The sequence below is a fragment of the Delphinus delphis genome, chromosome 2, assembly GCF_949987515.2.
Source record: "Delphinus delphis chromosome 2, mDelDel1.2, whole genome shotgun sequence".
In the NCBI taxonomy this organism is placed as follows: domain Eukaryota; kingdom Metazoa; phylum Chordata; class Mammalia; order Artiodactyla; family Delphinidae; genus Delphinus; species Delphinus delphis.
In genome coordinates this window covers 85,059,870-85,168,097 of record NC_082684.1, presented here as the reverse complement: position 1 = coordinate 85,168,097, position 108,228 = coordinate 85,059,870, and the positions used below count along the sequence as shown (strand labels likewise).

General features: G+C 40.4%; 2 protein-coding genes and 1 pseudogene across 2 annotated transcripts; 2 read left to right on the top strand and 1 right to left on the bottom strand.

The window, feature by feature from the left end:
- The first annotated feature begins 7,250 nt into the window (after positions 1-7,250).
- Positions 7,251-8,360, top strand: LOC132419665 (poly(rC)-binding protein 2-like; annotated as a pseudogene).
- Positions 8,361-14,240: 5,880 nt separating this feature from the next.
- CHP1 (calcineurin like EF-hand protein 1) lies at positions 14,241-51,675 on the bottom strand. Its single transcript, XM_060005022.1, has 7 exons — positions 51,382-51,675; positions 43,249-43,321; positions 32,626-32,706; positions 28,922-29,049; positions 20,291-20,352; positions 16,072-16,194; positions 14,241-15,923 (listed from the first exon to the last, which is right to left on the bottom strand). Exons 1-7 carry the CDS (start codon positions 51,446-51,448, stop codon positions 15,870-15,872), a joined length of 588 nt encoding a protein of 195 aa, XP_059861005.1. The 5' UTR covers positions 51,449-51,675; the 3' UTR covers positions 14,241-15,869.
- Positions 51,676-52,122: 447 nt separating this feature from the next.
- Positions 52,123-91,050, top strand: EXD1 (exonuclease 3'-5' domain containing 1). Its single transcript, XM_060005021.1, has 12 exons — positions 52,123-52,375; positions 55,162-55,347; positions 58,690-58,758; positions 61,686-61,743; positions 62,014-62,141; positions 65,776-65,834; positions 68,616-68,702; positions 81,643-81,747; positions 81,830-81,910; positions 84,078-84,221; positions 84,942-85,133; positions 89,950-91,050. Exons 2-12 carry the CDS (start codon positions 55,215-55,217, stop codon positions 90,607-90,609), a joined length of 1,716 nt encoding a protein of 571 aa, XP_059861004.1. The 5' UTR covers positions 52,123-52,375; positions 55,162-55,214; the 3' UTR covers positions 90,610-91,050.
- The last annotated feature ends 17,178 nt before the right edge of the window (positions 91,051-108,228 follow it).

Below are 108,228 nucleotides of genomic sequence, written 5' to 3'. Positions count from 1 at the left end.
TCAGTGGTAAGAAGTACATTCACATTATCGTGCAACCATCACCACCATCCATCTCCAGAACTCTTTTCATATTACAAATCTGAAACTGTACCAATTAAATAATAAACCTCCATTTCCCCTCCCTGCAGCCCCTGGCAACCACCATTCTGTCTGTCTGTCTCTGTGATTTTAACTACTCTAAGTCCCTTATACAAGTGGTATACAAGATTTTAATCCTTAAAGCAGTTCAACATTGAATGTTTTTCATATAATACAATCAAGGTATATGACTAAGTAGATATTATGGTTTGAACTGTGTCCTGCCCAAATTCCTATGTTGTCATATGAATACCTCAAAATATGACCTTATTTAGAAACAGAGTCACTGCAGATGTAATTAATTAAGATGAGGTCATACTGGAGCCAAGTGAGCCCCTAATCTGACTGGTGTCCTTATAAAAGGGAGAATTTAGGACATAGACATACACAGGGAGGATGCCTTGTGAAGACTGGAGTTGTGCTGCCACAAGCCAACGAACTACCCAAAGCTAGAAGAAAAGCGTGGAACAAATCCTTCCCTAGTGCCTTCAGGGAGAGATTATACCAATAATTTATAGTCACTTTTGACGTTCATCCTCTGTTGAAGCTAATGATTTCTTGTTCTACTTCTATCTAGCTATTGCCAATTTGCGTAAGCAGTATTTGAAAGCATTAGCCACTATTACTCACTTGCCAAATCCTGAGTTCAGAATTTTGTTTTCTTTTTGAGATGAATATAAAAGCACCTACAAGTCAAGGAAAATGTTCTTCCTGTGATAAGGAAAAATAAAAAGAACATTACAGTAAGGATACAGCCCTCACTTTTGCTGTATGCGTTTATGTGCAAAATTATTCAAATGAACCAAACTAGTCTTAAAAACATCACTATCAAAAACTATTCAGAAGGAACAATCAAAAAGAATTTACTCTCTACCTGCACTGGCATTAATTTTATAAAGATGTCAAAACTCCTGGAGCAGTGGCTCTCGAGTTTTTAAACACTGTCCCCTTTGAGAATCTGATGATGCTATGGACACTCTTCTCCAGCAAAAGACCTTTGCTTTAGTATAAATGATCACTCCCCTGTTTGTGAGGTAGGAAGGAAGAATGTTCTGTTCCTTTCCTTTGCCCAGTATCTTCTTCTCCTAGATGAAATGAAAAAACTACTCTGGACAAAAGCAACACAAACGTCTTATTTAGAAGTATTTCTTTACCTGGTATTTTCAGCTCTGTTAAATCCAGGGCCAGCAAAAAGCATACCAGACACATTCATTTGTATTCGGACATGTCATTCGAACTGGGCCTAACTAATGTGCCAGTTTTAAACAGGCTTCAACAACTCAGAAACCTTTCCCACAATTTAACTGAAAGGTCGAATGAGGGGTCATAACAACCCAAATTACAAAAAAAGGTATCCCATGAAATTAAACAAGAACCGAACACAAATGCCTGACAGTAGTATACTTTGTAACCCCACCCCATTACACAAATTACCTTATAATAATAATTCCCCAAAGTCTTTCTCATTCTCTCTACAAATATATACATAAATAAAAATTGTACACTGACTCCTTTAGTTCTGGAAAACTACGGTTAATTCTACCTAGAGTTAGCTGAGATTAATGCGCCATTAGGCAACTATCAGGTCATACAAGGACAAAACTGCTTTCGCAGATCTTCAAAAAGTTTGAGAGGTGGGAGTGGGAACGAATTCATATAATAAAGGTAAGCAAGAGAACGTACACGATACACAGACTCAAATTAAATCCGAGGAAGTGGGGGAAACCTGTTACACCAAATTTCAAGGTCAAAGGGACAGGGTCACAAAATACTCAGAGCCGCAACAGGCCTCGATTGAGACCCGAGCCTCAGGCAAAACAGTGGACACGAAGTTCGTGAGGCGAGGAGCATAAATAAATCAATAAAACAAAGATATTCTTCAAAGATAAACCGATGGCCGACGCAGAGAATGCCACATATGCACAAGCGTGGGTGCAATCATCGGGCAACAAGCTGAAAGCACAAAGGCAGCCAAAGGCAAGGCACTGAGAAGGTCAGTGGCAGGTCGGGTCTGAGTTATGGTGCAACACACCCCCAAAAGTCCGGGCTGCCGCCCGGAGGTCACTCACAAGGAAACCCGCGCCTGGCCAAGGCCCGTGCCAGCTGCGGGCAGGCTCCGCGCACTCCGTTCTTCGGACGGCTTGGGCCGCGCCACCTCCTGCTAGTTCCCGTCTTGACCTTCTCGGCTTACCTCGCACGGGCCAGCAGAAGCACTCGAGCGCCCGGGGTCCGGCCCTCCCCCTGGCCCAAAGGCCAGGGGTCCTCGACGCACCTCACTCCGCCATCTTTGCTCCTCCTCAAGTCCGCCAACCCTGCGGCGGCCGTTTCCACAGCCCCCGCCTCTTCCGCTAACGCTAGTACGGATTGGATAACGACTTGCGCAGGCGCGCTCTTCTTCCGTTGTAGGTTGGTTGGAATGTACGTCAATCAATAGCGCCAGCATCTCTTTTCCGGTCCGTTTTTGCGTCTGATTGGATCTCAGGGTTGAGGTAATAGGGAAAAATGTTCTCGTAATTGTTTCTTAGGGGTGTAAAATTAATTCCGCGTAGAAGCAGTGTCGCTTCGTAGTTAGGTAGTCTGGCTAGGCCGCATGGCAGTTTTAAGCCATCGTTAGCTTAAGCTATAGATTAAACTAATAATTTCATACTCAGGGCCTAGGAGCTTTTAATACTGGGCATAATACGACACCTAGGCAACCAATTTAATAGCTCAACTTTGCCTCCTGACTTTGACCCATTTCCATTCCGAAAGAGCCCAAATGCCCGACTGCTGTTTATAGTTCTGGTCAATGCGCGAGAGCAGATTCGTCACTTTTCTTTGAGGGCCATTATGCAGAATGTCAAACTGTTATAACTGACAGTCTTGTTGCTTACTACACCCAACTGTAGGAGTACTGAGATTCTTTCTTCAGTGATTCTTCCAGGAAAGGCAGGGAGTGTAATTGGGAGCTCCTCTAACGGCGCGCGACAAGCGATGGGCAGTATAGGTCCTCAAACACCATCAAGGCTGTCATCTGAGCTGCTTCCTAGAAGTACAGATTCCCTACGACTGCAGCTCTCCGAGATCCACTTCCCTAAGTCTTCAGATGAGGCCAAGGAATCTTATTTTTACAGAAGCTTATGATAAAGGACATCTAAACCTACAGCTAATATCACATTTAATGGTGAGACAATACTTTGCCTTTAAGATCAGAAACAAGGTAAGGACGCAGTCTCCCACCACCTCTACTCTACATTGTACTGGAGGGTGTAGCCAGTGTGAAAAGGCAAATAAACAAAAGGCATCCAGATTGGAAGAAATAAAACTGCTTTCATTGGCAGATGACATGATCCTTTGTAGAAAGTCATAAGGAAAACACAGACACAGCAAAAACAAAAACAAAACAAACTACTAGAACTTACATGTTTAGCAAGGTTGTAGGATACAAGATTAGTATACAAAAAATCAACTTTATACTCTACACTAATAACAAAAGTGAAATTAAGAAAACAACTGCGTTGGGGGACTTCCCTGGTGGTGCAGTGGATGGGACTCCACGCTCCCAATGCAGGGGGCCTGGGTTCGATCCCTGGTCAGGGAACTAGATGCCACAGGCATGCTGCAACTAAAAGTTTGAATACCGCAACTAAGGAGCCCTCCTGCCGCAACTAAGACCCAGCACAACCAAATAAATAAATATTTTTTAAAAAACTGCATTCACAATAGCATCAAAAACGATAAATTCTTAGGAAAAATTTAATAAGTCCTTTGTAGATATTTAAGTCCTTTGCAGATATTCTTATGTGTATTCCTAAAAACAAAAACAAATACAAAGGGAATTCCCTGGTGGAGCAGCAGTTAAGAATCCACCTGCCAAAATAAATAAATAAATAAATAAAAAATAAAAAAAAGAATCCGCCTGCCAATGCAGGGGACACGGGTTCGATGCCTTATCTGGGAAGATCCCACATGCCGCAGAGCAGCTAAGCCCGTGCACCACAACTACTGAGCCTGTGCTCTAGAGCCCGCGAGCCACAACTACTGAGCCCACGTGCCACAACTACTGAAGCCTGCAAGCCTAGAGCCCGAGCTCTGCAACAAGAGAAGCCACCTCAGTAAGCCTGCGTGTGGCAACGAAGAGTAGCCCCTGCTTGCCGCAACTGGAGAAAGCCCGTGCACAGCAACAAAGACCTCAACGCAGCCAAAAATAAATAAATAAATATTTATTTATTTAACAAAAAACAAATACAAAACATTTTCTGTAAAATACTGTTATAGCTACTTAGAGAACCTAGTAATCATATTATGAATTAACATGCAGGAATTCTAGATCATCTAGATAAACCTGTATTGTAATTTAGGGATTCTGCAAGATTGCTGACAAAAGTGTTCATTCAAGATTTTGCTTAAGCAGTTCTAGCAACTAAGGGCTAGGGAATGCACTAGTTTGAGGAACATCCTGTTCCTCATTTGAACAGTTATAATTATTAGGAAATTCTTCCTTAGAATAAGCTGGAATCTATCAACCTATCACTTCCACTCGTTAATAAAACTGATATAATGCTTAGCATGTGTCAGGCACTCATTTAATCCTCACAGCAACCTATGATGTTGGTAGTGTTATCATTATCATCATAATCCCCATTTTACAGTTAAGGAAGAAGACACAGAAGAATTACCCAAGTTCATGTGCCTGGTTAAGTGGTAATGCCAGATCTGAACCCACCCAATCTGTTTCCAAAGTCCATGCTTTCAAACTCTACATTAAACCACCTAATTCTGTCCTCCGGAAAAAAACAAAATAGAGCCTTTCAAGGACAGGTCCTTAGCTGTATGAATAATATAGATACTAAATATTTTAATATAACTACTTTCTTTTCTCTAGATTAAAGCCTTAGTTCCTATACTTGCACAAGGTAGTAAGTTGCCCTGAACACTTCACCATTTTGCTTCTTGGGGATACATCATTTTGACAATGTCCTTAAAAGATGATGGTCTTCAAATTTTTGATATCTTAAAATACACAGGTATCTCTTGCTTGCCATCTCTTCTTTTTAGTTTAAATACAGGAATTTACATCTATCTTTGTTAAAAATAAAGGTTGTTGGAGAGTGAAATGATTAAGAGCATGGACTGTGCAGAGTTCCTGGGCTTGAATCCAGGCTCTACCACTAACTAGGTGTGACTTTGATCTTGGGAGAAAAAATCATATAGCCTCTCTGGGGCTTAATACCCTCACCTGTAAAATTGTGATAATAACTGTACCTGCCTCCTAAGGTTGCTGTGAGGATTAGAATTAATATTTGTCAAGCACACAAAACAGTGCCTTGCATATAGTAAATGCCACATAAATGTTAGCTATTATTGGGCTTCCCTGGTGGCGCAGTGGTTAAGAGTCTGCCTGCCAATGCAAGGGACACGGGTTCATAGCCCTGGCCTGGGAAGATCCCACATGCCTCAGAGTAGCTAAGCCCGTGCACCACAACTACTGAGCCTGAGCTCTAGAGCCTGCAAGCCACAACTACTGAGCCCACGTGCCACAACTGCGGAAGCCTGTGCACCTAGAGCCTGTGCTCCGCAGCAAGAGAAGCCACAACAATGAGAAGCCCACGCACCGCAACGAAGAGTAGCCCCCGCTCACCGCAACTAAAGAAAGCCTGTTCACAACAATGAAGACCCAACACAGCCAAAAATAAATAAAATTATTATTTTTTTAATATTAGCTATTATTGATTGAACGCAAATTATTAAGATAATTTAGCCTCTATTCTCCCATGGAGGGACTACTATTAACTATTTTTATGGCATTATGTTACTTTAAAAAATTAATAAACACTACTTTTATGCTTTGTCTTGGGATGTTGAAAAGGACTGAATACTGACAGTAAATCCCTTGGCATGTCATGGAAGGTTTTCCTTAAGTCTGACACTGATCTTTTATTTTTTTAATTTTTATTTATTTTTATTTTTTATTTTTTGGCCACACTGCACACCTGGCAGGATCTTAGTTCCCCTGACCAGTGATTGAACTCACACCCTCAGCAGTGAAAGTGTAGAGTCCTAACCACTGGACTGCCAGGGGATTCCCACTGATTTTTTTTCCCCCCCCACTGATCTTTTATTTAAAGTTATATTGAGGGACTTCCCTGGTGGTCCAGAGGTTAAGAATCCGCCTTCCCATGCAGGGGACTCAGGTTCAATCCCTGGTGGGGGACCTAAGATCCCACGTGCTGTGGGGCAACTAAGCCCTTGGGCCACACACAGCTAGAGAGCCTGCATTCTGCAGCTACAGAGCCCACGCGCTCTGGAGCCGGCTGCCACAACTAGAGAGAAGCCAGCGCGCCGCAACAAAAAAAGATCCCGCATGCCACAGCTAAGACCTGATCCAGCCAAAGATTAAAATAAATAAATAAATAAATAAATAAATAAATAGTTATACTGAGGTATAATTCAAATGTCATATAATTCATCCATTTGATATGTACCATTCAATGGCTTTTGGTATAGTCACAAAATTATACATCCATCAACACGATTTTAGAACATTTCATTAATACAAAAAAAGAAACCTCACACCCCTTAGCTATCACTCCCTAATCTCCCATTCCTCCAGGCCCTGGAATCATACAGTATTTGTCCTTTAGTGATGGGCTTCTTTTACTTAGCATAATATCTTTAGGGTTCATTCATGTTGTAGCATGGGTCAAAATTTCCTTCCATTTTAAGGCTGAATGATATATCACTGTATGTATATACCACATTTTGGTTTTCCATTCATGTGTCAGTGGATGTTTAGGTTGCTTCCACCTTTGGCTATTGTGAACAGTGCTGCTATGAACATAGGTATACAAATACCTCTTTAAGACCCTACTCTCCCAGACCAGCTGAGGCAGCAGCCAGAGCATGCCCTCTCCCGCCTGCCCACCCTCCGCTGCCCTCCACTCGCCCCGGGGGTCTCTTTCGCCCTTCCTCCCCACTATCCTCTCCCTCCCCCCTCCCCCTCCCCCTCCTCCTTCTTCCCCCTCCCCCCACCCCCCCAACTCCCGCACCCACCCCCGCTCCGGAGGGGCCCCCTTGCCTTCCCGCCAGCCCCTATTGTTCCGCCCCAGCCTCCCGCCCTTCCCCTTCCCGCAGGTTCCTTTTTTCCCCTCAGTCGTCTCGCGCCTGCAGTTTTTGGCTTTCACCCCCACCAGTGACCAAAGACTTGACCACTCAGAGTCCAGCTCCTCAGAACACTGCTCGACATGGACACCGGTGTGAATGAAGGTGGATTAAATGTCACTCTCACCATCTGGCTACTTATGCATGGAAGGGAAGTTGGCAGTATCATCGGGAAAGAAAGGAGAATCAGTTAGGAAGATGCGCGAGGAGAGTGGTGCACGTATCAACATCTCAGGAGGGAATTGTCCTGAGAGGATTATCACTTTGGCTGGACCCACTAATGCCATCTTCAAAGCCTTTGTTATGATCATTGACAAACTGGAAGAGGACATCAGCAGCTCTATGACCAGTAGCACAGCTGCCAGTAGAGCCCCAGTCACCCTGAGGCTGGTGGCCCCTGCTGGTCAATGTAGCTCTCATTGGGAAAGGTGGTTGCAAGATCAAGGAAATAGGAGAGAGTACAGGGGCTCAGGTCCAGGTGGCAGGGGATATGCTCCCCAGCTCGACTGAACAGGCCATCACTCTTATTGGCATTCCGCAATCCATCACTGAGGGTGTGAAACAGATCTGCGTGGTCATGTTGGAGACTCTCTCCCAGTCCCCCCCCACCAAAGGGTGTGACCATCCCATACTGGCCCAAGCCTCCAGTTCTCCGGTCATCTTTGCAGGTGGTCAGGACAGGTACAGCACAGACAGGGACCGTGTGAGCTCCCCACACCACCCCGTCCATGTGCCTCAACGCTGACCTAGAGGGACTGCCTCTAGAGGCCTATGCCATTCAAGGACAGTATGCCATTCCACAGCCAGATTTGACCAAGCTGCTCCAGTTGGCAATGCAACAGTCTCATTTTCCCATGACACATGGCAACACCGGATTCAGTGGTTTGGATGCATCTGCTCACACTACTTTTCATGAACTCACAGTTCCCAATGATTTGATTGGCTGCATAATCGGGCATCAAGGTGCCAAAATCAATGAGATCCGTCAGATATCTGGGGTGCAGATCAAAATTGTGAACCCAGTGGAAGGATCTACTGATAAGCAGGTTACCATCACTGGATCTGCTGTCAGCATTAGCCTGGCTCAATGTCTAATAAATGTCAGGCTTTCCTCGGAGACAGGTGGCATGAGGAGCATCTAGAACAATGCAGATTCATCCATAATCCCTTTCTACTGTTCATCACTACCCATGATCCATCTGAGTACAGTCAGCAATTCCAGGTTTTAAATAGTTTGTAAATTTTCAGTTTCTACACACTTTATCATCCACTCGTGATTTTTTAGTTAAAGCATTTAAATTCCTTTCTCTGTTCAGCTGCTAATGCTGAGATCCATATTTAGTTTTATAAGCTTCTCCTTGTTTTTTGTTTTTTGTGTTTTTTTGGCTCATGAACTTTTTGTCTGTTTGTCATGTAAATGTGAGTGGAATATTAATACATTTCAGTTTAGTTCTGTAATGTCAGGAATTTTTCAAAAAAAGTTTAAAAGATGGACTGGAGCTTTTTCTTTGTGAATAGAAACTGGATGCTACAGTGGTTAAAAAAAAAAAAAAAGGACCCTGCTTTCAATTCTTTTGGGTGTATACCCAAAAGTGGGATTTCTGGATCATATGGTAATTCTATTTTTAATTTTTTGAGGAACAGCCATACTGTTTTCCACAGTGGCTCTACCATCTTACATTCCCAGCAACAGTGCCCAAGGGTTGCATAATTGGGTTGTCTTTTTATTGTTGAGATGTAATTCATATAATGTGGGTACAAGTCCCTTAACAGGATATGATTTGCAAGTATTTTCTCCCACTCTATAGATTATCTTTTCACTTTCTTGAACAACAAAAGTTAAAATTTTTTTTCATGCCACGTGGCTTGTGGGATCTTTGTTCTCTGACCACGGATCGAACTCATGCCCCCTGCAGTGGAAGTGCAGAGTCTTAACCGCTGGACTGCCAGGGAAGTCCCAAAAGTTTTAAATTTTGATGATGTCCAGTTTACCTATTTTTTATTTTGTTGATTGTGCTTTTGGTATCATATTTAAGAAACCACTGCCTAACCCAAGGTCATGAAGATTTATGCCTATGTTTTCTTCTACAAGTTTTGTAACTTTAGCTCTTACATAGTCTTTCATACATTTTTAAAAGTCATTTGATTTTTTGTTGTTGTTGTTTGCATATGGTGTGAGGTAGGGGTCCAACTTCATTCGTTTGCATAAGGATATCCAATTGCCCCAGTTGTATCGAAAGACTACTGTTTCCCCCACCAGTTTGCTTTGGCATCCTTGTCGAAGATCAGCTGACCACAAATGTGAGGATTTATTTCTAGACTCATGATTCTAGTCCATTGCTCTATGGACTAGAGCATGAGGCAGTCTATCCTCATGCCTTGATTACCGTAGCTTTGTAGTAAGCAAATTTTGAAATTGGGAAGTGTGATTCCAATTCTGTCCCTCTTTTTCAAGACTGCTGATACTGATCTTTTAGATTTTTGGTGTATGGTTATTCAGCTACCATCCTCAAATACATCAACTGTAATCCAACACAATTTTCTCCATCTTAACCTTATGAATACTATGAGAGACCCAGTCATATGTTTTGCTGAAAACAACACTCTAGGGGACTTCCCTGGTGGCGCAGTGGTTAAGAATCTGCCTGCCAAGGCAGGTGACACGGGTTCGAGCCCTGGTCCAGGAAGATCCCACATGCCGCGGAGCAACTAAGCCCATGTGCCACAACTACTGAGCTGGTGCTCTAGAGCCCGTGAGCCACAACTACTGAGCCTGTGTGCCACAACTACTGAAGCCCGTGTGCCTAGAGCCTGTGCTCTGCAACAAGAGAAGCCACTGCAATGAGAAGCCTGCGCACCGCAAGGAAGAGTAGCCCCCGCTCGCCGCAACTAGAGAAAGCCCGCGCACACCAACGAAGACCCAACACAGCCAAAAATAACTAAATGAATAAATAAATTTTAAAAAAGCAACACTCTGCCTATTTCACTGATCTGACACACAAATTTAATAAAACTTTGAAATAAGTGAGAGGAATTCTGCCTACTTAATTCTTTGCCAAAAACATCAGCATCCTGGTGATCATCAAATTCTTTTCCATGTCTTCACAACCATGTAGTGACTTATTCTAAAATTCTGCTGGGGAATAATGTCAAACAAATGAGTGGATCATTTCTGAAATTTGCCCTTTTCCCCTTTTGCAAACTTTGCTAGTATCTGCCTCTTTCTGTTCTCTAACCATCTCGCAATATCGATGATGTCTCTGTGACTACGAAGCTACCAGAATTGCCCCTAATTTCATGCGCACAGAGGAGGAGCTCACAGAATGCAGAGTCATGTTTTACAAACACGGATTGTATGCTATCTCAGGTTTGTGATTCGGCTCCACATCTGCCAGAAGGACGTAGGAGGCAGCACAAAATCATTTATAGTACAGCATGTGCATTCTGCTAAAGTTGAAAGTTTTTATACAGAGATTGAGTCTGTTCTGAGAAGATGTTTCATCAGATCATGAGGGTCTCCATGGCAGCCTTCTCCCCAAAGAGATATCCTGCAGAGGATAATTTAATAACAGCTAGAAATCTGCTATACCCAAGTTGACAGAGAAAAGATAACACCTACCCGCAAGAAATATAGTGTCACAGAGAATAATGCTTTTTCTCTCCACAGCCCATAAGGTTGTTTGCAGATATGTCTCTAAGCCATGCCACCACTTGAAGTCACCATCAACCATTGCTTTTTACAAAATGCTAAGAAAAAAGATGTAGAAAAGGAAAAGGAAAAACCAGGCAGGAATTACTGAGATCGACCAGGACAAATAGTATTGAGTTACACAGATCTAGGTGCAGCCTGAATTACATGTAATAGCATTTAATTTTTTAGTATTATCAGGGATGTTTCACCTAAGTAAACTTCTATTTTATTGAAGCTTAAACTTATAAGCACCAGCACATTTTAGACCTTTTCTTGATGACTTGAGGTCTTTTCTATAAACACATGCTGTTGAAATGCCTTCAGGTTTAATGAACTGCTTAGGATTATCTGGTCTACACTAGAATGTCTACTGAGTTACTTGGTTTTTCATATTGTCTCCTCCTTTGTCAGCTGCCCTTCTTGGTTATCAGCATACCAGTTTCTAGTAGTGCCTGTTAATTTAACTACTTCCAATTTGTTATGGGCTGGATGACCATATCACGAGGTTTATTAGAATTTATCAGATTTATTTCTAAAGAATATCTGTGTGTGTGTGTGTGTGTGTGTGTGTGTGTGTGTGTTTTAGGGAATACGAGATTTTCTTGTGAATAAAACACAAACTCTGGTTAATGGTGCTTGATATCTACTGTGGTAGCCCGGAGACTTTCTTTGATCAATTCTTATTTCTCCAGCCACATTCAGGTACGAGATATAACAATTCACCTACCTGCTTCAGTTCTTGAATAGACTGCAAAGGTGGTTGGAAGTGTCAGGACCATGCCTCCAAACAAACAGCCTTGCTAGTTTTGATGAGAGATCAGAATCTAGTGCTTAGAGACTTAAGAGCTTAGAGAAGAAAACTGAGTCTTGGCACCTCAAGACCATGTCCTTGATCAGCTTATACATTAGGTAAAGATGTCAGGCCAGTTACTTACTCCAAAAGCACTGAGTCCTAACCACTGGACCGCCAGGGAATTCCCTACTTACTCCATCTTAAAAGACACGAGACTCTTCATTGCTATCTGCTCCCTCTCAGTTCCCTCTCAGAAACAGCCTGCAGTACCTCACAAACTTACCAGGTAAATCTCTCATCACTGCTTGGCATAGAGGAAAAGAAAATGAAAATCTCGAAACTGGAGTTTCTATTAAGCTAGATGTTATACGGTCTGTACTGGCAAATCAGCCATCTTCAGTTTTTTGGGGTTTTTTTTGCAGTACGCAGGCCTCTCACTGTTGTGGCCTCTCCCGTTGCAGAGCACAGGCTCCGGATGCGCAGGCTCAGTGGCCATGGCTCACGGGCCCAGCTGCTCCGCAGCATGTGGGATCTTCCCGGACTGGGGCATGAACTCGTGTCCCCTGCATTGGCAGGCGGACTCTCAACCACTGCGCCACCAGGGAAGCCCAGCCATCTTCAGTTTGAATCACTAGTTGACTCAAATCTCAGCCAAAGGAATGTGAATTTAGGGAATTTCAGTCCAGTAATGATGACTGCCTTCCAAGCAATTCTGCTTTCAGTGTTTGGGGAACAGGATAAACACCTGGCTTGTAGCTTAAGAAATGCAGTTTGTAAAGACAGTCCTCCATGAGGTGTCTCTACAGTAAATACCTGCTCTAAATCCCAATCAAGACAATCTATACTAATAGTGTTTTAAATACAAAATTTGACAGGATTCTATAATCAATTTGAAAAAATAGGTGACCATGAAGAACATTCTAAAAAGAATACTGAAGGTAAAAAGAGTAATTTGATTGCTTCCGGCATTCTCTTGAAGCCTATCAAAAGCTGTAAGTAAATGCCTAAAGTTTGCTCTAGTAATCCCACTCCCACAAAATTTTTTCAAAGAAAAAAGAAAGTTGTATGCAAAAAGGCATTCATTGTACCATTATTTTATAACATAAAATTGGAAACAATGAGCAAATAAAGTAATGGGACTTCCCTGGTGGTCCAATGGTTAAGACTCTGTGCTTCCACCGCAGGCGGACGTGGGTTTGATCTCTGGTCGGGGAAGATCCCACATGCCACGTAAGGTAATGGTTAAGTAAATATTACATCAAGTTGGTAAAATATTATGTAACTGTTGATACAAACAAGGAAGAACAGTTAACATGGGGAAATATTACGATATGTTAATTTCTAAAAGCTGTTATCATCTCATGTTATGTTTCATTTACTTTAGAAATATGTAATGCATGGGTAGACCAGAAGGGAGCAAGGGAAATAAAATTAGTTAAGGGGATTCTCTTCAAACTGCAGGTAATGTTGTAATGTTCTTAAAATTTTTTTTTTACAGTATCAATGAATGTCTTATTTTAGTCACAGACTGGTATACCTGTGGCCATGGTCAGTAACATTAAGCTTCCTCCAAAACTGACAGCATGGTCACTCCATCTGTTTGTCACTTTCTCCAAATCCTAAAGTTACACTCAAAATGAAGCAAAGCTGAAACAGTGCAAGTCATTTTGAATGGACTTTTGAGGCACAGGGACCGGAAAAGAAGAGGGTATTGTGTTAGAATTTATAGGATGACTCTAGCTATTACTCTTTTGAGTCTTGTGGCGTGACACTAAACCTTAAAATAAGAAGAGGTACTCATACCCTACATAGCAGACTGAAACGTGAAGATGTGAAAAGCCATGTAACAATAGCTGGGTACAATATGTCATTGAGACTGTATGTACATGAGGGGGTAGACAACTTATTAACAAGCAATAGACAGATACCCTATTTTAGACCTCTTCTACATTTAAGGAGTCAGAGAGTCAAGAACAGAAATGGAATCCTACCTGGAGCAAGTGGGCGGTGGCTAAGGCTGTCAAAGTGTTAGTGTTGGCCCCTAAATGAACGCTCCCACCTGTTATGTCCAGGCAGCAGCCGATATGAAAGCCGACAGAATCTCATGTCATGTTCCAATTACGTTCAAATAAAGGCATTTGATAGCACAGACATAAACCCGAGTAAGTGAGACACACTGTGATTTCAAACTTGAAGAAGGGGACTGAGTTATGTAAAATTCTTGTAAAACAAAGGGACAAAAATCACCCAAGTTATTTTGTTTTAACCACAAGTATTTATTGATGGATCAAAGAATACAATTTTAATGAAACAATAAGGCACAACTGTGGATTAAAACAGATTGCTATACAGCCAAAAGGAGCAAAAAGCCGTAATCTTAGGAACTTTAAATATGCAGGTCAAGGAGCCTCTGAAGTACCTCTCTAACAGACCAGTGTCAGACAATTCTTCCCTTTTATACAATTCCTATATTACATCACTTGATCACAAAGTAAGACTGATACTTCACCAAGAATTCCTCAGTCATTTATACTTGAGTCATCCAGCCTGGCCACTCTTTCTTCTCCACTCTTCCTAATCCCTTTGCAGTGTTTTTTTTTTTTTTTTTTTTTTTAAGTAATTTCCTTCCTAAAGTATTGTGTATACATCTTGGATAGCCTTCCAAAGCAAGGAAACAGCAAGCAAGCAATGAGTCAGAGAAAGTCAGCCAAGGACAGATATGGATGAAGAGACTCATAAAGACAGATGTTAGGATAATAACAGCCTGATTCAGTGAGGTCTATACTAAGCTGACTTAGGCAGAGAAGTTGCTCTGGTTCATGCAAAGGCCTATTATGCCACCTCAGGTCGTGCCACCAGTGCCAGAGCCCTTGTTCCTAAGGGATTAGCAGTGGTCTAAGAGAGGAGCTAGGATGTCATTGTAACCAGGCAGCTAATGATATGATACATTCAATGCTTTGGACCTGTATTAGGAGCTGACTATGGCTTCCAGCAGTAACATGTGCCAGGTGTAAAATTCATAGAGAATTTTGTGTAAAACCTCAAGACACTGAGGACAATCTTTAAATCTTGTGGACTGGGATAAGTTAGGCACTTATCTTTCTACTTGGAAATGTGAAGAGAAAAACATTCCAGGGCACACAGCACTGAGGCATAAACCATGCTGCAGAGGTGGGAATACTTTTAGGGTGCCCAGTCTCCTTGTTCAAGCAGCCATGAGAAACACCCCTGACAAGCATACTGTCAGAGCAGCTATTCTGGTGGTGACAGCATCCTCAAACTAAGCAAGCCTGCAGGCATATGGCTAATTTGTGGAGAGTCAACACTGTACTAACAGGAGCAGCCACGTAGGTATGTATGTTGAGAATCGGAGGCCAGAGGTAGAGCGACCTGGGCAAGCCACCCAGAAGACTTGTCTCTATAACCCTTATCTTTCAAGAACATCTCCAACCAACAGCCCTTTGGTGACAGAGCAGAGGGGACCAAGAGATGGTCAAGACATTCTTCCGAGAGAAGTATTGACCGAAAAGCTCCTGAAGAGGCAACATCCCAAAGACCCATTTAAGAGTAAAAGTAGATTAAAAACCGCCAGACCACTGAACTATACTGCCAAGTCAGAAATACATGTAACAGGCATAGCTTGGGGTGCCAAGTAGAACAGAGGGGACTGAAGCTTAATAAAAAGCAGGGACACTGAAAGATTAAGTGAATGGTAGATTGGGTGAAAGAGAAGTAGGAAGCAAAGGACGTATAAAAAAGGATGAAGGAGCATGCCAGACCCAAGCTGGGGGGAAGGCAGCATGGCTACGGTCCACATCCAGTCAAAGAGCTTTGCTGGCTGGTTCTTGGCATGAATCCCTCTCACTTCTCAGACTGGATGGACACGTGGCACTCAGCAGCAGAATAGGGGGAGATGATATTTAGAAATGGAGATATCCAGCGAATGATACTGAACAGAATTAGGCGGGGTGTACCATTCTGTAATGCCCTGTTTATACACCAAAGGCAGGTTTGTGTTGATGGAACATATTTGGGGTTGTCATGCAACAGCAGTAGTACTTTGGGAGAAGGGGAATGATGGGATGGAGGTGGGGCTGGTGTACAGGAGGACTTTCAAGTTCCAGTTCTTAAATACTAGAAAGCAAGGAACAGTTTGGTCTCAGTCCTTTAGTGAAGAAATCGGATGCTCATTTTCTGTTCTACGTCCACCTTCTCCAAAACCTGTTAAAAAAAACAAAACCCAACGACCGTTATGAAGGTCACAACAGGAGATACTGTCTCAAGCTCTTATGTGAATAATGTTTTTCTCCCTCCCTCCTGTGTAGTAGGATTTAACTTCTTCAAACCAAGAGGTAAGTAAGTGACTGACCTTAACAAATTCTGTGAAAGATATGGCGCTGTCCCCATCCTGATCAGCCTCCTGGATGGTCCTGTCTGCGATGCTGCCCAGCTGCTCGTCTGAGATATTCACTCCGACCATCATGCGTAGCACCTGCAGGACCAACAGCCAGGAATTACTGGAGACTTGGGGTGAGCAGGACTCTTCTACTAAAATTAAAGATAAAAGCCACCCCCACCCTCTTTTCCTTTGATGTCCTCAAATATAACAGCCAAAAAGCTGAAACCCTTATCTTCTCACCTAGGCCATTCTAGACAATGATGTGAGCAGAATTCTCTGGCAAGGTCACTGAATAGGAAGGCAAAGCCTCACTTCAGGGAGAGTCCTTTGCATTTTGGTCCTCCCCATTCTTCCTGCCCGGAACATAGGTATGATGCTTAGTGGTACAGCAGCCATCCTGGGACCGTGAGGTGAAAGTCAAATGTGCTATGGATGCCAGAGCAAGAAGAAGCCTGGCTCCTGGACATCATTTAGGTACTGTACCAACCTGGACAATCTATCCCCAGGCTTCTTGTTGCATGAGGCAAACTAGTCCCTTATAGGTTTAAGTCAGTTTGGTAGGGCTTTCTGGAATCTCACCCGAATGCAGTCCTCTTTGAGGCAGTGCATTAGCCCAGATATTCCTAAAGTATGGTCGAGAAACATAAAGATCCTTGAAGAGTTAAATACTAAATCCCCCCTTTTAGAAAAATGACAAGCACATTTAAAGGGTTGTGAGAACTGTGGGAAAAAAGAGAATTAAACACTGTTTCTCCAAATTTGTTCTCAGATGTAACAAAGAGATTGCCTGCTCCCCACTTATTCTGCTAACAACTTTAGGGTGTGAATATACATGGAAAACTGCTACCTTAAGCAAAACAAGCAACTCTAATGACATGGCTCTTAGACAATATGAAATGGGGGACAGGGTGCTTTTATGATGCCTTGCGTTGCCCTAGTTAACCACCTCTGTCTTCAACAGGTTAAGAGCTGAGCTTTACCCCAGGAAAGCAAGGCCTTCTAGCCCAGCTGTTCACAGGACTCCCTTTCCCCTATTCCTTTACATCCTTCCCCAATCTCTTGAAACAGATTTTTAAAAGTATATTATAGGATTTTCTGAAAAGAAAAAAAGAGCTGAAATATTGATCTGTATCAAGACTGTTCCCCCACCCCTGACCCACAAATCAATTCTTGAAAATCGGAAGTTGTACATTTGGGTAGAAAAGTATACAAATTGAAGGATAAATAAAAAGTGGCAATGCTAACAAAAATATTAAACGGCCAAGCCATTTGCCATCTTCCCTGACTGTGTGTGGCCAACTAGACAAATCCATCCTAAACAGCAGCTTCTTCAGGTCCCAGTCTAATTATTCTCTGAAGTGTTTTATTTTTAGAATTATAGAACTAATTGTGCATGTGTGCTGTGTGTATACAGTGGGGTGGGGACAGGAGTGGTGGTGTCTTAAAAATCACTCATCCAGTCTGTCAATGAGGACATAAAGGTCCAGAAGTGCCTGGACACAGGTCCTAACAGCCACTAGCCCAAGCCGCCTGCCCGGGCCTCCACACCTGGCCAATGCTCTTTCTACCTCTCCATGGTGTCACTTTTGGTTCCAGTCAGAAGTTTATTAGCAAATGGAACTTTTATTATTACTATTTTTTTAATGCATGGTGAGGTTTTTTTGTATATACCCTTCAAAGGTTTAAGAAAGCTCCCATCTCTATTTTTCTAAGACTTTAAAAAAAAATCATGAATTGGTTGGGGTGATAAATTGGGAGACTGGGATTGATATATACACACTACTATATATATAAAACAGATAACTAATAAGGACCTACTGTACAGCACAGGGAACTCTAGTCAATACCCCGTAATGACCTATACGGGAAAAGAGTCTAATAAGAGTGGGCCTATGTGTATGTATAACTGATTCACTTTGCTGTACAGCAGAAACTAACACAACATTGTAAATCAACTGTACTCCAATAAAAATTTAAAAAGTCAGGATGCAAGGGACACAGGTTTGTGCCCCGGTCCGGGAAGATACTACATGCCGCGGAGCGGCTGGGTCCATGAGCCATGGCCACTGAGCCTGCGCGTCCGGAGCCTGTGCTCCGCAACGGGAGAGGCCACAACAGTGAGAGGTCTGCGTACTGCAAAAAAAAAAAAAAAAAGTCAACATTGCTACCTTAAAAAAATCATGAATGGAAGAGGAATTTTATTAAAATTCTATGGAAAAGACCATTCAACTTTTCTTCTTTAATCTGCTACCGTGGAGAAATACTATTGATTGGTTTTCTAATTTGAATTCCTGGTATAAAGCCACTTGGCTATAATATAGTATCCTTTTTATATATTGCTGGATTCGACGTATTAATATTTTGTTTTGGATTTTTACATATATGTGAGTGAAGGAGACTGCGCTGTAATTTTCTTACAGTCTTTAGAAGGTTTTCATGTCCAAGTTATGCTGGCCTCATAAAATGAGTATAGCAACTATCTTTATTGAAGTATAATTGATATACAGTAAAATGTACACATTTAAAATGTACAACCTGATAAGTTCTGACATCTGTTCACACTTGTAAAACCATCACCCCGATCAAGATAATAAACATATCCATCACCCCCAGAAGTTAAACCAGAATTTTTTTTTTTTTTTTTTTTTTGTGCAGTACGCAGGCCTCTTACTGCCGTGGTCTCTCCCGCCGCAGAGCACAGGCTCCGGATGCGCAGGCTCAGGGGCCATGGTTCACGGGCCCCGCCGCTCGTGGGATCTTCCCAGACCAGGGCACAAACCCGTGTCCCCTGCATCGGCAGGCGGACTCTCAACCACTGCGCCACCAGGGAAGCCCCCAGATGTAGCAATTTTAAATAAAGTAAATTCTTCTTACTGAAGAAAGATGACCCCGGGGCTTCCCTGGTGGCGCAATGCTTAAGAATCTGCCTGACAATGCAGGGGACACAGGTTCCAGCCCTGGTCCGGGAAGATCCCACATGCTGTGGAGCAGCTGAGCCCGTGTGCCACAACTACTGAAGCCCGTGCACCTAGAGCCCGTGCTCCACAACAAGAGAAGCCACCGCAGTAAGAAGCCCACACACTGCAACGAAGAGTAGCCCCCGCTCGCCACAACTAGAGAAAGCCCGCGCACAGCAACAAAGACCCAACACAGCCAAAAATAAATAAATAAATTTATTTAAAAAAAAAAAAAAAAAGAAAGATGCCCTCAATTCAAAAGCAAAGGACACTATCATTGACCTGCAGGCTGTTTTGGTTTTTACTCAGACACAGAAATGTAGGAGTACCCTGGGTTGGTCCTTAACCTCAACTTAGAAGACTTCTCAAGGCAATGAGTTCAGACTTACTTCAGGGTGAGTAGAAACCACTTTACTTTTTAGTTTTATCTTGAAAGAGAGAAATCTCCCCATGGAAATTCCTGAATGTTTTCGCCCCCTATGGTCCTCAAGATTCATAAATATTTTTTTAATACCTTTAATTAATTAATTAACTTATTTATTTATTTATTGCCACACCGCGCAGCATGCGGGATCTTAGTTCCCTGATGAAGGATCGAACCTGTGTCCCTGCAGTGGAAGCGTGGATTCTTAACTACTGGACCGCCAGAAGTCCCTCAAGATTCATAAATATTAAAAGAAGAAAAGAAAAAAGGAGAATTTTCTCCCTACCTAAACTTGTATTTAGGGAAGGGGGAGCAGGGAGAAAGAGAACGGCAATGCTAATAGGATGAAATGCCAGTCACTGCTATTAGAACAGGGAATTATCTAGGGGGAGCAACAAAGGCGAGTGAGTAGTGGCTCAGCTCCACTGTCCCAGAAGCAGTTCCTTGACTCTTACATCAGGCCTAAGGACATACAAAACAGCAGCATTTACCTTCGTGTCATCAGAATTACCAATAAGCTGACAATAAATGAACTATCTGATCTAAATCATCTCATATATTTGAGTGCCAGTCTGCACTTAAATGACATTTAGTTAGCTTTTAAATAGTGGAGACATCTGTGAGAACTCAACATGCCATTTCAAGTTTCCCCAGGTCATCTGCTCTGCTTTATATCTAGGACAGGACTCTGCATACAGCAGGTGTTAAATAAATGCTTACTCAAGGAAAGAACAATTCCTGCCCACAAGAATAAGCCGGCAGGGCCCAAACACAAGTTATTCGTGTGCATGGGAACTCTCCCACATACCTGTAACAGCTCATCACGGGAGATCTTGTCATCTTTATCCAAGTCATACAGTCGAAAAGCAACTGGTAGGAAAAAACAAGAATTTAGTGGAAATTCAAAAGTGTTTTGCCCCTTCTCAAGGAACTAAATATATAAAGGACACCTGACAGAAAACTGACAATGAATTAATAGTTTTTCCAAGAGCAACTGCAATTACTTGTAGAGCTTTTAAAGACATTGTAACATTTAAGAAACTGGGATGCATCTCATAATTGATGGCATCCTAGCTTGGATGAAGTATGGCCCCTTTATTGCACAAATCAATAACGTAATAAGTCGAATGTCCTTTTTCTTAACTTAGAATGTTTAAAAAAAAAATCCAGAACCCGTAAGTGGCTCTGTCAGTTAGGCCATCTCACACAGCCCAAGTCTACCGTGCACCGCACTCAGGGGGAGCCAACAATAGGAGCCACAGAGGCAACCAAACAGCTGACTACACAAAGTATTACTCTGGAAAAATGACCACTTCGGCAAATTCACGTCAAATTTCAAATAATCCTCAACTACTTGGGAATCCTGAAGGTAAAGAACTTCAGTGTCAAATAGAAATGCCAAGAATCTGATGGTGTCCTGGCCTTCTCATGCTTCTCCCTCTTTAACAATAGGTAAGTCTTTTAGAAACTAGGATATCTGAGAGAGAGAATTCAGAAGAGCAAAAATCATTCAGACAGTGCCATTTTCCTGAAGGGCCACCAAGTGAAAAGTATGGGAACACTGGATGATTTTTTGGCACTGTGACAAATCACACTGAGGAAGTGACTACCTTACACTTAGAGCTGAATATACTGTGGTTTTGAGGCTTTGAATCATTTCAAGTATGTCAGGAAGATTTTTGGTTTTCAGTACGTACTGCCAATATTAAAAGGCCCAAATCCAGCTTTAGAGTTATTAAGATATACAGATTTAGATCTTGTCCTTGGAACCCACAGCCTAGTAGAGGAAAGCAACACACACTACGCACTTTAATACAGTCCAAGTGTTATCATACATATGAAATACCAGGGAACAAAGCATATAGCAGATGTGCCTTTCTGGTTCAAGCAACATTTGAACAAGGTCTTGAAAGACAAACAGAAATCTGATGAAGGGTGGCATTCCAGGCAGAACTAATACTAGGTACAAGGGCAAGAGAACGTGGATGAATATCTAAAAGTTTAAACATCACTCCTTGCCTCCACCGAAAGAAAAAAAAGGTGGGGGGGGCGGCGTGCTGAGTTCACTAAAAGTCTAAGTAAAACTTTTAGAAAAATCTAATTTACTTTTTGTAAGGCACAATATTAAAATTCTGGAAGGGGGAGTAACTAGGAGAGACTTTCTCTGATGTTTGTCTGTTTTCTTTAATTTGGTTAGTTGAGTAACTAACTTTATCAAATTTGAGACTTTATATGCTTAGGAGGTTTGGATTCCAAGGGGAAGGAGACAAGGATCATAAGTGTTCCTAAAGGAATGTGTGTTTAATATATTCCCAATTTGAAAAAGAATAGGTATATGTATAATTGAATCACTTTGATGTACACCTGTACACTAACACAACATTGTAAATCAGCTACAGTCCAATATAAAATAAAAATAAAACAGATGAATGGAAAAAATATATATATATTCCCCAAACTAAACACACACACACACACACACTCTCTCTCTCTCTCTCTCTCTCTCTCTCTTCTGCATATGCTGTCATCTTTCTAATATACCATAAAATGTGTTATTTACTAAAGATTTTGCAATGGAAATCTGTTTGCTATATAACCCATAAATATCTGTTTCTGAATTTCTTAATTGGGGGGTAACTGTAATAAACACTTACATCCCTTTCTGCCAAAGTATTTACAGAAAGCTGAAAAGCTAATTTTTGAAACCTAACTGCAATGGACTGAATGTTTGTATCTCCCCCAGAATTCCTATGTTGGAACCATAACTTATCCACAATGTGCTATTAGGAGGTGGAATCTTTGGGAAGTAATTAGGGTTAGATTAGGTCATGAGGGTGAGGCCCTCATGATAGGATTAATGCCCTTATAAAAAGAGGAGACAGGAGATCTCTTTATCCTTCTCTCTTTCTGTTTCCACCTCCCTCCCAACGTGAGAATACAGCAAGAAGAAGACTGTGAACCTGAAGGGGGGCCCTCACCAAGAACCCGACCATGTTGGCACTCTGATCTCAGAGTCCAGTCTCCAGAACTGTGAGAAATGTCTGCTTAAGTCACCCAGTCTATGGTATCCTGTTATAGCAGCCTGAGCAGACTAAGACACCAGCAGAGCCATCACACGATAGGGTCTTTTAGAAAAAACTACAGCAACAGTAGTTATTTCTTAACTGACTTGGATTCCTGTCACTCAGCTCTGGTCCTGAACCAGTAGAAACCAGCATTTTCCCCGAGATAATGAATGGTCAAATGCCAAATGACTGAGCCATTCTGTTAGCTTCTCTCTCTTTCCTCTCCTCCTCTCCCTTTCCCCCCATTCTTAATCCAGGAGACTTGGACTCTCCTGTCTCCAGAGCTGTCATCTCTCATCTCCAGTCCCAGGGCTTTAAATGCCATCTAATGTTGATGACTCCCAAATGTGCATCTCCAGCTTGGACCCCTCCTCTGAGCTCCTGCTGTTGACGGCAGAGCAATACAGTACAGTGGTTAAGACTCTAACTCTGCCAAGTCCTGTCTGACCGCTTACTAGCTATGTCTACGTGAGCAAGTTACTTAATCTCTCTGTGCCTCAGTTGCCCAAGAGGTGCAAAATGAGAGTAACAGAATCCACCTCATAGGGTTGTGAGGACTGAATGAGTTAGTACACAAAAGGCACTTTAAACAGTGCCTGGCACACAGGAAGAGCTCGATCAGTGTCATCTACCCGCCGTCACCTCTCTGCCCTCCTCTCCTACCACTCACTTCTTTCTTGATAATGCTGCTTTGTTCTCTGAACACCAAGCACTCATTTCTACCCAAGGACCTTTACACCAGTCGTCCCCTCTGCCTAGAGCACTCTTCTGCTATTCTTGGCATGATTGGCTCATTCTTAGGGTTTCAACTCCTCAGAGAGGTTTCCCTGACCACTCATTCTAAAGCAGTGACACCCTCCCCCATCACTCTCTCATCTTACCTTATTCATTTCCTTCACAAAACTTGCCACGATCATAAGTCCTGTTTATTCGTCTTTTTCCATATAGTCTATCTCCCTTATTACATTGTAAGATCTCTGAAAGCAAAGACTTTATCTGATTTATGCACCATTGTATCCTGGGCCTAAAATAGTGCCTGGCATACAGGAGTTGCTCAAACATTTGCTTAATGAAAGACCAAATGAATGATCTCAGTCAAACCTTTACATTTTAATCACGGTTACTTCCTTAAAAAAAAAACCAAAACACTATAGTGAAATAAACATAAAATTTAAGTGTACAGTTGAGTACTTTCACACTGTTGTGTAACCATCACCACCATCCATCTCCAGAACTTCTTCATCTTCCCCAGTTGAAATTTTGACCCATTAATAAGTCCCCATTTCCCCCTGCCTCTAGGCCCTGGCAACTTTCTATGAATTTGACTACTCTAGGAACCTCACAGAGGAGGAATCAAATAATATTCACCCTTTTGTGTCTGGCTTATTGTTATTTAGCATAAGTAAATTTTTCTATGTTGTAGCATGTGACAGAATTTCCTTTTTTAAGGCCGAATAATATTTCATTGTATGTATATACCACATTTTGTGTATCCTTTCATGTTGACGGACACTTGGGTTGCTCCCACCTTTTGGCTGTTGTGAATAATGCTGCTCAGTTTCTTCTTGGCTACTCTCCCAAACTCCACATCACCAATATTCCTCATCGTCCAGATAAAATATCTTCATGCAGACTCATTTCCCACATTACTCATTATGTGTTATAAAAAATGTAAACTATTTAAGAGGACAATCAGAACATCAAAAAGGAAGCTTACCATGCCCTGGAGCATTCTAAGTTGGGTTGTACCTTCCACATCAGACTTTATAACCTCACTGACCTGAAGAGGAGAACAATAAGGAAACCACTCCTGGGAGACAAACAGAGCAGTAGTACTATGTGTGCTTGGGCCTGTGCCTACATAGGTACAGTTCAGCCTTGCTGATTGTCCTTGACATTCTTTCACTGTGGCATAAAAAAGAAATAGGACAAAGCATGCTCTCAGAGTCCCTGAAGAGACTGTTCTCTGAGGAAGATGGACTATAAACAAATTTGCCTTAGTGGCAAATGTGTTGCTAGGTGTATGATGTTCAGTTGCTCTCAGTCTACAACAAGAAGTGCTGTCTTACTGCTTCCACAGCTCTGTGGGAAATTCAGAGAAAACCAAAATACAGACAGAGAAGAAGACATCCAGGACTCCTCTGTAGCTCTGGTTTCACTGGTCTACTTATATGAATGTGATCCTAACATACAGGATGCAACAGAATTCGAATTCATGTTCAGCTTCCTATAAAAGTTGATCCGAAAGCCAAGACTAAAGTAATGGTAAAAACCATGCATAACTTGCACAGCACTTACTATTCTATCTCACCCTAAAGTCTGCCATTTCGGTGGCATTCAGGCCTTCTTTCTTCCTAAAAGAAGCTCATCCATGGCTTCAGGGGGCATTCTGTCTCTCTGCCTCTGTCTTTCTTTCCCCACTGTCAGATATGAATAGGGAAGCGCACAGCCCAGCTGCCACTGAAAGCCACCATGTGACCATGAGGAGCCACGCCTTTGGATGAAACAGACCCGAAGGATGGCAGAGCAGAGCAATAGGAAAAACCTGGGTCCTTGACAACACAATCAACCCTGACGCTTGCCCCACCTCACTCGTTAAGTGAGATAATACATCGCCTTACTGTTGAAGTCAGCTGAGTCAGCTGAAGGCATCCTCACTGATACTCTAAGTAACTACCAAATCCCCTAATGTTACCTGGAATATTTTCTTTAGGGTCAATGTGAATTAATGAATTTGCTTATCCGTTCACTCATTGATGAACACTTGGGTTACTTTCTTGTTTTAGCTATTGTGAATAATGCCACCATGAACGTGGGTGTACAAATATCTACTCAAGACTTTGCATATACCCTTCACCCCAGCCTCTCCTGATGGTAGCATCTTGCATAACTATAATACACCATCAAAACCAGGAAACTGACAGAGGTACAATCCACAGAGTTTATTCGGATTTCACCATGTGTGTATGTGCATGTGTGTGTAGTTCTATGCAATTTTATCACCTATGTAGTTTCATGTAACCACCACCACATTCAAGACACAGAGCTGCTCCATAGCCACAGGGCTCCAATGTCATATCCTGTTATTTAGTGTATAATAAAGAAACACCTTTATTACTGTATCACAAAGTTGTTTTGACATTTTGTTCATTGTATTTCAATATAATTGGTTTCCTTTATAATCCTATGTATTTCATTTTATGCATTCACAAACATTCCGAGATGGGATCGACAGGATTCACCAGACTGCCAAGGGAATTCGTGACTTGAAAAAAGTAGAGCCCAGGCTGTAGAGGGAATTCAGGTAACAGGTCTGTGTTATACCTGATAACCTTTAAAGCCTCCTCTAATCCTGGATTAGAAAAGCAAGCATAGTTTCGTAGAGCACAGAATGTTGTCTTTTTTATAAATTTATTTATTTATTTATTTATTTATTTATTTTTGGCTGCCTTGGGTCTTCGTTGCTGCGCACAGGCTTTCTCTAGTTGTGGCGAGCAGGGGCTACTCTTCGTTGCAATGTGCAGGCTCTAGGTGCACAGGCTCAGTAGTTCTGGTGCACAGGCTTAGTTGCTCTGCGGCATGTGGGATCTTCCCAGACCAGGGCTCAAACCCGTGTCCTCTGCATTAGCAGGCGGATTCTTAACCACTGCGCCACCAGGGAAGTCCCTAGCACACAATGTTTCTTAACTGCCTTCTTAACCGACTCACTGGATTCACAGATGCTCCCCCTCCCCTCTGCAAATCGTTCTAGCTGATATGGCAGCACACTGCATAGTTGTAGCCAATGGGCGACTCTGGAGTGCCTACTCCACCTGCTGAGTTGGATGCTTACCGAGAGTCAGGTGTGTCAACTGTCCTAGAACTGTGCTATTTGTACTTTTCATAAAACTACATAATTTTAGAAGAAATGAAATGTGTGAAAATAAAGTTATTTTTAAATGAATATTAGATTGACTGCTTTTGAAAGGCTCAATATTAAGGCACTGAAGAAAAAAACCCCACCAAACTGTTGCTAAAGTATGTGTGGCAGGACAACTGCAAAAGATCAAGGAAAAAATGTTAACAGCAGGAAGATTCTATTCTCAGAATGCTTTATAAGTACCTTTAAGTTCTCTTTCCACTGAAAAGAAACTGCAACTAGAAACCTTAGACTATACATTATAGATGTGTTCTACACAAAAATGTCACACACCTCCCATCAACAGAACTTTACCAAAACAAAACAAAACAACTCTTGGTCCTACATCTAAAGACTGGCCAGTGAATGTGTTTTTAAATAATATAAGGTAAATTAAAATGTTAAACCATGTATCCTTTTCTATGATTCTATGCTTTAGCTGACTTTTTCAATTACTGATCAACTCCTGGTCTGACAACATTTTAAATGAGAAAATTTCTACTACATTAATGCCAGCATCAGGCAAACATGTAATAAATATATACTAAAGCTCATAAAACATTAAGACACAAGGCTTTGTCTCAAACAGTATTTAGTCTTGAAAGAAGACAGTGAAATTCACTAATAAACATAAAGTATCCAATAAATTTGAGAACAATTCATTAGAATTCTATTTTCTTTTATATTTAGTTTTCTTTGTACTTAAATTTTCCACTCTTCATTAAGGTATATGATATTGTGGTAAAGAAAAGCAGTGTTTTATTATTTTGGTTCAAAAATCTTCCCTGTCTTATAGAACAAAACTTATTTTAGTATTTCTCAAACTCTTTACCTGAAATACAGAGGAGTGAACTCACACTCCTATAAGCAAGGGAGATCTGTGGATATGGCCCAAGCGCTACAAATTAAAAGTTTAAGTTTCATGTACTATCTTTCAAATGTATGTAAATCTGGCATTATATTCTATAGTTTATCTATATTTGTTTCAATATTAAAAAGCCTTTTAATTTTTCTTTAAATCGTTCAGTAAAAACTTGATGGGCATAAATTAATTAATTAAAAAACAAAAACAGGGGCTTCCCTGGTGGCGCAGTGGTTGAGAGTCCGCCTGCTGATGCAGGGGACACGGGTTCGTGGCCCGGTCCGGGAAGATCCCACATGCCGCGGAGCGGCTGGGCCTGTGAGCCATGGCCGCTGAGCCTGCACGTCCGGAGCCTGTGCTCCGCGGCGGGACAGGCCACAGCAGTGAGAGGCCCGCGTACCGCAAAAAAAAAAAAAAAAAAACAAAAAAACAAAAAAACAAAAACAAAAAAACTTGATGGGCCCCATTTATTCTGTGGCTTCATAGACTTCACTGTGCACCCAAGCAAGAGAAGCTAGGGCTCAATCAATTCAATACAATTTCTTTTCTTTTCTTTTCTTTTTTTTGGCTGTGCCACGTGGAATACGGAATCTTAGTTCCCCGGCCAGGGATCAAACCCATGCCCCCTGCAGTGGAAACGTGGAGTCTTAACCACTGGACTACCAGGGAAGTCCCCAGTTCAATACAATTTCAGTTTCAACTTGTGTTGAAGGAAAAGAGAAATTTAAATTTAATTTCTTGGAGAAGTATTGTAAGGGATTAGGCAATATCATACATGAACCAACAAAGGGCAGAGGGAAATTAACAAATATCCAAGGAAAGGCAGCAAGAGGCATGGAGACAAAAATTAAGTCTTGCACTAACCTAGCTGTCCACCCCTACTTAAGTCATATCCCAGTATCTATCAAATTCTAAGGTGGGATGGGTCTTTCTCACTGTTGTCACTCTAGCACTTATCACAGTACCTGGCACACAGGATATATTAGCAGCTAACTCTTATTGCCTTCAAACCTTCCTGTTTGAAACCCCTTAATATCTCATTTTACAGAAAAGGAAACTGAGGCCCAAAGATTTTAAGTAACTTGCCCAAAGACACAGGGCCAAAAAGTGGCAGAGCTGGGATTCAAATCCAGCCAGTTGGGACTTCCCTGGTGGCACAGTGGTTAAGAATCCACCTGCCAATGCAGGGGACACGGATTCGATCCCTGGTCCGGGAAGATCCCACACGCTGTGGAGCAACTAAGCCCGTGCGTCACAGCTACTAAGCCTGCGCTCTAGAGCCCGTGTGCCACAACTACTGCAGCCTGCGCACCTAGAGCCCGTGCTCCACAAAAAGAGAAGCCACTGCAATGAGAAGCCCGTGCACCGCAACAAAGAGTAGCCCCTGCTCGCCGCAACTAGAGAAAGCCGGTGCATGGCAATGAAGACCCAACGCAGCCAAAAATAAATAGATAAATTAATTAATTAAATCAAATCCAGCCAGTTTAGCTCCAGGGTCTGAGCTCTTAACCACTATGTTAGAATAAATGCTTGTTCAGTGAATGAATGAGTAAATAAATGATTTGTGAGAAATGAAAACCAAATATTTTAAGCCAGAAGACTTTATCTCCTTACAGTGCAGTTTGTTGCTTCGGCTGTTGAGTGGTTCTGGTCCATTCACATCTTTGCTCTTTTCATTATCCTCAATGGGTCGGAAATGAGCCAAGGTCCTCATGAATCCGCGGAAGTTTACCTGGTCCTCTCTGATCAGGAAAGATAACAAAAAGAACATCTTGTCAGTCAAGGCAAGGTGATTATTTCTTATGAATTCAATACATTAACAGGTTTAGCTAGAGTGGCCTGAAAGTCCATTTAATGAGGTCTCTTTCCATACACATGGTACTTTAGGGCTCATAAAATATCTTCAGTTAAGTCTTGCCACAAGCTTGTGAGGTTTTATTCTTACTTTACAAATTATTAACCAGACTTAGAGAGGTAACAGGACTTACCAGAGTCAGTTACCTATTGAATTTACTTCTCTTTTCCCAAAGAGGATTTCAAGTAGCAGCAGGGCTGTGCTATCAGACAAGCCAGAACTTGAACTCACTGGCTTCAGACTCTGCAGCAAACAGCAAGTTAAGTCATTTCAACCCAGTGTCTCCCTAACCACCTCTCATGTCTCCCCTGCAGTCACACGTACCTAGTGATATTTTAACGTTAAGGCATATTATGTAAAAGCTGCTTTTGAAATAAAGTTTATTTAGTTATAGAAGCAATAAATACATTTTTGGAAATATGATAAAAAGAAAAGAGAAAAATACCACTTCTAGTTCTACCAATCAATCACAATCATTGTTAATATATCTCCCAGTAATTTTTCTATGTTTTTTGGATAATTGTGAACATACTGCATAATTTTGTAGCTTGCTTTTTTTAAACTTTTAGGCATGTCTACAATCAGTATAAACACTTTGAAACATTTAAACCATCTGCATAATAATTGTGTGGCTGTATCATGATTTTATTATTCCCTCATAATTGGATAGATATTTTCCTCATGTTTTGAAAGACCTTTGTGTATAAAGCTTTTTGGGTACTTAAGATTAGAGAAAATCTTTTTATCACACCACAGGCTAATCAGTAACCCTGTAAGAAATAATTCTAAAACTTGAATGAATAAAGAATGTTTTTAATATTAAAAGAGAATGTCCCATGTGACATAGCTATTTATCTAAGGCAGTCATGGAAAGAACAGGTTGCCTGGTTCCTGTGGCTACCTAAAAATACATCTGAGTCTTTGCTCCCATTGAATAGATGTGGTATGTCGGGTCTCCTAAGTGCCAGCAAACACAGAGATCAGAGACCTTGTAAAGGTAGAGTTCAAAGGCTAGCTTGTGAGCCGCTTGTACCCAAAGGAATGACCTTTCACTCTTTAAGGTAGCTATACTGCTAATGGAGCGTTATCTCTAAAAAATGTGAGTAAGGGCTGAGGAATCAAGGAATGTGTAATAAGATCTGAGTCACATGCTAGAACAAACAGATAAATGAGTACATATATCACTGGCATGTCTCTGAGTAAAAGGGAACTAAATACCAATGTCTTACTTTCAAATCTCATTCTTTAAAAACAAATTGAACCTAAATATGACCAGAGAAAAACAAAAAACCCAGAAGCCAAATATCTGTATCTGATTAGAGCAAGAAGTAGAGGTGCAGCGTGCTAAGAGCCGAGCAGTGTAGTCCAGCGCCATCCTCAGCCTCCTCATATATACCTCAAGTACATCAGCACACATTGTGTCCTTAGCAAGAAAGAGATCAGTGAAAAGGATGAGAGACAACACTGTAGTCACAACAAAGGTGGTCTGGCCTTTACAAAACAGCTTTCCACAAGCTGCTTCTTCAAATAATCAATGGTGACTAGGGAACACTTAAAAAAAAAGCTGGCAAAATGACTCTACGGGGTTTACTTTTCATTGCAAAAGGTTTGGATACAAAAGAGCAGTGAAAGTTATCTCCAGACAGTTCTCTGCAAGGGCTAAAAAAAGGAAGTGAAAAAAGGCAAGAATTCAGCACTAAAACCACACCTGAAACAAACGGGCATTTCAGGGAGAGAAAAAAAAAATCAGAAAATGAGGAAGTGTAAGTGATTACTCATGGTCACCATGAATCTGAAAAGGACAGGTCTCAGTCTGATTGAGTCCTATCTTCACATGAACTGGCTGCTAGTCTTCCCCTTTGACTGTCACTCAAATTTACTGAGTGACCGTCTTCTCAACTTGCAAATTCCTTTGCTCTCAATTCAGAGTTCTAAAATTTCCTCTCCACGTGTTTTATCTGATGGTGCACTCACTGACACTTAGTCTCATTACTAAGAACTGGCAAACATATAACATTTTAAAGTCCTCTGGGTCAAATAAACAAGTCACAAGGAACCAGGAAGACATTGTTAAAGAGATTACTTAAAACAAGATTATATGATAAGCTTTATTCAGGAAAGGGTACCTAATTGAATCAGTAAATATTGACTCAGCACTTTGAAGGCAGTGTATTAGGTTAGTGAAGCATATCAAAAGCCTAGTTTTACATTACACAAACCTAAATCTGTTTGAGAAAGCGTGTGTGTGGTAGGGGAACTACATCCATAGTTGATGTCATAAAAGAAATGTAAAGCAATGTTCTGGATTAAAGGAGGCTAAAGAGATATGACAACTGAGCCAGACTGGGATCCTATACTGGAGGAAGGGGACATGCTAAAAAGATTGTTGGATAAACTGATAAAATTGGACTATCAGTAATATATTAGAATACAATAGGTAATGAGGGAAATAGATGAAGGTGGTCAAAGGGTACAAACCTCTAGTTATAAGATGAATACATTCTGGGGACGAAATGTACAGCAAAGTGACTATAGTTAACAACACTGCATTGTACCTTTGAAAGTTGCTAAGAGAGGTAAAAGTTCTCATCACAAGAAAAAAGTAACTAAAAAATAAAAAGAAAAAAGAAAAAAGTAACTATGTGAGGTGATGAATGTGTTAATTAATATTATTGTGGCTATCATTTTTCAATCTGTACATGTATAAAATCACTATGTTGTATACCTTAAACTTATACAATGTTATATGTCAGTCACATCTCAATAAAGCTGGAAAAAAGAATACATAATATTTTATATTAATATTATTACAGCACTTGATAGGTGTGGTAAGTATAAATTACACACTAGATTTCAAAGACTTAATATGAAAAAGAATATACAATATAATAATACTTTTAAAATATTGATAACATATTGAATAATATTTTGGATATATCAGGCTAAATAAAATATATATTGCCAAAGTTAATTTAACTTGTTCATCCAAAATTAATGTAACGTGTTTATTTTTACTTTTTAAATGTGACTACTAGAAAATTTGTAGTAATTATGTATGTGGCCTGAATGAAGTTTTTATTAGCTAGGACTGAGACAGAGAGCATACACAAATGAGGCAAAATGTTAACAATACAACAGATGCTTCTGGGTAAAAGATGTACAGGTGTTCCTCATACTGTTTGCAAATTTTGCAACTTTTCTGTAAATTGAAATTATTTCCAAATAAAAGTTTTAAAAATGTTTAGTTTTACATCAAAGATAAACAGAGATTAAAGACAACTTTGAAGATGGGCTAATAGACCTATCTGAAGTTTAAAACAAGGATGAGGGTAGAGATATTTTAGATATGATCGAGTTAGAGAGGCCTAATGTAATCAGGAGGATCATGGTCTGAGATGACCCAACCGATAGCAACATTCCAGATTAGCCTCAGAAAGGAAGCCCAATAAATGCAGGGACTCACCCCTCTGGAAAGAAGGCATTGATGATCCGGTCCCCCAGTGGGTTGATGGCAAGTTCTGGAATCCGCTGAAAGTCTTCCCGGCTGCCAAGAGAATCACCTTGGGTTAGAGACCATTGGCCCTTAGCATGAACTCCTTCAGTCATGCTAGAGTACAACCTAGCAAGGATATTACCTCCTGGAATTTACTTCTGTGGCAAATTATACCAAATAACTGCAAAGAATAGCACTTTAATAGCTGCCAAGTGTTTCTTGCACCAGCTCTGGAGTGGAAGAAGCCAGGTTTGACTATGCCACATTCTAGTGAATTCAGCACACAGGTTATGTCAGTAAACCAACTGACAAGCAAATACTAAGCTGTCCCTGTAAATGATTCCTTGAACATTACTATTTTGTACTTAGTAAGTTTGGAGAATGAAGAGCAACTGCAAAGTATCAAACACTGCAGAGTTGAATATGGGAGGAAAAATTCAGAGGGCCCTCTGTACCCTTGATAAGAAGATATACAGCACTTATGAAATGCAAGGAATTCTTAGGTGATATTTACATCTAAGTAGAGAATAAAACACGACAGGGACTTCCCTGGTGATCCAGTGGTTAAGATTCCACGCTCCCAGTGCAGGGGGCCTGAGTTCAATCCCTGGTCAGGGAACTAGATCCTGTATGCCGCAACTAAAAGATCCCACATGCTGCAACTAAACATCCCATGTGCCACAACTAAGGTCTGGTGCAGCTAAAAAAAAAAAGCATAAAATATGACAACTAACTGACTGGCCTTTTCTCCATTGCCTTCTACAGACTAGAAGTATTTAACCACAGAATATGGCAAGAGCAGTCATCCTCTCAGAACTTGAAGTCTGTTGAAGTGAATATTGTTAGTTATCATTCACTGTATATACATTATGTGCCATTCTAACTCTGTTTATATACTTCATCTCATTTCTTTATGTCACCACTTTTAGAGCTGAGGAAATTGATTTTTTTTTTTTGGGCCGTGCCATGTGTAATGCGAGATCTTAGTTCCCTGACCAGGGATCGAACCCATGCCCCCTGCAATGGGAGCACAGTGTCTTAACCACTGGACTCCCAGGGAAGACCCAGAGCAGAGGAAATTGAGAGTCAGTGAGATAAAGTAACACGTCCAGTGCTACAGAGGTAAAAAGTGGCAGAACTGCAATTTAAATCTAAGTCTGTAAGTCAAAGCACATGTTCTTTTTCCTAAAAAACCACACTTCTTTCCCATAGTACATAAACTTTTTGAAAGGTGCTCTCCCAAAAAGTGTTCAGTAACTGTTTTTAAAAAAATTCTTTGGTTGATATTCTGTGCCAAAAATATAAAGCTACCTACAACAAAGACAATATATGTACAAAATATCAATGTCATAAAGGACAGAGAAAGGCAGAGCATTGTTCTAGATCAAAGAGGACTTAAGAGACATACAACTGAACTCAATGCATGATCCTAGACTAGGAAAAACAACTGTTATGAAGGACAATACTGAGCCAACAGGTAAAAATGGAATATGGACCATACAGAATATGGAATATTATATAATAGTACTGTATCAAAATGCTAAATTTCTTGATTTTGAAATGAGAATGTCCTTGTTATAAGGAATACACACTGAAGTATGTGGCAAAATGTTAACAAGTGGCAAATGTGGGTATCGAGTATATGAAGTTCTTTGCATTATTCTTGCAACTTTTCTGTAAGTTTGAAATTATTTCCAGATAAAAAGGGGGGAAAAGGAATACAAACTCAAAAGGTGATTCCTGCCTTCAAGACATTTACTAACAGAAGAGATAAAACTTATTCCTTCACCCTCTTTGCACTAGAAGCTAATGAAATGTTCGTATTTTACCCAGGAGCCTTCAACTCTCTGGTCCTCTCGTGGTTTAACATTGACAGGGTGCTTAATTAATTCAACAAGCTCATCTCCACCACATCTGGTCATTTTCTACAGGCGTAGAAAATGACCCAGGGGACTAAGCACAAAGTTCTGGTACAATAACTCCAGATTCTAATCTTCTTTCATCATTTAGGGTAATAATTTTTATATCAGTTAATGAATTAGAAGAAGCCATTCATAAGATAACTAGTTTGCTTAAAATGATGAAAGAAAGAAAATTACTGAGGTCCTGATTGTTTAATTCAACAAACATGTACTAAGCTCTTATTATATAATGTGTTCTATAATACAAAGTCTACATTATCAACACAATGTAGTTCCTCTTTGACAGAGGTTAAGAAACAATAATTAGTCCCTTTTAAATGAAGATTAAGGCTGATTTGAATTGCAAGGCCACATACCTCAGTTTAATGTCTAATGAGCTTAAGTAATTTTAGCTGCAAAAAGATACAGTTTAAATACCAGGCCTAGTATCAGGTGCTGAGTCCACAACCTAGCCTAACCCCTTGGGTCTCAATGAAGAATCTAGTCGTGGATTTCCAATGTCAATAAGGACCTAAACCTTGTCTTATGACACTTTTAAACTTTACTCTTAGAAATTAGATTGTATATAAAATGGGGTCTATAAGATCAAGGGGAATACAGTTGAAAATATAAATATAAAAATGAAAGGGTATAAAAAATAGTTTATAAACTGTCAAACAATGTACAGTTTATTATTGCTGGTTGTTCTATAGTGGAATGGAGATCATCTGGACACTACCTCTAGAACTCAGCTTCTCAAATTTGTCTGCCAACACAAATCTAATGGAGAAAAAGAAATACTCCAAGCAGCTCACATACCACAAGTGTTATAATTCATTCAAAATGCAAATTTTTGTGTGCTCATTAAAAAACATACCAATATTATATTCTATCTCATAGTATACCTAGGAAAATCTTCCTTGAGGATTAAGACATTATTACTGGTAGTAGGCAGAACCATGTATAATGGCATTTTTTATGGCCAAAAAATTCACAATGAAGAATTGTTTTCCAGATATGTACAAGCACAGAGATGCTCTGGGAAACCAGTTTTAGAGACCTCAGTAACCAGAAATGCCAACCCTCTACACTGATCTTCACTGTGAAAGTTTTCTCTTATACAGAGATGTAACCTCATAGTTAACTTCTTATATTTTAAGGACCCAAGGTAGATGCCAAGTTCTTTCTCTTATACAGAGATGTAGCCTCAAAGTTAACTTCTTATATTTTAAGCACCCAGGGTAGATGCTTAGATAACATACATAATGAGGACATTAAAGTCTGCTAGTTGGACATACCTGTAGGAACACACGTTCAATTAAGAAAACAGTTTTCTGGGGACTTCCCTGGTGGCGCAGTGGATAAGACTCCACGCTCCCAATGCAGGGGGCCCGGGTTCAATCGCTGGTCAGGGAACTAGATCCTACATGCATGCTGCAACTAAGAGTTTGCATGCCACAACTAAGGAGGTCACCTGCTGCAACTAAGGAGGCCTGGAGCCGCAACTGGGACCTGGCACAACCAAATAAATAAAATAATTAATTAATTTTTAAAAAAAGTTTTCCACATTTTAGTATAATAGAGATAAATCATTTACTATTTGTATTTATTATGTAATTATTTATATTTATTAACATTGAAATGATAATAATTTCCGTTATCTAAAACATTTGATATTTTAAATTAAATTGATAAAAATGATTTTTTTTGTCTTGGTAATACAATTTTTTTTCAGGTTTGCCAGGTGAGGAAAGTAGCAGTTACAAAAACTAATTAAAGGAACTCTTAAGAATGGGTCAGCTGCCCACTGTTGCCAGGACCCATCCCAAGAATATAAAACCATTTGTCCCCAGGATAAAAATGGAGAACTGCTATGGAAAGAAACTGAAAGATCCACCTGGGCAGGGTTTCGGCCAAGTGTTGGAGGCTGGCTCCCCAGGAACACAGTCCTTTTATTTGGGGAAGAGAGTTGCAAATTTGTCCCCTTGCTCCCTGACCGTATGCCCTAAAGTGAGGTCTAGCAACTTACTGGCCCTGCTCAGAGTATAGAGGGCTTGAAGTCAGTCCTTCCATCCAGGCAAAGACCTGTGGAGAAAGCAACCACAAACAAGCCCATGCCAGTTTTCTACAGTAATCCATCCACACTTTTTCATAAATATGAATCGACAACCAACACTTACTGGCATTTTGGGAAAATCAATAACATAAAAAAGTAGGATCAAGATGAATAGAGATAATCATAATTCAGGGAATAAAAAGGAGTTCTGAAAGATTCTAGTAAGTAACGCAATAGATATTTGATAAGTTCTTGCATCTGTAAAACAAAAATAAGCTACTATGATAGAGCAGAGGTCAGAGAACGAGATAGTTTCTTGGAAATTAAAAATATGACTGTGGATAAGTTCATCAAAAGGTCTACAAAATAAATTCAAGGATATCTGTCAGAAAGCAATGGAAAAAAATCAGAAAATATGAGAGAAAATTGAGTCACGGTGGTCCAATAGCCAACCAACAGAAATGCCATGAAAATCAATAAAGAAATAAGAGGGGGAGGAAGTAAAGAAATAGCAGAAGAAAACTTTCCAGCTAAAGGACATATTTTAACTTTTTTTTTGGCCATGCTGCATAGCATGTGGGATCTTAGTTTCCCAACCAGGGATTGAACCCTCGCCCCCTGCATTGGAAGCGTGGAGTCTTAACCACTGGACCGCCAGGGACTTCCCTAAAGGATGTATATTTAGATTGAGAAGGTTCACCTGATACTGAGCAATGAATAATGAAAAATAACCTACAAAAAGGTACAACTTTGTGAAATTTCAGAACATCAGGAGGAGATATTTGAAGGTTTCAGAGAGGAAAAAAAAAGGTTATCTACTAAAAGAATGAGAATTAGACTGGCATCGTGGTTCTGTGAAACTCCATTCTGGAATGACTGATACCATTGTGTACAAAGTAAGTGCTTATCCAGGATATTGAAATCATCTGCCCTCTTGGATGAAGTCAAAGAAGAAAATGAGTCTCAAAAGCACTTAGTTTTTAAGCAGATAAATGGCTACCATTCAGGAAACAATCTCTTAGAATTTATAGGTAATCTTATTTATTTATTTGTTTGTTTGTTTATTTATTTATTTATTTCTGGCTGCACCTTGCGGCATTTGGGATCTTAGTTCCCCAACCAGGGAGTGAACCTGGGCCCCCGGCAGTGAAAGCGCTGAGTCCTAACCACTGGACCGCCAGGGAATTCCCTAGAGGTAATCTTTTTTAAAGTGATATATAACAACACAGCCAACTAGTAATTTCAGTAATAACTTTCTTGCAGAGTTTAACTGGTCTGTACTGTCCCCTGTAGTCAATTTAACCTGCATGGATTTACCATCCAGGAATAGTTTTCATCATGGTATTATTTGAGAAAAAGTATCTGACAAAAATCCAATATTAAAATTGCTCAAAAAAATTGCTCAATGCACAGGATATTTTTAAAGTAAACTTTTAATGAAGTATAACATACATACAGGGAAGAGCAGAAATCACAAGCATTCGGTATGATGAATTTTCACCAAGTGAAGATTATAACCGGCACCCAAACCAAAAAATTGGTTACTATCAGTACCCAGATACCTCCTTCATGTTCCTTTTGTCTCTATCTGCTCCCCTCCTTAAAGGGTAGCCATTATCCTGACATCTAACACAGATTAGATCAGCACCAAGGATACTTAAACAAAAGAAACCTTCTTTGTATCCAGATAACGACCAGGCTCTCACCCTGATCTGACCTACATAGGACCATTTCAGGGCACCTTATAGGACCCAGCTGGCTTTTCAAAGACCAATTTCAATGGCAGTGGTAGAAATATTTCACCCAAAATAATGGCACCTGAAGAAAGTAAGATTTGTGAGGTTATAGTATATATTTATATTCTGTGAAATACCGATCTAAAGATTACCAATCATTTTAACTCAACATCTATTGGTAGGCCAAGGAACTAGTGTTCTATAAAACATACTTTGGGGGTGAATCTCTGAAAGCATTTTGCAGAAGCTCCATTTCTAACCAAAGCCTTCTATAGTTTCTGCTTCATGATCCCACTGAGACTGACACTTTAAAAAAAGGAGTTACAGGGGTTTCCCTGGTGGTGCAGTGGTTAAGAATCCACCTGCCAATGCAGGGGACACGGGTTCGAGCCCTGGTCCAGGAAGATCCCACATGCCGCAGAGGAACGAAGCCCGTGCGCCACAACTACTGAAGCCCGTGCGCCACAACTACTGAAGCCCGCGCACCTAGAGCCCGTGCTCCGCAACAAAAGAAGCCACCACAATGACAAGCCTGCGTACCGCAACGAAGAGTAGCCCCTGCTCGCTGCAACTAGAGGAAAGCCTGCACACAGCAACGAAGACCCAACACAGGCAAAATAAATAAATAAGTAAAATTAAATTGAAAAAAAAGGAGTACAGAATGCCTTGGACAGTACACTATAGTCTCTCACTCTGCAGAATTTGGCTTCAAGCCGCAGACATAGAGCATCTTGGGAGAGGAAAGTGAAGAAAATGTGGAAGGAAAAATATTTCTCCTACTAACTTTCTTAGGAAAGTGGGGCATGTTAAAGGTAACAAAAAGACTGGAGGTAACTTATATTCGGCTGAGCACCCTAATGGGTTCTAGAAAGGTCAAGACAGGCCTTGAGCTGAGTCTGGCGGTAAAGGCTGGAGAGAGGTAAATCACTCTATTACTATAAAAGAATTCTGAGTTTACCAGGTTATGTCTACGGCTGGAGGGAGTAGAAAAGATGGGGTTGGGGGAGAGGGGACGACAATCTATAACAAGATGGCCAGGGGCTGAGATGGCCATTGTCGGAGGCACAGCCACTGTGAAATCCCTGATATTGGGAGGGTCCAACAAAATGATTTATTGATATATACACAGTTGACCCTTGAACAACATGGATTTGAACTGTGTGGGTCCATCCACGTGTGGATTTTTTTCAATAGTTAATACTTCAGTACTACAGGATCCATCATTGGTTGAATCTGCAGATGTGGAACCACGTACACTGAGGGCAGACTATAAGTTATTCTCGGATTTGACTGTGCAGAGGGTCACCACCTCTAACCCTTGCATTGTTCAAGGGTTAACTGTAACATGCTAGTTGTTTACTATGTAGTACAATGGGGTAATTTCTTCTTGCACTCAAGGTGGCTTGGGGCTTCTCCCGTATTTTAATCCAAACCATGATGGAGATCAAAGAACAGATTTCAGACCAACTGCTTTGTAATGCTGAATACAAAAGAATCAGCTAGACTCAGGTAACCATGAAATCAAAAATTACCCTATCATTTCCATTACCATCTCTTCCCCTACCAAGAATTTGTAGAAACCAGAACAGAAAGCAGTGCCTAGTGCATCATAGGTATTCAATAAATACCTATCAAATGAGTGAGTTAGTTCACTGGCTTTCCATAGAGTGTGAAATTATGTTTTAGGGGCAGAGCAAATCTTGCCTAGATTTTAAGGAGCAGGTAAGACTAACTGACACATGGAAAGTTTTCACCTCTTCTGAGGAGAAACAGCTCCTTTTACAAAAGATTTTCCATTGTTTTCCAGCAAACAATGAAAGTGATTAAAGCACACATTTACAAATCACCCTTTCTAGAAAGAAGAAAAGGACTCAAAACTAATGTGAAGGGTTTCCCTGGTGGCGCAGTGGTTGAGAGTCGCCTGCTGATGCAGGGGACACGGGTTCGTGCCCCGGTCCGGGAGGATCCCACATGCCGCAAAGCGGCTGGGCCTGCGTGTCCGGAGGCTGTGCTCCGCAGCGGGAGGGGCCGCAGCAGTGAGAGGCCTGCGTACCGCAGGAAAAAAAAAAAAACTAATGTGAATTCTATATCTTCACTTAGTGGTTAAATCTGAATTTATGAGGAAGACGTAATCCCAAACTTAAGTAAATTATTCAAGTATTTGGGCTGAAGGAAAAATAGAAATTTCTAGTCTTGTTAATTTTTCTAATACAAATTTATATAGTCTCCTCAACAAATGGTGCTGGAACAGCTAGATATCCACAGGCCAAAAAATAAAGTCTGACTCTTACATTTCTATCTATTGTTACACACACACACATTTTGTTTTGTTTTGTTTTGTTTTGGCTGCACTGCGCGGCATGTAGGATCTTAGTTCCCCGACCAGGGATCGCACCCGCGCTCCCTGCAGTGGGTTAAGTGCACAGTCTTAACCACTGGACCACCAGGGAAGTCCCTTCTTTCTTTTTCATTTTGTATAAATATAACAAAAAATACATATATATATATTGTGTGTGTGTATACATATACATACAAAAAACTCAAAATGACAAACATCCAGTTAAAAAATAGGCAAAGGACTTGAATAGGCATTTCTCCAAAGAAGACATACAAATGGTCAACCAGCACATAGAAAAGATGCTCAACATCATTAGCCACTAGGGAACTGCAAATCAAAACCACAGTGATCTACCATTCACATCCACTAGAATAGCTAAAATCAAAAGAGAGATAATAAGTGCTGATGAGGATGTGGAGAAATTTGAACCCTCATTACATTGCTGGTGGGAATGTAAAACAGTACAGAGCTGTGCAAAAGAGTTTGGTGGGTCTTCAATAAATTAAGCATAAAATTACCATGTGACCCACAATTCTACCCCTAGGTATATGCCCAAGAGAATTAAAACATAAGTCCACACAAAAATGTTCATAGTAGCCAAAAGGTGTTAACAACTCAAAGCTCTACCATCTGACGAATAGATGAACAAAATGTGGTCTATGCATACAATGGAATATTATTCAGCCACAAAAAGGAAAGAAGTACTGATACACACTATAACATGGAAGAATCTTGAACATGTTAGGGGACTTCCCTGGTGGCACAGTGGTTACGAATCCGCCTGCCAATGCAGGGGACACGGGTTCAAGCCCTGGTCCGGGAAGATCCCACATGCCGTGGAGCAACAAAGTCCATGTGCCACAACTACCGAGCCTGTGCTCTAGAGCTCGTGAACCACAACTACTGAAGCCCACTCGCCTACAGCCTCTTCTCCACAACAAGAGAAGCCACTGCAATGAGAAGCCCACGCACTGCAACGAAGAGTAGCCCCCACTCAACGCAACTAGAGAAAGCCTGCCCACAGCAACCAAGACCCAAGGCAGCCAAAAATAAAATAATAAAAAAAAAAATCATGTTATATGAAAGAGTCAGTCACAAAAGGCCACATACTGCATGATTCCATTTATATGAAATGTCCATAGAGAGAGGAATGGGAAATGACTGCTCAATGGGTATGAGGTTTCCATCTGAGCTGATGAAACTGTTCTGCAACTAGACTGTGGTAATATATAAACGTATTATACAGTGTTGTGAATGTACTTAATGCCACTAAAATGTACACTTTGAAATGTGAAATATTATGTTATGTGTATTTTGCCTCAATTAAAAAAAGACAAAGAGGGGACTTCTCTGGCGGTCCAGTGGTTAAGACTCTGCGCTTCCACTGCAGGGGGCTCAGGTTCGATCACTGGCCGGGGAACTAAGATCCTGCATGCTGAGCAGTGCGGTAAAAAAAAAGAAAAAGTACTTAGTGTGGTCTTTGCACGTGATAGGTATTCCGTAGCCATTGACTTTAATGACTGGGCAGCATGGTTTTGGTCAATTCCAGCTTTCAGTGAAGCCAGATTTTGCCCTAAACAAACATGGCCCTATGGATTTATCAGCCATTTTCTAGCTCTTCTGCCTGAGGATTATGCACAAAGGCTCAGCAACTATATTCCTCTCCCTGTCATGCTACACCCCACACCTATGCTACAAGGCTTCTAAAGAAGTCCTCCATTGTTTCTTGACAGCCGTCAGAAAGGCAAACAGCTTCATTCTATATCATTCAATCAAGGCTGAGGAACAACAGTAACAAAATGCTGCTACTGAGTTAGGTTGGGAGGTGGTGGTAAGGAGATATTTCATTTGACTATAAGACAATTACAAATATGAAATGATACAGCATTACATTACTCAGAAATCATATACTTACTCAAGACCAGTTTCTCAGCTGTGGCACTACTGACATTTAGGGGGGATTGTCCTGTGCATTTTAGGATGTTCAGCAGCATTCCTGGCCTCTACCCACTAGACATCAGTAGCATTCCCCAGCTGTGACAGTCAAAAATGTCTCCAGATATTTGGCCACCCAAGGGAAAATAGCCATCAGTTGAGAACCACTGCTCTAGACGAAAATACTGAACATCTTATCTAACATTAATACATATAAACTGATGTACCCTAGGAATATGGGTTGGGTTGGGAAATGAGAGGGGAAAGGACAAAACAACCTACACCATCTTGGATTGCTATGGGTCAGCCTCCTGAAAGCTAACATGTTTGGAAAAGAGCTGTGGGAAAACTCAAGCAGAGAGAGTCGAAATTCCCAAAGGTACATTCATAGGACCAGAGCAATGGCCACCCAAACTAAGGGGAGCTGGAGTAAAGTAGCAAGCACCTAGTGATAAATGTAATTTCATTGTTCTGCTTAGTATGTAAGTCCCCTGTGGATCAATGATACTCAAAGATGAGTGAAGAAATGGTCCCTGTTCTCTGCATTCCAGATGCCTATTGTGTCTGCTCTCTGGATAAAGGCAGCTATTCAGACGTTGTCAGAAAATAAAGAACGGAACTGCCTACCTGAGAGTCCCATTCTCTCCTTTGTCCAGGCTGGTGAACCGGCTGTAGAGGCGGGTGATCTGACTGTGGGAAACTAAAGAACACAAAATTAGTCCCAGTTGGAGAAGTTGCCCTCCACTCGAATTGAACCTGAATGTGGCCCTTCAGAAGCCAGCTGCTCTTCTGGTCCCAGGCCAACATTAAACGCTTCAAAGTCAGTAAAGTGGGCCGAAATCTCAACTCCAACTCACCTCTAGAGTGTCAAAGCAGGAAGAATGAAAGGAGTTAGAAAATAAACTAAATCAAGAGTAAACAAAATTGACTCTCAGGAATGAAGTCTAGGCTTAATTAAGACTGTGTTACATGTCAGGTAGTTAAGATTTAACAAAACAAGGCCAAATTTAGTTTAAAAGGAAATTGTGAAACTTTCACCTTTCAGTACCCTGACTTAGAGGCTATGAAAATGCATGCTTTGATTAAAAATGCATCTCTAATAATCAGTTTGATGTTTCAGGCTGGCACAGCTGGGTAGGTAACTTGTGTTGAATTAAAGATTGGGGCTGGAGTTCCCTGGTGGCACAGTGGTTGAGAGTCTGCCTGCCGATGCAGGGGACACAGATTCGTGTCCCAGTCCGGGAGGATCCCACATGCCGCGGAGCAGCTGGGCCCGTGAGCCATGGCCACTGAGCCTGTGCGTCCGGAGCCTGTGCTCCGCAACGGGAGAGGCCACAACAGTGAGAGGCCTGCGTACCGCAAAAAAAAAAAAAAAAAGATTGGGTCTTGTGAAACAGATTGTATTTTAAAAATCTGATTTACTCCTACCCCAAGCATCAGTGGCTTTATCTTTTCCTTCAGGACTGATCTTCGGGTAAAAGATCACCACAGCCTTGGGTCAGCCTCTTCTCTGTGATGGCATGACCTCCACTGAGTTCCCAGTAAAGGAATGGGCTCCGAGAAAGGAAATTAGGTAATTTGTAAAATGGTCATGTTATCATCAGATGACATCTACAAGGAAGCTGTTTTGCTCCTCATTTTGGACTAACTCAGGCACAAGCTGACAATTATGAGGTAATAACTACAGGTAGACAATGAAACTTTGGAAATGCAAAAAGGAATTTCTGGGAAATAGTTTAGTCTCGTGGCAGATGGGAGGTAGGAGGAAAAAAAGAAGTTATCAAAGGAGAAAAGACAACAGCCAAAAAGCGTGTGGCAAGTGTGGACTTTGTCCTAGGCTGTACCTTCACGGGTAAAGGGGTGGCTGAGGGAGTCCTGGTAGTTGTCTTCCTCCCCCAGCTCAAGAAACAAAAATCCACCTGCAGTTTTAGGAACAATGGGATAAAATAAACAGGGCCACGGGCAGAAGAAACAGGAAGTGAGTGGCCCAGAGCTAGGAGGAGAAGACACACTGGGCAAAGCTGTGAATTCTTCAGCGTCAGGTTTCAGCGCAGGCTGGGCTCCGTTCTGTACGACTGGCTCTCTAAGGAGAGCAGAGAGCAGAGGAGGAGGCAGAACCATTCCCAGCCAGGGCAGAGCCAGCAGGGGGCCAGACACTGAAGCAGCTGTGGACCTTTCTGCTAGTCAGGCAGGTGTCAGTAGCTTGGTGTACACTCTTGTGAGAGTCAGGTTGACAGGTTCTGATTCCAATCACGGCACCACAGCTTACCAGTGAGGGGTTAGTGAGTGGGGTTGTGGAATGAACTAACAGAATCCAGGAGAGGAAAGCGCTTGGCAAAGGTCTGGCACTTGGTAAGCAGTCCAGGTTAGCTATTATCATCATTATCCTTACATTGTGAGCCTGCAGGTACAGTTTTACTGCTGTACTAATTAATCTCCAGCTTTCTCCTGATTCTGCCAGTCACAACTGTTTTCTTCAGGAACCTGACTAGGCTTTGGCCTCGGGCCTCAAAGGCTGCTCTAGAACTAAAGTTCCCTTTAGTTTTCACAAAATAAGTCAGTTAAAGAATGACTAACTTTCCCAAAGAATTTTTTGAAAAAACAAAATTCGTTCACCATCTCAACATCACTGCTTTCATTTCTTCATATATCATCTAACATGTCACTGTGTACTTTACATAAACATAATAGCTTATTTTTCATTTATTAATTCATAATTTTTCTATATTGGAGTCCTTTTTAATAACTGCATAATATTTAGTCCACTGAGTATTATATATTTCAGGTTACTTTTCTTTAACAAGGAACACATTCAAATTGCAGTTCTTTTTATACTAGTTTTTTTTTTTTTAATTTGAGAAAACAATCTATCCACATGGTAAAAATGGTACAAAAGTGATCATAGGGCTTCCCTGGTGGCGCAGTGGTTGAGAGTCTGCCTGCCGATGCAGGGGACATGGGTTTGTGCCCCGGTCCGGGAAGATCCCACGTGCCGCGGAGCGGCTGGGCCCATGAGCCATGGCCGCTGAGCCTGCGCGTCTGGAGCCTGTGCTCCGCAATGGGAGAGGCCACAACAGGGAGAGCCCCCCACGTACCGCACAAAAAAAAAAAAAAAGGTGATCATAACGAAAAGTCACCCTAACAACCGCATTCCTCAGTCTCCGTTGCCAGAGTCAAACACTATTACCAGTTTACTGTGAATCCTTCTAGAAATTCCGTATGTATGTATATATGAGTATGTACAGCAAGTTATAAAATTTTTAAGTTGGAAGAAATGTTGTCACCTTGTCCAACTTCTTCAACTAACAAGTGAGCCATCAGACATCTTTCTAATCTAGAACACCATCCAAAAGAAAGGGACACTGAAACCTTATAGTACGATTTTTAAAATTCCCTTAGTGAGTAATGGTATGACATTATATCCCATATTTCAGAAAAAGAGATCAGTTTATGGCTGAGTTCCTAATTTACCAATATGTTAAAAATAACTGTGTAAATAAGTATCCAAACAACCATAAAACTGCTATCTTCCAGGACAAACTGGGCTATGTGGAAATCAGGGGAGAAATGTACAACCAAATGCCAACTTTTAACACAACTCAGTATGGTTACATCTCAATCTACCTCCTAAATATTGGAACTAATGTTATAATGATATTGTTACAAAGAGCTCCGTTAGAACAGACGAAGAAGGAGGAGAAAGAGAAGAAGGAGAAGCAGCAGCAACAGTAGCAACAGCAAGTAAGCAGGCTTTAATTCAGGTGCTAAACTCACTATGGCCAAGAATATAAAGCAAACTCCAAGGTGTATACCTCAGAGTAACTTCAAGGAGCAAAAAGGTATTGGAACTGCCACAGAGGAAGGCAGGACAAGTTTCCAGGAAACTATTCTCACCAGAAGGCGCTAGGTTAGCAGGACAAGTGCCCGAAACCTGCATCATTCTTGGTAACCCAAAGGAAGTCTCAGGAGTTGACAATTACTTTCAGAAAAGGCTGTGAATGTGGGCATATCTTGAACGAAGCTATATTTTTCTCCACTGATGGGCAAATAATTAGTTTCTATTGTTGAAAGTTTACTTAAAAGACACTGCTAATCTTCCTGACTAAAAGCCATTCTGACTATCATTACTGTGCTCAGAGAAAGAAGGCATTTCACAGAAATGCCAAGCACTAAGGAGGAAAAGCAAAGTGAGGAGTAAAAATGAAAAGGGAATAAGAAAAAAAGTCATTTTGCCCTTGCCTTTATCCTAAATCTTAACGCAGAAGAACAGATTAATAACCTAGGTAAAGCATATATGTGCAACCGAAGGTAACTCTCAAAAGATTGAGAGGTTGAAGCCTGCACCCCTAACCATTCCTCCTGAACACTCCATACTCCAATATTTCGCATTTCCTGTGGCAAGAGGACTTCAAGAGCTGGCCTACTCTCTCAGGAAACCTATAGATTAAGAGACTTAAAAGAGATTAAAAACAAAAACAAAAACTTTCTTATAACTGGGGATGTCTAAATATGGACTGAATGATAGATAATATTTATAGAATTATTGTCAACTTTCTTAGGTGTGATAATAGTATTCTAGTTATGTAGGGAAAAAAAACCCTATTCTCAGGAGATACATGCAGAATGCTTAAGGGGTGAAGGGTTCTAACATCTGCAACTTTAAAATGGTTCACCAGGGGGCTTCCCTGGTGGCGCAGTGGTTGGGAGTCCGCCTGCCGATGCAGGGGACACGGGTTCGTGCCCCGGTCCGGGAGGATCCCGCATGCCGCGGAGCGGCTGGGCCCGTGGGCCATGGCCGCCGGGCCTGCGCGTCCGGAGCCTGTGCTCCGCAGCCGGAGAGGCCACAACAGTGAGAGGCCCGCCTACAGCAAAAAAAAAAAAAAAAAAAAAAAAAAAAAAAAAAAAAAAAAAAAAAAAAAAAAATGGTTCACCAAAAATATATATATAGGGCTTCCCCGCTGGGCAGTGGCTAAGAACCCGCCTGCCAATGCAGGGGACACAGGTTCAAGCCCTGGTCTGGGAAGATCCCACATGCTGCAGAGCAACTAAGCCCGTGCGCCACAACTACTGAGCCTGCACTCTAGAGCCCACGAGCCACATCTACTGAGCCTACATGCCACAACTACTGAAGCCCACGCGCCTAGAGCCCGTGCTCCGCAACAAGAGAAGCCACCGCAATGAGGAGCCCATGCACCGCAACGAAGAGTAGCGCCCGCTTGCTGCAACTAGAGAAAACATGCCCACAGCAAAGAAGACCAACGCAGCCAAAAATAAAAAAACAGGAGCTGGAAGACAGCAGCAGGGTCTTCTGTAGTGACAGAACCTTCAGGCACTATGGCAAGGCAGATGAGGGCCATGAAGGGGTTCTGCATTTTGAGCAGGAGCAGTCTGAAGTTGAACTTCCACTTACATTCTAGCCCAGGAAATTATTCTCAAGCAATTGCCTTTGCCTGTCTTGGGCTCTTTGTTGCAACTACAGAGAAACCCACACTAGTTCTATCATCACTACACCCTTTCAAACAAACAAAACCTCACTGGCCTGTAAAACGTACTTCCCAAACCTGTTCAATATCTTTGCCATGTCACATGACACACACCAGAAGGTAGAGGCTAAAAATAAATCAATCGGCATTTATTACTACTCAGTTGGCATGAGTTGTTTCTCACAGATTATGTGGCTATTTCTTTTTAAAAGGTTTTAAGTAATTCCCAGCCAGGTTATTGCCACACAGTTAAGTGAACTAAAGGTGGAGCATACAGAAACTCCCAAGACACTTACGACCTTTCCCTTAATGACAACTTTTATTGAAATGATTTTAATTTATGGAAATGTTGACGAGTGAAAGAAGGTGATAGAACTAAGACAATATAGCAAATGTTTTACGCCAACACAAAGTGTTTTTAGACAGTGTTTTTCAAACAGTTAGAAAAAACAGGATTTCTACTCCTTTCAAAGTTTTATTTCCTTAGAATTGGGAAAACATGATTCCTAATCCAATATCCCCTGAAAATAGGAAAAGTGTAAAATGCCGTCACCTCTCCAGTTATATAGCTCTAGACAAAGTTTTTATAACTAGCATATGCTAATGGTATTTTCCCAATAAGATGATTGTTATCTGTGGTTCAAAAGGTAATAGCTAACACCTGGTGCTCATTACATACCTAGACACTATTCTAAGTAGTTTACATTTTTCTCATTTTATTCTCACTAGGAATCCTATAAAGTAGGTACTATTATTATTCCCATTTACAGATGACAACGTTGAGGCTTACAAGGAATTCTTACTTAGAATTACTTTTCCAAACACTTAGAGATTAAATTTCAAATACCGGATAACCTAGTCATACATGAATTCTAATCAATTTAGACTTACGAATGCAAAGCTTTCATACTGAATATAAAGTCAGTTTTACTCAATCATGCTACATTTTCTTACTGGCAAAGCGAGTAAAGAAATGTCTTATACTTGTTCTTAACTTGAAGTGTTTCTGATTGATAGTTCCCCAAACTCTTAACAGAACAAGAAGCAGAGGAAAACAGGACTAATTCCACCTCTCTACCCGACCCTCAGGTATCCATTGTTTTTATTCTTCTAAACCTTTTGCATCATGCTAAGATTAATGCTTTAAAAATCAACTCTGCTGATCGGCACTAACTGGATAAATTGATGGCTCAACTCCCAGAGCAGAAGAATGACAGGTAGCATACTGGGGGAGAAAGCACCTGGAAGCCACCCAAAATGCCCTAGGTTAATTTATCCAAATCTAATCAATTCATGCATGAATCAAGGCCCAATTCCTGTCCTCCTCAAAGCCAGCTCACAAGGACTCTTCCCTGAGTTCTGAAAGAGGTGCCACACAATTTCAGGTACCCTATGTCCTGATGCTAATCCTAACTCCTGTGGGCTTATCTCTATGACAGGTTTGTGAGCATCTTTTGTCACCATCTGCTTTGAGTACCCAGTATCGTACTGAATATAGACATTGCAAAAATTCAATAAGTACTTGTTTCATTAGGCTTTCTGGCTCAATACATACATTTGTACTGGTTGTGGCTGAGACTCTCCCTCAGGCTTGATTCACTTTTCGGCAACTAGGAAAATAGTTCTGCAGGAGTACTCAGTTCTCACAAGGTCACACAGTAAAATATAATCCAGAGTCCTAAGGCAATTGAGGCCACTTTCATTTGGTCAAATGTAATAAAACCAGAATGAGATTATTGCTCCCTTCCTCTTGAGGTAAAAATAGCTTTTTCCCACCCTCACTCTGGTTTACACTCCCTCATTATGTGACTTTTAATTTTAAGCATGAATGCTTTAACTCTGGTGTCACCTTAGACCCACAGTAGTTCTTATGTTCTCACAAGTGTGGCCAGAGGTCATAACCACAAAATGTAATAAAATGCTTGCTGAATCCAAACTGCCTACGTTTCTACTCTTGGAGTCAGGGTAAGTCATAAAATGAACATAAGGTCAAGTGGCCAAATAAGTACTGCACATTATAAACAGCTAACTACTTTCTGTCATTCATTCAAAATCATCAAAAGGACTACATTGGTAGGCGGTGAGGCCCTTAAAGTCTTTATGGAGAGGCTTAATGACGGTAAGTTAGGAGATGCTGAAAGCAGTAAACCAGTCTGACAAGGGATGAGGCTAGATAACACCCCTTCCAACTTGAAGATTCTAGAAAGTTGAACTTGTCAGAAAGCATGGGACAGCATTTAATTTATCTCAGGCCACCACTGCCTGAATAATTCTGAGGTTCCCCCAGCACTCAATATTATCTGCGAATGGACCACTGAGTTATTTACTGGTCATCTCATTATCAAAGACAGGTATCATGAAGACTCAGAGCCCGGATGTTTATATAACTCATGTAAAATACAAGAGTCATAATGAATTACTGAGAAGAGAAAATAATGTATGCATTATCAAGGATTACACAAATGTATGATGGTGTTTTACCGGGCTTCTGAATTCCCAAAACTCTGTTGCCCCTTTCCAGTTAATGAGGAAGAGACTGGACTGTAAAAAATCAGTTCCTAGTACAAATTCACACTGAGGTTTTTGGAGCATATCCAATTTCCACGGCGACTGCATGAAGTATCCCAGCATAGTAGAAATCAATAGATCTGAAATTAGGACAGCAAGCATCCTCACTGTAAATAAAAAACGTAGTCACAGTATCCGTGCTTTCTCTCCACAAGCTCAGAATGAAAGAAGTCTCATATTCAGACCCTGATTCTTTAAGGTGTCCCGTCCTGTCTTCCAAAGCCTTACTGTACGATCTCACTTTCTGGATTTATTTTTCCGGTTGTGGCAAGAATTTGTTTGATTTCCCACAGTTGTCAGTGGTTTTAAATCCTTGCCCAGAAACATCACGGGAACGGACAGAAGGTTTTCTACAGAATCCATCCACAGTTCCTGAATTTGAGGTTGGTGCGAGGAAAGATAAAGGAAAAGAGTTCGGGGGGCTTTCAAGAGCAGGGGGAAGAGAAAAGAGCGGGATCAGTGATATACGGGTGATCATGACTCCCGCCTTTGGTGGGAAGGACAGCCCCACAAGAGGCACTGCCCTGCTCCAGGTAGCTGTAGCTTAAGAACAGGTCCTCCATCATCCCCGAAGCTCCAGCGCTGGAGGCTGCCCAGGACTCCCCCCAACCTCCCGGGACCTCATCTCCAGACCTCAGTGACAGTCGCCCTTGGTCCTGAGGCCAACCGGAGGCGCTCGGCCGCGTTCCCACCCCCTGCCCAAACTCACAGCCAGTTTCCTTCTTGATCTCCTCGAGCTCTTCGTCCCGCAGTAACGTGGAGGCCCGGGACCCCATCACCGAGCCGGGAGCTCCTCCGGGAGCAGCGGCGCCAGAAACGACAGCGGCGGCGGTAGGGAGGGAAGAATGGGAGGAAGAGCCAGGGGTCAAGAAGGGAGAGGGCAGTGGTTCTACTGTGGACTGGGAAGGGAACCCAGGGGTGGCGCGCGGGGGAGGGCGGCCCGGAGGCCCAGCCAATTGGGAATGAGGCTGAGCTCAGCGCCGGAGCCGACGTCGACGTTCCTAGCTCCAGCCCCCGAATGAATCAGCCCAGCGCCCGACCGGGTCTAGCTAAAGACGGGCCACGCCCCCGGAAACATGATGCCACCGGCCTTAAAGGGGCAATTCTGACCCTAGCGCCCACAATTAAAAGGGCAACGCCATTGACCCACTGTTTTACAACACAATAACGTGTGGCAGGCGGTGTAGCCAACCTGTTTCTCACAGAACTCTTACACTAGAAATTCCACCCTACGGTTGGCATGGATTGCGGAGAGAAACAATAAAAACAGACAAAACGTCGCTTGAGTGAACGCTAGGGTGTGTCTCCCGGGAACTGCATGCTGGGAGTTGCACCTCCTGATTCTTCCTGGGGGCCCTCTCTCCTCTCGGCCGCAAGGGGCGCTCGAGAGCCAGCCTCGGGACCGCGCGCCGATTGGCTCCTCGGGAAACAGACGGGACCTCTGGTTCAGGCCGGCTGGCGTCCGACCTGTAGAGTGGGTTCCCAGCGCTACGTGCTTTAGTTTTCGGGACTGTCCTTTGATAACCGCCACCGCGGGCTTGGAACTCCCCGAGAGTTTTTCCTTAACAGCAGTCCCTCTTTTTTCACTTCAAGACTGAAGCTCGAGTAACTCACCATTTGGCTGAAATAGAGACAAGATTTCCCAAACTTTCGTCGGAGGAAAAAGAAAAACAAACCCAACGGCGGAGGAGAGAATTTCTAGCGTATGGCCCGCCGTTTATTTGAAGTTTCTTATTTTGCCTTAAAAACGAGGAAATTTGCATTTTGTTCCTGTGGCATATTTTTGTTTGTTTTCTTGAAAACATTTAAAGCCACCCGTTAAATTAGTACACCCTTTAAGATGAACCAGTTCTTTTCCTGTGGCTTCAGTGCCTTTACACCCCTTACCCACCCCTCGAGTGTTACTTTGTACAGAACTGGTTTGAGTTATGGAAGAACCAAATTCTGACCACTATCACTTAGTACTTAAGCACTAGAACCCTGTATTAGCGAAATGGTCAAGTCAATTTAGGTTACTAGTTTTAAGCTTTACCTAAGGCTTTAACGGCTTAGCAAGGATACTGAGGTTCTAGTCTTACTGAATTGTTTTCACGATAGACTTACTTTTGTCTGACCTAATGATGTCTGCCTGAATAAGCAGAGTGTGACATGTTGGATATGCCCATCTAGGCCACAGGACCTTCTTTTTATTCTGAGAGCGTAAGTATGGTAGAAAAACCTGTGATGTCACCGAGGTGAATGTCCATTTTCTGAGTCTGTCTTGAAGCCCATCTCTAGGTCCTGACCTTACTCGCTCCTTCCTAATCTTGAATCTTTTTTTTTTTTTTTTTTTTTCCTGCGGTACGCGGGCCTCTCACTGCTGTGGCCTCTCCCGTTGCGGAGCACAGGGTCCGGACGCCCAGGCTCAGCGGCCATGGCTCACGGGCTTAGCCTCTCCTGCGGCATGTGGGATCTTCCCGGACCGGGGCACGAACCTGTGTCCCCTGCAATCGGCAGGCGGACTCTCAACCACTGCGCCACCAGGGAAGCCCCTAATCTTGAATCTTAACCTTTTGCAACCATCCTCAGTCGGCGCTTTGCTTTGTGTTAATGTTTTTCTGATTTACTTTAACATTTCTTAAATTTCTTTATTATCCAGGCATTTCACAAGCTTATTTCTTATGTATCTTTTAAAAATATAAATTAATTTTTACCTCTATTAAGGGCTGTTTTTTCCAGTTTTATGTTTTCTTTTATTTCTGTAAAAATTCCCCTTTTACCAGTTGGATTGACTTGAACAAAGAAGAATGATTTTTCCAGGCACTCTGGTGACTTGTTTTCTGTTCTTTCTGGATGCATAACACTTTGTCTTGCACTAGACTGCACACATCCTCCACTAAGGACCTGGTTTTAGTTCAGTTTCCATTACCTTCTAGCTGTGTAACTTTGGGCAGGTGTCTTAAATCTTTAAGCCTCAGTTTCTACATCTGTAAATTAGGTAGTTGTTGTAGGCAACAAATAATAATTGTGAAGGCACTTGCTAGACCTTAAAATATTAAAGTGTAAGTTATTTATCTGGCTAAAAATGCTATGTAACGTCTCACCTCTTCCTAGTCAAATTGGGCCTTAGTTATTTAGTCAGTGTTTTATAGTTAAACTAAATTGCAAAATTCACTGGTTGACTATTCCAAGTGGGGCACAGGCAAGCCATTTTTAAATTTAACCACTGTGGAGGAACACTTAGCTGAGCTTCTAAATACAAAGACATCCGAATAACAGGATTGTTCTAAAAGATACTTAGAGAAAAGGATTCATCTTTTTTTTTTAATCTTTTAATTTACAGTATTACACTGAGGATTATAAGAGTGTCTACTATGAATGATAGCTATTTCTGCAAGATAAAGTTTTTTCTTTGTACATTTCTGCATTGTTATCCTTTTTATAAGCATGCATCATTTTTACAAAAACAGTTGAATTTTACAAAACCAGTGTGTGGCATGTGTCAGTTAATCTGTCAGGCTGCACATGACTGGTGACATTACAGCAGCCCAGTCCCTGAGCTGTGGCCAGGGTCGGGTGGAATGGCCCTCGCAGTGACATGGCAGCTGGATTGGTAATGCGTAAATTGTGATAGTTCTAAGTCACTTATTCTTTGGTTGGTTACAGTGTGAAACTCTGGAAATGTGATTAACCTAGAAGAGGCTTCATCTAGAAGAGGTTAGATCCCAGACGTTTCTGGGTAAACAGTTTATTGCAATGTGTTGGCAGGTGTTTGCCAATATCATTTTTTTTCATTTGTTCTTTTAGTTTTTTTGGTTGCTGTTAAAATGATGTATGCATGTGCTATTAAAAAGCCTCTAAATGTTCTTCTTTTTTTTTTTTTTTTTAAATGTTCTTCTTATTCCATTTAGCTAAGGAAGGAAAAGTGACATTAGGCCATTTTATAGACAAAGACGTCAAACCCACCTTGCCTGAAGTCTTTTTTTTTTTTTAAGAAGATTTGGGGGTAGGAGTTTATTAATTAATTTATTTTTGCTGTGTTGGGTCTTCGTTTCTGTGTGAGGGCTTTCTCTGGTTGTGGCATGCGGGGTCCACTCTTCATCGTGGTGCGCAGGCCTCTCACTGTTGTGGCCTCTCTTGTTGCGGAGCACAGGCTCCAGACGCGCAGGCTCAGTAGTTGTGGCTCACGGGCCCAGTTGCTCCGCGGCATGTGGGATCCTCCCAGACCAGGGCTCGAACCCGTGTCCCCTGCATTGGCAGGCAGATTCTCAACCATTCTCAAGGGCGCCACCAGGGAAGCCCTTGCCTGAAGTCATAACTTTTTAGTTTCCCATGTATAAATTAGAGTTGGTGCTTGCAATGATATTTTTCTCATTATCATTCTAAAAAGATGAACAGAATTGAATTTCTCTAATATTTTAATTTTTCTTATCCCAGGTATGGGGAAAGGAAAAATAACCTCATTTTCCCCAAAATATTTAAAAAATCATAGATCTCTTTTATTTTCAAGGGTTTGGATACTTAAAGAAGATTATTTGAAGACTCCTTCTGGAATCAAATAGCATGGATCCCACCAGTGACTACCATTTCCTCAATCAGATTTTGTGGAGAAGAGTGAAACTCACATTGGTTTGTGGCATCTTTGAGGGAGTGCTCCAGCATGTGGACCCTAACAAGATTGTTGTCCTGAAGAAAGGTCTCATTTTATTTCTCATAATCTCCTGCCTTTTAGGAGACTAATAACTCAGTTTGGGTGATGGTTCTGCGCTCGCTTAGCAACTGGGAGAGTGGCATTATTCCTATTTTAGGGAAAGGGTGGGAGGAGGATTAGAATGCTGTTTTCCCTAACAGAGCAACATGGCTGCATATGCTGGCTTGTCCCCACTTCTATACTTTTATTGACATGATAGTGGAAATTTTCAATATAGAGAGTTTTTTTTAACTGGGTACTTCTTTTAATTTCTCTCCATATGCACCTTGAAATTAAGAATAACCACTGTATTAGAATTGCTTTTGGCTTCAACAGACAAATTCACAAAGACTGTAAGGGGTTAATTTTTCTCATGCAAAAAGAAGCCCAGAGGTAGACTACTGAGGAATAGTGCAGTGGCTGAAAGATGCCAGGAGGGATCAGGTGTCTTGTGCTCCTGCTCTGCCACCTCAGCGACCATGTGTTATCCTCCTGGTCACAAGGTAGCCTTTACACCTCCCAGTTTCAATTCCAATTCATTTTTAAAGGATAAAATTCAGGAACAGCCAGATGGAAGAGATTTATAGGGCAAGGTATGTGGGAAGGGGCTCAGAGTTTCTACCCTCTCTAGGCATGCCACCCTCTTAGTCTCCTCCATGTGCTCACCTTGAAGCCCCAATATATAGTTTTTATTCAGCTAGAATATTGACTTGTTAAGAGTAGTTGATTTCCTGGCACAGTAAATTTCAAGTTCACAGTTGAAACGTGTAAATGACATTTGAGAGATTAGTGTTACTGTTAAGCCATATTATGAGTTAAAATAGACTTTTGTAGGCTAGGATGGGACTATACCAGGCTTTTGCAATATTAATTCATTTGGTAATCATTTACTGAGTTTTATATCCCAGGCACTGTGCTGGGTACCAGGGATATGGATAAGAATAACATGGTCTCTGTCCTCAAAAAACTTTGTCTAGTAAGGAGACAGGTAAACAAGTAGAAAGGTGTAATGCAGTGTGATACCCTGTGTGATAGAGGGACGCACAAGATGCTGTGGAAACACAGAATTTCAGCTAATTTAGATCTGAGAATGGTAGGGTTAGGACAGTGGGGGAGGCTTCCCAAAGGAGGAGTTGATGGTAGAACTGTTACACCTGCTTACTAATTTATGTACCATTTGGACAAAGCAGGGAGTGACATCACTATGACAGCAGCATGAAGGAAGGTTTGAAGTAGCAATAAACTAGAGACAAGGAGAATAGACAGGGAACTATTCAGACAATCAAGGGACCCAATAAAGAGGAAATGATGGGAGTCAGAGCTAAGGTTTGGCAAGGAATGGAGTAGAGAAGACAGATTCTAGAAATGCTTAGGAGTGAGGATAAGTAACCTAGTAATCAATTAGATCAGGGGTCCCCAATCCCCCGACCACAGACCGGTACTGGTCCATGGCCTGTTAGGAACCGGGCTGCACAGCAGGAGGTGAATGGCAGGCGAGCGAGCAAAGCTTCATCAGTATTTACAGCCGCTCCCCATCACTTGCACTGCCTGAGCTCCACCTCCTGTCAGCATTATGGTGAGTTGTGTAATTATTTCATTATATATTACAATGTAATAATAATAGAAATAAAGTGCACAATAAATGTAATGTGCTTGAATCATCCCGAAACCATCCCCCCACCCCAGTCCATGGAAAAATTGTCTTCCACGAAACCGGTCCCTGGTGCCAAAAAGGTTGGGGACTGCTGAATTAGATAGTCAAAGAGCCTCCTACATTTATAACTCAGATTATGTGTATAATACTGTTATTAATTGATAGAAATGGGAAGAGGAACAGGTTTGTTGGTTAGTGGGAGAAGATAATGATCAATTTGAAAAATAATGCAGTAAGTCTGCTATTAGTTGAAAATGAGAGTGGAGCTCAGAGAAATAATCCATACTGGAGAAATAATGTATGTCAGGACAACTAGGAAGTTGATGTGATCATTCAAGGAGAAGGAAGAAGCATGAAGAATATCACCCTAGGGATTATCAATGTGTAAGGGGCAAGCGGTGGTGGCAGAGACAGCTAAGGAGACTGGAAGGAGGAAATCAGGGAGACAGTGGAACACTGGTTACAAGATGCTTATTAAAATCATTGAGGCCTGGTTTTGAATCCTGACTCTGTCTTTTACTAGTAGTGTGACCTTGAGCAGGTTATTCAACCTTGCTGAGCCTCAAATTCCTCCATAATGGAGATAGTGAAATACCTATCTCATTATGTTACTGGATAGTCAAACACAGGCAAATAATTAGCAAGATGCCTGGTTTGGAGTGGGTGCTCAGTGTGGTGGCTTTAGATAATTAGTAGGAAAAGAAATAAACACTAAGAGTGTCCTGTAGGGCTTCCCTGGTGGGCAGTAGTTGAGAGTCCGCCTGCCGATGCAGGGGATACGGGTTCGTGCCCCGGTCCACGAAGATCCCATGTGCCGCAGAGCGGCTGGGCCTGTGAGCCATGGCCGCTGAGCCTGCGCGTCCGGAGCCTGTACTCCGCAATGGGAGAGGCCACAACAGTGAGAGGCCCGCGTACCGCGCAAAAAAAAAAAAAGAGAGAGAGAAAAAAAAAAGAGTGTCCTGTAAGCCAAAGAAGAAAGGAGAGAACAGTATTGTCAGTGGATGCATGGGAACCAAGTATAAGATTGTAAACTTTTTTGGGGATTTGACAAATAGGCAGTTGGTGATCTTTGACCTATGTAAGAATATGTTCAGTGGACTAGTGAAGGTAAAACATTTGTTTTGGATTGCTGAGAAATGTGGAAATATACAGCTGCTGTGAGCACTGCCATCTAGAAAAAATTGACACTGTATTGTAAACATGACAAATAAACTTCTCCCAACTCCCTTACCTACTCATAGAAGAGCCTATAATTGGGCCAGGAGTTGGATTGTTGTCTCTGACAATTAATAGCTCAAGCATGTAGAGTGACATGAAACAGGGTGTGGACTCTAGAAGTAGTCAGATGACTTGTTTTTTTCTGGAGTTAGGTGGAGTAAAAATCAGTAGAAATATAATAAGTAGATAATCCTTAGCCCCAAAGGCCTTAGAATATTTTTGGAAGAAGTTTAAATTCACTGTACTACTACTGCCCTTTTAGTGTATCTTGGACCATTCTGGTGTTCCCTCTGTTCTTTATACTACTTGTTTCAAGGTTATAGCTTTGTAATTTATTATTGACTTTTTATTCCTTGGGGAAGATAATTTAGGGATTTTTATAAAACTCAGATTTGGGCACTTTTGTGAGACATATTTTCTTATAGTTTTAGGGAATATTACTTTTTATCAACCAAATGAATTGTTTTCTATAACAGTGAAGAATGTGGAGACTGATCGAAGTGTCCCAGGAGTGAAGATGTTTTTTGGACACGAGATTGTGAATGGTGAGAACTTCATGTTCCCTAAATGCTGGTATTGGGATTTGCAGTAGCAATAAACTCATTGCTCTGCCTCATTTCAGTGTTTGGGGGTTGGAGGGAAAACTAAGATGTCATCTTGCATTTATGAACTCTTAAAGCTGGTATTTGGGAATTGTCCCTTATCTTACTGTTTCGGGAGGTACTATGAGCAGAACAGTCGTAGAGAATTTTAATCATGTTGGTTTTACAATGTGAGGACATCTGGTACTCAGTACTAGAGACTCAGCTCGCAGGCAGAGTTAGGAATCTGAACAGAAAGGAACTGTCGGACTTCCCTGGTGGCGCAGTGGTTAAGAATCCGCCTGCCAATGCAGGGGACACGGGTTTGATCCCTGGTCCGGGAAGATCCCACGTGCCATGGAGCAACTAAGCCCGTGCGCCACAACTACTGAGCCTGCGCTCTAGAGCCCGCGAGCCACAACTACTGAGCCCAGCCCTTGTGCCACAACAACTGAAGCCTGCAGTCCTAGAGCCCATGCACCTCAAGAAGAGAAGCCACCCCAGTGAGAAGCCTATGCACCTCAACGAAGAGTATCCCCCGCTCGCCACAACTAGGGAAAGCCCGTGCACGGCAACAAAGACCCAATGCAGCAAAAAAATAATAAATTAATTAAATAAATAAATTTAAAAAAAAAAAGAAAGGAAGGAACTGTCTTGCTCAGCAAGCGAATTTAACACCAGACACTCACAGTACATTCACAGTCCCTTATTTGAAACCTTGGGGCCAAATGTTTCAGATCTCAGGCTAGTTCTGGATTTTTCAAAAAGCTAACAAAGGGTATATACTGGGCATATTACATAACACCTCAAGTGGGTCTGGTCAGCACTCCGTAATAAAACACATTTCTACAGAGAAACAGATGGATAATCATATTAAGTGGAATAAAATAGGACTGTAAATAGTATGTCAGTTCAGGTTTTGCTGCCAAAAGAGTTACAAAGAATTTTTGGTTTTCAGACCTTTGGGGATTTTGGAATTGTGGGAAGTAGCCCTGTTCTTTATTTCTGCCAGCTAAAACAATTTAGCAAGAATAGATACAATTGTTTGCCTGAAGGAAGAGCTATAGAAGCTCATCTGGTCAGTGTGCTTCAGACAAGCCAAATGGGGTAAGAGAAAAGGGTTAGGAACAAGAACTATTCTTTCTTTCAAGAACTCAAAAGCAAAAAGCCTTCCAAGGAGGAGTGAATATCAGTGTGGGGTGGAGGGGTGTGGCGGAACGGGTGAGCTGGGACCTCATAGAACTGTTCATTTCTTACCGTTGGGGCAGATATGAGGAAAGGAAAGGACTTCTGCCAATCAAGACCTACTTTAAAGCAGACAAGTCCAGCCAGCTTTTTTTTTTTTTTTTTTTTTTTTTTTAGTATTTCTTTCTTTCTTTCTATGGCTACGTCAGGTCTTAGTTGTGGCATGCAGGATATTTTAGTTGTGGCATGCGTGATCTTTAGTTGCGGCATGTGGGATCTTTAGTTGCGGCATGTGGGATCTTTAGTTGAGGCCTGTGGGATCTAGTTCCCTGACCAGGGATCGAACCCAGGCCCCTCTGCTCTGGGAACGTGGAGTCTTAGCCACGGGACCACCAGGGAAGTCCCCAGCCAGCTTATATAACTGTCATTTCTTACTGAGTACGCTACTGTAAACACTCTTTGTCCCTTGAGCACCTTTTAAAAATGGCAGTGATGGTGGTGGAAGTAGAGCGATTGTTAATTGTGTGTTAACCGTTAGACTTTGCAGTAGAACAGAGCTCTGGACTGGAACAAAGCTAGGCTGTGGATGAGTTTGTAAAGAAAAATGAAGGAATTACTACTACTATTTCCTAACTCAGGAGAAGGCTGACCACTGACCAGCTTTGTGATCTGTACACATGGATTCATTTCTTCCTAAATTCATTCTCAGGACTTGGCCTTTGTTTATAATTTCTAGGCTCGAAGATGGCCTTCTTCTTCTTTCTTTGCCCTGTGGCTCAATCAGCCATAGAGGGTTCTCCCTGAAAAGCACCTTGAATAAGAATTATCAAGATAAAGGATAATAATTGATTAATCCGAGTTTTTAGTGAATTTTACTTTCTCTGACCCAGACTCAACACTTCTAGACAGTGTAGGAGAAAGAGACATTTGGAACATAGTTGCCCCTGAGAAACTTTTTCCATGAAAAGTACCTAAGGGTACTTAATTGAATCTTAGATGCCATTAATGACAATGTGCATTATTTCTTTTCCCACCCTAAGAAAGAAAAAGAAGCTGCCAATTAAACTATCATGTGCATTTACCGTAAATCATATCCAATTTCAGAGTTGTTTAAAATGTGCATCTTAGAATCAATGATATACAATATTTCCCTGTATTCCGTGAACTGTTAGGTTAAAAATAAATGGTTTCAGAGTCTCTGTGGAATGTTTCTCTCATATTTATTTTGTGATTTCCAGTCTAGCTTTTATTACCTTTCACATCACTGAACTGTTAATGCACCAGCCTGAGAAAGTGGAAGGGACAGTGTGAATGATTTGAGAGAAAACCCCCAAACAGTACATAGTGTGAAGGAAAATGCATTAGGATGGGAATAAATAGGAAAGAAAAGATATCTCTAGAACCATTCTGCATGACCACAAAGGTGTCCTGGAACAAAAAGGGTAAAGTGGGTATGTAGAGAGGTTCCTAATCCTGCTAAATGATCAAGGAAGCTATGTAGGGATGTAAGATTAGGGGTCTTCAGTACTTTGGATAGTCTTTTCTGCTCTATTTATTGCTGGCCGATGAAGGCTCTATGGACTAACATTTCATTCCCAATTACTGTCTGTGTTACATAATCAAACTGTGGGTGTGGAGGGGACAGAGGGATAGTTAACTGCTTTCAGATTGGAAGCCCTGTTGGAAGCCGTTTGGTTATTTTACAGTGGAACTACTGGATGAAGAAGAACAAGGTGCAGTAAGAGAAAAGGCATCTTCTGTTAGGTATGATGGAATGATTTTCTTAATTATGATGTTACCCAGATGTACACATTAGGGTAGAAAGCCTTAACTGTAATTCACTAGCTGTGTAATTCCTAACATGAGAAGAAATAGGTGGATGTTTCCTTCCATCTTTAGATGGTATCTTCAAATCAGTGTAAACAGTGGATGAATGGGTTCTCTATGAAAGATCCAGAGTCCTTACCACTGATGTGTGTATGGTGTTAACAACAAAGAACAAGCTCACCTAAGTGTTGTTTTTTGTAAGCATAGTCTAAATACAGAAAGAAACAGGATGGATACAATAAAAGATGAAGACCTAAATGTATATAAGCCTGCTTCTCCTGCCTCTGAGGCACCAACCACTTCTCTGCTAAATGACCTCAAGTACAGCCCATCAGGTGAGTACCAGGGCTCTGAATTTTCTAGGCTCTCTTGTGGTTCAGAACTCTTCAGAGTTGGTATAACCCCGAGTCAAGGTTCTATGTGGAATTCTCAGCTAGGCTATTGTTTCTAGGGTCCGAATTAAGATAAAATACCATGATTCATTTGTTTATTTAATATTTGAGTGCACACTATATGCCAGACATTGGGGATACCAAAGTTTGGTATCTCTACCTTCATCGAGTTATGGTGCAGGAAACACACTAAATAAGATAAATTAGTATACTATATAGTATGCTGGTGCCACATGTTAAGTAGAAAAAAACAGAAGAAAAAGAAGAAATGTGTGGAGAGGGTGGTTTTACAATTTTTGAGTGTCCAGGACAGGTCTCACTGAAATAGTGACATTTGAAGTAAAGGCTTGAAGGAAGTGAGGGACCAAGATGTATGAATATCTGGGGGGAATGGTTTTTAGGCATAAAAAATTAGCAGATGCAAAGGCCTGAGAGAGGAACATGCCATGATCTTGAAGGGACAGCAAGGAGATGAGTGTAGCTGGAGCAAGGAGAGCAGTAGGGGATGAAGTGGGGTGAGTGGATCATGGAAGACTTTGTAGATCATTGAAAGGACTTGGCTTTTACTCTGCAGTGAGACGAGAAGCCATTGGAGGTTGGTTGGTTGTTTTTTTCATTTCCCTAATGACTAAGGATGTTGAGGATTTTTTAATGTGCTTATTTGGCATCTGAATATCTTTGGTGAATGTCTATCCATATCTTTTGTTCATTTTCTTATTGGATTGTTCTCTTATTATTCAGTGTTGGGAGTTCTTTATATATTCTGGATACAAGTCTTTTCTCAAATATATGCTTTGCAAATATTTTCTCCAAGTCTGTGGTTTGTCTTTTCATTCTCTTAAAGCATCTCTTGAAGAGCAGACATTTAAAATTTTGATGGAGTACCATTTATCCATTTTCTTTCTTTTATGGATTGTGCTTTTGATGTCATATCTAAGTAACCTCTCCTAGCTCAGAGTCACAAAGATTTTCTCCTTTGTTTCTTCTAGACATTTTAGGTTTTACATTTAGGTCTATGATCCACTTTTTTAAAATGTTTATATATACTTTTTTTAAACATCTTTATTGGAGTATAATTGCTTTAAAATGGTGTGTTAGTTTCTGCTTTATAACAAAGTGAATCAGCTATACATATATATATATCCCCGTATCTCCTCCCTCTTGCGTCTCCTTCCCTCCCATCTTCCCTATCCCACCCCTCTAGGTGGTCACAAAGCACTGAGCTGATTTCCCTGTGCTATGCGGCTGCTTCGCACTAGCTATCTGTTTTACATTTGGTAGTGTATATATGTCCATGCCACTCTCTCACTTCGTCCCAGCTTACCCTTCCCCCTCCCCGTGTCCTCAAGTCCATTCACGACATCTGCGTCTTTATTCCTGTATGATCCATTTTTAACTTTTGTATATGATGTGATATGGACAAGGTTTTTTTTTTCCATATGGACATCCAATTATTCCAGCACCGTTTATTGAAAAGTCTGTATTTTCTCCCTTCAGTTACCTTTGCACCTTTGTCAAAAATCAGTTTTCTGTATGTATATAGGTTTATTTATTTATGGACACTCTATTCTGTTACATTGATCTAATTTTTCTATCTTTACACCAATACTAGACTGTTTTGTTTATTGTTGATTTATGATAGATCTTGAAAGCAGGTAGTATTAATTCTCCAACTTTGTTCTTTTTCAAAGTTGTTTCAGCTGTCCTTTGTTCTTTGCATTTCCCTATGAATTTTAGAATCAGCTTGTTAATTTCTACCAAAAAAGAAAAAACTCTGCTGGAATCTTTTTTGGGATTACAATGAATTGATAGATCAGTTTGGGGAATATTGACATCTTAACAGTATTGAGTATTCCATTCCATTAACCCAGTATACCTCTACATTTATTTAGATCTTTAATTTCTCAGTGTTTTGTAGTTCTCATTGTATGTCTTACACATCTTTTGCCATTTTTATCCCTAAGTATTTCTATTTTTATACTATTATAGAAGGTTTTTGGGGTTTTTTGTTGTTGTTTTTTTGTGGTACGTGGGCCTCTCACTGTTGTGGCCTCTCCCGTTGCGGAGCATAGGCTCCGGTCGCGCAGGCCCAGCGGCCATGGCTCACGGACCCAGCCGCTCCGCGGCATGTGGGATCTTCCCGGACTGGGGCACAAACCCATGTCCCCTGCATTGGCAGGCAGACTCTCAACCACTGCGCCACCAGAGAAGCCCTAGAAGGTATTTTTTAAAACTTCTATTTTCCATTGGAGAGTTTTGAGCAGAAGAAGCAGTATCACTCTGGATACTGTATAGATGCTGAGAGGAGGGCCAACGTAAGAGCATGAATACCAGTTAGGAGGCTACTGAAATAATTTTGTTTAGTGGGTATGGTGGTTTGGACCCTGGTGGTGGCGATATGGTTGGTAGGAAGTGGTGGAATTCTGCATATATATTGAGGTGGAGCCAACACAATGTACTGACAGATTAGATGTGGTTGTGAAAGAAAAAGAGGAAACAAGGATGACTTCAGGGGTTTGGGCTTGAGCAGCCTGAAGTATGGGAAGGATTCTGGGTGGGAAAGGTTTTGGGGAGATGGTTAGGAGTTTAGTTTTGGTCAACCTAAGTTTGAGTGTAAGCTGAGAGATGAAGACAAAGATCTGAGGTGGAGATATAAATTCAAGATCTAGCCTATAAATGATATTTAAAGCCTTGAGACTAGATGAGATCACCAAGAGAGTAAATATGGATAGAAAAAAGGAAGTGGCTTATGGACTATGTCCTGAGCCACTCCAGAGTTTTAAAGTTTGGGAGATGAAGAAGAACTATATGTTATGCTATACCTCTAATCTTTTAAATTACATAATTAGAAAAATAATTAATTTTCAGGATCCAGAGAATTCCAAACGTGTGGACATTGGTCCATCTCCAGGACTAATTTATTTTAAACTATTATTTTTTATTATGAATGTGCTTTTAGAAAATGCATGTCTTAAATACTGTATGATATCACTTATATGTGGAATCTAAAAAATACAACAAACTAGTGACTATAACAAAAAAGAAGCAGACTCACAGATACAGAGAACAGACTAGTGGTTCCCAGTGTGGGGGGGATATAGGGGTGGGGCAGTGGGAGTCACAAACTATTGGATATAAGATAGGCTACAAGGATGTATTGTACAATACCGGGGAATATAGCCAATATTTTCTAATAACTGTAAATGGAGAGTAACCTTCAAAAATTGTATTAACATTTTTTTAAAAGTACATGTCTTGAAGTATTCAAGACATAAACTTATGATGAAGGAAACATTACTGGATTATCAAAGGAAATGAGTAAATATTTTATTTTATAAGATATCATCAGTGGGGCTTTTGTTTATTCTCAACTGACAAATAGGATGCCAATAGTGTTCACTACGGGATGGGCTGATGCAGGTGATAATGAAATAGTTCTCAGTATTCTAGGCTTAGTCTCAGTAGTTCTAGACATTTGAGTTGCAAAGAGTAGGACTTTAGGATTATGGCTAAAATTAGTGGGAGGGCTATTCTATTGCCAAGGAAGATAAATATATATAATAATATTCTCCTGTAGAGGAAGAGGAAGTGACATACACAGTCATTGATCAGTTCCAGCAGAAATTTGGTGCTGCAGTAAGTATTGCCCTCAGTCATTCTCCGTATTGTCTGCAAATGGGTATCATGTCTATGTCTCATAAATTTCTCTCTTATTATAAGATCATTAGTGTTTTTCTTAATGAGTTAACAAAACATCCGAGAGCCGGCTATTTGCCAGGCATTGTTCTGAGGTCTGGGTTATAATAATAAGACAAAGTTCTAGCCCTGAAGGAGCTTATTTTAATGCAAGAAAATAAACACATAATTGTATATCAACTGGTGGTAAGTGCTATGAAAAAAAGTGTAGTATGGTGAATAGAATGACAGGGAGTTCCTATTTTATTTAGGGTAGACAGAGAAAACCTCTGTGAAGAGGTGACATTGGAACAGAGAGCTAAAAGAAGTAAGGGAGCTAACCATGTGGATATCTAGTAAAAAACTTAAAGAAGGCATAATTACAAGTGCAGAGGCCCTGAGGCTGAAGCACACTTGACTTGTGTGGAGGAACAGCAGGGAGGTCATTGTGGCAGGACCACAGTGAAAAAGAATGTTAGGGAATGGAAGGGGGCAGGAGGCAGGTCAGGTAGACATAAGGATTTTGAGTTCGACTTGAGTAAGATGGAGAGCCATTGGCAGTTTTAGAGGAGAGTCAAAAATTTTTTTACTTATATTTTTAAAAGACCAGTCTAGATGCTCTATTTAGGCAATTTCTCTATAATATTTTTTTAATTTGAGATATGGCAGTAACTAATTATTCAGCTAGGCTATGGTTCACAGTTAGACTTTAGGGAAGTCGTTAAGTTTTTTGTTTAGGAGCAAGCTTATGCTCGTGTATGCACAGATGTACTTTTTAAGAGAGGGTTAGCTTTCAGCAGATTCTTTGTTTTTCAAACAGCTTAATTGAGATATAATTCACATGCCATAAAATTTACCAATTTAAAATGTACACTTCACTGGATTTTAGCATATTCACAGAATTGTACATCCATCACCACAGTGAATTTTAGAACATTTTTAATACTCCAAAAGGAAACCCCATATTCCTTAGCTAACACCTCTAATCCCTTCTGAGTACCCCCAGCCCCTGGCAACCACTAATCTATTTTCTGCCTCTATGAATGTGCCTGTTTAGGACATTTCATATAAATGGGATCATACGATGTGTGGTCATTTGTGATTGGCTTGGCTTCTTTTGCGTAGCATAATATTTTCAAGGTTTATCTATGTTATAGCGTGTGTCAGTATTTCACTTATTTTTGTTGCCAAATAATATTCCTTTGTATGGATATACCACATTTCATTTATCCTTTCACCATTTGATGGACATTTGGGTTGTTTCTACTTTTTGGCTATTATGAATAGTGCTGCTGTGAACATACATATACAAGTTTTTGTGTGGACACGTTTCCATTTCTCTTGGATAGATACTTACAAGTGGAATTGCTGGCTCATGTAATAACTCTGTGTTTAACTTTTTGAGGATTGGCCATACTGTTTTGCAAAGCGCTGCACCACTTTACTTTCCCACCAGCAGGGCGTGAGGGTTCCAATTTCTCCACATTCTTACCGACACTATTACCTGTCATTTTAATTATAGCCATCCTAGTGGTGTGAAGTAGTATCTCATTGTGGTTTTGATTTGCATTTCCCTGAAGGCTAATAGTGTTAAGCATATTTTCATGTGTTTATTGGCTATTTTTTTTCTTTTTTAAAAAAATTTTTGTTGGAGTATAGTTGATTTACAATGTTGTGTTAGTTTCAGGTGTACAGCAAAGTGAATCAGTTATACCTATACATATATCCACTCTTTTTTAGATTCTTTTCCCATATAGGCTTATTGGCTATTTGTACATCTTCTTTAGAGAAATATCTATTCATTTGCCATTTTAATTGAGTTACAAGAATTCTTTATATATCAACAGATGCTTTAAAGGGTCCATGACAACAACAACAAATAATAAGATAAGAACTTTTGCTCCAGAAATTTAAAGAGTTAGTTGGAAATTCTTATCAATAGGGAAATACAGCTTTTGTTCCCAGTTTTGCAGCCTTCTTGTTGATTGAGAATGGAACTGAAGTTCAGTCCCCATTTTTTATCATTGATGAAAGATACTCAGAATATAGAACACTTTATGCTCTGTAAAGGAAGATATTGTGCTAGTGTAAGTTACTTTGCCTTTCTATTCTTGAGTAATTTATCTACCTGTAAAATGGGGAGAATCTTGTGCCATGCAGATATTTTCATGGATTATGCAGTAAAGATTTTAGAATTGTATAATGTTTTGAAATATGATAAGAATATAGATAATAAGAGGACCAGCATATGTTTCCAGGATACCCCTATTTCAGTTTTGAATATTTTAATGAATCCAAGACTTTAAAGGACCTGTTAAGTCTGTGTTTTTCTCATTCTGAACAGTAGATACTGTGAGACTCAGCCACTGTGTGAGTTCCCTTTAGGTACAGTAAATTGCTGTTCTTTGCATGAGGAATCTTGCCATAAAGACTGGAAACCTTTTGCTGTAACACCAGTGGTAACAAAAGGTATCTGAGTTTTCAACTCTTATTAGCATTTGCAATATGAATGATTTATTTTCCAGTTGTGGAATAACTTTGTGAACCCTGAAAAGAGGATCAGAAGCATTCAATGTGATTTGTGTGTGTGTGTGTGAAGCAGACATGTGTTTCGGATTTTGTAAGTGTAAAAAAATATGATCCACTTTGTTTATTTCTAGCCATTTTACTTGTGCCATTCATGATGTCATAATTGCAACATTTATTTCCTGGAGATTTTTATTTTCTTCCTTTTCTTACCAGATGCTCCACATCAAGAAGCAAAGTGTCCTGAGTGTGGCAGCAGAAGGAGCTAATGTGTGTCGTCATGGGAGACTATGTTGGCTTCAGGTAAAAGATTTCTTAAAACTTTTTATTTTGAAATAATTGTAGATTCACTGGTAAATTTATTTTAATTGTCTTTTTTATGTCACCCCAGTGTCACTGTCCTATAGCTTGTTTGGAATTCCTTTCAATTTTCTTGTACTCAGTTTATTATTTTCAAAGGGAAGAGCTTTAGGGACTTCCCTGGTGGTCCAGTGGTTAAGACTCCTTGCTTCTGGGACTTCCCTTGTGGCTCAGTGGTTAAGAATCTGCCTTCCAATGCAGGGGACACGGGTTCGAGCCCTGGTCAGGGAAGATCCCACATGCTGCAGAGCAACTAAGCCCATGTGCCACAACTACTAAGCCCGCGCTCTAGAACGCGAGCCACAACTAGTGAGCCCGCGTGCCACAACTACTGAAGCCCACGCGCCTAGAGCCCGTGCTCCGCAGGAAAAGCCACCACAATGAGAAGCCGGCGCTTGTCGCAACTAGAGAAAGCCTGCGCACAGCAATGAAGACCCAACACAGCCAAAAATAAATTAAAAAAAAAAAAAAAAGACTCCGTGCTTGTACTGCACAGGTTTGATCCCTGGTCGGGGAACTAAGATCCTGCATGCTGTGTGGTACGGCCGAAAAAAAAAAGGAAAGAGCTTTATAATCATCGTTGCTGTCTCCGCTGTCTCAGAGGCTCTACCTGACGTTTTCTTTCCCAGCTCTGTTCTCTTGCCTTAGACATATGGAGAATTTCTTTTTTTTTTTTTAAGATTTATTATTTATTTATTTATTGTATTTATTTTTCGCTCTGTCAGGTCTTAGTTGTGGGACATGGGACCTTCGCTTAGGCATGCAGGATCTTTCTTTGCGGTGCACGGGCTCCAGGCTGCATGGGCTCTGTAGTTTGCGGCATGTGGGCTCTCTAGTTGAGGTGCACAAGCTCAGTAGCTGGTGCACGGGCTTAGTTGCCCCGCAGCATGTGGGATCTTAGTTCCCTGACCAGAGATTGAACCTGCGTCCCCTGCATTGTAAGGCAGATTCTTTACCACTGGACCACCAGGGAAGTCCCGAAATATGGAGAATTTCTTATCTTTCCTCTGGTTGGTAGATTTCCACAGTAGATTTCTGCCACATCATTCTCATTTTCCTGGATCAAGGAGATGTAGGTGAGGATATCCATTATATCCAAAGAACTTTGTAGTGAGCCTTGAATAGCTAGAGGATGGATAACCACCTTTGGATCAAACTCAGCATCATCAGTATTTAAGGGGGAGTGGGCCAAGAAAGCCAGCTGAATTCCCAATCGATGTCCTCCATCCTTTTTTTTTTTACCCGTGTCCCCTGCATCAGCAGGTGGACTCTCAACCACTGCATCACCAGGGAAGCCCCCTCCATCCTTTGAGTGAAGACCTACATCAGCCTACTGAGAGAATATTTTTATTAGGATTGGCAATCTGCCTTCTCGAACTCTTTCCTCTGGAATGTTTACTTTCTCAAAGGGTAAGGAATGGAGGTATCAAGCCCAGTTTTGCTCAGGGATTAAATTGCCTCCCTCTTGTTCCATGCACTTTCTCGGTAAACCTTAGCTTTTAGATGACTAGGTTAGAGTTAGCAGCACAAATGCAAATTATTTAAAACAAACCTCCACAAACAACAAAAGCAAAAATAAACAATTTGGACAACATCAAATTAAAAAGCTTGAGATTGGTTCAAGATGGTGGAGTAGAAGGACATGGTCTCACTCCCTCTTTTGAGAACACCAGAATCACAACTAACTGCTGAATAGTCATCAACCGGAAGACACTGGAACTCACCAAAAAAGATACCCCACATGCAAAGACAAAGGAGAAGCTGCAGTGAGACGGTAGGAGGGGTGCTATCACAATAAAATCAAATCCCATAACTGCTGGGTGGGTGACTCACAAACTGGAGAACACTTATACCCCAGAAGTCACCCACTGGAGTGAAGGTTCTGAGCCACATGTCAGGCTTCCCAACCTGAGAGTCTGGCAACGGAAGGAGGAATTCCTAGAGACTCAGACTTCGGCTAGCAAGATTTGATTGCAGGACTTTGGCAGGACTGGGGGAAACAGAGACTCCACTCTTGGAGGGCACACACAAAGTAGTGTGCACATTGGGACCCAGGGGAAGGAGAAGTGACCCCAGATGAGACTGAAGCAGACCTACCTGCTAATGTTGGAAGGTCTCCTGCAGAGGCAGGGGGCAGCTGTGGCTCACCAAGGGACAAGGACACTGGCAGCAGAAGTTGTGGGAAGTACCTCTTGGCATGAGCCCTCCCAGAGTCCGCCATCAGCCCCACCAAAGAGCCGGGTAGGCTCCAGTGTTGGGTTGCCTCAGGCCAAACAACCAACAGGGAGGGAACCCAGCCCCAACCATCAGCAGACAAGCAGATTAAAGTTTTACTGAGCTCTGCCCACCAGAGCAACAGCCAGCTCTACCCACCACCAGTCCCTCCCATCAGGAAACTTCCACAAGCCTCTTGGCCTCATCCACCAGAGGGCAGACAGCAGAAGCAAGAACTACAATCCTGCAGCCTGTGGAACAAAAACCACATTCACAGAAAGATAGACAAGATGAAAAGGCAGAGGGTTATGTATCAGATGAAGGAACAAGATAAAACCCCAGAAAAACAATTAAATGAAATGGAGATAGGCAATCTTCCAGAAAAAGAATTCAGAATAATGATAGTGAAGATGATCCAGGACCTCGGAAAAAGAATGGAGGCAAAGACTGAGAAGATGCAAGAAATGTTTAACAAAGATCTAGGAGAATTAAAGAACAAACAGAGATGAAAAATACAATAACTGAAATGAAAACTACACTAGAAGGAATCAATAGCAGAATAACTGAGGCAGAAGAATGGATAAGTGACCTGGAAGACAGAATGGTGGAATTCACTACTGTGGAACAGAATAAAGAAAAAAGAATGAAAAGAAATGAAGACAGCCTAAGAGACCTCTGGGACAACATTAAATGCAACAACATTCGCATTATAGGGGTCCCAGAAGGAGAAGAGAGAGAGAAAGGACCCAAGAAAATATTGGAAGAGATTATAGTCGAAAACTTCCCTAACATGGGAAAGGAAATAGCCACCCAAGTCCAGGAAGTGCAGCGAGTCCCATACAGGATAAACCCAAGGAGAAACACACCGAGACACATAGAAATCAAATTGGCAAAAATTAAAGACAAAGAAAAATTATTGAAAGCAGCAAGGGAAAAACGACAAATAACATACAAGGGAACTCCCATAAGGTTAACAGCTGATTTCTCAGAAGAAACTCTACAAGCCAGAAAGGAGTGGCATGATATACTTAAAGTGATGAAAGGGAAGAAGCTACAACCAAGATTACTCTACCCAGCAAGGATCTCATTCAGATTCGATGGAGAAATCAAAAGCTTTACAGACAAACAAAAGCTAAGAGAATTCAGCACCACCAAACCAGCTCTACAACAAATGCTAAAGAAACTTCTCTAAGTGGGAAACACAAGAGAAGAAAAGGACCTAGAAAAACAAACCCAAAACAATTAAGAAAATGGTAATAGGAACATACATATCGTTAAGTACCTTAAACATGAACAGATTAAATGCTCCAACCAAAAGACACAGGCTTGCTGAATGGATACAACACCCATATATATGCTGTCTACAAGAGACCCACTTCAGACCTAGGGACACATACAGACTGAAAGTGAGGGGATGGAAAAAGATATTCCATGCAAATGAAAATCAAAAGAAAGCTGGAGTAGCAATACTCATATCAGATAAAATAGACTTTAAAATAAAGAATGTTACAAGAGACAAGGAAGGACACTACATAATGATCAAGGGATCAATCCAAGAAGAAGATATAGCAATAATAAATATATATGCACCCAACATAGGAGCACCTCAATACATAAGGCAACTGCTAACAGCTCTAAAAGAGGAAATCAACAGTAACAGAATAATAGTGGGGGACTTTAACACCTCACTTACACCAATGGACAGATCATCCAAACGGAAAATTAATAAGGAAACAGAAGCTTTAAATGCCACAATAGACCAGATATATTTAATTGATATTTATAGGACATTCCATCCAAAAACAGCAGGTTACACTTTCTTCTCAAGTGCTCATGGAACATTCTCCAGGATAGATCACATCTTGGATCACAAATGAAGCCTCAGTAAATTTAAGAAAATTGAAATCATATCAAGCATCTTTTCTGACCACAATGCTATGAGATTAGAAATCAGTTACAGGGAAAAAAATGTAAAAAACACAAACACATGGAGGCCAAACAATACGTTACTAAATAACCAAGAGATCACTGAAGAAATCAAAGAGGAAATCAAAAAATACCTACAGACAAATGACAGTGAAAACACAATGCTCCAAAACCTATGGGATGCAGCAAAAGCAGTTCTAAGAGAAGTTTATAGCTATACAAGCCTACCTCAAGAAACGAGAAAAATCTGAAATAAACAATCTAACCTTACACCTAAAGGAACTAGAGAAAGAAGAACAAACAAAACCCAAAGTTAGCAGAAGGAAAGAAATCATAAAGATCAGAGCAGAAATGAATGAAATAGAAACAAAGAAAACAACAGCAAAGATCAACAAAACTAAAAGCTGGTTCTTTGAGAAGATAAACCAAATTGATAAACCATTAGCCAGACTCATCAAGAAAAAGAGGGAGAGGACTCAAATCAATAAAATTAGAAATGAGAAAGGAGAAGTTACAACAGACACAGCAGAAATACAAAGCATCCTATGAGACAACCACAAGCAACTCTATGCCAATAAAATGGACAACCTGGAAGAAATGGACAAATTCTTAGAAAGGTATAACCTTCCAAGACTGAACCAGGAAGAAACAGAAAATATGAACAGACCATTCACAAGTAATGAAATTGAAACTGTGATTAAAAATCTTCCAACAAACAAAAGCCCAGGACCAGATGGCTTCACAGGCGAATTCTATCAAACATTTAGAGGAGAGCTAACACCCACCCTTCTCAAACTCTTCCAAAAAATTGCAGAGGAAGGAATGCCCCCAAACTCATTCTATGAGGCCACCATCACCCTGATACCAAAACCAGACAAAGATACTACAAAATAAGAAAATTACAGACCAATATCACTGATGAATATAGATGCAAAAATCCTCAACAAAATACTAGCAAACGGAATCCAACAACACATTAAAAGGATCATACACCATGATCGAGTGGGATGTATCCCAGGGATGCAAGGATTCTTCAATATACGCAAATCAATCAATGTGATACACCATATTAACAAATTGAAGAATAAAAACCATATGATCATCTCAATAGATGCGGAAAAAGCTTTTGACAAAATTCAACACCCATTTATGATAAAAACTCTCCAGAAAGTGGGCAAAGAAGGAACCTACCTCAACATAATAAAGGCCATATACAACAAACGCACAGCAAACATCATTCTCAATGGTGAAAAACTGAAAGCATTTCCTCTAAGATCAGGAACAAGAAAGGATGTCCACTCTCACCACCATTATTCAACATAGTTTTGGAAGTCCTAGACACAGCAATCAGAGAAGAGAAAGAAATAAAAACAATACAAATTGGAAAAGAAGAAGTAAAACTGTCACTGTTTGCAGATGACATGATACCTATACACAGAGAATCGTAAAGATGCCACCAGGAAACTACTAGAGCTAATCAATGAATTTGGTAAAGTTGCAGGATACAAAATTAATGCACAGAAATCTCTTGCATTCCTATACACTAATGATGAAAAATCTGAAGGAGAAATTAAGGAAACACTCCCATTTACCACTGCAACAAAAAGAATAAAATACCTAGAAATAAATCTACCTAGGGAGAGAAAAGACGTGTATGCAGAAAACTATAAGACACTGATGAAAGAAATTAAAGATGATACAAATAGATGGAGAGATATACCATGTTCTTGGATTGGAAGAATCAATATTGTGAAAATGACTGTACTACCCAAAGCAATCTACAGATTCAATGCAATCCCTATCAAATTACCAATGGCATTTTTTACAGAACTAGAACAAAAAACCTTAAAATTTGTATGGAGACACGAAAGACCCCGAATAGCCAAAGCAGTCTTGAGGGAAAAAAACGGAGCTGGAGGAATCAGACTCCCTGACTTCAGACTATACTACAAAGCTACAGTAATCAAGACAGTATGGTACTGGCACAAAAACAGAAATATAGATCAATGGAACAGGATAGAAATCCCAGAGATAAACCCATGCACCTATGGTCAACTAATCTATGACAAAGGAGGCAAGGATATACAGTGGAGAAAAGACAGTCTCTTCAATAAGTGGTGCTGGGAAAACTAGACAGCTACATGTAAAAGAATGAAATTAAAACGCTCCCTAGCACCATACACAATAATAAACTCAAAATAGATTAGAGACCTAAATGTAAGACTGGGCACTATAAAACTCTTAGAGGAAAACATAGGAAGAACACTCTTTGACATAAATCACAGCAGGATATTTTTTGACCCACCTCCTAGAGTAATGGAAATAAAAACAAATATAAAAATGGGGGACCTCATGAAACTTAAAAGCTTTTGCACAGCAAAGGAAAATATAAACAAGACGAAAAGACAACCCTCAGAATGGGAGAAAATATTTGCAAATGAATCATCGGACAAAGGATTAATCTCCAAAATATATAAACAGCTCATGCAGCTCAATAGTAAAAAAACAAACAACCCAATCCAAAAATGGGCAGAAGACCTAAATAGACATTTCTCCAAAGAAGACATACAGATGGCCAAGAAGCACATGAAAAGCTGCTCAACATCACTATTAGAGAAATGCAAATCAAAACTACAGTGAGGTATCACCTCACACCAGTTTGAATGGGCATCATCAGAAAATCTACAAACAACAAATGCTGGAGAGGGTGTGGAGAAAAGGGAACCGTCTTGCACTGTTGGTGGGAATGTAAATTGATAGAGCCACTATGGAGGTTCCTTAAAGAACTAAAAACAGAATTACCATATGACCCAGCAATCCCACTACTGGACGTATACCCAGAGAAAACCATAATTCAAAAAGACACACGCGGGGCTTCCCTGGTGGCGCAGTGGTTGAGAGTCCATCTGCCGATGCAGGGGACGTGGGTTTGTGCCCCAGTCCGGGAAGATCCCACATGCCGTGGAGCGGCTGGGCCCGTGAGCCATGGCTGCTGAGCCTGTGCATCCGGAGCCTGTGCTTTACAACGGGAGAGGCCACAACAGCGAGAGGCCCGCATACCACAAAAAAAAATAAAGTAAAATTAGAAATAAAACAACATGTGGTCCAGCAATCCCACTTCTGGGTATATATCCAAAGGAAATGAAAACAGGATCTCAAAGAGATAACTGTATTCCCATGTTCATATTGCAGCATTATTTACAATAACCAATACATGGAAAAAACCAAGTGTCCATAGATGGATGAATCGATAAAGTAAATGTGATATATATGTACAATGGAATATTATTCTGCCATAAAAAAGAAGGAAATTCTGCCATTTGTGATGACATGGATGAACCTGGAGGGATTCAGCTAAGTAAAATAAGTTAGACAGAGAAAGACAAATACCGTATGCTCTCACTTATATGCAGAATCAAAAAAACCAAACTCATAGAAACAGAGAGCAGAGTAGTGGTTCCAGGAGTGGGGGAATGGGGGAAATGGATGAAGGTATTCAAAAGGTACAACTTCCAGTTATAAGATAAATAGGTTATGGGAATGTAATGCACAGCACGGTAATTATAGATAACAATACTGTATTGTATACTTAAAAGCTGCTAAGAGAGTAGATCTTAAAAGTTCTCACCACACACAGATAACCATGTGAGGTAATAGATATGTTAACTACCCTCATCATAGTAATCCTTTTGCAGTATATACTTACATCAAATTATCATGTTATATACCTTAAACTTACACAATGTTATATGCTAATTTTATCTCAATAAAGCTGGGTAGGGAGGAAGAAACCAAACCAAAACCTCTCTCTACCAAAACAAAAGGGTTGACTTCCTGGTAATGCAGGCCTGAGCACCTCTAGGTTATTTCCTAATTTGTCCCCTTTTGTTGTATAGATACCAGAGCGGACATCCAGTTGGTTACAAATATCATCTTTGTGACTGGAAGCAAATCAATGGGCACGTTTTCTCCCACCAGGTCCTTGGACTTGTATGTTTGATTTTTTAAATCAAAGTATCACATGCCCTATGTATTAAAAGCAAAAAACAAAAATGCTAAAAGGCTTATGAGGACAGAAAAATCCTCACTCCATTTCTCTCTTCAGAGGTGGTGCTTTTGTTTTTTTTAAGAATCCAGTAACAAGGTTGTTAAAGTACATGTGTACAGCACTTTACAGTTGACAAAGTACTTTGACAAACATTATTTCATTTACATTTTTCATTTCATTCTCCTTATAGGAGACCTGTGATGCAAGTGTTAGTCCATGTGATGCTGTTCCATAAGACCTTAAGCTATCTTTACTTTTTTCATTGTTTTTTCTTTTTGCTGCTCTGAATGGGTGAGTTCTACTGCCTTGTCTTTGAGTTGACTGATCCTTTCTTCTGCTTTATCTAGTCTGCTAGTGAACCCATCTAGTGTATTTTTCAGTTCAATTATTATATTCTTTAGGTCTGTGACTTCTATTTGGTACTTTCTTACATTTCCATCTCTTTGTTGAAGTGCTCACTGGGTTCATCCATTCTTCTCCCCAGTTTGGTGAGCATCTTTATAGACCATTATTTGAGCTCTTTATCAGGTAAATTATTTATCTCCATTTCATTAAGTTTTTTTTCCTGAGGTTGACTCTCTGTGTTGGTTTCTATATAGTAGATGAAACAGCCACACCTCCCAGTGTTGAAGGAGTGGCCTCATGTAGGAGATGAACTTTGTCATTCAACCCTGCCTCAGCTCCTGGTTGTCTTTCAAACCTCTTGGCCTTGTCCAAGCAGCCTATTATATTTTTAATAGCTCCCAGTAGTTGAGGATGTGCCAAGACCTGTCAGTGTCCTAAAGGGGAGAATCTCAGCACATAGACTCAGGGTGACTGGAAGTGAGACCCTCAGGCATCAGTTTTTTAAGTATGCAAATATGTACATTCCTGTGGGACCACAAGCATAAACCTTGCTGGCCACCAGAGCCAGGCAATCTGGAGGTGTCCCCTGAGCAGCAGTTGCAGAAATCAGGGCTCCAGATGAGTGTCAAAGCTCTTTTCTGGGTGATATAGGTGAGCTGGAGCAAGGGAGAGCGTCAAGATGGAGTCCACAGCTTATGTTCCTTGAGAGCAACTCCATAGGCCACTAATGTGTACCAATCCTGAAGCCTGCCTCTCAGGCTGAAGCTCCAGGATGAGCGAAGAGCCCTCCTTCACAAAAAGACTGGAGAGTGTGCCCCAGTCCACTGTCTGTGCAGTGCCCTAGGGGTGGTAGCCTGCCAAGAACTGTCCCTCCGATTGCCACAGTCCCACGAGACCCAGGAATACAAGCCACCCTGGCCACCAGAGCCATGCCATCAAGGGGTGTCCTCTGGTAGCATCCTCAAAACCCAGGGAACCAGACACAAAAAAGTACAGAGGCAACTACTTTTAACATGTTGAAATGTGTCTATTTTCATTTTTTGATAATATGCTTATTGCTCTCTCTTTATTCATCAGTTTTACAAATTATTAACTTTTATTATACTAAACAAAGATTTTGCTCACTTATAGCACCCACACCTCCCTAGAGCCTCCCAATTTAGTTATATCCCAATTTTAAAAGATTTTATTTTTATACAATTTTAAAGGTTACTTTCCACTTACCGTTATCACAAAATTGTTGGCGGTATTCCCCATGTTGTACAATACATCCTTGAGCCTATATTACACCCAATAGTTTGTACCTCCCACTGCCTCACCCCTATATTCCCCCCACCACTGGTAACCACTAGTTTGTTCTCTGTATCTGTGAGTTGGCTTCTTTTTTGTTATATTCACTCATTTGTTGTATTTTTTAGATTCCACATATAAGTGATATCCTACGGTATTTTTCTTTCTCTATCTGACTTATTTCACATAGCATAATGTCCTCCAAGTCCATCCATGTTACTGCAAACGGCAAAATTTCATTCTTTTTTATGGATGAGTAGTATTCCATTGTATATATACACCACATCTTCTTTATCCCTTCATCTGCTGATGAACACTTAGGTAGTTTCCATGTCTTGGCTATTGTAAATAATGCCGCTATGAACATTGGGGTGCATGTATGTTTTCAAATTAGTGTTTTTGGGTTTTTTGGGGGGGAAGTTATATCCCAATGTTTGGTTAAGACAGGATTCAGGCTGTATGTGATTATGGCTATGTAACCATTACTCCTTGTTGGTCCAGTAAGATTGTTTCTTTTCTTGCCCAACTTTTTGTTTTTCATAGAATTGATAATTGCCTCATCTTACTAGCTTTGTTTTCCTTTCATTTGTGACAAAGCCTTCCCATATTTTCCCCTCAATGTAGTTTTTCACATGCTTACATCTATCTTGATAATCTGTGCTTCATCTTTGTCTTGAAGCCATCTTCCCTGGAGCCCTCTATCCTCCTGTTCCAATACAGGCTGGTGGTATCAAGCTGGAAGCTACAAGGGAAAAGGTCTGGAGGCTCACAATTGTGTGCAGACTCATTTTTCAGTCCATTACCAAACCTCTGCCCTCTTCTATATCTTATATTCCCAACTCTAGAGCCTCCCTTGTTGGATTTATACAGAGAATATATCTTCTGTCCTCCGTGGGAGTGGGAAGGGATAACTTGGAGGCTTACTTCTTCACATACAGACCTCAAGCCTATCCCTCTATTTCCAGCTCCTCACTGTCCTCAGTATCTGTCACCTTTAATTCCTAAACCTTTATTTTCATTTTGTGTTTCCTTCTTTGTTCTGTTTTTTCTAATCTGCTTTCTTTCTGTCAGTATTTCCCACTGCTTTTCTTTTTTTTTTGGCTGCATTGGGTCATCATTGCTGCGCACGGGCTTTCTCTAGTTGAGGCGAGCTGGGGCTACTCTTCATTGCAGTGCGCGAGCTTCTCATTTGCGGTGGCTTCTCTTGTTGCAGAGCACAGGCTCTAGGTACGTGGGATTCAGTAGTTGTGGGGCATGGGCTCAGTAGTTGTGGCTCACGGGCTCTAGAGCGCAGGCTCAGTAGTTCTGGTATACGGGCTTAGTTGCTCTGTGGCATGTGGGATCTTCCCGGACCAGGGCTTGAACCCGTGTCCCCCACACTGGCAGGTGGATTCTTAACCACTGCGCCACCAGGGAAGTACCTCCCACTGCTTTTCTTTAACTTTAAATTATTTAAATGTTTAACCTTCATCTGTGGTCAGATATTTTCAGGTATAATATTATGTCTTAAGGTAGCAAATATTTTTTAAGAGTCTTAAAGGTTTTTTTTGTCCTTTGGCCTACTTCTCAGGGCTGTTTCTGGGAATCTATCCTAAATAATTCAAAACATGAAGAAAAATTTCTGTGAGAACCTATTCATTTTGGCATCATTTATAGTGGTGAAAAATCAGAAGCCACTTAGTTAACAGTAGCAGACATTACAGTACATTTGATAGATCTTATGTGGCTGTTAAAATCGATGACAAATGCAGCATAGAAAAATGTTTGAAAGTTTATGAAAAGAAGAAGTGGGATATAGATTTGAATGCATATTATTAGAGTGTTATGCATTTTTTATATGAACAAATGGAAGGGGGTGTTGTGTGGCATGATGCACTGATTCACTGAAGAGATGAATAACAGCTGTCTATGTGCCTCACTCTTTTCTAGTGGTTGCTTTAGTTACGAGTGGTGAATCTGACATAATCTCTTCTTTCACAGAGTTTACAGTCTAGCAGAGAATTATTTTCCAAACTTCTATAATGTGTCTATTCAATTTTTACAATTAAAGAGGTAGAGGAAAAGCAGGGATTGACTATTTCAGGTGTCAAATTTTGGCAAACAACATGAAAGAGCTGAGAATGGGTGCCTGGTAGGCCTGGTAATTGTAACTGTATCAATAGTTAGCTCTTGAAATGACAAAGATGGTATCTGACTGTCCTGTGGCTGGCTGTCTAGACCTATTTGGATCTGTTCTTGCCTTCATTCTTTGATTCAGTAGATTATCCAGCTGTATGGCCTCTGTGACTTTTATGATCAGAAACAACCTAGAATACTTATAATTGTATAAAATTGATCAAAATGACAGTATTTCACATCCTACCATTTGTGCCAGTGTGTTTGTTGCCTGTTTTAAACTGCTAGAGGACAGGGATCTTCTCTTATGAGTAATTTTATGTAACACCCAACACAATCATGTGTATTATGGAACTCAGAGAAATAGCCTTTGGTGTTATCGAGAGTGAAATATTGTTCATTTCCCTTAAACCTATAATCCCTGCATTTTAGAATGCCATAGGTGAGACATAAAACATTAAAGAAGAAAAAAGCTAGAGGCTAAACTACTAGCTTGTCCTTTTCTTTCCTTTTGAAAATCACAGTGATAGTGTTTTTGTGTTTTGTTTTTTTTTTACTTAAGGTAAATTTAAACCTGTTTTCCCTAAGAATCAATGAGTGCCTATTGTTTACTTTAAAGATGAGGCTGTTAAATATTTTTCACATGCCTTTCTTTGTTGTTGTTGTTGTTGTTGTTTTTTGCAGTACGCGGGCCTCTCACTGTTGTGGCCTCTCCCGTTGTGGAGCACAGGCTCCGGACGCACAGGCTCAGTGGCCATGGCTCACGGGCCCAGCCGCTCCACGGCATGTGGGATTTTCCCAGACTGGGGCACAAACCCATGTCCCCTGCATCGGCAGGCGGACTCTCAACCACTGCACCACCAGGGAAGCCCTCACATGCCTTTCTTGATCCTCAGATCCCCTTCCCTAGTTCTTTCTTATGTGTGTCTGGATGGTCTGTTGTAGGTGGCCACAAGTAGCCGAGTTTACTTATTTGACATTTTCCTTCTGGGAAGTCGTGTTTTCAGCAATGGACTTCAGATAGTATTAGAAGACAAGAGAATTTTGAAGGTGAGTGTGTAAGTTGATTCATCTGCTAGTAAGAATAACAGCCAGGTTCTAATAACTCTTTCTCTGTCTTCTGATTCCTTAGGTTATCCATGATTGTCGTTGGCTTTCTGATTGCCTCTCTCATCAGTATGGAATTTTGCTGAATAATGTCTTTGACACCCAGGTACATGCAGGGAAACACTGGAATCAATGCAGTGTATATAGCTCCTGTAGAAAATAGGCCTTATCTGATGAGTGATTGAAAGTCTTCTTGTGTGTGCCTCATTCCCGCCCACTTCTCATGTAAGATGTTTGTACAATATGTGAGAACATTTGGTGCACTGAAGAAGTACTGGAGAAAAGTTACTTGTAATTATTTAGGGTTTTTTCCCTTCATTTTGCTCCAGAAATTTTCAAATAAGAAGCAAGCTCCATACTCTGTAGCATTCAGAAACTCAAACAATTTTGGGGTCATTTGGAAATCTGACATGGATTCTTACTGTGAGGTGGACAGTCAGTCACGTCTATGCCTTTACCACATATGTATCAGTTAAGGCTGATGGCTAATTGGCATCTAGCTCAGGGATGCAGGTTGTCCTAGATGTTCCCCCAAAGCCTATACTGGCCCCAGATAGCCTGAAGATAAGCAGTTTTTCTCTGATCTAAAGGACCTAGAGAAATGAGAAATTCCCAGATTATACTAGATCTGGGTTTCTGGTTTGGCTGTGAGAGCCATAAACCCACTAGTTTTCATTATGTATTCTTTAAGTTCTTCTAGTCTTCTAGGTTAATGCCATGAAAGGGAGATCTTGAATATATAAACCTAGAGCCTTTGGAGAGGGGTTAAAATAATGAGTTAGCCAATTATTTTTTAACAGAAATTCCTAAAAGTTCAACTTTATGTTATTGTATGTGGTTTAAGTTTGCTCTTTATGTATCTGCTTGTAATGAACTTTGTGCCACTTCCCTTGTTTACACGTTCCTTTGGGTCTTCTTTCAAGAGCATTCACTATATAGAGATTGCTTCTATGCTTACTCCAAAATGTAACACAGTTGCTCATTGTTCCCTTGAGGCCATCAGGCTTCTTGATTAGACCTCGTATGTATTGTCTAATGAAGACATTGGCATATCTTTCCATATTTTTCTTTTCAGATTTTCATAGTACAAGAAGCAGGAATTCAGAATTATTTCAATTTGTTTTCCTTTAACACAGTGTATTAGTTTCCTATTGCTGTTGTAACTAATCACCACAAATTTTGTGGCTTAAAACATAAATTTAGGGCTTCCCTGGTGCCGCAGTGGTTGAGAGTCCGCCTGCCGAAGCAGGGGACACAGGTTCGTGCCCTGGTCCGGGAAGATCCCACATGCCGCGGAGCAGCTGGGCCTGTGAGCCATGGCCGCTGAGCCTGCGCGTCCGGAGCCTGTGCTCCGCAACAGGAGAGGCCACAACAGTGAGAGGCCCACGTACCGAAAAAAACAAACAAACAAACAAACACAACACATAAATTTACTCTCTTACAGTTCTGGAGGTCAGACATCTGAAATCATTTGCACTGGGTGAAAGTCAAGGTGTCAGCAGGGCTGGTTTCTTCTGGAGGCTCTGAGAGGACAGTCTGTTTCCTTGCTTTTCAGCTTTCACCTGTGTTCTTTGGCTTGTGGCTCCTTCTATCTTCACAGTTCACCAATCTCTGCTTTCATCATCACATCACCTTCTCTTCTGGCTGTAGTAAAATCTCCCTCTGCCTCGTCTTATAAGAATACTTGTGATTACATTTAGGGCCCATCTGGATAATTCAAGTTAATCTCCCTATCTCGATATCCTTAACTAATCACAGCAGCAAAGTCCATTTCGCCATTTAAGATAACATTCACAGGTCCAGGAATTAGGATGTGGATATATTTGGGGGCTGTTATTTAGCCTACCACACACAGACAAATAATGATTGCAATTCTTAATTTTATTAGCTTTCCTTACCAAAACTTTACCAGAGTTGCTAATAAGTAGAAGTAATTCTTTAATTTTATCTTCCTTTCCCCATTCCTTGAAGGCACCAAAGAGTAATAATCATAAGGCAGGCAAATAAAAGAAGTGGAAAAGAAAATAGACAGGGACACATTAAAGTTGGGTGATCCTTTTTCTTTTTCTTTTCTTTTTTTTTTTTTCTAATTTTTCAGAATAAGATAACCTAACAACTTTAAATTTTCTAATGGCATTGTCTATCATGTGGGTCCTTGGGAAAAATGGTATTTAAAGATGTTTCTCTAAATGTATTTCTGCTATTTCTGTCATGAGATAGCTCTCTGTATATATCCTACAGACTGGTCTGTTTGTCTTTTTTTAATGCCACAGGTAGCAGATGTCCTTCAATTTTCCATGGAAACAGGCGGCTTTCTTCCAAACTGCATTAGTACTTTACAGGAGAGTTTAATCAGACACCTTAAAATAGCCCCTAAATATCTCTCCTTTCTGGAAGAGAGACAAAAACGGATTCGGGTGAGTATTAACGTATGTCCCATATAACATTAATATTTTCAAGTGTCTTGTGAGTGGGATTATCAGCATATTATATAGAGAAATGACAGCTGCTGTGTAAGCGTATGAACATTGCCAAAATCTTAGTTGTTCCAAATGGGAACAGTTTGTTTGTGGTCTCAAGTGGAAAAAAGCCAGCATCCAGATTTGTTGGTTATCAATTAAAAAGTACTCTGACAAAAAAAAAAAAAAAAAGTACTCTGAAATAAATTTTCAATTGGACAAGTGGGGATTTTATTGGGAATTTGGATTAAGGCAGTGGAACAAAAATCATGCCAATTATTTCTCCCAAAGTAAGATAGATTTTCTTCAGCTTCTAATAGCCTTGCATGCAAACTTAGGTCATGACCGTATTGGCTGCAATTTTGGCCATATAATCTAATCAGTCCTGCTGCCTCCAGTTTTGAATGAGAAGCCCTGATCTCTCTCTCTCTCTTCTTCCCTCCCTCCCTCCCCACATCTTTCCCCCATCACATACACACACTCACTGTATACACACAATAAGTGTGTGTATGTGTATGTGTGTATATGCTCAGAAGGCTAGCCATAGTGTGAAAGTAGAAGGTAATAATTGAAGAAAATGACAGTAATGGTGATTTAAGTTAAGCAGCACTTAGATAAACCATTATTTTCTTTAAAGATTTGCTTACTATTCAGAGAAAATTGTTTTGGTGTCTCTAGGAAAACCCAGAACTATGGTTCACACGACCTCTTTCACCCTCTTTGCTAAAAATTTTGGCCTTGGAAGCTACCTACCTGCTGCCCCTTCGCTTGGTACTCCTAGATGAAATGATGTCTGATCTAACTACCCTGGTGGACGGGTACCTAAACACCTACCGAGAAGGGTCTGCAGACTGGCTGGGAGGCATGGAGGTAGGTGCCACTCTCTGTGGCTGTGTTTTCAGGACCTCTGTGTCCTCATGGGGGCCACAGTGATACCCACTGTTCACAGCTGCACCAAATTTCTTTCAGCAGATTTGATGATAAATATTCTTGAAGCGGCTATAGCTTGGGCTTAATTCAGCTCCTTAAGCACTTTTTTTCTATATATATATATATATTTTATGATCACTGACATTTATTTCATATGATGCAACTGGTGATGTGCATTTCAATAAAACTAAAAGTTGATGTGCTAGAAGTCCTAACTCCTTTCTTAAATATTGTACCAATTTTCTCACAATATTAAGTTATGTTTCCAGTAAATATATCTTTCAAAGAAAGGGTAAATTTCATTAGTTATTTTTATGAAGCCAGCACAATATAAGAAAACTTATATTGTTGGCAAACTATTGCATTAGGCCAAATCTGGCCCATGGCCTATTTTTGTAAAACTCACAATCTAAGAATGATTTTTATAGTCTTAAAGGATTGTTAAAAAAAAAAAAGTATGCTTGTGGCTTACAAAGCCTAAAATGTTTACTATTTGACTCCTTACATAAAAAGTTCACAGGCTACTGCTATAAACAGTTCTCATTTAGGAATACTGATGCAAAATCCTAAATAAAATAATAGCATTTTTGGTACAAACTCCACTTAGATATATTATACTTTTCTATTAATGTGTCTCTGGATTCTAGTTACAAGCATGGTTTAATATTATATTAATATTTATTAATATTTAATATTATATTAAATTCTGTATTTTATTGGGGCCAAGAAAGTCTTATGATTATCTCATAAATGCTGAAAAAGTTCTTTTGTAACTTTTTTATATTTTACTCTCACTGTTTAACAAGAAAAGATCAATGTAAAAATCCTTTCATAGTTTGCTTGATTGGAGAATTTTAATGTTTTTCATTTATCATTGTAAAGCCAAGGACAATTTTTTAACTTTTTAATATTTTGTTCTCACTGTTTATTGCTGAAAAAATTTGATAATATTCTATATACATTATTGATTAAAGTTGGAATAGGTACTTTAACATGATAAAACATATATCTCAGGCAAGAAGACTACCTAATATTTGATTGGGAACATCAATATCAAGAAATATACAGAAATGGTGACTATCACCACTACTTTAATACAGAAATGGTGACTATCACTACTACTTTAGTAGTTTCTGAAGCTATTAGCCAGTGAGGTTAGAAAAAAAAAAAGATGAACTATAAAAATTGAACAGGAGGAATAGGAATGATGACTTGCCTATGATATACCTGAATACTGAAGAGAATCAATTGAAAAAGATTGCCAAAAACAAAAAGGCAGTTTAGGGCTTCCCTGGTGGCGCGGTGGTTGAGAGTCCGCCTGCCGATGCAGGGGACACGGGTTCGTGCCCCGGCTCGGGAAGGTCCCACAAGCCGCGGAGCGGCTGGGCCGGTGAGCCATGGCCGCTGAGCCTGCGCGTCCGGAGCCTGTGCTCCACAATGGGAGAGGCCACAACAGTGAGAGGCCCGAGTACCGCAAAAAAAAAGGCAGTTTAGTAAAATAGGTACAAATATAACATAAAACTTAATAGCTTTCCTATATCCCTGTACACAACTACAGAATATAATGGGGGAAAAATTCATTTATAATTGTAACAAAAAATAGATTATCTAGAAATAAATCTAACAAGAAATGTGAAATATAGAGATGAAAAAAATGTTAAAGTATTACTGAATGGCATAAAAGAGGACTTAAATGAATGGGGACATTAAGTATTTTTGGCAATCAGTTATTCCTAAATTAACTTTTTAAAAAATTAGTTTATTTATTATTTATTTTTTTGGTTGCATTGGGTCTTTGTTGCTGTGCACGGGCTTTCTCTAATTGCAGCAAGCGGGGGCTACGCTTCGTTGTGATGCGCGGGCTTCTCATTGTGGTGGCTTCTCTTGTTGTGGAGCACAGGCTCTCGGTGTGGGGGCTTCAGTAGTTGTGGCATGTGGGCTCAGTAGTTGTGGCTCACGGGCTTAATTGCTCCACGGCATGTAGGATCTTCCCGGGCCAGGGCTCAAACCCGTGTCCCCTTCATTGGCAGGTGGGTTCTTAACCACTGTGCCACCAGGGAAGCCCCCTAAATTAACTTTTAAATTTAACTTTCTTTTAAGAAAAATGCTAAAGCCATAATTACTTTGGCAAACTGTGATTATAGTGTTTATAGAGATAAATAAGAATAGTCCTGTCAGATATTAAAACATATGTCTACACTAAATATGAGCGGTACATGTATAGGCAGATCGATGGAATAGAGAACCCAGAAATAGATCTCATATATATCAGTAATGGTTGAGATAAAGGTAAAATTTCCAATCAATGAGAAAAAGATAAGTATTTAGTAAATGGCCTCAGGCAATTGACTAACCATTGTGAGGGAGGAGAATCAGAGTTGGATTGTTATCTCTTTCTGCTACACCAAAATAAATCCCATGGATCAAGTATTTATGTAAGAACTAGAATTATAAAAGTATTGGAGGGGCTTCTCTGGTGGTGCAGTGGTTGAGAGTCCGCCTGCCGATGCAGGGGACGTGGGTTTGTGCCCCGGTCCGGGAAGATCCCACATGCCCGGGAGCAGCTAGGCCCATGAGCCATGGCCGCTGAGCCTGCGCGTCCGGAGCCTGTGCTCCGCAACTGGAGAGGCCACAACAGTGAGAGGCCCGCGTAAAAAAAAAAAAAAAAGTATTGGAAAAAAAGTATTGGGACTTCCCTGGTGGTCCAGTGGCTAAGACTCCGCACTCCCAAAGCAGAGGGCCTGGGTTCCATCCCTGGTCAGGGAACTAGATCCCACATGTGGCAGTGAAGATCCCATGTGCTGCAACTAAGACCCAGTGCAGCTAAATAAATAAGTAAATAAGTAAATAAATATTTTAAAAAAGTATTAAAAGAAAATTATGTCACAGTAGGGAATATGTCCCCTCCCCCAACTTTACTGAGGAATAGTTGACAAAATTAATTGTGTATATTTAAAGTGTACATTGTGATGATTTGATATACATTGTGGAATGATTACCAAGATCAAGATAACTAACATCCATCACCTCATAGCTAACTTTTTTTTATGTAGTGAGAATGCTTAAGATCTACTCTCAGAAACTTTCAAGTATATAATACTGAACTATTAACTGCAGTAACCATGCTGTGCATTAGATCCTCAGAACTTATTCTTCTTATAACTGAAAGTTTGTACCCTCTGACCTACATGTCCCCATTTTCCTCTCCCTCAACCCCTGGGAACCCCCATTCTATTCTCTGATTTCATGAAATCAGATTTTTGTTTTTGTTTTTTAAGATTTCATATATAAGTGATACTGTGCAGTATTTGTCTTTGTCTGGCTTATTCACTTAGCATAATACCCTCCAAGTTCAAACATATTGTTGCAGATGGCAGGACTGCCTTCTTTTTTATGGCTGAGTAATATTCTATTGTATAGAATATTGTATTGTGTAATGTATATACATCACATCTTTATCCATTTATCTATTGATAGACACAGGTTGTTTACATATTGTGAATTATGATGCAGTGAACAAAGGGAATGTACATATCTCTTTGCGATCCTGTTTTCATATGCTTCAGATATGTACCCAGACGTGGGATTGCTGGACCATATAATAGTTCTATTTTTAATTTTTTGAGGAACATCCATGTTGTTTTCCACTGTTTTACATGGTAATGTAAATTGCATCAATTTACATTCCGATCAACAGCATATGAGTTCCCTTTTCTCCACATTCTCACCAACACTTGTTATCTGTCTTTTTGATAATAGCCATCTTAACAGGTGTCAGTAACACCTCATTGTGGTTTTGATTTGCATTTCCCTGATAACTAGTGACTTCGAGCACCTTTTCATGTACCTGTTGGCCATCTAAATATCTTCTTTGGAAAATTATCTATTCAGGTCCTTTGCTCACTTTTAAATTAGAGTATTTGCATTTTTGCTATTGAGTTGTATGAGGAAATGCTTTTCTATGCAATACAGAAATACTCAGAACTCATAAAAGATGAATAAATATGACTTTAAAAATTTTGTATGGCGAAAATACTGTGAACAAAGTCAAAGGGAAAGCAACCTAGGAAAAATTATTTGCCTCATGTAACAAAGAGGACATTTTCTTAATATATTCTTTATTGTAGCATTTATGTAATGACAAAATACTGAAGACAACCCAAATATCCATCCACAAGGGTTTGGTTAAACAAACTATTGTATATCCATACAGCCATTAAAATTGCCAATATGGAAAAATCTCCAAGACAGAATTTTTAATTGGAAAAATCAAGAAGAAGAAGAATATATAATATTATGTAGCCACTTGTATAAAATAATTTTAGAAAGAGTTATCAAAATAAAAAGTTGGGGGAAAATAAAAATTGAAAAATATAATCCAATGAATAGATAAATATTTAGTAAGGGATCATATATGCAAAGACTGTCTCTGGAGGCTACAGAAGAAGCTGCTTTTTAGAGGATGCACCTGCTAAGGCAGTTGGGGCGAGGTTGGAATGGACCCTTACTTTTCATTGTATAATCTTTATACATACACACATGCACAACATACACACAAAATTGGATTAAAAATATTTAAATTACTTGAAAAGTAGTACTACTATAGTTGAAGACACTAGAGGGTGCTATAAGAACACATTTGAATAGACCCTTGCTTGCCAAATACTAAGTGTAGTAGAAGTGATTTTAAAGTGATTTTAAGGACCACATTCAGAAATTTAGTTATAGTAGACTTGTGTTCATTTTCTTTTCTTAGCGTACATGTATGGAGCTCCCAGAGGAACTGCTTCGACTGAAGGACTTCCAGAGACAGCGCAGAGAGAGAGCTGCAAAAGAATATAGAGTAAATGCGCAGGGACTCCTAATAAGGACAGTACTACATCCAAAGAAGTCTATGACAGAGACAGCAGGGAAAAAGGGAAAAGTAAGAGGTTTCTTACTTTGTAAAAATTCTAGGCTAGATAAAGCTCCAAATTTTACATCTCACAAGGATGTAAATTTGCTAAAAGAAGAATCTAAGAGTAAGCAAACCACAGCGGAATCTCAGCATCTACCTCCCATAAAGGAAGAAGTCAGTGAAGATTCCAGTAACAAACGAATTTGCCCTGAGTCAGAGGGGTTTAAGGACCAGAGAATAACTCTAAAAGAATACCTCAAGATACCTAAACAAGAGTTTCAGACAAATTTATCTTTGAAAGAGGAGATAGAACAGTTACTGATGGTGGAAAACAAGGAAGATCTAAAATGTACAAAACAAGATGTTTTAGTGTCTCCTTCCCTTCCTCAGGAAACCAGAGTGTCTCCAAGTGACATTTTTCATCCTTTTAGAAAAGCTGTGCTTCCCACACTTCCTCCCTGCCCAGCTTTGGAGAAGACTGATTCCTGGATAAATCCAGATTCTCCCAATCTGCCTTAGAGATCTGCAGTTTGTTCTTGAGGCCAATAAAGGTGGCTTATTTCCTCTGCCATCAAGGCCTTCCTCAGTGCTTAAGTTTCTTGTGCTGTAAATTAGTCACAGGCTTTGGGGGAAATTATATCCTCTTGCTTGCTCCTATATTCTTAGAATTTGATTAGGATGGGAATGAATAAGTTAAATAATGGAAGAAGTAAATGTTCTGATTATGTCACTGTGTAGAAATGTTCCCTGTGGCCAAACTGAATTACTTCTCATAATTTGGGTTTAAAGGATTTGAAGAAGGGAAAAATTTTGGACTTAGTGTCTGGAAGAATCTATACTTGAAATTTTTTGTTGTTTTTTCTGGTTTGAAGGATGTTGGTAAAACTCTTAGCCATAAGTTTAAAAATATTAGTACCTGACAACTTTACCTGTACTTTTTTCCTTTTTAGAATATTAACTTTGTCAATTATACCTCAATAAAGATGAAAAATATTAACTTTATTTTTGAATTTTAAATGTTTGGTCTGTCTTATGTCATAGACAAACAATAGTTTATGTTATTACAGGAATCAATATCCCAGTTTTAATTTCTTTTCATTCCATTTACTTTTAGAGAGTTTTGTCCATTTCCCTAACAAAGCAGGGCCTTCTTTAGAGTATGTCTATTATGTAAACTTGAAGTTTGATTCCACTATATTTGCCTGGAGTTGGTATGCCTTCTTAGGGTGAAAGGAAGGTAGCCTGTACTGAGCCCTTTTTATGTTGAATACTTGCAAGTTGCTCATTCTTTTGTGTATAATAACCAGTAAACCTGGTTGGTATTAGGTTATCTCTCACTTTTCTTCATTGGGTCAGGGTAGGAATAAATTGGAATGTGTCTGCATTTCTAGGTCTAGAATCCAGTGAGAAATCTGTAACTTTTTTTTTTTTCCGGCCCTGCACGGCCTGTGGGATCCTAGTTCCTTGACCAGGGATGGAACCTGGGCCACCTCAGTGAAAGCACCGAGCCCTAACCATTGGACTGCCAGGGAATTCCCTAGAAATCTGTAATTTGACTGTTATACAGGCCTCTACTACTTAGGGGAGACAGGGACAGTCTATAATTAGGAACATCCTTGTCTGTGCTCATTGATTCTATCATGAGTACCACTGAAAGAACAGCTGTGTCTTCCAAATCCCAGAGCCCAGATCTGGTCTAAGCTTAAGATGAAGGCAGGACTAAGAGCAGTCAGCTCAGCCCTGCAGTTGCTGTCCCTCACTTTGTCCATAGTTTAGAAGGTCATTGGAGGCCAAGGTGGTTTCTGGTTCATTCTGGGTGAATGTGTTTTCAGGTTGAGCCCAGAAAGTGGTTAATCTAGGTTTACTCTGGGAAGGGCATGAATTTCTGTAAAATTCATAGAATTGATTTAGCTTCTTATGGAACCATACCACACACAATTTTTATACATACATACGTGTAAATATACAGGCTACAAAGAAAAATGTGACGTTCTTCATATTAAAAAAAAAGGATTCTTCTTTCATTATGTATTTTGTGACTAATAAAGAACAGGATTCTGTTGGACCTTTGCTGTACTGCTCAATATGGTAGTTATATGTGGCTATTTAAAATTAAATTGATTAAAATGAAATAAAATTAAGAATTCAGTTCCTCAGTTGCACTTGCTATATGTCCAATACTCAATAGTTTCATGTACCCAGTGGCTACCATATTGAACATCACAGATATAGAACATTTCCATCATTCCAGAAAGTTCTATTGGACACTGCTATTTGAGAAGTACTTTGACTCTCAGAACTAAATGAGCCTTCCGAGTTTCATCACAATATTTTCTTAGTGAAACGGTCACATAACTGGAACTGCATTTTTCTCCATATTCTCATTCTAGCCTGGAGTGCCTACTTAAATTCCATGTGCTCAGATCCAACCATGAACTTCTGTCCTTTGCTGGACAGAGTGAAGAAAAAATCCCTGGGTTCTTCAAGCCCTGCTGCTAGTGCTCTGTGCCATTACTTAGATTTCTTATCTAAATTTTGCTCAGATTTTGGAATATCTTTGGTTCTTGACCCAACCAATTGTTGCGTTCTTGACCCAACCAATTGTTGAGTTCTTACTCTATATTTTTCTAGTTGAGAGTTTATAAACCATACTGCCTGCTTTTCCAAACTCTTGGAGTCTTGCTTCAGTCTACACTGAATTCCTACATCTGTCCTACTCAGGTCTGACCTTTCTGTACATGATCTGCAGTTAGAGATTCTCACAAGCAATCTGATCCTTTTAATTTAGGAATTAGGAAACAGAGTTAAATGACTTCCCTGAAGAAAAGTGCTGCACTGAGAATAGAACCAGTGTTTCTTACTTCTTGGTCCATTCAGTATTCTTTCAACTATAGTATGAAAAATCATTGCAGCAGCTTTGCCTCCAGTCTGGCTGTGAGCTTGATAAAGCCTAACATGACACAATATAATTTTAATACACTGGGACTTCCCTGGTGGCACAGTGGTTAAGAATCCACCTGCCAATGCAGGGGACATGGGTTCGATCCCTAGTCTGGGAAGATCCCACATGCCATGGAGCAACTAAGCCCGTGCACTGCAACTACTGAAGCCCGCGCACACTAGAGCCCACGTGCCACAACTACTGAAGCCCATGCACCTAGAGCCTGTGCTCTGCAACAAGAGAAGCCACCACAATGAGAAGTCTGTGCACCCCAATGAAGAGTAGCCCCGGCTCGCCACAACTAGAGAAAGCTCACGCACAGCAACGAAGACCCAACGCAGCCAAAAAAAAAAAAAAAATTTTAATACACTATAGCCCTGTCGTTGTTTTGACACAAGGCAAGTCACAGCAGCAAGCCAAGATAAGGCTTGGTGCATACTTGGGGAGCTGAGGGTGATTAGCCAGGTGTACTTATCAAAAAGGCATTTACTATAAAGGTAACATCAATAAATACCTTACAGGGCTTCCCTGGTGGCGCAGTGGTTGAGAGTCCGCCTGCCGATGCAGGGGACACGGATTCCTGCCCCGGTCCGGGAAGATCCCACATGCCATGGAGCGGCTAGGCCCGTGAGCCATGGCCGCTGAGCCTGCGTGTCCAGAGCCTGTGCTCCGCAACGGGAGAGGCCACAGCAGTGAGAGGCCCGCATACCGCAAAAAATAATAATAATAATAATAATAAATAAATAAATACCTTACAGAAAAATTTAGAAAATAATGAGAAAAAAATACTCAACTATCATCCTACATTATACAACCCTTCCTAGCATTTTGGCACTTTTCTTTCAATTTTTCCTCTCTCATTCTCTATCTCTCTACACACACACCATCACAACCATACCGTAAATACATTTATTGTGTTTTTTATATCAAGTATTTCTCTATTTTATAATCCTAACAACCAACATTTTAAACAGATGTTTCATTTTTAAATTAATATGCTATTAAATAGAATTTGGAAAATAAGAAAAAAATTACTCATTTCTCTAGCCCAACAGAAAAATCAGGTAATATTTTTGTTAATGTCAGTGTTTATGCATAGATTTTACCCTCTACATAGTTATATATATACACTCTACTTTATGAATGTTTTCCTATGCTGTTATACACCCTTTGTAAAGATTTTTAAAATATATTTTTTTTAATTTATTTTTGGCTGCGTTGGGTCTTCATTGGTGCGCGTGGGCTTTCTCTAGTTGCAGCGAGTGGGGGCTACTCTTCCTTGCGGTGCGCAGGAGGTGGCTTCTCTTGTTGTGGAGCTCTAGGTGTGTTGGCTTCAGTAGTTGTGGTGTGCAGGCTCAGTAGCTGTGGCTCACGGGCTCTAGAGCGCAGGCTCAGTAGTTGTGGCACACGGCCTTAGTTGCTCCGTGGCATGTGGGATCTTCCCGGACCAGGACCAGGGATCGAACCCGTGTCCCCTGCATTGGCAGGTGGTTCTTAACCACTGTGCCACTAGGGAAGTACCAAGATTTTTTTTTTTTTTCTGCACGGCTTGTGGGATCCTAGTTTCCTAACCAGGGATCAAACCTGGGCCCTCAGCAGTGAAAGCGCAGAGTCCCAACCACTGGACCGCCAGGGAATTCCCAAGATTTTTATGACTACATAATATTTCTAAGCAGATACACCATGGTTTACTTAGCTCTGTTTTGGTATATTCAGGGTGTTTCCATTCCTTATTTCCTGCATTTTCCATGTTTTGAATCATTTTGTCAGAATGAAATTCCAGAAGTAGGTCAAAGAGGTTTTCTTGGTTTTGTTTTTTACAGCTCTTGCTAAGTTACTTTTCAAAAGTGTTAACCAATTATATTGCCACTCCAATTTTTGTAGTAATGATGCACCATTGAGAGCATTAGATTTTTTTCTTGAGAGGCATTGCATGTTTTTGACTTTCAAAATTCTAACTTCTTTATCCATAAACCTGAAAGGTTTCCTGTCATTTTTTGTAACTTACCTGCATTAGATACCATGAAGATTAATGAAAACATACATACTGGGAATATTCGAATTCTGATAAATGTCCCTGATCTCTAAGTAAGGACATTATTATGGGTAAAATATTTTAATCATATAAACCCTAAAATAAAACCAAAGTCTATATACTCATGATGAAAGACATCTTTGAAATGTCTTGGAACTCTCATCAGGGATGTCATAGAAAATGATATTTATTGTTATACGAAATGAGAAAGAATCTTAGCTAAATTGCTAGGTTTACCCTAAGACAAAATTTAATACATTCTATTCCACATACTCAACAGGAGTTGAGCCTATAACTCTATAATTTAGTAGATCTCCTTAAACAGGAAAAGCTGTCAAATTGTAATCAGGGTATAATTAGCAACCCAATCTTAATATATACATTGCAAATAAAAAATGTCAAAAAAAATGTCGAAACTATGCTTCAATTTAGTCAGTCATGAACAGCATTTCTTAAACAATGGAATAGAATAGAGAATATCAGTGCATTATACATAGTAAAGAAAAGTATCATTTTGTGAAACTTTTTTTTCTCTGTTGTATGCTACAGTATGTGTACTTTTACTATTGGTTGCAGTAAAAAGCAGCTCAAGATAAGCATAGAAGGAAACTTACATCTTTAAATACTTACACAATAAAACAAGAAAGATCTAAAACCAGTGATCTCAGCTTCCATCTTGAGCTAGAAAAGGAAGAATAAATTAAACTTGGGCTAAGCAGGATGAAACAAATAATGATAAGAATAGAAATCAACGGGCTTCCCTGGTAGCGCAGTGGTTGAGAATCTGCCTGCCAATGCAGGGGACACGGGTTCGAGCCCTGGTCTGGGAAGATCCCACATGCCGCAGAGCAACTAGGCCCGTGAGCCACAATTACTGAGCCTGCACGTCTGGAGCCTGTGCTCTGCAGCAAGAGAGGCCGCGATAGTGAGAGGCCAGCGCACCGCGAGGAAGAGTGGCCCCCACTTGCCGCAACTAGAGAAAGCCCTTGCACAGAAACGAAGACCCAACACAGCCATAAATAAATAAATAAATAAAAATTTTTTAAAAAGAATAGAAATCAATAAAATTAAAAGTGGAGAGGGCTTCCCTGGTGGCACAGTGGTTGAGAGTCCGCCTGCCGATGCAGGGAACACGGGTTCGTGCCCCGGTCCGGGAAGATCCCACATGCTGTGGCGCGGCTGGGCCCATGAGCCATGGCCGCTGTGCTCCGCAACGGGAGAGGCCACAACAGTGAGAGGCCCGCGTACCGCAAAAAAAAAAAAAAAAAAAGTGGAGAGAAAAAATCAATAAAACCAAAACCTGTAAGATCAGTAAAATTGTTAAACTTTTACCCATACTGACCAAGATTTTTTTTAAAAGCACAAATTACCAATATCAGAAATGAAAGATTATTATTACAGATCCTGTATATATATATATTAAAAGGATAGGGACTTCCTTGGTGGCGCAGTGGATAAGAATCCGCCTGCCAATGCAAGGGACATGGGTTCGAGCCCTGGTTCGGGAGGATCCCACATGCCATGGAGCAGCTAAGCCCGTGCGCCACAACTACTGAGCCTGTGCTCTAGAGCCTGCGAGCCACAGCTACTGAGCCCTTGTGTCACAACTACTGAACCCGGTGCACCTAGAGCCTGTGCTCCGCAACAAGAGAAGCCACCACAATGAGAAGCCTGAGCACCGCAGTGAAGAGTAGCCCCCACCCACTGCAACTAGAGAAAGCCCACACGCAGCAACAAAGACCCAACGCAGCCAAAAATAAATAATAATATTTAAAAAAAAAAAGGATAACAAGGGACTACTGTGAACAATTCTATGCCCACAAATTGAAAAACTTAGTTGTAGTGGACAAACTCATTGAAAAACACAAAATACCAAAACTGATTCAAGAAGAAATAGAAAACCTGAATAGTCCAAAATCAACTAAATGCATTGAATTCATAATTTAAAACCTTCCCTAAAACAAACTTTGTTCCCAGATAGCTTTTCTGGTGAATTTCTATCTAAGGAAGCAATAATACTAATCCTTCCAGGAAAAAAAAAAGGAAGGGTCACTTCCCAACTCATTTTATGAGGCCAGCATTACCATATACCAAAAGCAGACAACAAAATTGCAAGAAAAGAAAACTACAGATAAATATATCTTATGAACATAGACACTAAAGTTGCAACAGTAACAAAATGTTGGCAATATAATCCAGAAATATATAAAAATAATAATACATCATGACCAAATGGAGTTTATCCCAGGAATGCAAGTGTGGTTTAATGTGAAAATGTAATACATCGAATTAACAGAATAAAGGAGAAAGACCATGTGATTATCTCAGTAGCTACTGAAAAAATTTTTCTGACAAAATTTTACATCCATTCATGGTAAAACAAAAAAACTGTCAGCAAACTAGGATTAGCAGGGGACTTACTCTACTTAATAAAGTTCTTTTTTAAAAAACCTACTACTGACACCAAAGTCACGGGCAAAAAAAGAAAAAATAGACAAACTGGATTTTGTGAAAATTGTAAAAATTTGTGCACGAAAAGACAACATTAAAAGAGTAAAGGGAATTCCCTGGTGGTCCAGTGGTTAGGACTCCGCACTTCCACTACAGGACTGCAGGGCAAACGTGTTCGAGAGTCATGGTTGAGGAACTAAGATCTCACATGCTGCTCAGCCAAAAAAAAAAAAAAAAAAAAAAAGCATAAAAAGACAACCCACAGAATGGGAGAATATGTTTGCAAATCATGTATTTGATAAGGGATTCAAAGCCAGAATACATAGAGAACTCCTAAAATTCAGCAACAAAAAACCAAACAACCTGATTCAAAAACAAACAACAGACTTGAATAGACATTTCTCCAAAGAAGATATACAAATGGCCAATCAGCAAATGAAAAGATGCTCAACATCACTAATCATTAGAGAAATGCAAATCAAAACTACAATGAGATACCACTTCACACCCGTTAGAATGGCTACTATCAAAAAACAGAAAATAAATGTTTGAAAGGTTGTGGACAAATTGAAACACTTGTACACTGTTGGTGGGAATGTAAAATGGTGCACCTACTATGGAAAACAGCATGGTGTTCCTCAAAAAATTGAAAACAATTACCATATTATCCAGCAGTTCCACTTCTGGATATATACCCAAACCAACTGAAAACATAGTGTTGAAGAGATATTTGTTTCCCATGTTCATAACAGTATTATTAACAATAGCCAAAAGGTGGAAGCAACCCAAGTGTCCATCAACAGATGAATGGATAAGCAAAATGTGGTATATGCATACAATGGAATGTTATTCAGCCTTAAAAAGGAAGGAAATTCTGCAATATGCTATGACGTGGATGAAACTTGAGTACATTATGGTTAATGAAATAGCGAGTCACAAAAAATAAATATGAGGTATCTAGAGTAATCAAAATTATAGAGACAGAAAGTAGAATGGTGGTTGCTCGGGCTGGGAGAAAGAAGAAGTGGAGAGTTATTGTTTGTAGAGTTTCAATTTTGCAAGTTGAAAGAATTCTGGAGATTGATGGTTGCACAACAATATGAAGGTACTTCATACCAGTGCACAGGACTTCCCTGGTGGCGCAGTGGTTAAAAATCTGCCTGCCAATGCAGGGGACATGGGTTCGAGACCTGGTCTGGGAAGATCCCACATGCCGCGGACCAACTAAGCCCGTACGCCACAACTACTGAGTCTGCGCTCTAGAGCCCGTGCGCCACAACTGCTGAAGTGTACGTGCCTAGTGTACGTGATCTGCAACAAGAGAAGCCACTGCAATGAGAAGCCCGTGCACTACAACGAAGCGTAGACCCCGCTCGCTGCAACAAAGACCCAATGCAGCCAAAAATAAAATGTAAATAAATAAATTTATTTTTAAAAATACCAGTGAACAGCACATTTAAAAATGAATGAGATGTTAATTTTTTTTTTTTTTTTTCTGTACGCGGGCCTCTCACTGCTGTGGCCTCTCCCGTTGCGGAGCACAGGCTCCGGACGCGCAGGCTCAGCAGCCATGGCTCACGGGCCCAGCCGCTCCGCGGCACGTGGGATCTTCCCGGACCGGGGCACGAACCCGTGTCCCCTGCATTGGCAGGCGGACTCTCAACCACTGCGCCACCAGGGAAGCCCCCACATTTTTTTAAATTGGGGGAAAAAACTATTACTAACATCACACTTATAATGGTGAAAGTCTGAATGTTTCCCCCATATAACAGAGAACAAGAAAGGATAATTGCTCTCACTACTTCAATTCGAAATTGTACTGTAGGTACTAACTAGTGGAATAAAGCCAGAAAAAATAAAGAAAAAGCATATAGATTAGAAGTTTTAAAAGTAAAATTGTATTTTTACATGACGTGATCATGTGCATATAAAATCCTAAGGAATCTACAAAAAGCTACTAGAACCCATAAGTGAATTTAGCAATGTTACAGGGTATACTGCCAATATAAAAAAATGTGAGTATACAAAAAATACTAGCAATGGTCAATCAGTAACTGAAATTTTTTAAAATATCATTTACAATAATGTCCAAAAACATGATATCCTTAAGGATATGCTCAATAAAATACATGCAAGACTTGTGTATTGAAAACTACAAAATATTTCTGAAAGAAACTAAAGAAGATGTAAATAAATGGGAAATATACCATGGAAAGCTCAGTATTGTTAAGATGTAAATTATCCCCAAATTGATGTATAGATTCATTACAATCACAGTCAAAATCCAAGCAGGTGGGACTTCCCTGGTGGTCCAGTGGTAAAGAATCCACCTTCCAAGGCAGGGGACACAGGTTCGATTCTTGGTCAGGGAACTAAGATCCCACATGATGCGGGGCAACTAAGCCTGCGCGCCGCAACTATTGAGCCCGCTCACCTCAACGAGAGAGCCTGCATTCTGCAAACTACAGAGTCCACGTACTCTGGAGCCCATACGCCACAACTAGAGAAGAGAAAACCTGTGCACCACAACTAGAGAGAAGCCCAAGCGCAGCAACGAAGAGACCGTGCACCGTAATGAAAGATCCTGTATGCCTGAACGAAGACCCTGTGTGCCGCACAGGGTCTTTTTTAATTAATTAAAAAAGAAACTAAAAACCACCCTTTATAGTAAAATAAAATGTACAACCACTATAGAAAACAGTTTGCCAGTTTCACCCCCACAATCCACTCCTAGGGATTTATTCCAAGAGTAATGAAAGCATATATCTACACAAAGACTTGGACACAAATGCTCACGATGACTTTATTCTTTTTTTTTAAATTAATTAATTAATTTATTTTTGGCTGCGTTGGATCTTCGTTGCTGCACGTGGGCTTTCTCTAGTTGCGGCGAGCAGGGGCTACTCTTCATTGAGTTGCTCCGGCTTCTCATTGCAGTGGCTTCTCTTGTTGCGGAGCACGGGCTCTAGGTGTGCAAGCTTCAATAGTTTTGGCACGCAGGCTCAGTAGTTGTGGTGCATGGGCCTAGTTGCTCCATGGCATGTGGGATCTTTCCAGACCAGGGATGGAACCCGTGTCCCCTGCGTTGGCAGGTGGATTCTTAACCACTGCGCCACCAGGGAAGTCCCCACTTTATTCTTAATAGCCCTAAACTGGAATCCTAATTTCCAGCTACACGTGAATGGATAAACCAAAAGCAGTATATCCATACAGCAGACTAGTACTAAACAATAAAAAGGACAAAGTATCATGCACATAACATGGACAAATCTGAAAAAATTTTGCTGAGCAAAAGATGCCAGATGCAAGAGTACATGCTGCATGATTCTATTATATGAAACTAGTAAAAACAAAACTAGTCTATGGTGACAGGAAAGCAGATGAGTGGTTGCCTGGGGCTAGGGAAAGGGGTTGGGGATTGACTGCAATAGGGCACAAGGGAATTTTTTTCAGGTGATATGAATGTTGTATATCTTGATTGTGGTGGTGGTTACACCAATGTATACATTTGTCAAAACTCATTGAAATGTATGTGCACTTTATTGTACATAAACTATGCCTCAATAAAGTTTATTTTAAAAACATTTGGAAGCCACTGGTCTACTGGGTGTGGGGGAAATAATCATTAGAGTTGCAACATTTTGTTAAATGATACTGTTACCAAGGCTGTAGCCCCAGAATCATAACCCTGCCCCTTCCTTGAATAGAAACTAATTACTCTTACTAAAGTTTTCGGAGGAAGCTGCAAAGAGAAAAAACGAGAACTGGTTAGAACCACCTAGGCCCAAGATGGTGGAAGATTTGACTTCCAGTAGACCTTGAGCCTCATTATACACTCATTGTAATACATTACCATGCTAAATGACACATCCACCAAAGCCATGACAGTTGGCGATTGCCATGACCACAACCAGAGAAGCCCGTACAAGGACTGAAAAGGAGAGTTGCATCAGTTCCAGGTCCAAACCACACCCCTGTTTTGGGATAACTCATGAATATTCCTCCCACTCTTTCCAATTCCCTCCTTTTTAACTCGACCTTCCTGTATATTTGATGTCTCCACAGAAATTGAGTTGAGAAGCTGCTTTGCAAACTAGGTTCTTTGCTTCTCCATTCTTTGGCCACTGAATAAAGCTTGTGCTATTCCAGCCTCAGCTTCAGTTTCATTGTTGGCTGCATGACTCCAATCAGAAAAAAAACCCACCTGGCTGAGACAGGGGTCTCTGCCCAAGCTAGGACCCCAGTGCAGGTCCAGTTGACTAATTTTGTTAGGAAAACCACTGACCGAAACTGCCCGCCTTGGCCAGGCCCAATAATTACCACTCACATGAGTTACCTTACAACAGGAGGTCCTGGTAAGGAAGACGTAACTAACAAGCTACCACCAACTCGAAGAATTCGGGAAAGGTCAAAAGGAGAGAGGAGACACCAGTCCATATGTCCTACCAGCCTCCCAGAATCCTTCTCGCTAGAATCCATCTTGGTTGAGTGATGTGTGCAGAGCCAGGAAGGACCCTGAGTCAGAATGATCAGCCAGAGACAACCCGGAAACTAACTCCATTACCATAAATTCCGAGACTGTGACCATGTGTCATAGAAGTTCTCTTGGGTTCCCTTACCCTCCTGCTCTCCACCCGGGTGCCCCTTCCCAATAAAGTCTCTTGCTTTGTCAGCACCTGTGTCTCCTCGGACAATTCATTTCCGAATGTTAGACGAGAGCCCACTCTCAGGCCCTGGAAGGGGTCCACCTTCCTGCAACAATTTGGTAACGATATCAATGGACAAAATAAGCAAATATGTGTTGCTAATATAGTCAGATAAAATTTAAACAAATTTTAAAAGAAACAGTAATATATCCCCATGGTTATAAAATAAATGATAGAGAAAGGCTTATGATGAAAATAAATATCCCTGCCCCATCCTTTCCTGACCTTAATACTTTTCCCCAGAGGCATCCACTTTTAATATTTTATTTTCCCCTCTCTTTCCTCAATGAACTAGAGTGTAAACTGGTAGATATGGAGCAGTTGATGAAAAGCATTTATTGTAATGTAAACCAGAAGAGCCAGTAACTTAAGCCCAATGCTGCTGATCTCTCCACATTGCAACAGTAGCCCCTCTGATTTATAAGAGATATTTCCACATTCTGGAGTTCTCAAATTCCCCAAAGAGCATTACTGTTTATAACTTGAAAGGCACCTGATGGCTAAACCCTGAATGTTTTAAATAAAAGCTTTGTAATGGAAACACATTCTAAAGGAAACATTCCTTAAGAAGAGCCAAAATGGCAAGTTCCAGGAATGAGGGAGAAAAGAGAAAGAAATTCTCTTCATTATTGTGTAACTTGTTGGGATGCCATCCATAGTTTGCTTAATAATAGTTGTGTTTAAGGTGTACCAGTGAATTGCTGGTGGGGGTTGGGATGAAGGAGGCAGAGTAGCCTTGGAGAGGAGATAGCACTTGCCCTTGCAACTGTGTTGTGTGTCAAAGGGCTTTGAAAGAGGTAAGGGAAGGGTGCATTTTCGCTAAGAAAACTACAAGGAGTTCACTATTACAAGAGAGGAAAACATGTAGGGTGTATTATGAGAGATAAGGCTGGGAAATAGGGTCCATGTTTCTGTTATGGTTTTTTGGTCATAAGCAAAAAAACTGACTTGGCTAATGTAAACAAAAAGGATTTATTGGAAAGATGAGTGGCTCACAGAATTGATGGGAAAGCTGGAGAACTAGGCTTGGAATTAGGATCAAGGGCAGCTGCAGAACTCTAGGCAGCAGGAACTATTCAACTTTCTGTCAGAGTGACTGAGTGCCAGTACATTTTTTTTTTTTCCATCCCCGCATAATTTGACTCAGGATTCAAAATTCTGAGAGGGCATAATTGACTTTATCTCATAAACCCACCCATCCAGGGCACCTTGATTTATCGTCCTACTGAGGCAGGCAACACTGTCCACAGTGGGGAAAATGTAATTCCCAAAGGAATGTAAGCGCACTGAGGATATGTCTTGTTGAGTTTATGTTTTACCCTATAGACTAAAGGAGACCATTGAAGAATTATGAATAAGAAACTAAGATGATCAGAAATGTAGATTTTAGATAATCCTGGTTTAAATTGGAGGATGGACTGAAAGGGGGCAAGAATAGTATGAGGGAGACTTGTACAAAAACTCTTGCATTGATTTGGGGGAGATGTTGAATGCCTGCATTTGACAGGGATATGGAAGTTGGTAATCTGAAGAGGAATACATTTTTGAAAGATATTTAGTAAGTAGAATGAATCAAAAGACCAATTGAATATGGGTGGTAAAGAAGAGGAAGAGTCTTGGTTGATTCCCAGGTTTCTGTTTTGAACATCTGTTTGAAAGTTGGTGCCATTTATAGACAGGTTGCACTGAGAGGTCAATTAGAGGAACAGTGATTCCATAGGAAGTTGAATTTTACATGTTTCCCATTAAGGATACATTTGGAATTTTGAAATGGATGTATCTAATAGGCAGTTGGATATATGTGGATATAGAGCAAGAAAAAGATCTGAGCTAGAGAGATTTGGAATGCATCACTATGTAAATGGTCTTTGAAGTCATGGACATGTACCATATTTTCAAGGCTTTGAGTATGGAGTATAAGAGAAAAGGAATGAGAATAACATTCCAAAAGGAGGGTAAGGAGAAAGAGATACACATAGATACCAAGAAGGAGCAGACAAATAGGAAGAACATTCATGTAAACCAGAAGATAATTCACTGTGGTTTGATGAACACATTGTGAACATATCAACCACAAACTATTTTTAAGAGCTTTACTAAGATATAATTGACATACCATACAATTCACCCATTTACTAGTATACAATTCAGGGACTTCCCTGGCGGTCCAGTGGTTAAGAATCTGTTTCCACTGCAGGGGCCGCAGGTTCGATCCTTGGGGAACTATAGGATCCCTCATGCTGTGCGGCCAAATAAATAAATATACAATTCAGGTTTTATTTAGTATATTCTCAGGGTTGTGCAACCACCACCACAATCTAATTTTAGAACATCTTTTCTTTCCTGAAAGGAATACCATGCCCATTAGTTGTTACCCCGCACCTCCCTCATACCTCTCCCAGACCTAAACAACCAACAGTCTGAGTATTTCATTTAAGTGGTATCATACACCACGTGTCATTTTGTGGCTGGCTTCTTTCACTTAGCATAATTTTTCAAGGGTCATACATGTTGTAGCATGTATCAGTACCTCATTCCTTTTTGTTGCTGTATCACATTGTATTATATAGATATCCCATGTTTTATTTGTCTATTCATCAGTTGATGGACATTTGGGTTGTTTCCACTTTTTGGCTACTATGAATAAAGCTGCTATGAACATTTGTGTGTAACTGCTATGAACATTTTGTGTGGACATGCCTTCATTACCTAAGTGTGGAATTGTGGGGTCATATGGTAACTATATGTTTGACTTTTTGAGGAAGTGCCAAACTGTTTTTCAAAGTGACTGCATCATTAACCACAAATTATTTTAAATATTTCTTTAGCTAATACTTTGGATGTGTAATTACTTTTAGGAGATATATGTTTTTATAGCTTACTAAAATATGGTGAACAGTCTTTGTAGAAACCACCGAGGTCATACAGTAGGACTTTGCCTACCATCTCAAAAGATCCTTCACACACCCCAACTCCATCACAGTCCCTAGCTTCTCTCTAAAAGTAAGCACAATCCTAATAATCATATTATATCTGTATCTCTTCCACATAAAGAATTCTGGTTCTGAAAGATACAGAGGATGTTAGAATATCCTATAACTATTCCTTTGCTTTATCTACTTTATACATGCTGAAGTGTTATAATAGTTATACTAGTCATCACTAGTAATTATCACCACCAAGTTATGGTTACTGAAAAGAATATTTTTCTGCATATATTGTCCCCATCCTCTCCACAATTTTTTAAAAAATATTTATTTATTTATTTAGGCTGCACCGGGTATTAGTTGCAGCATGTGGGGTCTTCGTTGTGGCATGCAGGATCCTTTGTTGCAGCGTGCAGGATCTTTTTTTTAGTTGCAGCATGCGGACTTGTCAGTTATGGCATGCAGGATCTAGTTCCCCAACCAGGGATTGAACCCGGGCCCCCTGCATTGGGAGCGCGGAGTCCTACCCACTGGACCACCAGGGAAGTCCTGTCTCCACAATTTTTGATAATCATATTTTATCTGTATATTTGTGCTTTCTGCTTTCCCTGTTAGATCCTGACTGATATAGGGGTGTACCACATAGGTTTTGAGATATGTCCTAAGAGGGTACTGTAGTGCTTACCACAATCATCTGTGATTTCTCCCAGAGACAGAAAATTACATTGCATGGATTTGTGTGGTCTTATCTGTGTCCTGCAACCCATGTAATGCCTGGAGGTATAAGACAAACCTGTTTTCAGAGATGCAGTTGGAATTAGATGAGGAAAACTTGCAAGGATGTTTTGGAAAATGGTATATTAATGAATTGTAACTGTAAGAAAGGAAGTGGTCTTTGGAGTGATATCTAATACATAAAACTAGACAAAATTTGATAACCAAGGAGGAATTAGAAAATTAAAGTCAAGCAGATGACCGAAAAGCTGAATGTACATTGAAAATCTCCCTTCAGTAAAGAGGAGAAAAGGCCCAGTCACGATGAACTGCAAAGAGCAGTACTGTCGTATGACTCATTGCAAATGTTTAAAAAACAACATGGAGGGCTTCCCTGGTGGCGCAGTGGTTGAGAGTCCGCCTGCCGATGCAGGGGACGTGGGTTCGTGCCCCGGTCCGGGAGGATCCCGCATGCCCCGGAGCTGCTGGGCCCGTGAGCCATGGCCGCTGAGCCTGCGCGTCCGGAGCCTGTGCTCTGCAAAGGGGGAGGCCACAACAGTGAGAGGCCCGCGTAGCGCAAAAAACAAAACAAAACAAAACAAAAAAACATGGAAATCAAAGCATTGCCCATTAATAGTGCTTCTCATTATATGGCATGGGTTAAATATTCTCTTTGTTGTAATTTTTCTAAAATCTCAACAATATATCATTTTATTTTCATTCATCTCCATCTGTATTGCAGGCGCTGAATAAGTAATAGGAATTAGGGAAGAATGAGGAATAAATACATGAATTTCAAAAAATGTTCCTGGAAATCATCATGCAACTCTGATCTCAACCTTAAATAAAATAGTGGAATAAATATTTAAAAAGAAAAACTGTGTAAGCCTCTAAAGGATGAAGGAATTCTGACTAATCAACAGCAATGATAAATCATAAATAGTGGACCTTGCCAGATTGGCGTGAGTGGTTTTCTGGGGGGTTTTTGGATTTTAAATTCCAGGAACAAGAGAAGAAGAGAAGTATTAGATATTCTAGATTGGACTATCAGTAAAGCATTTTGAGCTAGCATCTTGTGAAATCTCAATTACGAGATTAATTTATAGTGATTTCCAGGTGAGAGTGGTAACTGGAAACTTTCAAAGGCTTAGAGGAACAAATGAGCAATGACAGGGAATTTTTTAAAACTTTTTTTTTTGTTGTGAAATATTCATAGACATGTATATAATGAAAATGCATTGTTTAAAGAAAACTCTAAAATGAACACCCAGTTCGAGAACTAAAGCATTGCCAGTAACATAGAACCTTACCTTGTATCATTTTCCATCACAACCCCCTTCTACTTCCCCACCCCCAGAGATAACCATTATTCTGACTTTTATGGGAATCATGTCCTTGCTTTTCTTTACAGTGTCACCATCTGCCTATGAATTCTCCAGCAGACGAGTAGCTTTGCCTGTTTTTGAACTTTATATACATGGAATCATACTGGATATATTCTTTTGTATATGGCTTTCTTTGTCCGTGCCATGCGGCTTGTGGGATCTCAGGGATTGAACTCCAGCCACGGCACTGAAAGCACTGAATCCTAACCACTAGACCACCAGGAAACTCCCATGTATCTGGCTTCTTTTTATTCAAAATTATTTTGTTGTTATATATTGTGTGTGTGTATGTCTCATTTTCATTGCTATATGGTATCCCATTTTTGGTATATACCACAATTTATCTATCCCATTTTTGTGTATTAGTTTTGCTGCAGTAAACAACTCTTTAATCTCACTGGCTTACAGTAACAAACATTTGTTTCTTGCTCTTGATACTTGTAAATTGTATCAGCTTTGGTTTTTTCCATGTGTTTTCTCATTGCAGGACACAGAGTAAAGGAGCAAACTCTGGGACATGACTTTTTGTGGAAGAGGTAGAAGCAATAGCTCTGACAGAAACTCATGGATATAATATATATTATGTCTACTCTGCCCACAGTCTATTGGCCAAAGCATATGTTATGGCCAAATCAAAAGCTAATTAGGTGGTATGTATACGCCTCCCCCAGGAGGCATGACAAGTCACATGGTGGGGAAAGACATATAGTTCTTTGAAAAGGAAATGTGGTACAATTCATCACCACTATCAATGTTCCCATATTTGGTTGTCACAAACAGTGTTACTATGAGTTTCCTTGTATATGTAGCCTGGTGCAAATGCGCATGAATTTCTCCAGGAGTGGAATTGCTAGTTATGTGTTTTCAACTTTACTAGGCATGCCTACTGTTTTTCAAAATGGTTTTACATACCTACCAACAGTGTACAAGAGTTCCAAATGTGCCACATCCTTACTGACTCTAGGTAAAAGTTTTTGAA

Coding starts and splice junctions, on each gene's coding strand:
- CHP1 (XM_060005022.1), bottom strand. CDS start 51,448: ATGGGGTCCCGGGCCTCCACGTTACTGCGGGACGAAGAGCTCGAGGAG. Junction 20,353..28,921: donor CCGAAGCAACAAACTGCACT/GTAAGGAGATAA, acceptor TTTTCCTACCAG/TTGCTTTTCGACTGTATGAC. Junction 16,195..20,290: donor CCCGTGATGAGCTGTTACAG/GTATGTGGGAGA, acceptor TTGGTCCTGCAG/GTGCTACGCATGATGGTCGG.
- EXD1 (XM_060005021.1), top strand. CDS start 55,215: ATGGATCCCACCAGTGACTACCATTTCCTCAATCAGATTTTGTGGAGA. Junction 65,835..68,615: donor AGCAGAAATTTGGTGCTGCA/GTAAGTATTGCC, acceptor TTTTCTTACCAG/ATGCTCCACATCAAGAAGCA. Junction 84,222..84,941: donor AGAGACAAAAACGGATTCGG/GTGAGTATTAAC, acceptor TGGTGTCTCTAG/GAAAACCCAGAACTATGGTT.